Source organism: Muscardinus avellanarius, assembly GCF_963383645.1.
Source record: "Muscardinus avellanarius genome assembly, chromosome: 2".
Lineage (NCBI taxonomy): Eukaryota > Metazoa > Chordata > Mammalia > Rodentia > Gliridae > Muscardinus > Muscardinus avellanarius.
The window spans coordinates 47,160,539-47,304,717 of NC_137787.1; the positions used below are offsets into that span (position 1 = coordinate 47,160,539).

General features: G+C 39.5%; 2 protein-coding genes across 2 annotated transcripts; one reads left to right on the forward strand and one right to left on the reverse strand.

Annotated features, from left to right (window-relative positions):
* Nucleotides 1–12,008: 12,008 nt before the first annotated feature.
* On the forward strand, nt 12,009–90,632 carry HIBCH (3-hydroxyisobutyryl-CoA hydrolase; the record flags this gene model as incomplete). Its single annotated transcript, XM_080688918.1, has 14 exons — nt 12,009–12,043; nt 24,076–24,118; nt 26,493–26,633; nt 28,564–28,648; nt 36,182–36,262; nt 42,126–42,178; nt 51,275–51,353; nt 61,272–61,417; nt 64,081–64,167; nt 67,335–67,393; nt 68,138–68,219; nt 85,696–85,815; nt 86,623–86,656; nt 90,517–90,632. 14 exons carry the CDS (start codon nt 12,009–12,011, stop codon nt 90,630–90,632), a joined length of 1,161 nt encoding a protein of 386 aa, XP_080545044.1.
* Nucleotides 90,633–96,772: 6,140 nt separating this feature from the next.
* LOC308279786 (small membrane A-kinase anchor protein) lies at nt 96,773–97,072 on the reverse strand (the record flags this gene model as incomplete). Its single annotated transcript, XM_080719955.1, has 1 exon — nt 96,773–97,072. The coding sequence occupies one exon, from the start codon at nt 97,070–97,072 to the stop codon at nt 96,773–96,775; it is 300 nt and encodes a 99-aa protein (XP_080576081.1).
* Nucleotides 97,073–144,179: the final 47,107 nt, after the last annotated feature.

Genomic DNA, 144,179 nt, shown 5'->3' on the forward strand with positions numbered 1-144,179 from the left:
TCTTCCTCTTCCTCTTTGTTTTAAGTTGCCTTTTCATTTTTAGCCAGTTCTGTATTCATTCAGCACATAGTAACTCCTTGTATAGAGCTCTGGGCATTATACTAGTGAATATAAGTGGTAAATTTCTGTTTTTATGATGCTCAAAGGCTAGCAATCATGTATTCTTATGTTTAATTTGACTAGCAATATAGCAAACATGGCAATGTCACATTTGTTTGCTTTTTAATGTTATGTAACAATTTTTGTTATTACAAAATAAGTTTTAAAAACCTTTTTATGAGAGCCAGGCATGGTGGGGCTCACCTATATTCCCAGCTACCTAGAAGAATAAGGAGAATAAGGAAGAGCATTAGTTGAACCCAGCAGTCTGGGGCCAGCTTGAGTTACATAGTGAGATCCTGTCTCTTCAAGAAATAAAAATAAAGGAGCTGGACAGAGTGATGCAGGCCCGTAATCCCAGTACTTGGAAGGCTGAGATAGGAGGATGGCAGTGTCAAGGACAGCTCAGCAAAATAGCAAGATTCTCAGCAACTTAGCAAGACCCTCTTTCCAAAAATAAAAAATAGAAATAAAAAAAGGGCTGGGGGTGTAGCTGGGAGGTAGAATGCCCCTGGGTTCAATCCTCTGTAACACACACACACACACACACACACACACACACCCACAATCATCAAATTTATGGATCTTTTTTTTGTTTGTTTGTATGCCTAGAAATCCTGTATGCTATGCTATAACTGTTGACATTTTGGGGAATAACCCTGTAGCCTTCCATGTGCATAAATATGTTATTTTACAGCCATTACTAAAGATACTGCTTTACAAACTGTTATTTAGTCATCATGCAGCATTTTTGCGATGCCATCAAGTACTGGAGGTGGAACCCAGAGGATTTCTACCTCCGGGCTATACTCCCAGACCTATTTTATATTTTATTTGGAAACAGGGTCTCACTAAGTGGCTGAGAGCCTCACTGAGTAGCTGAGGCTGGCTTCGAACCTGTGCGATCCTCCTGTCTCAGCCTCCCAAGCGCAGGGATTATAAGCTTGCGCCACCACGCCTGGCTTTCAAGTATTCCTTTGAAATGCAATTCTCAGTGGCACATTAGCCACGTTCTCTAGAACAAGTGTGGTCAGCAGCAGCGTCGGGAGCATCTCGTGGCCTTTCTGGACTTGCTCACATCCTTTACTCAGTGACGTCACGAGCTAGCATTGATGTCTCCGACCATTGTCGCATAGATCGACCTTGTGTGCTCGTAACTGCCATCCCCCATAACTTGACATCTTCAGCTGGACACTTGAAGTTGGTTTTGGCTATACCTCACTGTATCACAATGAGTTCTGCAGCGTTTGTGCCTTTATCTCTTCTGTTAGGCATATGTAGAAATGGCCCAATCATAGGATATTAGGTAGTTAATTGTGAGTTACAAGGACCAGATTTGAATTGATTTAGTTGTAGAAGATTTCTAGCACTGTATTGCACAATCTTATTTTTGTGTTCCCTTTAAATCATTAACTAAATTGACCTTTATGCAACCTTAGAAAAGAGTGGATAATTCATGAGAGTTAAGCACGTCTATGATTTCTGAAAAAGATTTTGAAGAAAATTCCTTAGCATTTAGGATAGACTATTTAAAACTCTGAGTTTAGAAAGCACAGTACAAAGTTACCAAACTATATAAACTAAAGGGACTCAGATGTGGTGTTAAAGGCAACGGAGATATTAAAAGCAAAAGCTAAATTTCTGGAATAAGTCATGACAGATATATTTATAGTCACTTTCCAATGCATAGATATTTAGGCTTCTCTCTAGTAAGATTTCACTGGGCCTTGAGTACTTACTTTTTGAAGTTGCAAGGTATTAGGAACAATAGTAACAGCCCAGATTTATATATGTCTCCAACTTCTACCAAAATAATGAGGCACTTTACATCACAGAAGGAAGTTAATAAAAATTATCTTTTTTAAAAATTGACTTACCTTTCCATGAAGTGTTGCTTGCTGAATCCCCAGATGTAAAATTCAGTACATGCCAAAGCTTTGAAGTATATAGATCTTTAGGATGAGTTCTTCCCCTGACTCAGGGGAATTAAATCTGAGAGTAAAAAATTCAGGGAAGGGAATTAGATTTGCTCTCCTGTGCTCCATCTGAACATGCCGTGGTGAACCGCCAGGCACAACCTTTGTTGATTAGGCAAAGAATTCTCTGCTGCTCGGTGCAAAGGTTATTCTCCAGAGCCAGTGTATTATCACCAAGTCACTTCCTTCAATTTTTAAGCTTCCTTGGTTATTTTCTTGTTTGCTTTGGCATTCCACAGAGGACTCTAAAATGAATTTGCTGTTGTGTCTTCCCTGGTGTACTTTAGTTTGTAAACTCACTTTATTGCATACTTTATTATCTTGAATATTTGCATCCTTGCTAGTTAGCCCCTTGTGTGTACTTTGCTTTGGGATAAGTTTGCCTAGCTTTATTATTAGGACTATAATCGATTTGGTAATCTCTCTTTTGGTATCTTATGGAAAGTATGAATATAAACATAGTTTCATAGGGAATAGTGCATTAAAAGTCATTTTATTTCTTTGGAAATAAAAATATAGAACTTTATGAGGATTCTTTAAAAACTCTAGTACACAGAATCAAACTCTTTTTCTAAACCACACCCATCATATCTCCTCCACACCTCTTATTACCAAATCATTCTGATAAAAATTTAAGCCAACAAGAGACTGGAAAAGCAAGAGGAGACAAGAAATAAATCTTTCATATGCTGAGTAGATGTCTTCAAATGTGTTTCAAAAAACTTTCTTCTGTGGCCTAAAATACCTCATTATTTGGATAATAGTAGGAGACATAGTCAACAAAATTGGCAACTGTACCGCTACTCTTGATACCTTGTGACTTAAAATAGTTACAATTTTCAAAATGCCTTCACACATATTGAATACTTGATTCTAGGGGCTTTTAACAAGTCTTTTAATAGAATGTGCTGACACTGAAATGTTTGCTCAGTGTGATTAACCTAGAGTTTCCATAAATGAACTATTCTAAACGGAAAAACATTGGAAAATCAGAAAGAACATACACTTGACTTCAGTTCATTTTGAACTCATTTCACATGGTTCCTTTCTTCACACACATTTTCTCTCCTCTTCACACACATTTTTCCTTCATTTACTGTTTCCACAAGGTTGTAAAAAAAAAAAGTTAAGCCTTTTACTTAACATGTATAATAAAAACTTGTCTTGAAAATAGCAATAAATACTGTCAGTAGATATTTCTGTGAGGCCAGAGTTAAATGCAAGTTGCCGACAACTGCTTGACACCAAGATGAGAAAAACAAGTGAATTCCCAGTCGCCACCCAGTTTCCCGCTGCCATCTCGGGACCCGGTCCCCAGCCCCTTCAGTCCTCTGATCTTCTGGTGAGTGTGGAGGTTTCTGACCTCAGGATATTCAAGAGTCCGGGAGATTTGTGTACAGCAGCAGCTGTCCCTAATTTGTCATCGTTGTTGAAGTCAAAACTCAAAACTTGAATGAAAAAAAAAACCTTTGATGTTATTTATCATTTACCATAAATTCTTCATTAGCTGCAAATCATTTCTTATCTCATCCACTTTGAATCTTAAAAACATATGCCCAGCATTGCTGTCTTGCCTTCCTCTGTCTTTTTACTCTGACTATTTTGCTTCAAAATATAGGCAGGAATTAGGAATATTTAAATCAGTTTTGTACATAGGCATATTTAAATCAGTTTTGTACATAGGTAGGTATATATATATATATATATATATATATATATATTTTTTTTTTTTTTTTGGTGGTACTGGGGTTCCTGGAAGCCCTTCTACCTCCGGGCTACACTCCCAGACCTATTTTTACATTTTATATTTGGAAACAGGGTCTCCTAAACCAGCACGCACGGCTGGCTTCGAACCTGCGTGATCCTCCTGTCTCTGCCTCCCAAGCGCGGGGATTATAAGCATGCGCTACCACGCCCGGAGTACATAGGCATATTTAAATCAATTTTTTTCCCCTTTTTGCGGGTCTGGGGATGAACCCAGGGGCATTTGACCTCCAAGCTACACCTCCTGCCCTATTTTTTATTCTTTATTTTGAAACCGGGTCTCACTGAGTTGCAGAGGGACTCACTAAGTAGCTGAGGCTGTCTGCGAACCGAGATCCTGCAGGTCTCAGCCTCCCAAATGCTGGGATTACAAGCGTGTGCCACCACGCCCGGTAAAATCAATTTTACCACTACTGTTGCGGGATGAGTCACTTGTTTCTGTTTCTTTAGGAGCATTCTACCTCCAAGCTACACTCCTGGCCCTTTTTGTTTTTTGTTTCGGAACAGAGTCTTGCTAGGTTGTTAAGAGTCTAAGAGCTCTGTAGCTAAGGCTGTCCTTGAACCTGCGATTCTCCCGTCTCAGCCTCCCAAGTACTGGGCTCACAGGCATGCGCCACCACATCCAGCTCACTTGTTTCTTTAACTTAGGATTTGGAGGCAAGAATTTCAATGGAGAGTGTCTGAGCATGATAGCTGAGTATTGATATAGAGTATCAATGTTTACAATTTTCTCTTTCTTTACCTCTTCCTTTATCTCCTATAGAGAAAGAGAATTTAGTATTGTTAATAGTAGAAAGCCTTCAAACACCAAATATCAGAACAATGTAAAGGAGAATCTGAAAAGGACTGGAAGATTTCTTTTCTTTCTTTTTTTCTTTGTGGTGCTGGGGATGGAACCCAGGGGCATTCTACCTCTGAGCTAAACCCCAGCCTCATTTTTTATTTTATTTTGAAACAGGGTCTCACTGAGTTGCAAAAAGCCTCCCTAAGTAGTTGCTGAGGCTGTCCACGATCCTCCTGTCTCAGCCTCCTGAATGCTGGAATTACAAGCATACGCCACCATGCCTGGCTCTGAGAGATTTCTTATTGAAAAGGACTAGAAGATTTCTTATAGGAGTGGGAAAACAGACCATAGCAATGCTCATTTTATTCTATTTTCCCCTAAAAGACATATTAAATATTCAGAAATCTAATGTTTATCACAGGGAAGTACATGCATGCTATAAAAAACTTGTATGCAATTTATCTACTGTTACTGCCATGTATACACACCTACAAATAAGTCTGGGGAAACCCGGAAGAGTTTAGTACTATAGTTATTATGAAGAATCTTGCTGGTTATCCAGATTCCCACAGGAGTGGCTAACATGACAGAATTTGTAAACAAACTTAAATTTGGCAGGAAAGGTTGGTTTACTTGTTCCTTTATTTGGGGATATCTTAGTGGCACTTTTAAATATTTATTGCTAAATTTAAATTCTCAAAGCTGTATCTGCACACTACAAATATTTTTAATGCCCAACAGAAGGTGACACTGCATAAATGCAAATTATTTGTGATTTACAAATAGATGCCATACTGATTACTACACACTAAGACTTGTGTTCTTTGAAAATACAATACAGAACCTTATGTTGTGAATGTGTCTTTTTTTTTTTTTTGCCGTACTAGGGATAAAATCTAGGGGTATTCTACCTCCAAGCTACACCCCCAGCCCTATTTTTTATTCTTTATTTTGAAATAGGGACTCACTAGGTTGCAAAGGGCCTCACTGAGTAGCCTAGGCTGTCCTTGAACCACGATCCTCCTGTCTCAGCCTCCCAAATGCTGGGATTACAAGCATGTGCCACCATGCCTAGCTCTGTGTCATGCATTTTAAGTTAAGGAATATTTTGACATGTGATATAGAAAATAAAATAAAATATTAAAGCTTTTCTCTAAAACATCTGATTTAGAGGGCTATATTATGGAAAAAATTAAGGCCTTCAATCTTCTTTGATGTGATATAGTCACCACCTGGCAACAACTCACTAGAAACTGAATGCATATGTGAAAGAAAAAACTTGTCTAAAAGTTAATTGTGGGAATTACCCATAAAAAAGGAAGAGTACATGCAATGTCTCTTATTTCCTCAAAAGCCACACACTTATTTTTGTTACAAAACAACTATATGTTCTCAAGTAAAACAATAGGAAATATAAATAGCTACAGATAATAAATGAGTCATTCACATTTATACCACCACCCAAGGATAACCACGGTTGACGTTTTTTTTAATTAAAAAAATTTTTTTATTGGTGCATTGACTTCATACATCTTAATGGAATTAAAAAGCTTGTGAAGATATACATGCACACATCACCCCATTAAACCCTACCCCTCCCTACCCCATTCCTTTCCCTTCCCCCCCTCCGTGCTTGACTTAGTGATTGACATTTTGAGTGTACATTCTCCTCAAATGTTTCTACATATCTACATACATTTTCCCTAATGAAACCATCTCTTAAATTTTTTTTTTGTTATTTGTGCTCCTGTCTTCATCAGCTGTTATTTGAATCACTGCTCTGAGCATGGATATTGGTTGATCCGAGAAATAAGCCATCATTGCCTGCCAGACCCCCAGTACCTAACCAGATCATTATTATTATTATTATTATTATTATTATTATTATTAGTCTGAGGATGGAACCCAGGGGGGTATTCAACCTCTGAGCTACACCCTTGCCCTATTTTTTTATTCTTTATTTTGAAACAAGGTGTCACCAAGTTGCGGAGGGCCTCACTAAGTAGCTGAGGCTGGCCACAAATCATGATCCTCCAGTCTCAGCCTCCCGAATGCTGGGGTTACAAGCGTGTGCTACCATGCCCAGCTCCCTAACCAGATTATTAAATCTCATGATTTCTTTATCCAGGATGGCCCATTCATAGCTCAAAAAAGGTACATAAAATGGATCAGATTTCTCTGCTGGGTTCAGAAATTGGGAAACAGATTGGCTGGTCAGCAAGTGTGACATACAAACAACAACTATTTTTAAGTGCTTTTGTGGGAAGATATCATGAAGTAAAGTTGAGATTAAACAAACCAAGATAGCCAAATCCTCTCGCAAGTCAAATTAGTATGAAGGTAAAGGAAAGATATAGGAGTTTGGAGAACAGATGTGTTTCTTCCGTTCCCCTGGGCATGCTTCAGGTCATACTGCGAGAACCCAAATCAGATTATGTCATATTTCTGCTTAAATCCCTTAAGGTGACCTGCTTCCTCTCTTTCTCTCTGGTGTCACTGTCAGAACACTGGTTCTCTTACACTCCAATAGTGCAGATTTTCTCCATGTAAAATGGTCACTTCTTCTGGGACGCTTTCTCCAATTCCTGGACTCTGAAATGAGACCTACTAAGTGCTTCCCAAGCACCATGTAAGCTCCAGGACCCAACATATTACCTGTGACATAATAGTCCTACCACAGCCAGACAGAGCACCAAGAGAGAAGCAAACACCCAAAAATCTGGGTGCGAATCCATGAAGAAAGGTCCTCCAGATGTGGCTCCACTTCTCAGGTTTTTCAGATCCAATTTTGTTCTATGTAATCCTCTGTGTGTATGCATGGTACTGGGGATTAAACCCAGGGCCTCTACCACTGAGCTGTATTTTCAGGCCTTTTTATCTTTTGTTTAGAAACACAGTCTCAGCGGGGCGGGGTGGCCCACACTTGTAATCCCAGCATTTGGGAGGCTGAGACAGGAGGATCATGGTTCATGGACAGCCTCGGCTGCTTAGTGAGGCCCTTTGCACCTCAGTGAGACCCTGTTTTAAAAAAAAAAAGAATAAAAAATAGGGCTGGGGGTGTATCATGGAGGTAGAATGCCCCTGGGTTCCATCCCTAGTACTGAAAAAAAACCCAACCAACCAACCAAACAAACAAACAAAAAACACTAGAAACACAGTCTCACCAAGTTACCAAATGCTGGCCTCGAGCCTACAATCCTTGCCAAATTCTGAGATTACAGGCATGTGCCACTGCGTTGAGCTCTATGTGGTCTTTTTAAGAGTGCCATCATGGTGCACATGGGCCAGTCCTGTTTGTTAGGCTACAAAAATGACTAGCAAATGCATACAAAGTAGTAAGAGTAATCGTCAGAATATCGATGAACTATGGTACACAGCAGGGCTAGGAGGGCAACTCTGGTGATGCCAGGTACAGCAGGCAGCCTCAGCCTTGGGAGGAGCAGCCTGAGGGGCACGAGGCACAGGCCTTCTGGGACGCAAGCACTACTGCCAAGAAGCTAGAATAAGGGTCTGGGCGTCTGTGAACACATGGGGATGGGATCTAAGTGTGGAGACCTATGCCAGCCCACAGGCAGGTGGCAGGTTGATTTCTTTGGCAGTGCCTATTTGGAGCTCCTAGGAGCCAGAGTAACTGAGTTGCCATTTCTAACCATTTCTATCCTCTGTCTCTGTGTCTGTCTATCTGTCTTTCCCACTCTTTCCCAGCTGCCCTGAGTAGCTTTCCTCAGCCACACCCTTTAGCCGTGGTGTGTCTGCCTTAGGGTTGGCCAGTCGGGGACTAAACCTCTGAACTGTGAGCCAAATAAACTATTCTTTCACTAAGTTGTTCTTGTCAGGTATTTTGGCCACAGTGCTGAAAATCTGACGAACACATAGGGCAAATCTAAGAGGTCTGACAAAGAAATAATTGTTATGCCTTGATGATTAATTGGCATTACAAACAAGACCAAAACCTAAGTATGATAGCCAGTCTCCAAATGACCGTCAAGGATCGTTACCTCTTAGTATTCGTACCCTCCCATTAGTGTACCAGCGTTGTTTTGTGTGGCCAATAGAATAAACAGTAGTGATGGTATAAAAAACATAGTACGGTTTCTGCCTTGATGGTTCTCTCTCTAGCATCTCTTACTCTGGAGGAAGCCAGATGCTATGGTGAGAGCAGCCCTACAGCAGGCTCGGCTGGCAAGGAGCCACGTGAGTCTGGAAGTGGCGCCTCCTGCCTCCTTCAGATGACTGCAGTCTCAGCCAACACTTTGAAGCCTCGTGAAGAACCGTCTGGCTAACCAGCTCGCCCTGATTCCCGAGCCTCAGATCTGTGAAAAATAATAAATGCTTACTGCTGCTGGGCGCTCTGGTGCTCACTTGTAATCCCAGTACTTGGGAAGCTGAGTCAGGAAGATCTCAGGTTTGAGAACAGTAAGTAGTGAAACTCTCAACAACTTAGTGAGACTCTGTTTCAAAAAAAAAAAAAATCAGGCTGGGGATGTAGGACAGAAGTAGAATGTCCCTGGGTTCAATACCCTATACATGCTCACGAGCGCGCGCGCGCACACACACACACACACACACACACACACACACACACACTTATTGCTTTAAGCTGCTAAAATTTCCAAATAATTTGTAATAGGAATGAATAGTTATAATATCAACAATAATAAAGGTAACCCGTTTTAAATATAGGCAAAAAATTTGAATAGGCATTTTACAAAAGAAGGAAATAAGCACATGAAAAAGTGTTCACCATCTTTAGTCATCAGGAAAATGAAAATGAAAGACTTAAGGAAATAATACTACCCATACCCTAGATGACTAAAATTAAAAAGACTGACATCACAAAGCATTGCTGAGGATATGGAGCAAACAGAATTCTCTTTAAAAAAGTTCTGGATGTTATTCATATACCATATAACTCACCTATTTAAAGCATACTATTAGGTGTAATAAATCCTTCCCCTAGAACCACACACAGTTACCATAGGACCCAACAATGCCACCCCTAGGTATGTGCCCCAAAGAAATGAAAACATAGTCTTCATAAAAACGTGTACATGACTATTCATAGCCCCAAAGTGGAAACAACCTTGTCCATCAACTGATGAAGGATAAAAAGTTACATATCCACACAGTGAAGTATTATTCATCAAGAAAAAGATGAAGTATTAAAAAGAAATGAAATGTTGATATAAACGAACCCCCAAAACTCTGCTGAGTGAAAGAAGCCAGGTGCAAAAGACCACCTATTACATGATTCTATTTTTATGATTCTAGGTAAGCAAATATAATAGAGACAAAAAGTAGACTAAGGGTTGCTAAGGAGGTGGGAGGGTTGGAAGGCAACAGACAGGGGGTATCTGTGTTCTAAAATGGATACTGATGCTGGGGCAAGGCTGATCATATAATATGGAGGCCTAGTACAAAATGAAAATGTTGGGTCTCTTGTTAAAAAATAAAAGCAGAGTATTAAATCAACCAAACCAGGGCCCTTCTAAGTAAGGAGTCTTGTGAGACACAGATTGCGTGTTCATAAAGCTACAGGGACAAGGAAAAATTGAATCTCAGGCTGTAACAGGAAAGCCCAAACACTTTTCAGTAAACTATGCTGGACAGGATGACCCATGCATTCTTGTACTCAATGAATGAGGCATGAATATATCAGATGTGATGTCAAGTGGTGATTGCCTGTAGTTTATTATGAATTGGAGTGCAGCTTGGGAGTTCTTTGTTTGACTTCTGTTTTTTGTCTGTTCATGAGCATTTAGTTATTATATTTGATCAAAAAATGTAATTTTTGAACAATCGTGTGTGTGTGTGTGTGTGTGTGTGTGTGTGTGTGTTTGTGTGTGTGTATGTATGTGTTACTGGGGATTGAACCCAGGGACATTCTACTTCTGAGCTACACCCCCAACGCTCTTTAATTTTTTATTTTGAATAGGGTCTAACTAAGTTGGAAAAGGCCTTGCTAAGTTGCTGAGGCTGGCCATGAACTTGTAATCCTCCTGTCTCAGCCTCCTAAGTGCTGAGATCAAAAGTGTACACTACCATGCCCTGCTTGATCAAAGTTTTGCTAGTGTTATCTTTTTAAATAAAAAGGAGTTAATAACTCCAGTCCCCACCACATACTACCACATATACACCAAAAACAAAAACAACAAAGTCCCACAAAACTCCACAGATTTTCCCCTTTCTGAAATTCTTCACTGAATTCCTCATTTATGATAAATATGTGAATACTTTATCATGATTAAATGTGTACTGCTAGACATCTGGGTGGATCTTGAAGCAAGTCCACAGTGGACACTAATGATTTAGTTAAATCTTGGTTTCAGAGACTGGCATGGTGGCGCAGGCTTATAATCCCTGTGCTTGGGAGGCTGAGAAAGGAGGATCACACAGGTTCAAAGCCAGCCTCAGCTACTTAGTGAGGCTCTCAGCAACTTAGTGAGACCGGACCCTGTTTCCAAATAAAATATAAAAAAATAGGTCTGGATGTATAGCCCGGAGGTAGAAAGCCCCTGGGTTCCACCCCCAATACCACACACACACACACACACACACACACAATTCTTGGTTTCACTTGAGTGAACTACTTTTTGAATTATGTACTCATGATAACCATTTTTAGTTTGGCTGGTGAGGACATATTTGTCACCTCTTAATCAGGTGTTCTTGTCTGTCAATGAGGAAGAGTGGGGGATTTATATCCCAAGAAAACTAGTAAGTGCCCATTATAATGTTAAAGTTCAGCTACGCTGGGTTAGAAATAAACTACATTGATATCTCCCTGACATCAAGTGTACCTCATATGTTTAATTCTCCAAAATATTAAAGTTATATTTTTAATTAAAAATTATTAAAAATCCAGCAGTCTTTCACTTTAATTCCTGTTGGTCAAATTGCAGGCCAGGCTTAGAGGAACAGCGGGCCTTTCCCAAGACACAAGACAGCCTCTAGAGGGCAATGTTTCTTTCCTGCTAATCCGATCCAGTGCCCTCTCCTGTCTCTCCCAGCGCCCGGCCTCAACTTTCTCTCCGCCCCGCCCCAGGTCCCACCCACCGCTGGCCCCGCCCATCCCTCCCCTCCCGGACCCTTCCCCTCCCTGGCCCCGCCTCTCCCTGACTCCACCCAGCACGCGGCCCCGCCCCTGGCCCCGCCCCGCCCCAGCCTGTCAATCTTCGGCCATTTCCTCCTGCCGCGGTTGTGGCCCCGCCCCGGCAGCGGAAGGGCGCGCCGCGGGCTGCTCTGGGCGCTCGGAGGACTTGCCATCTGTGTCCTTCGGTGCCTGAGGGAGCTGGGCGACTGTGGGCGGGTCTGACGTGGGAAACGAACCGGTGCGTCTTTCACGGTTGCTTTAGCTCCGGATTATTATTATTTTTTTGTCGGCGATGGGGCAGCAGGATGCATGGAGGCTTATGTTCAGGTGAGCGAGCGAGCGGCGAGCGGAGGCTCGGAGCTGGAGTCGCTCGCCTTGGGCTCTCCCTCCCGCGGCACCTTCCTTTCTGCCGCTCGGGCTCGTGTTCAGCCTTGACCTGCTTCCAGCGTGACTTTCATTCCACTTGGCTCCTATTTCTTTTCTTAAAGGCGGGGTGCAGTTTAAGGACGCCTAGGGATTCAACGAAGTGTAAATTGTTGTGTGACACGTTTTGTGCAGGTTAACAAGCCCGTATTTGCTAGTTGTTGCACCTGAGTGCTTGGCTTTATCATAGGCTCCAGCTTTGCTACATATGTCTGGAAATCACAGGGCAGTGTAGTGGACATTTAACGTGGCATAGTGGAGTATGTGTGCAAACATACTTTTGGAAAGTGCTGCGCACCGAAGTTTGGGCTCAGCAGAAGAAATCTGGTAGCAATCATTTTAGAAATTTAGACCTCATCAGTCTTGAAGCCGGTTGCCTGTCCTTATATAGTACCAAAAAGCAGCTGTGCCCACTTGAAGGGAAGCCCATTTTTGAGCAGGTTCTTTTTGCCTGTTTGCTTTGGGGGTTTTCTGCAAAGAAATGGGGAGTGTTTGTTTCTTTGACTTAAGAATTGTTACTTAGTTACTCTTTCAGGGGAAGTGTCTAGTTGTCTAACGTTGTATCCATTGACCTGATTCTGAAATGTCTGTTAGACATTGAAGAGTTACATTTTTTTGTTTTGTTTTCTTAGTGCCTTAAAATTATTACCTGCACCTCAAACGGTCTCATGAATAAATGTAACTACTAAGAATAACAGTGCATATAATCGTTGCTGCTTTCTTGATGTCAGCAAATACCAAATTATTTGATAAACAAAATGGAAACACATGTTTTTAAGAAAGTTAACTGAGTTGGGAAAGAATCGGTCATGCCACAGATCAGTTTGGGTTTATTGGGCTCTGTTTTTGAAGATGGACACTGACTAGCTGGGGCAAACATTTAAAAACCAAGAGATTTTACCTAGACTGGTTTGCAGGCTTTGCTCAACGATGCTTTTTCCAGATCCAGCCCTGCAGTGGTTATTGGTGTAGCAAAACAGGTCCTGGGGCAAAGGGCATCCAGTCTATAATAGTCTAAACCACAAATGTGTAAGACAATAGGATCAACAGAAGATTTCTTTGAGGTTAAAAAGGTCTGTGTGCCACCGTTGAAGTAGTTGAGCAACCTCACTTCAACTCCGGCCTCCCTGGCACTGTCTTAGGTTCCTAATTCCACTCTCCACTATTTATCTTCTCCCAGTGCCTGTTCAGCCCTTTGACATTTTTTTGTTGTTGTTCTCAGATCACATCTCTGAAGATAACTCTCAAATTTGTGGGTCTGACCTGATTTACCCTGAGCCCTAGTTCTGCTCACAACCCTCTGGATGTCTCCGCTGCATGTCACATACCCGTTTGTGTGGATGTTCAGGCCTTACCCTGCATCTCTTTCTTTCGGCACTGCCATTCTTCTTGATTCCTAAAGTCGTTGAAGTTCTCCCACACTCCTAAACTTTACCTCTTCCTGCTGACTCAAATTATACAACACTCTCAAACTTATATCACTTGTAAATTTTGCGGGAACTTAATTCATGGACTTACCTTCTTCGCGGTTTGAGTGGGTTCTATGTGATTGCCAGATCGACCTTAAATCTGCTGGCTAGATGACCATGGTGGGGACCCGTGGGAATGGTAGCCTGGGAAAGAACCTTCTAAGAGGAGGCAGCTTCTCATTCAGTCTGGGGCATTGTTGACACTCTAGAATATAGATCCACAGTTTCCATAATCACCTTTTTTCCCCCTGGAATTCTAAAAAAAAAAAAAAAAAAAAAAGAATATTTGCATTTCTAAGTGATATCTCTTGGTTTTCAAATGTTTGCAGATTTAAAATACTGTGCTGACTAGACTAATAATGATGACAACAACAAAAAGCACATTTTCATAACTGATGCCAGCCTTCTGTCTACTAGTTTTCAACTGCAGCCTTCATATTTATTTCTTACAGATAGTGAAGATGTCTTCCTGCCTCTATGATGCTGTGTGTGCGTGACTTCCTGAAAAGTCTTTAGTCCTAACTTTTCTTTCAGGCCCAAGTCTTTTTTTCTCCACTTTTTGCTAAATGTTTCATACAAATTAAAAACCAAAATTATATTTCATCCTACAAACCAGCTGGTTTCCTTTCTAAACTTTTTAGTACCTATATTCTCTTAGCTATCCTCACTTGAAATCTTAGTCATTTTTGACATGTTTTGTCCATTGAGTTTTTACTTCATACCTCAATAAACCATTCCTTTTTATGTCTACAGCTTCTCTCCATCAGCGTGTGCCTGAATTAATCTCCTAGACCTGCCAACTTCTGGTGTAATAATCTTTAAGTATTACTTTCATTATATTATCTTTTTGCTTAACAGTTACATGTAAACGTTAATTTTATAAGCCTATGTTTGTTTCACTATAAAATAATTTTATTAGAACAGACATAATTGGATAAATGACAAAGTTCTCATCCTTCTAAGACAATTGATTTTACTGGAGAATTTGCTCAGTAGGTCTGTGGTGAACAAATAATTTGCCCTTTTAACATGTTTACAAGGCATGCTGTTCCTGGGACCTGGTGCTGGTCCTGGGACCACACTTTGAGAACTCCAGGGACCAAGTTTTTGTCACCTGAAGGAATTGAAGCCTGATGAGAAAGTGAGTAAGTTGGCAGCAACTGTGATGTGCATGGCTTCTTCCTCTCCACCAGGTGTCAGTTTGGGGGCCAATAAAAAGGAAAGAGAAGACCATAAATTCACAATTACTTGGGTACTCTAAATTCTCAAATACATGTTTTTAGACATAAAAGTTATTAAAATTTTATTTTATTCAATTTTATTTGTGGTGCTGGAGATTGAACCAAGGCCTCACATATGCTAGGTGAGTTCTCTACCACTGAATTGTATGTATAGACCCAGTCCCCAAATCAGATTTTCTTTCCTTTCTTTTTTTTTTGGCACTGGGGATTGAACCCAGGGGGATTCTCTCTTTGAGCTACACCTCCAGCCCTATTTTATTTTTAAATTTTAAACAGGGTCTCAGTAAGTTGCAGAGAGCCTCACTAAGCTGCTGAGGTTGGCCAGTGAACTTGCAATCCTGTCTCAGCCTCCCAAGTACTGGGATTACAATAAGCGTGCGCCACCACACCTGGCTCCAATATCAGACTTTTAAATAACTGTGAAGTATAAATTGAACTAGACAGAAACAATATGATTGTATAGACTCTAGCAAGGAATTTGGTTGTGCTTGGTTGTTCCCCTAGTAATAGTTTGTCCAGGGATCTTTGTGACTTATGAATGCTTTGCCCAGTGGTTTGCACTTGGATTTGGTAGATTTTTCTTGACCTTCTCTGACTGAAATAAAACTATCTCATAAATAAAACTGGGACTTGAAGGTAGGTCTGTGTTTTCTATTTCTTCTTGGGCTGCAGGTATTAGTTAAACTGTCACTTAAGATTTGTCTCTCTGATAGCATGTTATTTAAACCCTGAGCTGACATTTGGGTACTGGTCTCATTTAGAAATTATAAATCTTTCTGGATGTAAAGAAATTACCTCTTAAACTTACTTTCTTCTTCCTCCTCTCCTCCTCCTCCTCCTCCTCCTCCTCCTCCTCCTCCTCCTCCTCCTCCTCCTCCTCCTCCTCCTCCTCCTCTCTTCTTCTTTTGGCTGTGCTGAGAATTAAACCCAAGGCCTTGCACATGCTAAGCACATGCAGCTCTTACATTTTGTGATTGAATTTCCCAAAAAGTAAAATTGAGTCAAAGTATTGATTTAATGACAACTTTGTTGGAGCTTCAAACTATGCTGGTATTCCACCTCCAGAATTAAAAAGTGGTATGATCGGGGCTTTGGAATTTTTATGAGAGTCCCTGGTGATTCTAAGCTGTGCAGACAAGCTAGGAAGTCACTAGTATAAAACTAGTATAAGAATATTTTACTTGTAGTAAGACAGTTTTGAAATATGTTAGTCCAGGAATGTGAAGTGAGACTGATTTAAACATATAGGTGCTTTCCCTTTTTTGTAGTTTTATTCAAGTAAATATAATAAAGGAAAGTAAGTTCTGAAAAGTCACAAATATTTTTATAAGTTCAGTCATCTAAGATATGATTACAGGTGGTAACAATGGTAATGCTACTTTTTTCTTTTAATATTTTCTTCTTTTATGTGGTTCTTATTGAAAATGGCATGCATTCAGACTGTGCCTGGTGCCCTCTCCCCCAACTTCCCCTTACCCCCTCCCAACAATGAGTGTCCAGGTTGACCATGCTACATTCATACTTTTACACATATTTGGATGTAGCTCCTCCTAATTAATCAACCTCATCCTTCTTCTCCTACCTTTCCATTTCAGCCTTGCTGAGGTTTCCCCTCCATTATCTGGAGTCACTCTGGTATTCTAATAGTCCTTAGTTTGGGTATATTAGAGAAAATATGTCCCTTCTCTTTCTGTGCTTAGCTGATCTCACTTAATGTTCTCTAGGTCTTTCCATCCTCTTGTGAATGACATGATTTCCTTCTTCTTTATAGCTGAGTAGAATTTCATTGTGTGAATTTGCCTTAATTTTGCAATCCATTCATCTGGATGGAGACCTAGGTTGGCTCCTTATTTTGGCTATTACGAAATGTGCTTCCATGAACATAGGTATGCATATGTTGTCATGCATCTTATTGGGGTACAAGATGGTAGAGATATACATGCACACATCATTCATTTAGCCCTTCCCCAGTTCCTACCCCAGTCCCTCCCTCCTCCCTCCTTCTCGTGTTTGGCTTAGTGATTGACTTTGATATATTAGGGAATTTCCCTCTTTCCCCCTCCCATCATCCCCCATTAGGCCTCCTTATTTGTTCATCTACGGGTTCTTCTCCTTTGTCTAGTGTTTCTCCTATGACCCCTTTTCTCCCCAGCTTCTGCATATTAGGGAGAACATTTGATTTCTTACTTTTTGTGACTGACTAATCTCACTTAGCATTATGTTCTCCAGTTCCATCCATTTCCCTGTGAATGATGTGATTTTTTTTTTCTTTATGACTGAATAAAAAAATCCCATTGTGTACTATCCCACAGTTTTGTAATCCATTCATCTGTTGATGGACATCTTGGCTCGTTCCATAGTTTGGCTATGGTGAATTGTGCAGCTATGAACATAGATAAGCATGCATTAGTTTGTAGTTAGGTTTTTATTCTTTTGGGTAGATACCCAGAAGTGGTATTGCTGAGTCAAATGGTAGGTTCGTTCTCATTCTTCTGAGGATCCTCCATACTGTTTTCCAAAGTGGTTGTACTAATTTGCAATCCTGCCAACAAAGTATTAGAGTTCCCACTTCTCTGTATCCTCATCAGTATTTGTTGTTGTTTGTGTTTTGAATGATTGCCATTCTAGTTGGAGTTAGGTGAAATTTCAGGGTAGTTTTGATTTGCATCTCTCTGATGGCCAGGGATGTTGAGCATTTTGCATTTTCTCATGCATTTATTGGCCATTTGAATTTCTTCTTTTGTGAAGCATCTCTTTGGTTCACTTGCCCATTTTGATTGAATTATTTGTTTTCTTAGTGGTGAGTTTCTTGAGTTTTTTGTATAGTCTAGATATTAGTCCTCTATTAGAGGAATAGTTGGCAAAAATTCTCTCCCATTCTGTCAACTCTCTTTTGAGGTTCTTGATAGAATTTTGCTGTACAGAAGCTCTTCAGTTTCATGAAATCCCATGTATTGTTCTGCCTTTCAGTTTTTTTGTTTTTTTTTTCAGTATTGGAGATGGAACTTAGGGGCATTCTACCTCCAAGATACACCCCCAGCCCTATTTTTTGTTCCTTATTTTGAAACAGGGTCTCACTGAGTTGCAAAGGGCCTTACTAAGTAGCTGAGGCTGGCTGAGAACCCGGATCCTCCTGTCTCAGTCTCCCAAATGCTGGCATTACAAGCGTGCGCCACCACTCCAGGCTTGCCTTTTAGGTTTTTGTGCCTTTGGGATCTTCTTGAGAAACTTTTTACCTGTGCCTATTTGTTGCAGTGTTGGACCTATGCCCTCTTCAAGGAGCTGCAAGGTCTCTGGTCTGATTTCGAAGTCTTTGATCCATTTTGAATGGACTCTTGTGCAGGGTGAGAAAGTGGGGTTTATTTTCATTTTTCTGCACATGGTTAACCAGTTTTGCCAACACCATTTGTTGAACAGGCTATCTTTTTTCCAGTGCATGTTTTTAGCCTTTGTGTTCAAAATTAATTTTGTGTGCAGATTTGTTTCCAAGTCTTCTCTTCTGCTCCATTGGTTCTACTTTCTTAGTGATCATTTACATAAGGTACTTCAACATACCACTCTGGAGTTCATAGCTTCATTAACCTTTACATGAATATGCAGGTCTGTAACCATCATCTTCATACAGTTTTCTTTTTTTTGGTTTGGTTTTGTTTTTTTGCGGGTATGGGGATGGAACCCAGAGGTATTTGACCTCTGAGCTATACTCCCTGCCTAATTTTTTATTCTTTATTTTGAAATAGGGTCTCACTGAGTTGCAAAGGGCCTCACTAAGTAGCTGAGGCTGTCCATGAACCACGATCCTCCGGTCTCAGCCTCCCAAATGCTGGGATTACAAGTGTGCGCCACCCTGCCCAGCTGCATGTAGTTTTCAGTGCTCCACGTTTCTTCATGCCCTTTCTCATGCCCTCCTTCCCCATTCTGGCATCTGTTATTATTGATCACTTTTGCTATGCTGTGTCTAGCTTTGTATTCCTACCACAACACTTTCAAAACAACAGTATTAGAAATGGCTTGTATTTATTTTGTAGCTTGCTCTCTTTTTATAATTTCTGTCATAACTATTTTTCATACATATTTATATATACATATAAGATTTTCATACATATTTAAATATATTTTTCATACATATTTAACTATTTTTCATACATATAAAACTATTTTTCACACATATTTTAATATATATACATATAATATATGTATATATATTGGTGGTATATATACATATATACATATATATACATATATATGGCATATACATATATGTGTATATACATGGTGGTATATATATTACATATATATGGTATATATACATATATATGTATATACATGGTGGTATATATATATATATATATATATGGTACTGGGGGTGGAACCACCCAGGGGCATTCTACCCCCAAGCTAAACCCCAGTCCTATTTTTTATTCTTTATATTGAAACAGGGTCTCACTGAGTTGCAAAGGGCCTCATTAAGTAGCTGAGGCTGTCTGCGAGCCATGATTCTCCTGTCTCAGCCTCCCAAATGCAAACTGTGATCCTCCTGTCTCAGCTTCCCAAATGCTGGGATTATAAGAATGCACCACCACGCCTGGCTCTGTATTTAAATTTTTTTTTTTTTTTTTTGTAGTACTAGGGATGGAACCCAGGGGCATTCTACCTCCAAGCTATACCCCCAGTCCTATTTTTATTCTTTATATTGAAACAGTGTCTCACTGAGTTGTGAAGGGCCTTGCTAAGTAGCCGCGGCTGTCTGTCAACCAGGATCCTCCAGTCTCTGCCTCTGGATTACAAGCATGCATCACCACGCCTGGCTCATATTTAAATATTTTAAACAGGTATTTTAGGGGTTGTCTAATGGCTCTGTAGAGATGACACAATTAAAAAAATATTTCTCTATTTGAATTATTTCTTCTTGTAAATAATTGTTGTGAACATCTTTATGAACCAAACTTTGCAAGTGCTGTGAAATTACCAGGTCAAAGGAAATTAGTATTTATATTATTGTTGTTTTTTAATGTGATGGGTCTTGCTATGTTGAACAGGCTGGCCTCAAACTCCTGGGCTCCAGTGATTCTCCTGCTTCAACCTCTCAAGTAGCTGGGACTACAGATGTGGTGGGCCACCATGCCCATCTAATTTTTTTTAAAGATTGTGAATCTATATTTTCATACTGCTTACTATTTTCATACTGCAATACTAATTAATATTTCTCTCAGCAATGTCTAAGAATGTCTGTTTTATTGCATCCTTACCAAACTCTTTTAAAAAATTAAGACTATCTTCTAGAGCGTTTTTAGGTTTACAGAAAATTTGACCAGAAAATTTTGACAAATGTATAACATGTCATGTGTGCGTTATCACCATATAATACAGATTATCACTACCCTAAAGATCTTCTGTTTCAGCAATTCATCCTTTTTTTCTTCCCCCAAACTTTGGCAGGTACTGACCTTTTGACACCATAATTTTGCCTTTTTCAGAATTCCATATACTTGAAATCATATAATATGTAGTCTTTATAGTTTTTTTACTTTGTAGTATACATTTAAGGGGTGTGTGTGTGTGTGTATGTGTGTGTGTGTGTGTGTGTTTTGATGGCTCATTTTTTTTTATTGGTGCACTGTATTCATACATCATAGTGGGATACAAACTTTTGTAGACATACATGCACACATCGCCCAGTCAGCCCCCACCCGATCCCCACCCCATTCTCTCCCCATCCCTCCCTCCCATGCTTGGCTTAGTGGTTGACATCTAGTATTATAGCAATTTATCCAAAATTAAAAATGATAATCTCACATAACAGTTTCATTTGTCTGATACCAAGCTTTTTTTTTTTAATTTTTGTTTTTTTTGCAGATCTGGGGATGGAACTCAGGGGCATTTGACCTCTGAGCTACACCCCCTGCCTTATTTTTTATTCTTTATTTTGAAACCGGGTCTCACTGAGTTGCAAAGGGCCTCACTAAATAGCTGAGGCTGTCCGCAAACCGCGATCCTCCAGGTCTCAGCCTCCCGAATGCTGGGATTACAAGCGTGCGCCACCACGCCCGGCTTGATACCAAGCTTTTGATGACTTAAAGATAACATTTCAATATTTCTTTTTACTTTCTTTCTTACCAGAGAATATTTTTTTTCTATTTTTTTAGGTGACACTAATATATATATATTTGGTGGTACTGGGGTTCCTGGAAGCCCTTCTTCCTCCGGGCTACACTCCTAGACCTATTTTATATTTTAGAAACGGGGTCTCTTACGCCAGCACGGCTGGCTTCCAACCTGCGCGATCCTCCTGTCTCCGCCTCCCAAGCACGGGGATTACAAGCGTGCGCCACCACGCCCGGTTATATATTTATTTTTCAGAAAAAAAATCTATCCTAATATGGAATATGGACTCTAGATACCCAAAATGATCTTGAAAAAGAACAAAGCTAGAAGATATATATTTTCTGATTTCAAACCATATAAAGCTACAATAATTGAAACAGTGTAGTACTATTCTAAAGGCAGATATATGAACCATTGGAGTTAAATAAAAGCCTAGAGCTAAATTCTTCCCTATATTGTCAAGTTATTTTTGACAAGGTTTCCACGAACATTTGGTGGTGGAAATAATAATCTTGTAACTAAATATTGTTGAAAAATAATAATTACATGGAAAAGAATAAAATTGGACCCTTACCTAATCCCATATACGAATATTAACTCAAAATAGATAAAAGACCTAAATATAAATCTTAAGACTATTAACTTTTAGGAGAAAATCTGGGTCATAAAACCTCACAACATTGAAATTGGCAGTGATTTCTTGGATATGATTTCAATGGCACAGGCAACAAAAGGGTAAAAAAACTCCCTAAAAAATAAAAATATTGTATATCCAAAGACAATGTAAAAAGAGTTAAAAGTTACTGATAGAATGGGATAAAATATTTCCAAATACTATATCTGAAGGTATATTAATATTCCAACTAGAAATCCTAAAAATTAACAACAATAAAGGCAAACAATATCATTTCGAGATAGGTAAAAGACTAACATAAATAATTAATCTCCACAGATAACCAATCTTAGTTGTCTGTTGGATGGAAACTCTTGTTTCTCTGGTTCTGGTGTGTGTTACCTATTTTTTCTTTGTAGTTAATCTCTTTGAGTATTTTCTCTAGTGCTGGTTTTGAAGACATAAATTCCTTCAGTTTCTGTTTGTCGTGGAAGCTTCTTATTTCTCCATCTAATTTGATAGAAAGTTTTGCTGGGTAGGAAATTTTTGGCTGGAAGTTGTTTTCTTTCAGAGTTTGGAATATGTTACTCCAAGCCCTTCTGGCTCTCATGACTTGGTTTGGGAAGTCTGGAGTGATTCTAATTGGTTTAACTCTGAATGTCACTTGGCCCTTTGTTTTTGTTGCCTTTAAGATTCTCTGCTTGGCTTCCACAGTGGCCATTTTGACAATTATGTGGCGTGGGGATCCTCTTCTCCGATCCTGTCTAAAGGGAGTTCTATAAGTTTCCTGGACCTGTGTATCAACCTTTTGCTTTATGTTTGGAAAATTTTCTGCTATTACTTCCTTGAAGAGATTGTTGATCCCTTTGGTTCCACTTTCTTTTCCCTCCTCTTTTCCAATTATTCTTAGGTTAGCTCTCTTAAAATGGGCCCATATTTCTTCAATGTCAGATTCCTGCTGTCGGATATTGTTTTCTAGATTAGAAACTATGCGTTCATTTTTGGAATGATCATCTTCTAAGAGCGAGATTCTGTTCTCCATGTGGTCTAATCGGTTGTTTGTGCTTTGAATTGAGGCCTTTACTTCATTAATTGCATCCTTTATCTCTTTTTGGCTCTCTCTGAGTTCTTTTCGAAGCACCTCTATTATTTCTGCAGTTATTTTCCTGATTTGATGTTCTAGAAATCTCTGATTTTCTGTTTTATCGGGTTCTGATGTTGTGGGGTTGTGGGCATTCATTGCTCCAGTGTTATTCCTCTTTCTCATGATTTCGGAAGTTTGTGCCTTCTCTGGGTTCTTCCCTTGGGTCACTATGACTTCACTTAAGGTGTTCTGGATCTCGAGTCAGTAGTATCTCAGACCCCACTACTCCTTTACTGGGTTGTATCACAGAGTCTCCGACCCAGAGAGTCGATAGAGGCTGCTTTAGACTGTGGGGGGTGCCAGGTTGCACGTTCTCCTATGGTGTGATATCTCTGCCACCGCCACTCCCCCACTGGGTCAAGTCCCAGGAAGTACAGTACTGGGATTTCTCCTCTGTGGCCTGCAATTTGACTCACTGTTCTTGAGTACGCAGATGTAGCTGTACTGGACTTGGTGAATTCGCTGCTGCTGCCGCCGGTGGCAACATGGTGCTGCTGCTACGCCCTCGGCCGTGAGGCTGGCGTATTTCTTCTTGGTTTTGAGTTCCACTCTGAATCCCTGCAGCGTGTGCTGAGCTCAGCCACTGGGAGCTTTAGATGCTCCCTGTGCTGAAAAATCCCGCCTGGCTGTTCCACAGAGGCGGCTTGCTGTAGCCGTCTGGTGAACTCGCCGCTGCTGCCAGCAGTATGGTGCTGCTGCCGCGTCCTCGGGTGTGAGGCCGGTGTATCTCCTCTGTGGCTCTGAGCTCTGTTCTCAATCCGCTTTCTCTCTGGAGCCTGGTGATTTTTTTGTTTCTCTGGTGATGGTGTTTTCTGGCTATGAAAGGCGCTGATTTTGTGGTAATGGAGATTGGTTGTTAGCGGGGCTCTTAAGCCCCGCTTTTCTCAGTCGCCATCTTCCCGGAAGTCCCCTCATTTCTCTTTTTGTCTGTGTACTGTTATTTGTATGGACATACTAAAGTTAGTTTGTCCTTAAAAGGACATTTTGATTATTTTCACATTTGGGTAATTATAAATGAAGTGAACATAACATTCATATGCAGATTCGTGTGTGTGTGTGTGTGTGTGTGTGTGTGTGTGTGTGTGTAAGTTTTCAGCACATTTGGTAAAACTCAAGGAATGGGATTGCTAGATTATATGGTAAGAGTATATTTAATTTTATAGGAAAATGCCAAACTCTCTGACAGTAGCTATATAATTTCACTATGATGCTCAACAATGAATGATAATTAAATCTTTTTTCTTTTTTCCTTCTTGTTCTAGTAACTTTTTGGAAGAGACTTATGCAAAAGGCAACACAATATTTGTAAATTGAGATAGGACTGTCCGCATTACTGAGCTCATTGTATTCTCCATGTGTTTCAGGTTTAGTTCATTCAAAAGAACTAATGTCATTCTGCAACATTTGGTGAGTTTGGACTTTGTTTTGCTGGCTCTACTAATTCATGATGTGTAACTAAAATGTCAGCTTTCATTGACCTTGGTAAATGATTGTTCTCAATTTCTAGGGTAAAGAGTTGACAGACAGCCTTTGGGAGGTGGCATGAGGTCACAGAGCATGGATAAGTGTGAATGCCTGGCCTGAAGTCATGGGTCCACAGCTTAATTGTGGGCAGGTCACTTGGCCTTTTGTGGCCTCCTGTTTGGTATATGTAAAATCAAGATAATAGTAATGTACCCTAGAGTGCTTATGAATAATAAGATTACTATTTAAAAATCTGGCATAGTACATGGCATATAAATAACCTATTTGTACCTTATCAATAAGTACCTCATAAGCTTAAATTGTAAGAAAATTAATTTTTACTCATTTTTATATTCCTGAGGGAGAACCTAACAAGTATTTTGCACATCAAAATAACAAGTTAGAAAGGAACTGCTGTAGTACTAACTTTGTCAGGTGCTAGTCTAAGTACTTCATATATATTAGCTCAATTCTCATTATAGTCTTGTGGGATAGATACTACAGATATCTGTAGTTTTAAAACCTCTAAAAGTTTTTTTTTGTTAGTTTGTAGTAAATGCATTTAGTAGCAAAATCTCACCTGAACATACCTGAAGTTCTTTTTATCTTTATCCTGATATGAATGTTCATGGTTTACTGCAGAAATATAAAAGTATTTGATATAATGTACTGACCCATCTTCACTTGGGGTGATTATATATATATATATATATATATATATAATTATGTAATTATATATATTATTATGTAATATGTACTGTGTCACTTTTTAAAAAATTAGAACATTTTCTGAATTTTAAGGGATTGTGGCCTCATTCCTATTTCATGGATCAGAAATTGAGGGACAGAGAACATAATTGTTGTGTAAACATGTTGCTTAATGCTTTCAAACAATGGATTTGGGGGTTTTATTAGATTATAGTTACTAAGTGTCCCATTTAGTTTTAATTGGTATAGTCCAATTAAAAGTTTTTCAACTTAAACTGACTTTGCACAGTATTCCCATGTGAGGTTTAAAGTATTGTCCTTGGATAAAGGAGGGTGTTAAGCATGGTGTGGCCATGAGCACTGATAGTTGTGCATGACAGAATCCTGGAAAACCATTTTGTAGCTAAACCCACGTTCTTTACAGTTACTGTATTACTCAGTACTGAATATTACACAGACTCTGAGACTGGATGATAAAGGTAGATTGTGTGAGGCTCTAAGTAAGTGTAAAGGCAATTACATCCCAACTATATTACATACACGTCTCAAATTTTATAGTCTGGTTTCAAGATGCTTATTCAGGCTCCTATCATCCCACCAGTGTCCATAACCAGTCTTTGTTTCTCTCTCTTTTCTTTGTGATAAAGAAGATTAAACCCAGGGCCTCCCACGTGACAGGCAAGCACTCTACTACTGAACTACATCCCTCCCCCACCTCTTTTAACTCTATTTTGAGGCAGGATCTTGTTAATAAGTTACCAGGGTGGCCTCTAAATTGTGATCCTCCTGCCCCAGCCTCTGAGTAGCTTGGGATTACAGGCATGCCCCTAACTTTGTTCCACCAATTTTTGTCATCATACCATTTCCAGATATTCATTGTTTCTGACTTACCATGTGCTGTTCCTTCTTCTACCTAGAATTCTCATCTCCCTTTTTCTTCTTCTTTTTCTTTTCCTTTTTGCAGTACTGGAGATTGAACCCAGGGGCATTCTACCTCCGAGTTATACCCCAGCCCTATTTTTTATTCTTTATTTTGAAACAGGGTCTTACAAAGTTGTGGAGGGCCTCACTAAGTAACTGAGGCTGCTCATGAACCTTCCATCCTCCTGTCTCGGCCTCCCAGGTACTGGGATTACAAGTGTGTGCCACTAGCCCCAGCTGTCGCCTCCCTATTTCTTGATATGCATCATAGTCACTCTCAGCACCTTTTTAAAAAGTTGTCCATAGTTACTATAGTAAGAATTATTTACCTTCTTTAATTCATTTTTGCTTTCTCAACACCTGATGCAGAACTCAGAGTGCAATGATAAAAGATTCAAGAGTATTTTATAGTCCAGGGAATTTTAGAACTAGGCCCTATTCTAAATCACTTGATTCAGTTTACTAATAAATAAAAAATTAAAAATTCAGGAAGTATATATGATTTGCTTTGAAAGCTTTTTATCTATAGAGTCTAAATAACTTTAGAAATGTTTGTCTGACATTCCTAGTTCTCCATTCATGTATTATCATTAATATGAAAGTTTTATATTTGATATGTATGTTTTGATGTGGGCTTGCAATGAAAACAAAATGAATTTTCTCATAAAGTTGTTCTTTGTTTACTCAGAGAATGTCTAAGCACACAGAAGCAGCAAAAGACGTACTTCTGGAAAAAAAAGGTTGTGCAGGAGTGATAACGCTGAACAGACCCAAGTTTCTCAATGCGCTGACTTTCAATATGGTTCAGCAGATTTCTCCACAGCTAAAGGTTTGTAATTTTCCAAAAGCATTTTTATGAATCCTTGTAAAGGGATAGTGTGCTAGAACATTTCATCCCACAGAATCTTTGATAGTTTGGTTATAAAGTTTCTGTTCCGTAGCATCATAGGGCTCTTGGATATACACCCAGGCCGCCCTGATTCTTGAGTTCTCAGTTCTTTTCTGTGTGATTGTCCTTGAGCACCTTTGTGCTAGGAAGTCTGCTGCCTTACAGTCTAGCTCCTTTTACTTTTATATAGCTCCTAGCCTTCCCAAGTTTCTTTTTGTGTTCTGCTATTTTTTGTTTCAGTGACCTTCCAACCAGTGATTCCAACACTGCCTCGTAAAGCCTGAGTGTATATATCTCATTTGCCTCCATGTGGCAGCCTTTGATTTGAGGAAAGTTGTTTTTAAGTGGCCTGGCTTGCCTTTTTTAGAAGAGGCCATGAAGTTTTCTAAGTGCATTGCCTGGGGCAGTAGAAAACTGTAGGGCTTAAAGTCAGACCACTAACGTTTGAACCTCGGGTTTCTATTTGTTAACTCAGTAGACTGGGAAAGTTAACCTATTCTCACTGTCCTCAAGCTGTGAAATGGGGACTATGATCTCTCATAGTATGATTGTCACGTTTAAATAAAATAGTGTATGCAAGCACCTACTACACCAGGGAGGCGTTGACCCTCCTGGTCACCAGCTCCTCAATTCCTCACCTGATGGTCTCTCTCATTTTTGTGTTTCTTTTGAGTACATTATAGTGTGTCCTGTAGTACATTATAGTGATTTATAGAAATAAGCCAAGTTTTGGAAATTAGAATTGGAGAAAGTAGAAACTTTCAGGTTAAAACAACATATTTTTTATTATTGTAGTCCAGTATTGCATTATTTGTTGAGAGCCACATCTGTCTGGTTGCATGTTTTCCTTATGCATTCATTTTTTTCTTATTCTCTTATTCTTCTTAACAGAAGCCCTGTTTATTTTTCATTTGTGCCATTCGTCTCTCCCTTCCACTGACTCTTGATTCTTTCAGCCTATTTATTTTTTGGTGTTGCTGCAGATCAAACCCAGAGCCCTAGCACACTAAGCAAGTTCTCTACCATTGAGCTACACTCCTAGCCCCCCTGCTTAGTTATTATCTATCCTTATCAGTTCCAAATGACTGGCAAATTTAAGCAGTATCATAAGTGGTTTCATACTGTTACTTAACAATTTTTTCAGTAGAAATTTTTTGGAGTTGGGCATTGTGGTGCACGCACACTTGTAACCCTAGTACTTGGGAGGCAGAGACAGGAGGATCACAGGGTCGAGGCCCATTTCAGCTACTCAGTGAGGAGGATCACAGGTTCAAGGCCCGTTTCAGCTACCCAGTGAGGCCCTCCACAACTTAGCGAGACCCTGTTTCAAAGTAAAGAATAAAAATAGGGCTGGGGGTGTAGCTCAGAGGTAGAATACCCCTGGGTTCCATTCCTAGTACTGCAAAAAGAGAAAAAAGAAAATTTTTAGGCTTTTAGTAGAAACTAAACTTTTTGGTAGAAAGTAAATTTAGTAGAAACTGATTTTTTTAGTTATTGCTCCGTTTATCAATAATCCTTGGGTTGATTTGTTCATCAGATTTACAAGTTTGTGTAACAATATCATTAAGCCCATATTTATTCATCTCAGTCTCAGGGTTGTGATAGATGTTTCTGATGCCTTCATGAAGTTTGGATCACAAGATGAACTCATCTAGCGTCCCCGGGGGAATATACTTTATCTCAGAAAGGAAATCAGAGTTCATTCCATGAACGGAATGAATGGGATCCATTCCTCTCGATGTGCTTTATAAATGACGTATATGTGTAACATACACGAATATATATGGATGTGTTTATGTGCATATGGAAGTATCTTTAATGAGTTTGTATTTACAGTATGCTTATACCTTCTTCTTTTGCCTTTGGATAGAAGTGGGATCAAGATCCTGAAACTTACCTGGTGATTATAAAAGGAGCTGGAGGAAAGGCTTTCTGTGCCGGGGGTGATGTCCGAGGTAAAACTCTTCCTAACTCTCATATGAATGCTCCCCCCATTAGAGCTGATAAAGTATTGGCAGTTTTTCTAGGGCAATTTGTAATTTTCTTTCCTTCTTAGAGTATTTATTTATTTATTTATTTTGGTGGCACTGGGAGTGGAACCCAGGGGCTTTCTACCTCCGGGCTATACTCCCAGACCTATTTTATATTTTATTTGGAAACAGGGTCTCACTAAGTTGCTGAGAGCCTCACTCAGTAGCTGAGGCTGGCTTCAAACCTGTGCAACCCTCCTGTCTCAGCCTCTCAAGAGTGGGGATTACAAGCCTGTGCCACCATGCCCGGCAAGTTTTTATTTTTGATTATGAGTTAATAATCATTAAACATTAATGGTTAATAAAGAAAATAATTTAATAATTAAAGTTAATAAAAAGAAAAATTTAAAAGACATTACCATTTATAGTTAATACTAGAATATGAGGGAGTAGGGATTTCTTTTCTGTGCTAGATATGTAGCCCTTTGAAATTTAGATACTTTTTCTTCTTGAATTATAAACAAAATAGTTATGGTAAGTGGGCCCATCTTGTATTTTAGAATAGCTGATATTAAGCAATACAGGTGGTCACATAATCTGACAATATGGTCATGTTGAGTGACTTGCCATTCTTGTAATATGTCCTGCTCTCACATATTTCCATAACTTTTCACATGTTTTCTCACTGTGATCCATGGCAAGCATTTTCTATAGCTTTTTTATTTTTGGTGGTACTGGGGTTCCTGGAAGCCCTTCTACCTCCGGGCTACACTTCCATACCTATTTTATACTTTTTTTTTTTATTTGGAAACAGGGTCTCTTAAGCCAGCACGGCTGGCTTTGAGCCTGTGTGATGCTGCTGTCTCCGCCTCCCAAGTACGGGGATTACAAGCGAGCGCCACCATGCCCGGCGTTACTTACAGCTTTTATATATATATTGTGTGTGTGTGTGTGTGTGTGTGTGTGTGTGTGTGTGTGTGTGTATTTACCTGTTTCAAATACAGAAATAAGTAAAATAAATGGTTTTTCTAATGTACAGATCAATTGGTACATACTTAAATGTTAGAAGAAATACTTGTTCTCAACACCAAAGTCATGTATTTATTGTAATCATCATTAGTTGTCTATATTTTATATGTCAGCTTTTGCATTGCTGACCAAAATACCTGACAAGAACAATTTAGAGAAATGAAAGTTTATTTGGGCTCCAAGGCAAAAACATCAGTGGCAGAGAGTTGCAGAGGACAGCTGCTTATCTCATGGCAGTAGGTGAGGGGGAGGGACCAGGGACATACATGGTTCCCAGGGTCACACACCCCAGGGATCTACCTCTGCCAGACACACTCCATTTGCCTGTAGTTATTATTCCATTCAAATTATTAACCTATCAATGGATAAGTTTAGAGCCTTGATTCTATTGTTTCACCTCTTAATATTAGTATACTACCAGCACATGAGCTTTTCTGGGGGAAATTCCATAGTCAAACCATAATAGAAGACGGGTGTGGTGGCGTACACTTGTAATCACAGGATTTGGGAGGCTCAGACAGTATGATCATGGTTCGCGGACAGCCTCAGCTACTTAGTGAGGCCCTTTGCAACTCAGTGAGACCCTATTTCAAAATAAAGAAAAAAAATAGAGCTGGGGGTGTAGTTCGTAGGTAAAATGCCCTTTGGGTTCCATCCCTAGTGCCACAAACAAAACAAAACAACTGTTTATCAGAATTCTAGAGTTATTCTAAATATCTAGTCAATAATTCTATTTAAAGGGGTCTTTTTTTGTCATTTGGAGCCGGGGATCAAACCTAGAACGCTGCACCTTTGCCACTGAGCTACATCTTGAATTCTAGTCAATAATTCTTGTGCAATACTTTCCTAAATAGTAGAGGAAGTGGCCAGGTGCCACATCTTCTTGTAATTCCTGCTACTTAGGAGGCAGGATCACAAATTCTAGGCCAGCCGGGGCATCCTGGCAAGATCTTATCTCAAAATAAAAGAGCTGTGGATATAGCTTGGTGGTAGAGCACTTGCCCAGCATGTGGAAGGATCTAGGTTCAATACTTAGTACTATGCCAAGAAAATAAAAAAAAAGGGACTTCCGGGAAGATGGCGACCGAGAAAAGCGGGGCTTAAGAGTCCCGCTAACAACCAATCTCCATTACCACAAAAAGAGCGCCTTTCATAGCCAGAAAACACCATCACCAGAAAAACAAAAAAACCACCAGGCTCCAGAGAGAAAGCGGACTGAGAACAGAGCTCAGGGCCACAGAGGAGACACACGCGCCCGAGGACGCGGCAGCAGCGCCATACTGCCGGCGGCAGCGGCGAACTCAGCGGACGGCTACAGCAAGCCGAGGTGAGCCGATGCGGAACAGCCAGGCGGGATCTTTCGGCGCAGACAGCATTTAAAGCTCCCAGTGGCTGAGCTCAGCACACGCTGCAGCGATTCAGAGTGGAAATCAAAACCAGAGAAGAAAAAATACGCCAGCCTCATGGCCGAGGGCGTGGCAGAGGCGCCATATTGCCACTGGCGGCGGCAGCAGCAGTGAATTCACCGAGTCCAGTACAGCTACATCTACGTACTCAAGAACAGTGAGTCAAATTGCGGGCCACAGAGGAGAAATCCCAGTACTGTACTTCCTGGGACTTGACCCAGTGGGGGAGTGGCGGTGGCAGAGATATCACACCATAGGAGAGCGTGCAACCTGGCACCCCCCATAGTTTAAAGCAGCCTCTATCGACTCCCTGGGTCGGAGACTCTGTGATACAACCCAGTAAAGGAGTAGTAGGGTCTGAGATAATACAGACTCGAGATCCAGAGCACCTTAAGTGAAGCCATAGTGACCTAAGGGAAGAACCCAGAGAAGGCACAAACCTCTGAAATCATGGGAAAGAGGAATAACACTGAAGTAATGAATGTGCACAACCCCACAACATCAGAACCTGATAAAACAGAAAATCAGAGATTTCTAGAAGATCAAATCAGGAAAATAACTGTAGAAATAATAGAGGTGCTTCGAAAAGAACTCAGAGAGAGCCAAAAAGAGATAAAGGATGCAATTAATGAAGTAAAGGCCTCAATTCAAAGCACAAACAACCGATTAGACCACATGGAGAACAGAATCTCGCTCTTAGAAGATGAGCAATCCAAAAATGAATGCATAGTTTCTAATCTAGAAAAAGATATCCAACAGCAGGAATCTGACATTGAAGAAATATGGGCCCATCTTAAGAGAGCTAACCTAAGAATAATTGGAATAGAGGAGGGAAAAGAAAGTGATACCAAAGGGATCAACAATCTCTTCAAGGAAGTAATAGCAGAAAATTTTCCAAATATAGAGCAAGAGGTTGATACACAGATCCAGGAAACTTATAGAACTCCCTTTAGACAGGATCGGAGAAGAGGATCCCCACGCCATATAATTGTCAAAATGACCAATGTGGAAGCCAAGCAGAGAATCTTAAAGGCAACAAAAACAAAGGGCCAAGTGACATTCAGAGTTAAACCAATTAGAATCACTCCAGACTTCCCAAACCAAGTCATGAGAGCCAGAAGGGCTTGGAGTAACATATTCCAAACTCTGAAAGAAAACAACTTCCAGCCAAAAATTTACTATCCAGCAAAACTTTCTATCAAATTAGATGGAGAAATAAGAAGCTTCCATGACAAACAGAAACTGAAGGAATTTATGTCTTCAAAACCAGCGCTAGAGAAAATACTCAAAGAGATTAACTACAAAGAAGAAATAGGTAACACTCACCAGAACCAGAGAAACAAGAGTTTCCATCCAACAGACAACTAAGATTGGTTATCTGTGGAGACTCATTATTTATGTTAGTCTTTTACCTATCTCTAAGTTGTATTGTTTGCCTTTATTGTTGTTAATTTTTAGGATTTCTAGTTGGAATATTAATATACCTTCAGATATAGCATTTGGAAATATTTTATCCAATTCTATTAGTAACTTTTAACTCTGTTTACATTGTCTTTGGATATACAATATTTTCTTTTATTTTTTAGGGAGTTTGTATATTCTTCTGTTGCCTGTGCCATTGAAATCATATCCAAGAAATCACTGCCAATTTCAATGTTGTGAGGTTTTATGACCCAGATTTCCTCCTAAAAGTTTATAGTCTTAAGATTTATATTTAGGTCTTTTATCTAGTTTGAGTTAATACTTGTATGTGGGATTAGGTAAGGGTCCAATTTTATTCTTTTCCATGTAATTATTATTTTTCAACAATATTTAGTTAAAAGATTATTATTTCCACCACCAAATCTTCGTGGAAACCTTGTCAAAAATAACTTGACAATATAGGGAAGAAGTTAGCTCTAGGCTTGTATTTAACTCCAATGGTCTATATATCTGCCTTTAGAACAGTACTACACTGTTTCAATTATTGTAGCTTTATATGGTTTGAAATCAGAAAATATACATCTTCTAGCTTTGTTTTTGCTTCGAGATTGTTTTGGGTATCTAGAGTCCATATTCCATATCAGGATAGATTTTTTTCTGAAAAATAAATATATGATAGTTTCACCTAAAAAAAAGAAAAAAATATTCTCTGGTAAGAAAGAAAGCAAAAAGAAATATTGAAATGTTATCTTTAAGTCATCAAAAGCTTGGTATCAGACAAATGAAACTGTTATGTGAGATTATCATTTTTAATTTTGGATAAATTGCTATAATACTAGATGTCAACCACTAAGCCAAGCATGGGAGGGAGGGATGGGGAGAGAATGGGGTGGGGATCGGGTGGGGGCTGACTGGGCGATGTGTGCATGTATGTCTACAAAAGTTTGTATCCCACTATGATGTATGAATACAGTGCACCAATAAAATAAAATTAAAAAAAAAGAAAATAAAAAAAGGAACCATGTATATATATATATAATATGTTTAATTTATATTTTATTAGGTAATTCTTAAAGCACTAAGGAAAGACATGATATTACTGTATGTAGAAAAAACTATTATAGCAGTCTTGATAGGCACACATTGGACATGTGAACTCTGTACAATAGAAAATTATGATGGAATAAATAAATATAAAAAGAAATGGATTTGAAAAGAAAGAAATTACACTAGAAATGAAACCATCTGGTAGTGTTTACTATTTGGCAGATGTTTATTGAGAATTTATCATTAAGCCAGGTGGAAGTATGCTGTAGCAATGTTTGTGCAAGTTATATTTCCATTGATTTTTTTTTTATGGTACCAGGGATGGAACCCAGGGACATTCTAACACCGAGCCACACCCCAGCCCTATTTTTTATTATTTATTTTGAAACAAGTTCTCACCAAGTTGCAAAGGGCCTCACTAAGTAGCTAAGGCTGTTCTCGAACGGGGATGCTCCTATCTCAACCTACCAAATCCTGGAATTATAAGCATGTGCCACCACACCTGGCTCCATTGATATTATTAATAAAAATGTTGCCATCTTATTTACCTGTCTAGCCTCACCGTTTACCATTTTTCTTTTGTCTTAAGACTATTTGATTTTTTTTTTCCGCTCTTTTCTTTCTTGCTTTTGGGCTTTTGTAGGTACTGCTGCTTCTCCATGAAACTTTTTCTCCTGTCATTTTAAGGAAATTCCTGTCTTTTCAAACATGGCTGAGGCTTTGCTCTTCTGGAAATCCACCTTTAGTCAACCCCTCCTGCTCCCATTCCCATGGAACTCCAGCTGTATATTTGCTCTCTGTAGTACAAAGAGTATATTTTAGTAGTCTGTATTTTTTATTAGTCTGAACTCCAGAGCAGTAATCTTATATTGTTATTATCTGTAGCAGCTAAAGTAGTGTTTGATATATGGTACAGGCTCGATAAATGTTTTGTGGTACCATGAATGTGGCAGAAATATTTAACTAGTATACACAGCAGCACTTCCTTTTTACACACATGTATATATGTATAATGTATTTTGTATTAAGATATATAACCAAAGCTGGGCATGATGACACACAGTTGTAATCCCAACATTCGGGAGGCTGAGACAGGAGGATTGTGGTTTGTGGACATCCTCAGCTATTTAGTGAGGCCCTCTGTAACTCAGTGAGACCCTGTTTCAAAATAAAGAATAAAAAAATAGGGTAGGGGGTATAACTCAGAGGTTGAATGCCCCTTGGTCCCATCCCCAGACACACACACACAATCAAAAGAACAGGGTGTGATGGTGCATGGCTGTAATCCCAGTGACTCCTAAGGCTGCGGCAAGAGGATTGCAAGTTTGAGGCAGCTTGGGGCAATTTTGTGGGACCTTGTCTCAAAATAAATAAGTAAATAAATATTAAATAAATAAATGTGGGGAATAAACTTAGTGGTAGATTGCCACTGGGTTCAGTTATCAGTATGCAAAAAAATTTGCTTGTATATCTAGGAAATGTTATTTATTCAGCTACTGGAGAAAAAAATGATAAAAAATGCAGTTCATTACAATTTGTAATTTCTAATTTAAATATAATACTTCGCAAGAAGTATACTAAGTCTGTGACCATAGATGGAAAAACAGATTATTCTGACATCAGATGTATGCAGTTTCCCCTGGATACCAAGCAAGCAGTCAGTTCTGCAGACAGCAGCTGGGTATTTTCTAACCCGATTCTGACACTATCTGCAGACAGCATCAGTTCCCACATGTTGAGGGCTCAGTCTCTAAGGCCCTTCTCGCTTTAGATGCCAATGGCAAGCCCCAGGGTGTTTTACAACTGCATTCTGACCCCAATATAAATTGGGCGTCTCAACCCACTCCTCAGGTTCAGTTGATTTCCTCAAGTGCCTCACAGAACTCAGGGAAACACCTTCATTTCCTGGTAAATTATAAAGGTACAGATGCAAAGGTGCCTACGGCAAGGTAAGGGAAAGGGGCATGGAGCTTTTGTGCCCCCTTTGGATGTGCCATTCGCTAGCAGCCGCCACATGTCCAGCTGTCTGGAAGCTCTTCAAACCTTGTCCTTTTGGGTTTTTATAAAGACTATTATATAGGCGTGATTGAAGAATGGACAGCCATGTGGAGATGTTACTGGCCCAAAAGGCTATATCCTAATGCTAGTAGACTGTGGGGAAACCCACAAGGCCTGTCTGTTCAGATTCTTTCTGGCCCTCCATTGCAGCCTTCTTTCCTCCCTGTTCTGGGGCAAGATTCCCCGGATGGTTGGCATCATATTATCTGCTTTTAGACAAGGGGATCAAAGAATACCTCCAAAACAGAAGGGCAGGAAGGGAGAGATTACAGTATCTGACATGCTTTGGGGAAGAGAAGTTCTACTTTCTGTGGCCTCCGTTGATAAAAGAGTAACTTTGGCCTTGAAGCAGTGACATTGGACTGTGGATCTCTATAACATGTCTGTGGCATGGTCACCTTTCAAACTTTAGCCATTTTAGAGTCTTTCCCTCCTTCCACTACTTAATTATCACAGCACTTTTAATTGAGTACCTTTGACTATATTGACTAGAGAATATCTTTTTAAAAATCTATAATTGTGTTTTTTTGTTTTTTTTTCTTCCATCTTTCCTTAGCAATCTCAGAAGCTACAAAGGCAAAACAGACGCTGCCTCAAGAGTTCTTCAGGGAAGAATATACACTGAACAATGCCATCAGTATGTGTGCTCTGCTGAGATCTTGAAAATGGAATCAAGAAATAGGGTGGAAAGTATGATTTATTAAGATGTAACCAACTACTAGGCATTCTTATTGAAATTTATGGGTTGGGTATAAACAAAGTTAGTTTAACTATTCTGTTTATCCCAGAATAATTACACTTTAATATTTTGGGGCTGTACTTAGCTACTATTTGTCATAAAAATTAACATGAAAATTTAGGCTCCTGATTCTATAGCTAGTTTTCTTGGTAAACAGAAAACTCAGGTCTCAGATTTCTCTATTAAGTGAATTATACTTTCCTGATCCCTATGGAACTTTGGAATAAAATTCTCTTTATAGTAGCGGGTCTAGTTTTAGTAGAAGGAAAGCACTGCTTCTATCAAACACATAGTTTCAAAACTTAAGTTTTAGGAAATGACATAATAAATACATGTGTACCTACCAGTCCAGAAAAAAAGAGATAACAGTATTGTGTTTTTGGTTGATGTTATAAAATTTACTTAAACTATAATGCTTAGCTGGGTGTGATGGTGCATGCTTGTAATCTCAGTACTTGGGAGACCAAGACAGGAGGATCATAGGTTCAAGGCCAGCCTCAGCAACCTAGCAAGGCTCTGTTTCAAAATAAAAAGAAAGAAAAATAGGATTGGAGACATAACTTGGAGGTAGAATGCCCCTGGGTTCAATCCCCAGTACTGCTAAATAAATAAATAAATAAATAAATAAATAAATAAATAAGGGATGGGAGTATAGCTTGGAGGTAGATTGCCCCTGGGTTCCATCCCCATATATGTATATGTATGTGTGTGTATATATATGTATATATACATATATAAACATATATATATGTATGTATGTATGTTTCAAAGTAGTTACAGTTCAGCCCACTTTGTGACCTCCCTTAGTGCTTTCCTTTCTCTCATGAGAAACACCCATTGTCCCACTTGAAAAAAAGATGTTTGCTTTTAAAGAATGCCTGTGGTTTAATCTATAGTGCCAAACACACACACACACACACACACACACACACACACACACACGAGTGTGCCATGTATACATACCACCACCACCATCTGTAATCATAGCTATTCGGGAGGCTAAGGCAGTAGGATCATAAGTTTGAGGCCAGTATGTAACTCAGTGGTGGAGTGCTTGTTTAACATGCATGATGCCTTGAGTTCAATCTCCCCAGTATCACAAAGAAAAAGAAGCAACCATTGTTATTTGGTATCTTCTTAGACCATATTTAATATTTTTACTTCACATTTATGAATGAATAGTATCACTTTGTTTTAAAATTTATACAATACTATCTTACTATATGCACATATTCACTGAGTTATTGTTCAATTTAATTTTTCAAATTTATAATGGTGTGAGAACAATTCATGTTCTGTAGAAAGTGCACTTCAAATTTTGATCTTTTCCTGGGCTAGTGATAAACAGTATCATACTGTCTCACGATGCTGGGCAGCAGCAGCAAGCTGCAATTTCCAGTCATCCCGAGGTCACAGGGGTCAGTAGCCAATGCTCTCTAGGGTTCTGTGTTGCTAAGCTAAGGTGTTTAGTAGGTTAGATGTATTAATTGCATTTTTGATTTGCAATATTTTTAACTTAAAAGTGGCTTTATTGGGTGAAACTCCTTTGTAAGTCAGGGAGTATCTGTATACAATTCCATATAATGTTTTACACCATATAGTTAACCATTCTATACCATCCAAAGTTATGAATATACCTTATACTACTTATCTATTCTATATTTATACATTTTAAACTATTTCCAGTTTTTACTACTATAAGTAGTTATACCCTTGTGTCTGGGTAGTGACCACGTGCCAACATTGTTGGTTTTCTTTTTTCTTTTTTCTTTTTTTTTAGTGCCTATGTGCTAATGTTTCTCTAGAAATAATATGGAATGATGGACCATGGAGTTTATATATCTCTACTTTTTTCCCCAAATTCTTCCCTAAATTATAACTTTCGACACATCTTTTGTTATGACTGCTCTTGGATTTTTTATCTTTGCTATGAATTTAAGAATTGATTCATCTAGTTCCACAAAAGATCCTTTGTATGTTTTTATTGGAATGATAGTGAGTTATGGATTACATAGAAAATATCTTTGATATTGCATCTTCTCTCCATTAATGTGGCATATTTCTTCATTAATTCATAGAGTTTTAATTTATGGTTATATAATAAAATTATGATTTGTAGTATACACCATAAAAATTCACTCATTTTATGTTTACAACTCAATGATTTTTAGGACAGTTACCAAATTGTACTAACCATAAATAAGTTTTAGAATACTTTCTTCTGATTGACTTTCATGTCCTATAAAGTCTAATTTCTCCATAAAGTCTTTTTAAATTCTTATTTTTTTTTTTTTTACAGTAATTTAGGAAGAATCTGTTTAAAAAAGGGAGGGGAGGCTGGGCATGGTGGCACACGCTTGTAATCCCAGCATTTGGGAGGCTGAGACAGGAGGATCACGGTTCATGGACAGCCTCAGATACTTAGGCCTTTTGCAACTCAGTGAGACCCTGTTTCAAAATAAAGAAGAAAAAAATAGGGCTGGGGGTGTAGTTCAGAGGTAGAATGCTCCTGACTTTCATCCCCAGTACTGCAAAAAGAGATGGGGGCTGGAGTGTAGGGCAGTGATTGAATGCCCCTGGATTCAATGATTCAATTCCTAGTAACACACACACACACACACACACACACACACACACACACACACACACTGCTAATTCTTGTGTCCTTTATCCATGTCTTGCCTCACAGCTTCAAACATACTCTTTGTTGCCTTGATTGTACCCTAGAGAGTTTCCCCCATTCACTGGCACGACCTTAAGCTTCGCGGGTGGAGGTGCTGAGGGGGCGCTGGAGGAGGCAGAATCTCTCTTCTTCTTCCTTCTGTGACGCCAGGCTGGCCAGTGGAGCTCACCCAAGCAAGTTTCAGTAGCACCCCCACAGGCAGCTTTACCTGCAGTTGTACAGGTTTCCCAGTTGTGGAGGGCTCCGGGATAACCCCTTCCTAGCATACCTGCAGGTGGCGCTCTTGTGGCCGTGCTGGATTCCCAGCAAATGCGATGGTCCTCCAAGGGATGCTTTTTGGTGAATTTTCATCAGTACAACAGCGAGTGGTTTGCCTCAACCTGCTGGCGCCCTATGGGGAGGATTTCCCAATGGCCACCCCAGCACAGAGCTCTTGCCAGGGTTCAGAGTGTGTAGACAAGCTCGGGTCCAGGGCAAGCCAGGCACAGCTGGCAAGCTTCTCTGCCATTCAGTGGACTACAGCTGCAGCCTCTCCAGTGAGGGCAGAATCTCAATAATGGGGACCCCCTTCTCACAAAGCCCAGTCTAATCTTGTCTCTTCTTTGGATACTGGGATATTTTAAATTCTTATTTTAAAAAATTCTTAGAAGCTTGTGGTTTTTGTTAACTGCATTTAATGATTATATTCCTTGTTCATTTTTAAGCCATTATTCCAGGCATATAAAAATGCTTTTGATTTTAATATCTTTATCTAGTAACACTTCTGAAGTCTATTGTTGATGCTAATGGCATTCCTATGTGTTTTCTTGGCTTTTATACATAGGCAGGTCTATCATCTGCACATAATATTTTTTATTTTTTTAATTCTTTGTTTATGAGTTTTCTTATAGTTTATCAAGAACTTCTGTTATAATGCTGAGCAGTAGTAATATTGTTTTGTTCCAGGTATCATTGGGAAAACTTTAAAAACTTTATACTTAGGTACAAATTATTTCTTTTGGTATAAATCTCCTTATACTAAGTTAAGGACATTACTTGTATTCCAAATTCGTTAAGGGTATTTCAGTTGTTCAGTTCTTTGTTTTTTTTTTTTTTTTCTTTTTTTTCCAGTACTGGGGATGGAAACCAGGGACATTTTATCCTCTGAGCTATACCCCTAGTTTTACTTTTTATTCTTTATTTTGAAACAAGGACTCACTAAGTAGCTGAGGCTGCCCATGAACTCATGATCTTCCTGTCTTAGCCTCCCAAGTACTGAGTTTACAAGTGTACGCCACCACGCCTGGCAGTTTGTTCAGCTAATAGTGGTGTTTATCTAGTGCTTGAGCATCTGCTTTCTCAGACTTTCTCCTGGGCAGGGGGCAGCCTTCCTATTGAGTTCCAAAATCAGCAGGTGGAGTTATTCTAGTCTTGTTTTATAAATGGTACAGTTCCTCCTAACCTTAAGTTTTATGCAGCTAGCGATTGTGTAGCTCATAATCTTTGGCTGTAGCTTCAGCTTAGCTATTGACTTTGCATTTCTTCTATGTTTCTGGCACTGGGAATTTCCCTTAGCTTTAAGCCTGACTGTAAATTTAGAAAATAAATTTACTTTTGCTATAATTTCTAGGGTTTTGAAGTAAGTAGAAAAAGGGAACTGTTTTCCTTTTTAGCTCAGTGAACCAAGTAAAATGGGCATCTGAGCAGTTGTTTAAATAAAAAATTACAAATGCTAAATTTACTTAGAATATTTTATTTATTCAAATGTTCTGTATATTGGTGCCAACAGGACTTTTTATAGTGAAGAAGAACATATTCATGTGTGCTGTCCAGTATAAGAGGCATTAGCTACATGTGGCTGTTGAGCACATACAATGTGGCTGATGTGCCCCAAGATTTTATACTAAATAGGAGATTTTAAAAAAAAAACCTTTAAGTAATTTAAAAAGAGAATTCAGTAAAATTTAATATACTGAGAGATTCTTTAGGATCTAATTTACATACATTGTAATGACATAATAGTCACTAAGAAATTTGGCAGATTTTGGCTTCATGGCCCCTATTAAGTCAGTAGTCAATAGTTTATATCTGAAACATATGTATCTATAATTTAACTAGGACCTGAGTATATGTGTATATCTCCATTTCAATCAAGAATTTCATCCATAGTGTCTAGGGAACTACAGGTCAAAATTGAGGGGGCAATGGAAGTCCCTGTGAATTTGGAATTCAAGTTGTGCTGGGTGGTTCTTTGGCTAATTGGGAATACTTTCAGACTTGCTAGATGCATCAAAACTCAACATTTTTATATTGGTCTTCTATAAGGAGGTAATGTTGGCAATAAGTTATAATAGATGTTCAATGACTTATATTTTTTCTTATCTTCTGGCTGACTTTTCCTCTCAGAGGAAACACAAAAAGGGAAAGGAAGGGAATAAAAGTTTGTATGATTAATAATATTTTCAAAGTGGCAAGGACATCTGAGGCCATATATTAAGTCTCATCATTTTACAGATGAGGAAACTTGTTTATATATTATTTATGTGGTATACCCTCACTGATATGTATATATATATTCCGTATAATACATACACATATATAATTTAATAATTATATACATATAATTTAATAATTTAAGGACTGGTGAATTAAATTAGTTTAATGATATCTGCAAAAAGAATAAAAGACTCTGAGTCTTCCAACTCCCAGTGAATGATTTTTCTTGTATGCTGTAATTCCTGTGTGTATCTAGATACTTTAGTTATATAGAAAGCAAACATGTTCTTTAAAATACAACTGTGTATGTAAACATCAGTGGTTTATGATGCAGGTATTAATTATATTAATCAGTAGCTGAAGTATACAAGACTCATTTGTTTCAGGTTGAAAGTCGAACTATTAAATGGTAATGAATAAAATAATTAAGATTGAGTATGGATTGACATTTAAAAATAATATGTTTTACAAACCACATTATAGTCCTCTTTCATATTTCTTGCAAAAATTTCCTAGGAAAATAAAGTCAATATAATGCAATTATTTGAAAAAGTGAATATATTTTAAACATTGCAACTAAAATTATAGCTCTATTTGTTTCAGGCATTTACCAGAAACCATATGTTGCACTTATTGATGGAATTGTGATGGGTGGGGTAAGTAGACTTTTTATTCTTTTCATTGATATGAGTGAGTTGTATTATACATAAGTCACGTTCTTATATGAAGGGATCACTAATAATTTCACTAGCATATATGGGGGAGGGAAAAACTAGTGGAGTGAGGAGTGGAGAGAAAAACATCAAGAAATGTGTTTGTGTATGAATGTATCATTTTGAGTCTCACTATGAAGTATAATTACATTGCACCAATAAATTTAAAAAAATAGGTCAGTAATTACTAAGAAGGAGTAAGGTGATGAAAATACAGTAAAACTCAGTGAAACCAAACCATGTGTGGGATGGATCTTGGATACTGGCAGATTTGAGATGTAATCTTTGCTTATATCACTTTAAACTATCTTAACCCAAAATAATAACGTGTGTTCTTAATTATGTGATACACTGTTTTAACTTTTTGAATTAGCAAGCTTTCTTAACAGAAATCGATCACATTGTTTTGTTTATATGTGGAACCTTTATTGTACTTAGAAACTAGAACAGCTTAGAAGAGAAACAGGAATATGAAGTTTTTTGCTTAGACTATCAAGGGGGGAATGCGATTGTCTACATTGTATCTATTGCACAAAATTTCACCTTAGTATAAGTTTATAATCTTTTTGAAATTCTCTAAAATTTGTCAGTTGACAAATACTTATTTTGCCTGTGTGCTAAAATGTAACTGGCCTTGAAAAGCTTGATAAGGAGTTGGACAAACATGACATAATTACAGAATATATGGTAAATTGTATGGCCATGACTAAAAGAAGTGAGGGATCAGAAAGGATCTTCATGTGGAGAAAGGGCTGCATGGAGAAGGTGGCCAATTGAACTAAGCCTAGGAAGACAGTATAGGGGAGAAAAAGTATTATCTTTTCCGTACCCATTGCAAGAGTCATGGCTGGTATTCCTAGGACAAAAGATGCTTAAAAAGAGAGAAGCTTAACAAATTTACTTAATCAAAGTTTTACATAACATAGAAATCTTAGAAACCTAAAGACCCAGGGAAAACTGAGTTTTTATGTTTACATTTGATGCAGAATGGATGGTTGGATAAAAGTACGATTCAGCCAAAGGTGTATAATCCAGTGGTACTAACCTGGGAAAACTTGGCAAGGCCTGTTTGTGCAGTCTTCTTGGCCTCTCAGTGTTGCATTCCTTTCCTCTGGCTGTATGTCATGCAGGATGCCTTTCCCATGACAGTCTAATGATGTATTTTCAGGAGGGCTATCTCAGAGAGTTCCTTCATTGCTAGCTCTCACTGGCTTCCTTGCTAGAAAGGAAGGGAAAAGCCACAGAGTGACTACAAAAATGGCCTCTCAGGGTAGGATGTTCTGAACCCCAACAATAAATAGGACTTATGTAGATATGTATTAGGAGATCAAAAGATGAAAGTTAAAAAAATTCTACCTGTTAACCAGGCATGGTGGTGTACACCTGTAATCCAAACTACTTGGGAGGCTGACACAAGTTCAAGATCAGCCTGGGCAACTGAGCAAGACACTGTCTTCAGAAAAGGGGTAGGAGTTGGGAATGTAGCTGGTGGTTGACCACTTGCCTGGTATGTGCAAGGCTCTGGGTGCAATCTCTAGCAAAAAATCAGAGTTGGATGTGGTGGCACATGCTTGTAATCCCAGGATTTGGGAGGCTGAGACTGGAGGATCATGGTTCGTGGACAGCCTCAGTTACTTAGTGAGGCCCTCTGCAACTTAGTGAGGTCCTGTTTCAAAATAAAGAATAAAAAATAGACCCGAGGGTATAGCTTGAAGGTAGAATGCTCCTGGGTTCCATCCCCAGTACCACACACACAAAAAAAAATCAGAGAATAGTTTTGATATGAAAGGATTGGTATACTGCCTTTTGGGGCTGTCAGTGGGCAGAATGTCTTCCTTTTTTATAAACACCTGAGAAGATTCATTGTACTGTACCACATCTGAGTGCACTGGCCGTGCCTCTTGGTCCCCATGACATGCACAGGCTGGTATCATGTTCATATACATTTCTGCATATGTAACAGCTAAGAATATTCCATTTATTTGCAAAGAAAATATTGTAGTGGAACAGACCAAGATGATACTGTCTTAAATAGGAGAAGGGGAGGGGTTTGCTGCTTTCTACTGGTCTCTGTTTTCTTTATTTACTTTAAATGATTTTCAAAATGAAGATACACTTTATATCATCCTTTCTTAACCAGAATTCCACTAGACAGTTGAATCTCAGAGCCCAAAGGCAGTGATTTTCAAGCTGTTATCCTTGAAGTTAGCAGCACTTGGGAACTTACAAATACATATTTATGGGTCCCATATCAGAGCCAAACCTAGTTCCAAGGTCCCATGGTCTGTTTGAACAGTTCCCGTAAATTATTCCAGTGATGAAAATCATTGCCCTAAGGAATCCACTTGATGTAATGAAATGACTTCTGTCTCAGCTTCTAGGATGGTACCAGTTATGTAACATCCTTGGGCGATTTAAGAGAAGAATCACATCAGTTGCAGCAATCTGTGGTTCAGAGGAAGTCCTGAGCAAGAACATTTTTCATTACTATGTTTTACCAGCTTCTCTGAAAAGCCCCCTATTTGTCTCTTCTCTCATCAGGTCTGCCCACCAATATCCTTAAAGACCGAGGTTCTGGCCTTTCTTTTTATTTTGACAGTCATAAATATTACTACAATTAGATACAATTTCTTCCTCAGTTAAGTCAGTATACTCAATCTGGATTTTAATTTGGCATTTTTACTTTATTGCTACTGTGTAATCTTTGTTTTTATTTCCCCAGGCATAACATACCCTTTTTCATCTTTTTTTCTTTCTTTTCTTCTTCTTTTTTTTTTTTTTTTTTTTTTTTTTTTTGCGGGTCTGGGGGTAGAACCCAGGGGCATTCGACCTCTGAGCTATACCCCATGCTCTATTTTTTATTCTTTATTTTGAATCTGGGTCTCACTGAGTTGCAGAGGGCCTCACTAAATAGCTATCTCTGAACCATGATCTTCCGGTTTCAGCCTCCCGAATGCTGGGATTACAAGCGTGAGCTACCACGCCTGGCAGCATACCCTTTTTTGGAAAAAAAAAATTTTTTTCCCATGCTGGGTGTAGAGGGCATGCTTGTAATTTCAGTACTTGGGAGGCTGAGACAGGAGGATTGCAAGTTTGCAGCCAGTCTCAGCTACTTAGTGAGGCCTTCTGCAACTTAGTGAGACCCTGTTTCAAAATAAAGAATAAAAATTAGGGCTTGGGATGTAGTTCGGAGTTAGAATGTCCTTGGGTTCCATTGCCAGTACCAAAAAAACCCCCAAAAACAAAAACAAACAACTTTCCCATAACAATTAGAAATGCACCATGTGTGTATGTGTGCACACATGTATAAAAATCATTGTTTACTAAAACAATTCTACTTTAATAATGAACATCTTGTGTAGCTTTTAAAAGAGTAAAATTAACTGATCAGTGACTTGGTTCTTTTTTCCTAGTGGATTTTTTTGCATCTCTTGGTTTTGAAAGGTAACTTCATTTCTCATTTACAGACTTCTTGGAATCTAAGATTTCTTTTTTATCAACTCTCACTTTAAAGATACAGTCAGCTAGATTAATGGTTCTCACCTTTAACTATACTTTAGTATCATTTGGGAGTGTTTTAAAAATCTCAATGCCCACTGAGACCGGAGGAACACAAATTTCAGGTCAGCCTCGGCAAATTAGCAAGACCCTTCCTGTTTCAAAATTTGAAGAGGCTTGGAGGTATCCCGCAGTGGTAGATCACCTCTGGGTTTAATCCCAGTAACACCTGAGCGCGCACACGCACACACATGCTTCTGTGCCCAAGCTTTTATCATCTCTCCAATATTGGTTAAATCCAATATTGGAGTTAGACCTCTGCATTTTTAAAGTCCCCTGGTGAGATCAATCTGAAGGCCATGTTAAGCACTGCTGCATACAACTTTTTAAATTAGTGTGTGGCTCAGTGTCACCCCTGGACCTCTTCCTAAATTCCTCAGTGTTCCTCACTCAGAGGCTCATTAAAACCCACAGTCCTGCTCTGTCCTCATTTCCAGTTTAATCAGTCTAGAGTGTGGCCCAAGAATGCACTTCAAGCAAGTTCTCAGGTTATGGTGATCCTGAAGCTAGGAGGAGAGCTTACCCTAGGAAACATTTGCTTAGGATTTTGAGAAAAGTTTGTTACTTTGTCAAAAACTTTTCTTTTCAGAATTTTTATTAGAATTTGTTGTACATAATTGTCTAAAATAGGCACATTTTAATTAGTTGAAAGAGAAACTTTAAATTATCAGTTTCTTTGAGCAAAGAACAATTCACAGAAGTAGAAGAGAGTCTCTCTGTCAGCATGAGCAGGGAGCTTCTATTGGCCTAACACAGAAGCAAAGTAAGATCTGCATTATTGGGGCGTGGTTTTATTAGTTGACTGCCTGTGATTGTCTGAAATTCACCTCTTTACAAAGTATATTCCTAAACAAGCTTTGGGTTTAAGTTCTAAGACTGAGATTTGCTATAGTTTGTCACAAAGGAATTCAAAGTACATACAGTCTCAAGCCAATAACATGCTTTTATAATTTAATAAACCTAATAACTGTGAGAACAAGATGGGGAAAATAAGGCTAAAGTAGAGGTATATAGAATAGAATAGTAACTGTCTCTGTCCTTGATTTGACTCTAGTCTGTATATTTTTTCCTTGTATGAAAGAATTTTGTGAAGAATTTAATCCAGAAAACTAGAAATCTTGGAATCTCTCTCCCTTCTTTTATTTTCTTGCCATAGGATTCTCCCCGCCCCCAGGATGGACAATGACAGTTCTGCTGTCTCATTATCCACCATGAAGAGTGAGAACAGTGTTTTGCGAAGGAAATTGCTAAATTCTGTTTCAGACTCACATGTTTACTCAATATTTTGGAACATAGTAAAATTAAAATGTTGCTGAATGGTTCTTCATTAGTTGATTAAAATTATATAACATTATTGCCTTTCTGGTGTTTCTGCAAAGAGATAACAATTTGGAGGCTGACATGTATCTTGGTGATAGAGTGCTTGCCTACCATGCGTGGAGCCCTGGGTTCAATCCCCAGTAATGCCCCTCTCATTTTAAAGGAATACATACTTGAAATAATAGCTTATCTTGTTTGGAGGGAATAACTTTTCAATTTTTCCCTTTAAACATCTTGAGGTAACATTTTCCCAAACTAGTATATATATCAGAAACGCAAATTTGCTGAAAAATTTACATTTAAATAGAGCGAGAGGAGAGGGGAATCCTAAACTTTCTATTTCATGCAGGTAGTACCACTTCCACTTTCCTTCCCCACTGAAGTGGATGTAAAGCAAAGCTAAGTTTGTTTCTTTCCTCCCTTCCCTTTATCTTTCCCTCATGCATTTGACAGTAGAAACAATATTGACTCCCCTAGACCAACTCAAAAATATATTATTCTTTTTGTGTTCCTCAATAATTTTAAAAATGCTGCTAGTAGGGTTTTGTGATGGTCAGAGATCACAGTATGCCATCCCAAATGGGCCTATTTACCTAGATATCATTTCAGGAACATAGGTGAAGCTATGGAAAGAGTCCCCCGTTCATAGAGAAATTTACATAGAAGAGGAAATCTCTGCTCACGAGGGTGCCTTCCTGTTTGAAACAGGAAGAGAAGGATGACTAAATCAGAGGAGTCCTCTTGGTGGAGAAGGCACCAACTTAAGACTGAAATAAACTTCACTCTTGTTTACCAAGCTTTTCCTGTCACCTCAGAACTTGCCTCATTTTTCTTTTAGTTGAAGAGGCTACATAAGCTAGCATTTTAGGCCACCTCCTGGGGAACTTTTCCCTGGGTATCTCCCATCTGTACATGTTTATTTTTCTCTTGTTGATTCATTTTTTTTTTTTTTAACAGGGGTCCCAGTTAAAACCTCAGAAGAACCCTTATTTTTTTCTCCTCTTAGATGATCAGTAATGAAAAGTTAAAAGGTTTTTTTTTTTTTTTGGGTGATACTGGGGGTGGAATCCAGAGGCTTTCTACCTCCAGGCTATACTTCCAGACTTATTTATATTTTATTTGGAAACAGGGTCTCACTAAGTTGCTGAGAGCCCCACTAAGTAGTTGAGGCTGGCTTTGAACCTGTGCGATCCTCCTGTCTCAGTCTCCCAAGCGTGGGGATTATAAGCATGCGCCACCGCGCCTGACCTGGAAAGTTAAGTTTTAAAGCATATTTTGGAAGGGGCATGCTCTGATTATTGAGAAGTGGGAATTAGAACTGACACACAAATACATACAGTCGTTACTGCACACAGACCAGCCACATGGAATATTGATCAGTGCTCAGTTAATTGGGAGCTGCTGAATCAGATATTTAGCTACTGATTAATACAACTTGAGACATATTCCTTTTTTACAAAAAGAATTAACATCCCTCAAAGATTAAATTATGTTAATATATAACAAAGGTCTAGGTATTGCTTTTTCAGTTTTTAAAGATATTCTGTTTTTGCTGCTGTTAGTAGAAAAGATGACAGTTGAAAAGATGACATTTTAAGAAACCTTTTATAAAAATATGCTGGGTTTTTCTTAACAGCATTTAGTGGAACCTGAGATCTTAATGAAACCTGAGAAGAAATGAAATAGTTTTATTAACTAAGTTAAAGAAGACTAGAAAAACTTGAGTTCAGCTTCCTTTGGCATATTTCTGTCTCCATTCTCCATCTTTTAAATCTCTTGGTTTAAAAAATTATTTAAAACTCTTTAAGATATGAATAGAGCCTCCTTTAAGACTGAAATACACAGAGGGAAATCTCCTTTGGGTTTTTAGTATGTGGTTATGTGATTCTGGGCATTCATTTCAATTTGTGTTCATTGTTGACTTTTTTCCAAGCATGAATGGATTATCTTTTCTTGATAGAGTCTTCCACCAGGATTCTGGCTACTGAAAATTTCCTTCTTTCTTAATAGTGGAGAGTTAGGATTGGCTTTAGTTGCAGAACTTTTAGGCTTATTAAATGTTCTTGTCTTTCTGCTGACATGTTTCTGTGCTTGCTGGCAGTCTGCTTTAGGTGATTTTGGTATATTTACATATGTACACATAGTCGATGGTAGTATTTCTATTGATGAACCTCCAGTAGACAACCTCCCTGGCTCCACTGAGGTTTCTCTTCCATTGCAGAGGAAGTAGAATAGAAAGATGGCATCAGGCCTATATTTTGATTTGGGGAGAATAGAAAGAACAACTAATGCAAGAGGAAAAATGTCTTGGAGACAGGTGAAGTATTTTCATAAAGTATGGAGCGAGGAACTCTGTCAAATGCTATTGATATATCCAATTAGATGAAAAATGAGATCTGATGACTAGGCTTGAGAGGATGCAGGGAGGGTGTTTGAAGAGAGTCAGGAATTGAAACGAAGTGTTATATTTGAAGAATTAATCTATATAAATGTTGGTTAATGCCATAAAAATTGAAGGCTTTGAAATGAAGGTTTTTGTGTAGCTAAAATTAATGTTTAAATAGAAAATAGCATTACATTTCAGAATAAGGAGTACCTACAAGTAGCCAGTCCTTTGATGTAAGGTACAAAAATCAATTGTCAGGCGTGGTGGCACATGCTTGTAATCCCAGCATTCAGGAGGCTGAGACCTGAGGCTCACGGTTCGTGGACAGCCCTTTACAACTCAGTGAGACCCTGTTTCAAATATAAAAAGACAAAAAATAGGGCTGGGGGTGTAGCTCAGAGGTACAACGCCCCTGGGTTCCATCCCTAGTACTGGGGGAAAAAATAACCAGTTAAGAGGGTTTGTCAAGAGGGTTCTATACTCAGTTCCCCAGGGATGAGCGTTTACCGTCTTAGGATCTCCAAGTCAGGTGACTTGCATATTCCCAGGCTGCTCTTTTAGGAAAGGCTTTTAAATTGGTTCTTAGTGGTACCTGTGTCAATGAGCTTTTGTTCTGAAAGATTTTCATAATTTTTACAAAATCTTGTTGTCTTTATTCATTATTTTGTCAATTAAGTTTGAAACAATATGAGTCATGTGATACAGAGAACTGAATTAGTGAATACAGGAGGGATAGTTTCTACATGAAAGAATATGGAGCTTTAAATTTATTTTATATAGAGTACAGGAGGCAAAGAAAGTCCTCTGTAGAGATGTTGATCTGTTGGCTTCCAAAGGAATGAGAGTTCTGGAGCCTATTTTGAGAATGACTGTTGAGGAAGAGCTTTGTTAGGAGCAAAACCTCCTAACAAACAATATATTCACTGCAGTGAATATATTCTAGAGACCAAAGTGCAAAGTGACTTGTATCGTGTGAGGTTGAAGCATGACAGTATGTAAGTCTGGTTCTAATTGAAAATCTGGTGGAAAGACTCTGTGTTTGGTGGTGGTGGGGTGCTGGGGATGAAATCCAGGGGCCTTCTACTTCCGGGGTACACTCTCAGATCTATTTTATATTTTACTTGGAAACAGGGTCTCACTGAGTTGCTGAGAGCCTCACTAAGTAGCTGAGGCTGGCTTTGAACCTGTGCGATCTTCCTGTCTCAGCCTCCCAAGTACTGGGATTAAAAGCATGCACCACCATGCCCAGCCCTGGAAGAGTTAGTATTTTATAATGCTGCATATGTTTTGAAGTGAGAGTGAATTGGGGACGAGAACATGAAACAAAACACAAAATGCTAATTGAAAATGTCTTAATTAAAACAAATTAATTTTAGCTGGGCGTGGTGGCGCATGCTTGTAATCCCCGTGCTTGGGAGGCAGAGACGAGGATCGCGCAGGTTTGAAGCCAGCCGCGCTGGCTTAAGAGACCCTGTTTCTAATAAAAAAAGTATAAAAATAGGTCTGGGAATGTAGACCAGAGGTAGAAGGTTTTCCAGGAACCCCAGTACCACCAAAAAAAAATTAATTTCAGATATCAGGGATTCCCAATTCTCATAGATTTTCATCCAGCAAGTACATCTGAAATTGTGTGGTTTAGGGCTTCTCTTCAACCTATATCCTGAAATAAATTTCTATGAAATTTAAAAACAGTTTACTTAACTTTGTAATAATTTGTGTTTATGCTTTTAATTTTTACCTTATATTTAACCCACTATTTTTCCCTGTTTCTCTAGGGAGTTGGAGTTTCAATTCATGGGCCATTCCGAGTGGCTACTGAAAAGACTCTTTTTGCAATGCCAGAAACAGGAATAGGTAAAACCCAGAAATTTTTCCTAATTACTTTTACTGTTGTTGAAGAAGTCAATGGAATCTTGCATGAGATACAATGAAAGAACTTTTAAAATCAAATTAAGTGGGGTGCCAGGCTGGTGGTTCACGCTTGTAATCCCCACGCTTGGGAGGTGGAGACAGGAGGATCGCGCAGGTTCGAAGCCCCCCGCTGGTTTAAGAGACCCTGTTTCCAAATAAAATATAAAATAGGTCTGTGAGTGTAGCCCAGAGGTAGAAGGGTTCCATCCCCAGTACCACCAAAAAAAAAAAAAAAAAAAAAAAAAAAAAATCAAGTGGGACGCTACATAAAAGCTTTCATTAGTTCGATAATAGCATCAAAGCACAAAGGCAAGAATATTTAATTGGACAAATGAACACTTTCAAGTTAATTTTAGCTAAAGGATTATAAAGGGAAAATACTCTTACATTTAGATCTTCTTTCTTGCTGTTCCAAAGGCTGCAAGCCCAAGCGTCCGCAGGTTTGGTTTCTCCTGAGGCCTTCTCTTTGGCTTTTAAGTGGTTGCCCTCTTGCTGTCTCCTCCAAAGTCCTTCTGTGTGCGTGCACCCCTGTGTCTCATCATCTAAGGACGCTGGTTTCCTTGGATTAGGGCCCCTCCATTATAATGGACCCAAATTAGCCCTAATTTTCTGAGGCCCTGTCTCCAAATATTTACATTGTGGGCTAGAGGTTCAGCGTATGAATTTTGGAGGGATACAGTTTAGTCCATAACAAGGAGTAATAAGCATATAGATATAAAGTTGTGGGAGCTAAGGAAAGTGTATATGCAAGGACAGAGAGGTAGCCTACTATCATGCGTTTGGCTCTGCAACATTTAGAGGTCATATTGTGTTCTATTTGACAAAAAGTTTCTAGAATTCAAAGAATAAGTAGCATGTTACTGTCAATGGAAATATCTCCTAGACACCAAACCAGCTAGTCTTAAAGTTGGACTCCTGAGCTCCCCACTGCAGTCATCGCTCCCCTAGTGAAGAGAACAGACCTCCCCTTGACACCTCTCCTGCCATCCTTTACTGTGCCGAGCAACTGAGGGCTTGTGTTTTTATCTCAACTTCATTAAATTAAGCAACCTTAGAACAGCTATGTGAGTCTAAATCTAGAGTATCACAATTATTTAAGGAGCTCTTACACCAAAAAGTAATATTCTGGCAGTTACTTGCATAAATCCTATTTTTTATTTATTTTTTTTTTTTAAATTTTATTTTATTTTATTTTATTTTATTTATTTATTTATTTTTTAACAATTTTTTTTATTGAACATAAATAGTATACATTTACACTATATTTGGTGCCCTCTCCCCCCGCCCCCGTTTTCTCCCCCCCCCACCAATGGTTGGCCAGGTTAACCATGTCTTATTCATAATTTTACACATGTTCAGGTGAAGATGCTCCTTAATCAAGATCGGCCTTTCTCCTCTCCTATCTTTCCATTAAAACTTAGCTAGTATTTCCCCTCTAATATCTGGGGTCCTACTGGTATCCTTTGTGTTTTCTAGTTTGGGCATATTAGAGGAAACATGTGTATCTTCTCCTTCTGTGCTTGGCTGATCTCACTTAACATGATGCTTTCCAGGGCTTTCCATCTTCTTGCAAATGATAAAATTTTGTTCTTCTTTATGGCTGAATAGAATTCCATTGTGTGTATTTCCCACAGTTTTGCTATCCATTCATCTGTTGATGGTGATCTGGGTTGGATCCATATTTTGGCTATTACAAATTGTGCTGCTATGAACATAGGTATGCATATGTTGCTGTATTTCTCTGAATTCAACCCTTTTGGAAAGATACCCAGGAGTGGTATAGCTGGATCATATGGTGGATCTATTCCCACCTTTCTTAGGAATCTCCACACAGATCTCCATAGTGGCTGAACTAGTTTGCACTCCCACCAACAGTGTAAAAGAGTTCCTCTTTCCCCACATCCTCGCCAGCATTTGTTGTTGTTTGATTTCTTTATGCTTGCTACTCTCACTGGGGTTAGATGGAATCTCAGTGTAGTTTTGATTTGCATCTCCCTGATGGCCAGTGATGAAGAACATCTTTTCATGTATCTATTAGCCCTTTGTATCTCTTCTTTTGTGAAGTGTCTATTTAGTTCATTTGCCCATTTCTTGATTGGGTTGTTTGTTTTGTTGGTGTAGAGCCTTTTGAGCTCTTTGTATACTCTGGATATTAGCCCCCTATCAGAATGGTGGCTGGTAAAGATCCTTTCCCATTCTGTAGGCTTCCTCTTTAGGTTATTGATAGTTTCCTTTGATGAGAAGAAACTTTTTAGTTTAATGTTATCCCACTTGTTTATTCTTGCTTTAATTTCCTGAGCTTTGGAGGTTTTGTTGAGAAAGTTACTGCCTGTGCCAATATGTTGTAGTGTTGAACCTATGTTCTCCTCTACTAACTTCACCGTCTCAGGTCTAATTTCTAAGTCTTTGATCCATCTTGAGTTGATTCCTGTGTTAGGTGAGATATAGGGGTTTAGCTTCATCTTTTTACAAATGGCTAGCCAGTTCTCCCAGCACCACTTGTTGAAAAGGCTGTCTTTTCTCCAGCGTATGTGTTTGGCCCCTTTGTCAAAGATTAATTGACTAAAGATGTGTGGGTTTGTTTCTGTATCTTCTATTCTAATCCACTGGTCAGTATATCTGTTTTTGTGCCAGTACCATGCTGTTTTTACTACTATTGCTCTATAGTATAGTTTGAAGTCTGGGATTGTAATGCCTCCTGCGTGTTTCTTGTTATTGAGAATTGCTTTGGCTATTCTAGGTCTTTTCTTTCTCCATATGAAGTTCATGATTGATTTTTCTAGGTCTCTGAAGAATGTCACTGGTATTTTAATGGGAATTGCATTGAACCTATAGATCAGTTTTGGCAGAATGGCCATTTTGATGATATTTATTCTGCCTATCCATGAGCACGGGAGATCTTTCCATCTTCCAAGGTCTTCTTCTATTTCTTTTTTTAATGTTTTATAGTTTTTGTTGTAGAGGTCTTTTACATCTTGGGTTAGGTTTATTCCTAGGTATTTTATTGGTTTTGAGGTTATAGTGAATGGAATTGTTGTTTTTGTTTCCTTCATTGTGGATTCGTTGTTGGCATAAAGAAAGGCCACTGATTTCTTTAGGTTGATTTTGTAACCTGCGACTTTGCCGAATTTGTCGATCAGCTCCAGAAGTCTTTTGGTTGAGTTCTTTGGGTCTTCCAGGTAAAGGATCATGTCATCTGCGAATAAGGATAATTTCACTTCCTCTCTTCCTATGTGGATTCCTTTGATTTCCTTCTCTTGTCTGATTGCTGCAGCAAGAGTCTCAAGGACTATATTGAAAAGGAGAGGTGAAAGTGGGCATCCTTGTCTTGTTCCTGACTGTAGCGGAAATTCTTGCAGTTTTTCCCCATTCAATATAATGTTGGCTTTGGGTTTGCAGTATATTGCCTTGATGATGTTGAAGTACTTTCCTTCTATCCCAATTTTTTGCAGTGTTTTTAACATAAATGGGTGTTGGATTTTGTCGAATGCTTTTTCAGCATCTATTGCTATGATGATGTGGTTTTTGTTCTTGGTTCTATTTATGTGGTGAATAACATGTATTGATTTGCGTATGTTGAACCAGCCTTGTTTTTCTGGGATGAAACCGACTTGGTCGTGATGAATTATTCTCTTGATATAGTTTTGAATGCGTATAGCTAGTATTTTGTTTAGAATTTTTGCATCTATGTTCATTAAGGATATTGGTCTGTAGTTTTCCTTTCTTGAGGTATCTTTATTTGGTTTGGGGATTAATGTGATACTGGCCTCATAGAAGGAATTTGGAAGAGTTCCATCTCTTTCAATTTCCCGGAACGTGTTATGAAGTATTGGTATTAGTTGTTCACTGAAGGTTTTGTAGAATTCAGCTGGGAACCCATCTGGGCCTGGGCTTTTCTTTGGTGGAAGAATTTTTATTGCCGTTTCTATTTCTTTGGTTGTTATTGGTTGGTTTAGGCTTGCTATGTCCTCTTGGTTGAGTGTAGGAAGGTTAACTGTGTTTAGAAATCTGTCAATTTCATCCAGGTTTTCAAATCTATTGGAGTATAAATTTTTAAAGTAGTTTCTGATAATGTTTTGAATTTCTTCACTATCAGTGGTGATATCTCCTTTTTCATTTCTAATTTTGGTAATTTGAGTTGATTCTCTTTTTCTTTTGGTTAGGTTGGCCAGGGGTTTATCAATTCTATTAATCTTTTCAAAGAACCAACTTTTTGTTTTATTGATTCTTTGAATTGTTTTTTTGTTCTCTATTTCATTTATTTCTGCTCTAATTTTGATGATTTCTCGTCTTCTGCTGGCTTTGGGAATGGATTGTTGCAGAATTTCTAGATCCTTGAGTTGTTTCATTAGGTTCTTTACTTGGTGGTTCTCCATCCTTTTTATGTGGGCACTCAATGCGATAAACTTTCCTCTTAGTACTGCCTTCATGGTGTCCCATAGGTTTTGGTGGGTTGTGTCTCTGTTTTCGTTTGTTTCCATAAATTTCTTTATTTCTTCCCTAATTTCTGCTCTTACCCATTTGTCATTTAGTAGTGTATCATTCATTCTCCATGAATTTGAATACTTTCTTTCGAGTTTCCTGTTGTTGATTTCTACTTTTATTCCATTGTGGTCTGAAAAGATGCATGGGATTATATTACATTTTTTGAATTTGCTGGTATTTTCTTTGTGTCCCAGGATGTGATCTATTTTGGAGAAGGTTCCATGGGCTGCTGAGAAGAAAGTGTATTCTGTAGTTCCTGGTTGAAATACTCTGAAAACGTCTATTAGGTCCATTTGGTTTATGGTTTCCTTTAGTTCTAAAGCATCTTTACTCATCTTTTGCCTCGAAGATCGATCCAGTGGTGTGAGAGGCGTATTAAAGTCTCCCAGAATTATTGTATTTGGGTCTACTTGGGATCTTATGTCCAGAAGGGTTTGTTTTACGAATGTGGTTGCACCCACATTTGGGGCATAAATATTTACTATCATTATATCTTCTTGGTGTATTGTTCCTTTTAATAAAAGGAAGTGCCCTGATTTGTCTCTTTTGATGTGTTTTATTTTAAAGTCTGTTTTGTTGGATATCAGGGTTGCTACCCCTGCTCTTTTTCGGTCACTGGTGGCATGGTATATCTTTTTCCATCCTTTCACCTTCAACCTGTGAATGTCTTTGGCTGTGAGGTGAGTTTCTTGCAGACAGCATATGTTTGGATTATGTTTCCTAATCCACATTGCCAGTCTATGTCTTTTGATTGGTGAGTTAAGTCCTTTGACATTAAGTGATATTATTGAAATATGCTTTTTGTTTTCTGCCATTTTGTGTTCTGTCTACTCTTGGGTGTTGTGATCTTTCTTCTTTACTTAAATGGCCCACTTATTAACTTCCTCGCTTCTCTGATTCTGGAGTCTGCTTCTTTTTTCTTCCTTATGATTTATTTCTTTAAGAATTTTCTCTAGTGTTGGCTTTGAATTCATGAATTTTTTGAGATTCTGTTTATCCTGAAAGACTTTGACTTCCCCATTGATCTTGAATAGTAGTTTTGCTGGGTAGATTAATTTGGGCTGGAAGTTATGTTCTTCCAGGGTCTGAATCACGTCATACCAGTCTCTCCTAGCATTCCTGACCTGGGTTGTATAGTCTGGGGTGATTCTTATTGTTTTGCCTCTATATGTCACCTGTCCTTTTGTTCTCACTGCTTTTAAGATTCCTTCCTTGGCCTCTATGCTGGTCAATTTGGTTATTATGTGGCGTGGAGTGGTTTTTCTTTGGTCCTGTCTCAGTGGAGTTCTGTATGCCTCCTGTACTTGAAGATTCAAGTCTCTTTCCATATTTGGAAAATTCTCTGAGATTATTTCCTTGAAGATATTACATATGCCCTTGGTCTGTACCTCTATCCCTTCCTCAATGCCTATTATCCGTAAATTAGGGCGCTTCATATTATCCCATAATTGCTGGATGTTTAGGTTTTGTTGCTGTAAAGATTTCTGTATATCGCTGACTGTGTTTTCGGTTTGGGATGTACTGTCTTCTAATATTGATATTCTGTTTTCCATTTCATCTAATCTTCCAGAGTTTCTTTCTATTGCTGTCTTCATTTCACTTATTGCCTCTTTCATTTCATTCCAGACCTCTTTCTGATTCTTTTTTAGTGTTTCTATTTCACCTTTAACCTCCTCTATACTTGTTTTAAAACCTTTCATCATATTGAACAACAAGATTCTGAACTCCCCTTCTTGCATTTCTAGTAGGTCAGTATTCGTGATTTCTGCTGTCTCTTCATAACTCCTGGTTCTCATATTTATAGTGTTCTCTGTCCTGTTTTTCTGATTTCTACCCATCGTTCGTGAGTAATGTGTTTAGTCAAATCTTAATATTAGGAGTTTAGGAGTATCGGCCAGTCAGCAGAGCCTTTCCAGTGTTGAAAGTGGGTGATGTGGGAGGAGCTGGGGTGATTGGGGTGATGGGTAAAGGAGTCAGATTAGGTGGAGGATATGTTAGGTTGAGAAGGACTTTAAGTATGATAAAGTAATAACTTGCTATGAATGAGAGAGAGTTAACTACTAGGACTCTTGTTGTTAGTAGAGTAGTTATGGATATAAAAAATACTTTGAGTTTTAAACCATGAGGTATATTATGGGGAAAAGTTTTGGGGGAGAAATGTATGTAGGTTAGTGTGGGAAGGTTTGTAAATAGGGATGCTGGTAGGAGCAGACAGACATAAAAAAAAAAAAAAAAAAAAAAGAATCCCCTCAAGATACCAAGACTATTATGTAATCCAAGAAAAAGGAAGGTAAACCAATCAAAGGAGGAGAATGAAAGAAAAGGAAGGAAAAGGGAAGAAAGAGGAAAAAGGAAGAGGAATAAAATAAAAGGAACTAGCAGCCGTGTGAAATAAAAAAATAAGGCAAACTATCCAATGTATATATATATAAAACAACAAGTTAAAGTAAGAGAAGTTTGGATTAAAAGAAGAAAAAAAAAGAAAAAAAAAGAAAACAGCAATAACCATACTAAAACAAAAGCACTTTAAAAGCAAAAGAAAACATAACATCCACATTAAAAGTAAAACAAACAGTCCTACTTATTTACGCATATGGGGTCAGGTCCATATAATATGTGTGTATCTGATTGCTTGGTAGCTTTCAGGATACCGTCCAATGTCTCTTAGTTTTCTTTGTACTCTATTTTTATCTTCTTAAGTCACTCTGGGTGTTTGGACACCTTTTTCTCCTTTAGCTGCTTTAGGTTTATGTGTCCGGGTGTCTGGTTTCACTGTTATTTGATTCTGTACAGTTCACAGATTCTGCGAAATTCTAACCTGTGGTCAGCACATCTGCACTCACCACCCTCGCCTCCAGCCTGTGCTTCCCTACAGCAGGGGTGGAGAGTGACTAAAGTGTAATTGGCACTTCCCCCTGAGGTCCTGAGCAGATTTTGTGGCCCGATGGATTTTCTTGTGTCTCTGGAAATTCCAGCTGGGCTAGCCAGGTGTGGTCCCAAGATGTGCCCTGGGCAAATGAATGCTGGTTCCTGGGTGGCCACACCTACTGCCAGAGCTCTGCCTATTCCAAGAGTGCAGGCTGGATGCCCTGTTAATACTGGACCCTAGTGAGAGTGGGTGCAGCTGTCTATTGCTGCTGGTATGTTCTTCCAAGGTGTATTGAGCTGTGTTCTCACTTAGAACTAAGCATCTGGCTACCAGGAGGTTGGGAATACCCCGCGGTGGGCCAGGGGTGCAGGGTAGGTGCTCAAGGGTCCAGTGTGCGGTGTCCAGCAATGGTCTCTGCGTCCCGCGGGACGTAGAGGCTGGGGGTGCCCCAAGGAGATTTCCGGGTCTCCCAGTGCTTTTGCAGCCTGGAGGGTAGGCTCTGGCAAGGTGGCAGGGGTTAGCCACAGAAGCAGGCTCCAATTTAGGAGGGCAGTGTACAGGCACTGATTACTAGTAGGGGACAGGCAGGATGCGCGAGGAGAGTGCTCTGAGGCTTGAGCCCGTGGTGGGGGTTTGAGACTGCGACTCCGCACACGCTAGGACCCCAGTTACTAGGGCGCCCTCAGGTACCTGTCTTGGTGCAGGAATCCGTGTGAGTCTCTGTGCCGATGTGATCCGGTCGCTGGTGGGCAGACAGAGTTCTGGTGGGTGCTGCTCGCTGCTTAGGATGCGGTCCTAAGTCCGTTTTTATTCCCGGATTATCTTGCCGTGGAAATATCGGGCAGGCAGCTCCTTGGACAGCTGCCAAAGCAGCCCGCGGCTCAGCGTTCCGGTCCGCGGTCAGATTGTATCTGAGCAGGTCCCGTGTCCGATCTTTGTTCTTCTTGTTCAAGTTCAGGGTTCCGCCGAGGTACAGGATGTGTTTTGGTTCCTGGTATGTATTTGTTTTGTTGATTTAGACACTGCTTTCTCAGTATTTAAACTTTATTTACTTCAGCTACTGAGAGGTGCTGTGTCCCTCAGTCGCCATTTTGAAAAAAAAAAAAATCCTATTTTTTAGTTGTATCAATAGAAGAGGAAATTTTGAAAATAATGGTGGTTGAGGAAAGAGTAAATCCATATGATTGTATTAGTTATATACTTGCTCACTTAACAGGACTAATGGTTATTGCATCAATTTTTTATTAAAATGCATCAGTCTTTAAGTATGTAGACTATTATATAATTGACTTTCTTATTTAATAGGACTAATAATTATCATATCAAATCTTTAAGTATCTAGAATATTAGATAATTGACAAAATTTGGGAAATTATTTTATTTATTTATTTATTTATTTTTTGGTGGTGATAGGGGTGGAACCCAGAGGCTTTCTACCTCTAGGCTATACTCCCAGACCTATTTAATATTTTATTTGGAAACGGTCTCACTAAGTTGCTGAGAACCTCACTAAGTAGCTGAGTCTGGCTTCGAACCTGTGCGATCCTCCTGTCTCAACCTCCCAAGCACAGAGATTACAAGTGTGCGGCACTACGCCAGGCTTGGAAAATGATTTAAAAAATAATAATGGACTTAATAACTCAGAATACGTATATTTTTTGCTATGCTTATGCTTATTATATTGAAATGATATTTTTTCAACGTTTCAGAGATTGATTCTGTTTTTATTTTTTTGAGGGTCTGGGGATGGAACCCAGGGGCATTCTACCTCCGAGCTACACCCTCTGGCCATTTTTTATTCTTTATTTTGAAACGGGGTCTCACTAAGTTTCAGAGGGCTTCATTAAGTAGCTGAGTCTGTCTGTGAACCCCAATCCTCTGGTCTCTGCCTCCAAAATGCTGGGATTACAAGCACGTGCCACCACACCCAGCTAGAGATTCTTAAATGTAAATTAGTGGCAAGAAAATTCAGGTAGAATTATCGAGGACTTCAAATATACAAAATATTGAGCTGCGCATGGTGACACAACCTTGTAATACCAGTACGTGGGAGGCCGAGACAGGAGAATCACAGGTTCAAGGACAGCCTCGGCAAATAATGAGAGTTTGTAACCTAATGAGAACCTGTTTAAAAAAAAAAAAAAAATATATATATATATATACATATATATATATATATAAAATAGGGGGTGAGGTAGAATGCCCCTGGGTTCAATCCCCAGTTCCACAAAATTCTGTGTGTGTGTGTGTGTGTGTGTGTGTGTGTGTGTGTAAGCACACACACACATTGACCCTCAGATACTTACTTTTACAGAAATGAGACATGGAAATCTTGAAAACTATCTATTGTAAGTTAGCACAGCAAGTTTTTTTGTGATATTTGTTGTATAGTACTTAGTTTAATAATACTTGTAGTATAGATTCAAACTCTATCTGATCTAAAGGAAAGAAGTTGTATTCACTCTTCACCCGTCATTGCTATCTCTTTTTGTCACGTTTCATTGCAGGACTGTTCCCTGACGTGGGTGGAGGTTATTTCTTACCAAGACTTAAAGGAAAGCTGGGTTACTTCCTTGGACTGACAGGATTCAGATTGAAAGGAAGAGATGTGTACAGAGCAGGAATTGCTACACATTTTGTAGATTCTGAAAAGGTAATCATCTGGGTGTTTGTTTTGTGTGGGGAGGCATTAAGAGTGGTTGAGATAATGTTTTTGGTAGACATGGGTGTGAATAATGATCTATTGTTTATAGTTTTGTTGACCTTGCATAAGGTTCTTAAACTTTCTAGTTCTCAGTTTCCTCATGCAAACTGGAGATAATGAAAGGTGTAGTCAAGGTTCGTTTTGCCTGATACCTTCAGTGAATGTTTTTAAATGAATAATTAGATTATTTAAAAAAGTAATACCTACTTTAAGAAAGTAAATTATGTGAAATCTAAATTTATAAATAAAAATACAGGCTTTTATTTTATAAAGACATTTCTGAGCCAGATGTGGTGGTGCATGCCTGTGATCCCAGATGGGTAGGCTGAGAGAGGAGAATCACAAGTTCACGGCCAGTCTCAGCTTAGCAAGGCCCTGTGCAATTTAGTGAAACCCTGTTTCAAAATAAAAAATAAAATAAGGCTGGGGTACAGCTCTGAGGTAGGATGCACCTTGATTTAGTCCCCTGTAAAACACACACACACACACACACACACACACACACACACACAGCATTTCTGAAGGGTTCTCTTGATTGTGAATTTCCCTAGTTTAAAGTAATTGCATTTGTAAATTATGGTCTTAATTTTTCTCTCCCTTCTCTTCCCTTCCCTTTCCTTGCTTTCTCTTTCTCTTCTCATTCTTTGTGATACTGGGAATTGGACCCAACGCCTCTCACAGGTCCTTAGCCCCTGATTTTGAGTTTTCTAAACATTTCTACTATAAGGAATAGGCTACTTATCTTTGTCCTTTTTTTAATGATATGGACAGTTTTTCTTAGCACAGAATAGGATAGTAGCAAGAGGTTTGCAGATAGATGCCTGAGTTTAAATTCTAGCTCGATTGTAGCTTCTTTGGCATCCAAATGTTATGTCTGCAAAAAGGAGAGTGATAGTATTTTCATAATAGTTGAAACTCATGTCACGTGTAACAACAACAGTAAAATGCCCCAGAATTCCTAGCAGGAGACCTAGGATTTATTGTACTTCAGCTGGCTTACCTTACCCCTGAAACAGGGGTGAAATACACTGATCTACTGGTCTGTCTTAGTGCACTTTATTCCTGAAGACGACATGCTTTCCAGGAAGCATGTGGTCTTTAAATGAATATCTGTCTTTAAAGGAAGGGTACTTTAAGATAGGGGAAAGAATCTTATAAAATTTAGAAAATTTATGTTACATGCTTAGCCCAGTAACTGACACATAGTAAACATTTGAATTTTAGTTTTACTGTTTTAACATCTTGAGGTATGTGTGTGCTCATTTTTAAAGAGGTGATCAGATTGTTTTATTGAGATTCTCTTACATTACTCAGGATGGCCCACTGTATACATTTGCCCACTTTCTATCATTCTTTGTTTGTGGCACTGATACTAGAGCTTGGATTCACTGTTGGACTATTGTATAATTCTCTGAGGACTGTTAACAAATTACAATTATTTAATTTCATGCATTTTCTTTGTCCCACCAGCCACTGAACTAAAACAGTTGAGGTACATAGAAATGTATTGTTTGGTTGCTAATAGAATTATCACCCCAAGCTTTAAGTTTCTATGCTAGTAAACCTTGGTCTTGTTTCTCTGTTAGATCCTTTAAAATGTATGAAGCACACAGAATTGAAAGTTATCCCTTCAGTGTCATAGCCACTGTGGTGAGGCCTAGCATCACATTTGGTTGACATTTCAGGTCTTTTTCCTTGTTGTGGGCATCCTCAGTCACATTAAACAGCTGTTCCATCCCTCTTTTGAGCCACACCAAGAATATGAACACTCCATTGTCCACCCTTGAAGGGACATACTTGATTACAGTGGAGTTTAGTTAAGGATAGGAGAGCGCTGATTTGTAGCCCTTTTCCCCCTTCATCAGCTCACCTAATGATGTCATCAGCTGATAAACTGTCATTCTCAGGGCCTATGGAGGACATACAATGAGTAATACACATTGAAAATGGGATTAGAAGTGGGCACAAAAGGTAAATAACAGTCTTGTTTCATCTGGCAAAGTGTGATAAGTGTAAAAACAGGTTTTGTACAAATAAAGTATCCAAATCTTTAAAAGGAGGAAGAGCTTGCCTGTAAGACCAAAGGTTTTTTCATAGAGGTTGCAGTTTGGATGGCAGTAGTGAGTATTGTCAGGAAAAGTAATTTCAAACATGATAAATAAACCACAGGGTCAGGAAAAAGTCCTATTTTCCCATTTTGCTGTAGGATAGTTAGATGAAGGATGGAGAGGTGAGGGAGGCTTTATCATAAGCTGTGCAGTAAGCACAGTGGCCACCGGACATATTTGGCAGTTGTACTTAAAATTTAAAATAAAATGTACATGCCACATCTTGACAATACAGTTTGAGATCTTTTATCTGAAATGCTTGTAACTAAAAATGTTTGGATTTTTGTTTAGGGAAGCCCAACCTATACCACATTTCATGTGCTTATTCCTTTTTTCCATCTCTAATCTATTCCTTGTAAGACAACATTTGCTTTATAGGAATATGTGTGCATTCAATGTCAATCAAAATTTATGGCTCAGCTGAAGAGAGCATCATAATTTTAAGATAAGGATTCTAGAATGTTTCTATGGGGTTTCATATCTGTTTTCTTTTCTCCCCTTTAGTTGGGTATGTTAGAGGAAGATTTGTTAGCCTTGAAATCTCCTTCAAAAGAAAATATTGCAGATGTCTTGGATGCCTACCATAAGAAGGTAATCTTGACAATCTTGGGTTTTAATTCATGGAAAAGTAAAGTGTTAAAAGAATTAGCAGTTGGCAAATATTATAGTTTTTAGATGTAAATAATCTTCGGAGGATTTATTTACTTGAAAACTAGGTGAAAGGATCAGTGTATCACTGTTCTTGGGAAAGCCATCTGATGAGATGGCTCCTTACTATGCAGTGCACAGTGTGACTTTGGCACTGCTGGTGAACGCCAGCTCATGCCCTTACGAGGATGTTTTAAACACAATGTGGTATTTCCATAACAGATTCAGTGTTTATACTACTTGTGGAGGTACTAAAGTGAAACTGATATAATATTAATATATATAACATATTAAAAATAAGACATTTTTCTAATAATAAAATTTAGTGCATTGTTTAATTCCTTACTTATGTTTTGAATTTTTTCTTGTAAAATATAAAAATACCACACAATTTTTAGTTAGACATTATGACTGAATATGTGTGTCTTCCTGAAATACCAATAAAAGAATAAAAATGTCATAAATTCATTAAGTCAAATGAAAGAGAAGATGAGACAATGGCAGACAGTGTTGTCCATATTTGGGAAAATTGAAAACAGAATGATAGAGATGGCTTAGCCCTGAGATGCTGACATCATGCTCAGGTAGAAGTCAAGAGGAATCAAGGTGATTCCTGCTGTAGACCCTGCTAAAGGAACCAGGTCCTTCTGAAGACTGGGTTGCAAGGCTGGGAAAGTTGTGTTTGCCTAGCATGTGCAAGGAACTGGTGTTTTTTTACACACTCCAGTGTTTAAAAAAAAAAACACAAAACACCAGACCTGAGTGTGGAGTAGGGCAGAAAAAGAGGAAGATTTCTTGTGTGTCTATGTGTGGGTTTGTTTGTTAGTTGAGATGGGGTTTTACTTTGTTGCCAGGATGGGCTTAAACTTGCAATTCTGCTGCCTCGACCTCTGAGTATCGGGGATCTCAAGCATGTCCCACCATGCCAAGCTAACTTGTAAGTTTTTGTAAGTAGCAATTAAGCCTCCCAAAGTTCTGTACAACCAAGAAGAGTTGTCTTCTCATAGCCTGGCCACAGAACAGAAACTTAACACTGAGACCAAGTCAGACAAGTCTAGCGGAGGGCAGGTGCATTGAGGTGCTATACAAAAAAGAGGTGGAGCCTCCTAAAAGGGAATACCTGTAGCCCCAATGTTTATCACCCCACTGCCAAGCAGTACATTGGAAGAAAAAGAAAGAACACCTATAGATATAGGTATTCATGGATCCCTTTATTATATACCTAAGTACTTGCCTGATCATCTTACAATGAATCGTACAATTGATGGTCCTAGAGTTATGGTTGACATTACAATCATATAAAGCTTTCTGCTTATGCAGGCTCATGCCTATAATAATCCTTGTATTTGAGAGGCTGAAATAGGAGGATTGCAGCTTTGAAGCTAGTCTCAGCAGATCCTCAACAGCTTAGGAAAACTGTTTTGAAATAAGATAAAACAGGGCTGAGGGTTTAGCTAGAGGTAGAATGCCCTCTGGGTTCAATACCCAGTGCCCAGGAGAAAAAAAGAAAAGCTTTACTTCTTCACAGAAAAATAAGTATTGCTAAACCAAAACAAAAAAATAACTAGGATAAAGCAGACAATGCAAGGAAAAAGAAACTTTGAAAACCTCACCTATATTGGTTAAGAGGACAGTACTTCATATATAAAATGGCAGATAGTTATAATGAAAAGAATTCACAGAATAAGATTTAAAACATGATAGATAGCAAAAGTGGAAAAAAATTCACAAAAAGTTGACAGTTGGGGAAAACTCTAAGAGAAAGAAAATGATAATGAGATGGAAAATGGGAGAGAATGGAGGCACAATATCTAAGTATTAGGAATTAATTACAGAGAAGATGAGGAAGGAAATGTTAAGAGACATAGTACCAAACAATTGTCCAGAACTGAAGAGCTCAAGTGCAGATTGGCAGGGCCACTGAGTTCTTGGTGCAATGAATGTGAATATAGAGCATATGAGAATTTCGTCCATTTTTGTCAGAGCGCATGACGGTCACTCATGTCATCAAGTTGGGCAAATATGGCATGACATATGGTTACCAAATGGAACAGCCCTACCAAAGAGTTCTGTTAAATTCCCAAGAGGTAGTGGGTAGGGAAGTTATCTTGGACAGCATCAGTATTTTTCTCAACAAAAAATAATCATTTGGGTGAGAATGTTGACAACATTTTGATAAACTTTTTTGAAACTAAGAAAAAGTTAAGTCAGGTAAAAGAATATGGGTGAAAGATGTTTTGATTTAGGTGATCTATTTAATAGTCACAATTTAAAATTTAATAAAGATAACTAGGAACCATCCAAAGTACTAAATTCATAAGTATAAGGTAGGAGAAATGTAACCTGCAGGGCACAGATTTGAAAAAAAAAAAAAAGAAAAGATAGTGTTAATTGATTTGAACCAGTCTAAATAAGCTGCATAAAATTTGGCTAACCCAGTTAGCATATTAGTAAAAGTATAAGGGCTGGTGGAACTTGATTGTACTCTGCTTTGATCCAGCCTCTTCTGCAGCTGAGGTATGTGTTCTTTTCTGTACAAATGACCTTGTTAAACTGAGACTTGTTCATAGGAAGAACTTGGTTCGTGAGTGGACACAAAATTGTGCCATATGAGAAATTATTAAAGTGAAAGAAAATAATTAGAAATATAAACACGAGAGGACTGATTTTTGGTCCAGAAAAAAAACAACAAAAGCTTAATTACAATAGTTGTTCAAGTATGTGTGAGCTTCTTAGAGAAGTACTGTTTTCTCTCTCTGAATGTTGAAGCTGTGGGGATACCAGGAATGTAATAGAAATTTCTCGATCAGAGAAATTGGGAAAGATAGCTTCTTGGTCCCTTATGAACCTTAGATTCATGGGTGGATTTAAATGATAATGTGTGTGTGTGTTACATATAATAAAAATGCAAGAACTATTTTGGTTTTGTCACTTGTTACTTTAGAGTACTAGATACTGTCTGAATTTCAAGCATATGGTGGTATTTATTTATGAAACTGTTAGATATAATTTGAATGCGATGATATGTTACAAAGGATATCATTAAATATGAAATTTGAAGATTTTAAAAAGATTTGAGTTTCTTCAAATTGTTTATTTTTTCCAAACAGTCCAAGAATGATCAAGACAAATCTTCTGAACTTGAGGGACACATGGATAAAATAAACAGGTAATTAAAAAGATAATTATATCTATTCTTTTGGAAAGACTATGTTAAATTGAATTTGCTAACACTGTAATTATATTGTATTTGGTAATGCACTGAATTCTGAGATCATGTAACATAGTGCTTTTATCTTCATTTACCTTTGAAAGCAACTTCTTGCCTCTCTTTCAGGGGGGGAAATAATCATTATATTTAAATAATCTTTCATGCTAATTCAATTAATGCAAAATGTCTGTTTCTTAAAGTGGGAAAGAAAAGATAGGAAATAATATTCAATTAAATTATTTTGTATCTTCTTTATAAAATTATCTTCTTTGAAGAGCTTATTAAGCCAGTCAGCAAAAGTTTTTTTTATAGTGATTTGAGAAATTGACAGATTGGCCTAAAGAATAAAAAAGAAGAGAGCTATTGGAAAATAAGACACCCACAATACACCATTTCTTCATCTTTAGAAGCATCAGCTTTTCTATAGTTGAGCTATTTATTTACATACAAGTGCCATAGAGGCAAGGAAATAAATGAAGAAAGAAAAGATTTAGGTTTTATTTTTGCACTAGTGATAGTAGACTGCAAATACCCTTACCTAAGGAACTAATGTGCTATTACATCATCTTGTAAAATAGGCTGGAAATTCTTTTTCATTATTGGAAAGAGGCTGGAGGACAAGCCTGTGTTCAGATTTGTTGATGGCTTAGAAATAGGAAGTCACTCGCACTTTGATGAAATCACATGTTTTTGCCTCTATAGTTGTTTTTCAGCCGATACTATGGAGCAGATTATTGAAAACTTACAGCAAGATGGTTCCCCTTTTGCACTAGAGCAATTGAAGGTAATATATGGATCCTTTCTGCCTGCCCTGCTTATGGTGGTCTTAGGGAACCCTCTCTGAGGGGTGTCGCTGCACAGTGCTGGTGACATGGTGAGCAGCAGTTCCACCAAGCCTTCACCTAAACACAGTCTACCTGCTGGCTGTTGTCAGCGAAGCCAAGCTGGTTTTATGTCCCTTTGGTGTAACAGAGAAGGACTGTAGCGGCCAAGAGTCATTTCCAAAACCATTTTTATTAGTAGGGTTGGGTCACTGAAGAATAGTGCCCTGATGATATATTGCAATTATATTAACCTATGAATCCTGCTTACTGTGCAGTTTATTTAAAATAGCATGAGACTCCTTCTGCTGCCATAGCTAAGTCTTAAATAGTGTTTCTCAGAATTAGGACACTCTGATCTTTCTACAACATAACTGATAATAGAGGAAACAGTGTTTGGGTATAAATGTCTGCTCATTGGGTATTGACATTCTTGGACCTACCATATGATTATAAAAGTGTGGTATTTCAGATTTCTAGACAGAGAAAAGAAAAAGTATGTATCTTTATGTAGAAGAGGTGTTTTCGCTTGTCTTTATCTGATAATATTTTTCTATGTAAAGATACAGTTACAACACATTAGTTCTCTGGAAGCTTGTTGACAAAGAAATTTAATAAAGTCTTATCTGTAAAGAAGAAAAGATTTCCTCATTGTTACTACGTTCTTAAAGGGGAAACCCCAAGCTATTTTGTCTGCTAGGATTTTATTCAGTCTTAGAATTTTATTAATTTCCAAAAACAGGCATAAACTAGAGTAGACAGATTAGCCGGTTATTTCCCTAACTAAAAAAAAAGTAAATTGTCATTGTCAGCAATGTTTAGGATTGTTTGCATAAATGTAGATAATTTTATATTTCAAGGACTTTGACTATAAGTCAGAATCTTGTTTCCAAAGCAAGAATAGAAATTAGTATTCTTGAGGCTGAGGGTGTAGTTCAGTAGTAGAGCAGTCGCCTAACACACATAAGATCCTGTGTTTGATTCCCACCACCACCACCAGAGAAAGAAGAGAGAGAGAGGGAGGGAGGGAGGGACAGAGAGAGAGAGAGAGAGAGAGAGAGAGAGAGAGAGAGAGAGAGAGAGAGAGAGAGAGAGAGAGAGAGAGAGAACATCAGCTTCATTTTTTAAAATATGCTTTTACTGGTGCATTGTAGTCTCACATCATAATATAGTTCAGATGATGGTGCCGTACAAGCACACAGTACTTGGTGGGCTTTCCCCAGCTCCCCCCTTATTCCACTCCTTCCCTGTACAGGATATTGAGATTGGCATTAGTATTCTTACATATCTACCTAACATCAATGAAAGCGTTTCTGTTGTTGATTCTCCTTCTTCTCCTCCCCTGGACCACCTCCCCGGCTCCATTGGAGTTTCTGCTCCATTATCTGAAGTCCCTCTTGTATTCCAGTTACTCCCTAGCTTGCGCATGTGAGAGGAAGCATATGGCCCTTCACTTTCTGTGACTGGCTAATCTCACTTAATATGATGTTCTTCAGGTCTATCCATTTTCCTGCAAATGGCGTAATTTTGTTCTTCTTTATTGCTAAGTAGAATCCACTTGTGTGTATATCCCATAATTTTGTAATCCATTTATCTGTTGACAGACATCTAGGTTTGTTCCAGAATTTGGCTATTATGAATTGTGCTGCTATAAACATGGCTATGCATGTATCACTATAATATTCTGATTTCAGTCCCTTTAGAAAAATAACCCAGGAGTGGTACAGCTGGATCCTACGGTCTAGCTGGATCCATTCCCAGTTTTCTGAGGAATCTCCACACTGATCTCCATGGCAGCTGCACTAATTTGTAAACTAACTTCATTTGAATGTAGTTGTGTAGCACATGACCCCATAGGCTGTATAATGTCACTTTAAAACAGTACAGATACTCAGTAACTTCTTATTATAAAATCACTGGATTATCCCCACACTGAGGAATAGAAACCAAGTGGTCTTTCAGTGTTTTCCCATTCCTTTGGCTATATGATTATTCAGCATTCAGAGGAGTACTTAGTAATGATTATCACAGCTAGCATTCACCATAAGTACTGTTACTGGAAGCATAGATTTTCAGTTTTTTTATTCAGTTGATGTATAGCTCTGGTGAATGAATGTGACTTCAAAGGTTAATCTCTGCTGGGAACAACATGATGTGGGGTCAGAATATTAGATATAGGGCTTCTTTTAATTATTTTGGGTGTATTTATTTTGGATTCCTGTCTTCCTTCTGTAGGTCAGTTAGAGCAGTTGCCTAACATGGATAAGGTCCTGTGTTTGATAGTAGATAATAGTGGTTATAGCTATCTACTCACGTCTGCAGTTCTTTTCTCTCCAAGATTGACTGTGAGGAAGGGCACATTTTTTTCTGTGTATTTGTAACTATTACATAAAACATACATTTAAAAAATACTTTCTTAGAATAAGTTTTTATTACTAATTATTATAGGGTAGTATATAAAGTTTAAAAATAACAAATAGGGAAACTTTTAAATTCTTTACAGCTGATGGAATCTTCATAGTGTTTTATTTATGATTTCTTGTGTCTTTTCTTAGCTTTCCCTCCAAAGCCTCATTATACCTTTATTTATTTTTTTCTTTGAATTCTTAAGGTTGGAATTCCTCAAACTTCCTCTTCTCTATTTTGATGTAGGTTGTTTATAGTGTCAAATAATCCATAAAGTTTATACTAATGGGCCATTTAAGTGCCCTGAATAATATATAGGTGGCTTATATTAGGGAAATCTTAACCAGTGTTCGTGTGTGTGTGTGTGTGTGTGTGTGTGTGTGTGTGTGTATGTGTATGTGTAAGATATGTAATAATTACCATCTAAACCATTTTTAAGTGTGTATCTCAGATTAGTATAGTCATGTCATGTTGCTGTGAAACCAACTTCCAGGATATTTTCCTCTGGCAACACTGGAACTATATATTAAACAATAGTTCTGCATTTTACCTTCCTCAGAGTCCCTGGAAAGCCTTTCTTTATTTATAGTTTCTATGAATTTTAATAACCACATACTTGGAATCATACAGAAATTTTCCTTTGTGACTTATTTCACGTAACATAATGCCATCAAAGTTCATCCATGTTGTAACACATGCCTTAATTTCCTTTCTTTTTAAGACCAAATTGTACACCATTGCATGGATATATAACATTGTGTTTATCCATTTGTCTGCTAATAGATACTTGGGTAGCTTCCACTTTTGGCTGCTGTGAATAATGCTGCTATGAACATGGGTGTAAAATATCTCTTTGAGACTGTGCTTTTAATTCTTTTCGACATGTACCCAGCAGTGGAATTGCTGGATCACATGGTCATTCTGTTTTTAATGTGTTGACAAGTCCCTGTACTATTCCACAGCAGCTGTTCTATTTTATGTTTCCAACAACAGTGTGAGGGTTCCATTGTCTCAAAATCCCCACCAACACTTGTCATGTTTTCTTTATTTTTGAGAGTACCCATCTTAATGGCTATGCAGTGATAGCTCATTGTCATTTTGATTTGAACTTTCCTAATGGTTAATGATTTTGAACATCTTTTCATGTTGGATGGCCTTTTGTATGTCTTCAGAGAAATGTAAAGACCCAATAGTCTCTTTCCTAGAGATTTACCTAGGAAAAATGTAAGCATGAGTTCACATAGGTGCTTATACTTAAATGTTCATAATAGCTTAAGTTGTAACCAAAAACTAGATTCAGCTCAATGCCCACTAACTGCTGCATGAATAAACATATTGTGTTAATACTCATAAACTAGAAATAGTTCTTATCTCTAAAAAGGAGTGAGCTGCTGATACATGTTCAGGAGCATGGATGAATCTCAGATGCATTATATCAAGTGAAGAAAGGCAGACACAAAGGACTGCTTACTGATTGGTTGTTGTTGTTGTTGTTGTTTTGGTGGTACTGGGGTACCTAGAAGCCCGTCTACCTCCGGGCTACACTCCCAGACCTATTTTTTATATCTTTTATTTGGAAACAGGGTCTCCTAAGCCAGAGCAGCTGGTTTTGAACCTGCGTGATCCTCCTGTCTCCGCTTCCCAAAGCGCGGGGATTACAAGCGTGCGCCACCACGCCTGGCTACTGATTGGTTTTTATGACACTGTAGAAAAGGCAAAACTAAAGACAGAAAACAGATCCGTTGTTAGAGGTTAGGGCTAGGGTAAGGAGAGTTCTTTGAATTAATGGAAATATTCTGTATCTGGATTGTGGGAATAATTATACAACTTCACATTTATCAAAACCTATAAAACTATAAAATAAATTTTATATATAAATTATACATCAGTAAAACTTTTTAAAATGACAAATTATTATTTACTTTAATTATCAAATTTATGTCCTAAATTAGCTTGATCTGTAAGAGTGTGATATTTATTAAACTATCCATTATATTATATTGCTTATTGCTATAAATAACAACTTAATGGCGGTGAGGATAGATAAATTGTGCCTTTGGGGAAAGAGTATAATAAACCCTAGGGATCATTCATCAATTTATATAGATTTTTTTTTTTTAGTTCACTGATGGACCTTAGTGACTTTATATCTTAATTAGTCAGGAGCATTTAGGATATCATGAAGTATCAGTACTTGGCATCTTTATATACCATCTTTCCATTTTATTTAAATTGTTAATGCATTTCAGAAACTACCCAGAAAGTCTCAGATCAGGTTGCAAAATGCATTCTTCTTGAACTGGCTCAATGCCTTTTACAGTAGATAAGAAAGAAATTGTAGTGCTGTGTCTTTAAGTAGAGTGATTTTTTATGTTTGTATATATTTCAGAATGACACAAATATATTAAAAATAAAAATGCTTTTGTGAATTTGCACTGATCAGTCAAGTGCACTTTAACTTGTAGTTTAAATATTTTGTATTTGTTTTGGTTTATTGTCAGTCTGAATACTTCTGAAAAAGACTTATAGACATAAGTTAAGAATGTATAAGATGGTTATTTAGAAAAATATTCACAATTCACAGTAATATATAACTTAAATATGACTGATTTAAACTAGTTAAAAATTTTAACAAATCCTACCTAGTAGGATGTAGCAGGGATTTTGCTGCTTGGTTTTAAAATGACAAGTGATTTGATTTATTGCTCTTGGATTAAATTCTACTTTCAGTTTAGTTTCATTTGTCCTGAGGGTGAGAGCTAAGAGCTATTTCCCATTTAAGCCTTACAAAAACATGGCACAGCTTTGGCTCTTTTGTGACAATGTTGTAAAACACAATAAAACAACAGTGTTTTTCCATACAGGTCTCTGCTTCCCTTTGGTCGTCCTTTTCCTCTTGGGTCATTTCCCCTCCACCACTTCTGCCTTGGAGTGATAATAGCAGTTCCCTTGGCCCTGAGTCTCTAGGCAACTATCACAGAGCAGTTCCGTGACAGACGGAATGAGTGGAGGACTGGGTCAGGTGCCATTCTGGCCACTGAACCACAACAATGACATTCTAGTCTTTGTTCTCTGGTAATTCACAATCTAGTGGAGCAGACACATAAAATGAACACCTATAATACAATATAATAATATCTGCTGGCTTGCACAGATTATTACAGGTGTCTGTATCATGATGGAGGGATTATGAAAGGTTTTATTGAGAAACTGACCTTGGAACAGAGTCTAAAAGATGAAGTAAGTTGCCAGGTGGTGGAGTGTACTCCAGATAAAATAAGCCACATACTCAATGGGCGGATGTTTGGAGAATGCAGAATGAGGAACTCGGACCAGGTATCAAAAAATGTGGCCCAAAAGATGATTTGGACCAGATAGTAAGGGTCCTTATACTAAAGAGCTTGAATTTAATGATTTTTTTCTGAGTATATGTATTTTAAGAATTTGTAGTTTTGAAGCATAACATACAGAACAATATAGAAATATTTATAAATTACATTTTCACAACAGAACATGACTCAGAATGAATTACAGAGAAATACAGAAATAAATATTTATAGTTTGCATTTTTCACAACAGAACATGACTCAGAATGAATCACTGAGACCCCAAATGTCCCACTGTGTCACTCCCAGTCAGTTCCTCTCCCAGAAGAGCATGTTTACTGACTTGGGTTTGAGTTTTATGGAATACTAGTTTTGTGTCTCACTGCTTTTGCTCCTCATTTGATCTGTGAGCTTTCTCCACATTGTACCTATGCAGCAATAGTTCATTTTCATTGATATGAGCACTCTGTGATGTATCACCTGAATATTTTTCTACTGTTGGACATCTGCGACAATTTTCAGGCTTTTACTGTAAGAATTAGTGCTGCTTTGAACATTTTTGTTCATCTTTGGTAATTTAGATATAGTTTTTTAATGACAAATTATGTTTCTATTAGTTTATTGTCAGTTTGAATACTTCTGAAGAAGATTCTATTGTAATACATCTCTACAGTATTGCAGAACCATCAGGCATGCATAAGCTTATTACTGTCAAATAGTTTTCCAGTACGGTTGTACCCATTTCAATTTCAGTACTAGTTGGCTCCACATTCTGACCAACCGGTGATGTTCTTTTTCATTTGAGTCATTCTGGGTCTATGAAACAGCATTGCATCATGGTTGTGATTTGCATTTTCATGAGATTAATGCATTGAGCATTACTTTATATACTTATTGTTCATGCGGATATCCTTTCTTGGGAAATGCCTGTTAAAAGTTTACTATTACTATTAATTTATAGGGATTTTTAATATATTCTTGGTATATCTTTGGGTATATGTGCTGCATATTACCTTCTATCTGTGACTTGCCTTTTCTCTTGATGGTGCCATATGATAAACTGAAACAATTTTAATAGTAATCAGCTTCCCCCTTTTTTTCCCTTTATGGTTCTTTCTTTTTTTGTCCTGTTAAACAAATCATTGGCCACCCCCGCAAGCTATCAGGTAGTAAAATGTGTCACATGCTAAGGCTTCAGGATCCTTAAAAACATTAGAAACTAAAAGGTAATAGGTCATTGCCTTCCATGCCCAGGGTCCCCCCAAAACCCATGAGATGGTGATGCACTAGCATGGCTCAGGAGACGTGGCCTATAGTTGTAGTCATTCTGGTAACATAGGAAGCAGAATGAGCAAAGGTGAAGGCACATGGGGTGAGGTCTGGAGGAGACCAGGCATAAGCTTCCCGGAGCCTGCCCAGTGGAGTCACATGGGTCCTGCATAATTCCTCTAGCATCTAGTTAAGGTGAAGTGCACAAAGCTGTCACTGGAACTAGACCTTTAGGTGCTCTCTGCCTAGCCCACACCAACATTCCAGACTTCCAGCAGGAAAGCAGAGGTTGTCTTCCATAAATGTGGTATGTTCTTCTATTTAATCAGGTCCTCATGAATTTCTCTCAACATAATTTTCTTTGTAAAAGACTTTCATTTACATATTTTTATTGAGTTTATCCATATCTATTTGGTGGGTTTTGATTCATTTGTAGATATCATTTTAAAATTAATTTTTATTTGTTGATATGTAGAAATAAAACTGAAATTAAATTTTGTATATTAACCTTGTATCCAATGTCTTGGCTAAACATTAGGGAGAGTCTTTTATTATTTGCAGACTACCTTGAATTTCATATGTACATGGTTTGATCTTTTCTACTTCCCTTCTTTTTCCTTCTCCTTTTTTCTTATTTCTCACTTTCTCTTCCCATCCCTCCCTCTTTTCCACATTCCTGTTATTGTGCCACCTCCCTTGGCCTTCTTTACTGTCTAACACCTTCAGCCAAATGTTTGATAGAAATGATGATAGCCGTCTTTGTCTTATGCCCAATCCCAGGAGGAAAGCTTTAAGAACATAGTTATTGATTGCTGTAGGTTTCCTATGGATATTCCTTATTAATATGAGGAAGTCCTTTCTATTCCTAGTTGGCTAAGAGGATTTTTAAAATAATTATTCTGAATAAGTGCTGGATTTTATCATTCATACTTTTTTTGCAGCCATTGAGATGGAAATACACCTCCAGCCCTTTTTATTTTTATTTTTATTATTTTTGGTGGTACTGGGGTTCCTGGAAGCCCTTCTACCTCCGAGCTACACTCCCAGACCTATTTTACATTTTTTTATTTGGAAACAGGGTCTCTTAAGCCAGCGAGGCTGGCTCCGAACCAGCGCGATCCTCCTGTCTCCGCCTCCCAAGCGCGGGGATTACAAGCGTGCGCCACCACGCCCGGCGGCCCTTTTTATTTTTACACAGTCTCATTAAGTTGCTAAGGGTCTCACTAAATTGCCAAGGCTGTTCTCAAACCTGTGATCCTTCTGTCTTAGCCTCCCAAGTACTGAGATTACAGGTTTGTGTCACCATGCCCAACTTCACTTTCATTTAAATTATCAAATTTATTAGAAAAGTTGTTCATCATACCTTTTAATGTCTTTAGTACCTACAATGATCTCTTTTTTACTACTATTTACCCCCCCCCCCACTATCTGTGTATACTTTATTTTTTCACCTTTGTATTTGCAGACTTTTTATTGGTCAGAATTCTTCACTGTAGAAAGGAAATAAAAAGGCTTTGGAGGGCCCAGGTGAAAACTGTTTAATTTATCCATAAGAACAGGAAACGTACAGGGAAGGGAACTATTAAAATATAGAGAGAAGGTGTTGAGAAGATTCGGGGCAGTCATAAGTGAGAAGTTTCATTCTATAATGTAGAACAGGAATTCACTTTGGATTTCCAATATCTGTTGATTTAACATTATTTTCATGGACTTTTTTTTTCAGTACTGGGAATAGAACCTAGAAATAGAACCTGGGATTACAAACATGCACCACCATTCCTTACTTCATGGACTTCTTAAAAAGCAATTAGATATAGACTATTTTAGATTTTTAAAAAAAAAAATCTGATTATCGCCGGGAGTGGTGGTGCACACTTGTAATCCCCGCGCTTGGGAGGCAGAGACAGGAGGATCACGCAGGTTCGAAGCCAGCCGCGCGTGCTGGCTTAGGAGACACTGTTTCTAAATAAAAATGTAAAAATAGGTCTGGGAGTGTAGCCCGGAGGTAGAAGGGCTTCCAGGAATCCCAGTACCACCCCAAAAAAAAAAAAAATCTGATTATATAAGTTGCTTCTAACTATACTGTCTTTATTTTTATTTTCTATGTATCATTCGCCCTTGTAGAATACAGTATTTCTATTCAAAATGCTTTCTGTACTCTTATGTAATTTATGTTTTGACCTGGTTTGCACAGATTTCTCTTGTGCCTTGAAAGTGTTCAAAAATATTTGCCATTCAAATTAAAATAGTTCTGCACTATCATATGAGCAAATGATTTATCCTGTCCCTCTGATCTTTATAATGTGGAAACCTCATTGAATGCTTCGTAAGTGGCTTACCACTTACTGTCTGTGGCTTACCACTTTTCTCTCAGTGATATTTTTGGCCATTTGAAGAAGGTTTTCAGAAATTATGGTTTGGGTTTCTTATTGGAGGGATTAGAAAGTTCATCTCATATCACTTAGTAGATTTGAAATACATCATGGAATTTCTTCAGAGAAGAGCAAAATTACACCCCTGTATATTTATCTGATACCTTTATGTATTCTTTTGAATTAGATAGGATAAGTCAAATTGATTCCCTTTAATAAGTCTCTTAAGTCCTCATTTCCTATTCAATGTCTTTATTGTCTACTTAGTGGAAGTCAGTATCAACTCTATTTTTAAATACTTTTAAAAAATAAAATAATCTAAATATACATGAATTCCAAACTGTTAGAGTTTTGAATTAGGGTTCTCTAGAGAAATAGAACCAATAGGAGATAGATTGTATACATGTATGTGTATCTTTGTGTGTGTGCTATAAATATATACATATGTGTATGTGTATGTATGTATGTCTAGAAAGAGATTTATGGTAAGGTATTGGGCTTAAGCAATTATGGAGGCTGAGTTGTCCTATAATCTTCTGCCTGTAAGCTGGAGACCCAGGCAAGCCAGTAGTTTAGGTTCTAGTCCAAGTTTGAAGGAGTGAGAAGATTGATGTCCCAGCTCAGAGTCTGGCAGGGAGAGAGAGAGAGAGAGAGAGAGAGAGAGAGACAGACAGACAGACAGACAGACACAGTCTAATCCAATCTTTTTTCATCTTTTTTGTTTTATTCAGGACCTCAACAGGAAGAGTCGGCTGCTTTATTTCATCTAACAGTTCAAACGCTAATCTCATTCAGAAACCTCACAGACACACTTGGCACACTCAGTCATGTCTCTGGTCATCTCCTGAGACAGTCAAGTTGACATGTAAATTTATAACAGGTTCTTTCTTTGGGGATTAAATATGACAGAGCCTAGATATTTAAAGACTATTTAAAATGACATCCTTATTAAGGAGAAAACCCTAAGGACCATTTTCTGAAATCACATCTGTGAATGAGAGGAAATGTAAGGGCCTGTGAACACTGACACTCCTTTTTTTTTTTTTTTTTTTTTTTTTTGTCTTTCTTTTTTTTTTTTTTTTTTTCTATTTTTTTTAATTTTTAATTGGTGCACTGTATTCATACATCATAGTGGGATACATACTTTTGTAGATATACATGCACACATTGCCCAGTCAGCCCCCACCCGAACCCCACCCCGTTCTCTCCCTATCCCCCCCTCCTATGCTTGGCTTAGTAGTTGACATCTAGTATTATAGCAATTTATCCAAAATTAAAAATGATAATCTCTCATAACAGTTTCATTTGTCTGATACCAAGCTTTTGATGGCTTAAAGATAACATTTCAATATTTCTTTTTGCTTTCTTTCTTACCAGAGAATCTATTTTTTTCTATTTTTTAGGTGAAAATATCATATATTTATATATTTATTTTTCAGAAAAAAAAATCTATCCTAATATGGAATATGGAGTCTAGGTACCCACATCGATCTTGAAAAAGAACAAAGCTAGAAGATATATATTTTCTGATTTCAAACCATATAAAGCTACAATAATTGAAACAGTGTAGTACTATTCTAAAGGCAGATATATAAACCATTGGAGTTAAATAAAAGCCTAGACCTAAATTCTTCCCTATATTGTCAAGTTATTTTTGACAAGGTTTCCACGAACATTTGGTGGTGGAAATAATAATTTTTTAACTAAATATTGTTGAAACATAATAATTACATGGAAAAGAATAAAATTGGACCCTTACCTAATCCCATATACAAGTATTAACTCAAAACAGATAAAAGACCTAAATATAAATCTTAAGACTATAAACTTTTAGGAGAAAATCTGGGTCATAAAACCTCACAACATTGAAATTGGCAGTGATTTCTTGGTTATGATTTCAGTGGCACAGGCAACAGAAGAGTATACAAACTCCCTAAAAAATAAAAAAACATATTGTATATCCAAAGACAATGTAAACAGAGTTAAGAGTTACTAATAGAATGGGATAAAATATTTCCAAATGCTATATCTGAAGGTATATTAATATTCCAACTAGAAATCCTAAAAATTAACAACAATAAAGGCAAACAATACCCTTTAGAGATAGGTAACAGACTAACATAAATAATGAATCTCCACAGATAACCAGTCTTAGTTGTCTGTTGGATGGGAAATCTTGTTTCTCTGGTTCTGGTGTGTGTTACCTATTTCTTCTTTGTACTTAATCTCTTTGAGTATTTTCTCTAGTGCTGGTTTTGAAGACATAAATTCCCTCAGTTTCTGTTTGTCATGGAAGCTTCTTATTTCTCCATCTAATTTGATAGAAAGTTTTGCTGGGTAGGAAATTTTTGGCTGAAAGTTGTTTTCTTTCAAAATTGGGAATATGTTACTCCAAGCCCTTCTGGCTCTCATAACTTGGTTTGGGAAGTCTGGAGTGATTCTAATTGGTTTGCCTCTGAATGTCACTTGGCCCTTTGCTTTTGTTGCCTTTAAGATTCTCTGCTTGGCTTCCACATTGGTCATTTTGACAATTATGTGGCGTGGGGATCCTCTTCTCCGATCCTGTCTAAAGGGAGTTCTATAAGTTTCCTGGACCTGCGTATCGACCTCTTGCTCTATGTCTGGAAAATTTTCTGCTATTACTTCCTTGAAGAGATTGTTGATCCCTTTAGTTTCACTTTCTTTTCCCTCCTCTATTCCAATTATTCTTAGGTTAGCTCTCTTAAAATGGGCCCATATTTCTTCAATATCAGATTCCTGCTGTCGGATATTTTTTCCTAGATTAGAAACTATGCATTCATTTTTGAAATGATCATCTTCTAAGAGCGAGATTCTGTTCTCCATGTGTTCTAATCGGTTGTTTGTGCTTTGAATTGAGGCCTTTACTTCATTAATTGCATCCTTTATCTCTCTTTGGCTCTCTCTGAGTTCTTTTCGAAGCACCTCTATTATTTCTACAGTTATTTTCCTGATTTGATCTTCTAGAAATCTCTGATTTTCTGTTTTATCGGGTTCTGATGTTGTGGGGTTGTGAGCATTAATTGCTCCAGTATTATTCCTCTTTCCCATGATTTCGGAAGTTTGTGCCTTCTCTGGGTTCTTCCCTTGGGTCACTATGACTTCACTTAAGGTGCTCTGGATCTCGAGTCAGTAGTATCTCAGACCCCACTATTCCTTTACTGGGTTTTATCACAGAGTCTCGGACCCAGAGAGTCGATAGAGGCTGCTTTAGACCGTGGGGGGTGCCAGGTTGCACGTTCTCCTATGGTGTGATATCACTGCCACCGCCCCTCTCCCACTGGGTCAAGTCCCAGTGAGTACAGTACTGGGATTTCTCCGCTGTGGCCCGCAATTTGACTCACTGTTCTTGAGTACGCAGATGTAGCTGTCAACACTGACACTCCTTGGTAGAGTTCCTTTACTTGTATGAACAGACATATCGAATGTTCTCATTTTACCAGTAGTCTTATAGCACACTGGTTTTGTTGACAGTGCATGTCACGGTGTAAGTTACTGGGTATTCTGGGAGATTCCTAAGGGGAGGAGTAGAGGCAGTATCCTGAGGTTTGCTCTTAGAAATTCCTCAGGACTTGATAAATTTTGTTGAAAGAAGGGTTCCTAGGATTCTTACCCATTAGACAGGGATTATAGGGCCATCATGCTCTTTGAGTGCAAGAACCATGTCCTGTTCATTGCTGTCTTCCCTAAAGTGTCTAAGTCTAATGCATAGTATATACTCAGTACTGTTGCTGGGTTGAGATCAGAATTCTGTTGATTGAGCCGAGCATGGTGGCGCATATTTGTAATCCCAGTACTGGGGAGCCGGAGACTGAAGGATCCAGGGTTCATAGCCAGCCTCAGCTACTTAGTGAGGCCTTCCACAGCACAGTAAAACCCTGTTTCTATATAAAGAGCTGGGGGTACCACTCAGAGGTAGAATGCCTCTGGGTTTCATCCCAGTACTAATATATATATATATATATATATGATAAAAATAAAGGTATAGGAAACAACTCATCTTTAAGTTGGTTGGAATGTTGACCAGTATGTTAGAAGAAGTAGAAATATAGCCAGGTGTGGTAGCACACACTTGTGATCCCAGTATTTGGGAGGCTGAGACATGAGGATCACAGGTTTGAGGCTAGCCTCAGCTACTTAGTGAGGACCTTTGCAACTCAGTGAGATCCTGTTTTAAAATAAAGAATAAAAAATAGGGCTGGGGATGTAGCTAGGAGGCAGAATGCCCCTGGGTTCCATCCCAGTACCAAAAAAAAAAAAAAAAAGTATATTCACTGGGTAGTATGAGTATGGAATTATATCAGTGCATATTTCTGTCACATCTAAAAATCCAAGTCCTAGCCGGGTGTAGTGGTGCACGCTTGTCATCCCAGCATTTGGGAGGCTGAGACAGGAGGATCACGGTTTGCAGACAGCCTCAACTACTTAGTGAGGCCCTTTGCAACTCAGTGAGACCCTGTTTCTAAATAAAGAATAAGAAATAGGGCTGGGGTATATCTCGGAGGTAGAATGCCTCTGGGTTCCATCCCCAGTACTGAAAAATAGGTTTGGGGTGTAGCTTAGAGCCAGATGCCCCTGGATTCCAACCCCAGTGTGCCACACACACGCACACACACACACACACACACACACACACACACACACACACACACACGTCCTAATTGTTCATCAGGCTTCCCAGAATAGCCTGTGTTTCCTTCCCATTGAAGCCATATTATAGGAGCTCTTTTACCTCTGTTCATCTTCCCTTCTTTTGATTCTTCCCACATGTTCTCATTTCTTTGCCAAGGGAAACATCCATGTCTGTGTTCTCATTTCATTCTTTCCTTTCTCCTCCAGGAACTAATTACATCAGTCATTTCCCTCTTTCAGTATTTTCAATTTTATTTTCCTGAGTTAGCAGCACCTTTTGTTTTGGTATTATTTTTAAAGCTTTCCTACTCTTAAAAAACAAAACAAAACAACATTATAAAGCCTTTCTCTGTCCTTCGTTTTCCTCAGGCTAGCTACCATACTGACTTGTCTTTACAAAACCATGTGAGTTGTTTGTTTGCTTGCTTTGTGGTGCTGCGCATGGAACCCAGGGGCATTCTACCTCCAAGCTACACCCCCAGCCCTATTTTTTATTTTTATTTTGAAACAGGGTCTTATTAAGTTGCCAAGGGCCTCACTAAGTAACTGAGGCTGTCTACGAACCACAATCCTCCTGACGCAGCCTCCCAAGTGCTGGGGTCACGAGTGTGCGCCACCACACCCGGCAGAACTCGATGTTTCAGTCACCTCTATTTACTGCCTGATGTAGTGTCCTCTTCTTTGTCCTTTTCTTTTTGACTTCTCTCCAGCCTTTGACATTCTTGAATACTTTTGCGGCTGTATATCAGGAGAGAGGCTTTGAGGTTCACATCCTTGGGATTGGACTCCTGCTCTTCCACTTTTGCTATATGACCATGGGCAAATTCCTATCAGGGCCTGTTTTCTTCATCTGTAAAACGGACATATCACCTCCTTTCCCAATGTGTGACTAATCATGTCAAAGTAATTATTTGATAACTAGGAGAAATAAATATTCCTTTTCTTTCCTGTTTGTTGGGTTTCTGACACATTGCACTATTCTTACTGCCATACCATTTTTGACACAAGTCGTAGAATCATTTCTATTTGACAAATAAGGAAGCTAAGATTAGTCATCTAGGAAATGGTGGAGCTGGGATTCCAACCCACAGAACACTGGTCCGAGGCTCTAAAGTATAAACTCATGCTGCATTGTCATCATACTGAGTTGCTGGAAACTATAGAGGTAGCTTGGTTGTCAGTACACCCTTCTCTCATTATATGATGTCTGTCTTACAAAAATATCTTTTTGTTTGTTTGTTTGGTGGTACTGGGGTTCCTGGAAACCCTTCTACCTCCGGGCTACACTCCCAGACACCTATTTTTTTATATTTTATTTGAAAACAGGGTCTCTTAAGCCAGCGAGCCTGGCTTTGAACATGCGCGATCCTCCTGTCTCTGCCTCCCAAGCATGGGGATTACAAGCGTGCACCACCACGCTGGCTACAAAAATATCTTTTGATAATTAATACTTCATAAAATACCTGAACAAACAGAGCTTTTAATTTATTTTTTATTTTATTTCTTTGGTGGTACTGGGGATGGAACCCTTCTACTTCCGGGCTACACTCCCAGACCTATTTTATATTTTATTTAGAAACAGGGTCTTTTAAGCCAGCAAGGCTGGCTTTGAACCTGCGCGAACCTCCTGTCTGCCTCCCAGGCCCCGGGGATTACAAGCGTGCGCTACCACACCCGGCAAAACAGAGCTTTTTAAATGAGATTTACTTCTCATTTTTTTAGTAGTGACTACTACTAATAAATGGGGCCTTTGAGTGGCCAATTTTATTAATTGGTAGTCAACTGAAGAGGTATAATAAAAGACAGATATTTGTGTTTTGCAAAATCAAGATGGAACCAAGAAATAGAAATCCTAAGTAGTTAACTCTAATGGTAGTGCTGAGGGATTATTGTGAGTTTGTATACTGCAACATTGTTGATAAGGGAATTGTGGCTTAATGGATCTTGCACACCACAAAAGCCAGAAGGTGGCTATGTAAGCACATCCTTTAGCATTGTGAATAGTTATTCCAAGTATTCACCTGAGATAATATAGATATTGCCCCTATGAAGAAATCTGGTGCATTTGTAAGCAAAATAGTTCTGTTGTCTGCTTGCCAAAGGACAGATCTAGCGCTGTATACAGATGGCTGTGGAGGTGTTGCCATCTCCAAGACCTGTATCCAGGAAGGTGAGACCATGCAGTGGAATTGCTGTCATTAAGTGGGATAATATTCATGGAGTGCCCAACTCAAAAACTGAATTCCTTTTATGAACCAGTTTTATAAAAGCCCTTAGTAATTTATCTTTCTTTCTTTTTTCTCTTCTCTTTAGCAGCACTGTAGCTGTAGGTGGGCCTTTGAACTTTCTTGGACTGGCCCCATATAGTGGTTTATCTAATTAAGCTCTGGCAACTGCTAGCTAAGGTTCTATCCCAGCCTGTTCTTTGTTTGCCAGACTTGTGACTGTTACAAAGACTATGGAATTTTGAAGTGGAGATTTTTTAAACTCACAACGTTTAAGCCTTTGAGACAGTCATTCATCAATCAGCTAAAAACTGTATTTTGCAGTTGTTCAGCTGTCAGATGTACAGGGCATGAAGTGGACCTCTTCCATCATCAGCCAGGTAGTCGGAACCATATACAGGTATTGGAACACCAGTAATAGCATCTCTCAGCTCAAAACAAATAGCAAATGGCACTGCAGTTGAGGAGTCAGGTCTATAATTGTTATTTTATTACATACTGTAGGAGAGTGTCTCGTGGTAGCTTGAATTGCTTTCTCCTCTCACTTCAAGGTTAAATAGGTGTATATTATAGGTGAAGATTCCAGTTCAGTTAAGATACTTCCAGAGCCATGTAGTGGGAAGGGAAAGCTACTGTATTCTTCTCCTTCACTGTCTTTACATTGTAAGATAAAATGTACTCTGTGAGTACTACTTTATGAATAGTACTGGTTTATAATGTGTACCTTAATTTTATTTAAATGTAATCACTATTTGCTAGGCATACTCCAGTGTGTGTGTGTGTGTGTGTGTGTGTGTGTGTGTGTGTGTGTTACTGGGGATTGAACCCAGGGGCATTGTACTTCCAAACTACACCCCAACCCTTTTTATTATTTGTTTTCAGACAGGTCTTGCTGGGTTACTGAGGCTAGTCTCAAACTTGTGATCCTCCTCTCAGCCTCCTGAGTACTAGGGTTATAGATGTGTGCCACTGTGCTCAGTACGTCTGTTTATTTTTGTAAGATGAGAGAACTCTGATTTGCTGCTTTGGCAGGATTAGGCCAAGGTATAACCCTTTATGAGACTTTGGCATAAGAAAGTAACTCTAAGGGGCATATTTTAATATGATTTACATAGAAATTCACCTGGTTAATAGGCAATTAAGGATCTATTGGGCTACAGCTAATAATTTTTTTTTTTTTTTACCCAAAAGGTGATTAAAGGGAAGTCTCCAACATCCCTAAAGATCACACTGAGACAACTCAAGGAGGGGTCCGCAAAGACCTTGCAGGAGGTATTCACTATGGAATACCGGCTAAGTCAAGCGTGTATGGTAAGAATTCTTAAATATTGTTTTAGTTAAGAACGTAATATATGTTCATTGTGCATTGTGTAGAACATGTAAAATACAGAAAAAATAAGCAAGAAAATCAAAACTGCCTTTAAATTTACTCAATGAAAACAAACAGGCCAGTAAGCTTTAGGTGTGTGGGAATATTTATACATAGATTATTATTAAGCCTTTATGCTGTAGCACGCATATTTGTATGTAAGTGTAAGAGGCCTCTAATTCATGTGGAATTCAAAATAGAAACGGACAATTTTTCAGGTACTGTCTTTGACCTTGGTAAAGAAGCATAAATGCTCTAAATGAGAATTCCTTCATTGGTAAAATCAGAAATATAACTATTACTTATAAGCAGATATTAATTTCATATAGTATATATTATCCATAAATACACAATGAAAAGTATTGGTTTGTTACATATTTTAGGTGATAGATTACCATTGAAAATACCATTGAATCTGGGGTGGGGAGGAGGCATTTTCCAGGGAAGAAGACCGCATAAATGGACTGGGGGGACTGGCTGTCTGAAGAATGGATTGAAGCCAGCACAGGTGGGAGGGATCATGGATCAGAGGCCCTCAGGAAGATAAAGGATGTGGGCGCATTTGAGCAATAAGATTTTAGGAAGCTGTGATCAAAAAGTGGGTTGGCAGAGGCGTTCCTGTTGCTGAATGTCCTGTCCTGGTTCAAGCTCTGGTCCTGGGAGAGAAGGCCGCAAATGGATGGAAAGAGATCACCAAGAGCAAGGATGCCCAGAAACGTCCATTGAACTTCTTTTTCTTTTCTTTTCAGAGAGGTCATGACTTTCACGAAGGCGTTAGAGCTGGTAAGTGGTACATTGTGTGTCCTTCTTCACTCTCAAGGAAATAGGATTTCTGAGCATATGCCGTTAATTAAAGATGGTAGTTGTTTTATTAGTGAATATTAAACCTATATGAAGACTGCCAAGTTGTGTGTGTGTGTTTTAAAATATGACCATCTGGAATATAAGGAAAGGTCAGTCTTTATTATTAAAGTTCACATAACTCGGTCCCTGCTCTCTAATTTATTTGTAAGAAGTAATCCTGCTCCTCATGGATTGCCCCGTGAGCTTATAAACTCCTCCTGCTGCTAAAACCCTTGAAAGGTGCATTTATGCCCTGTGGAAGTCCCTCAGCTCTCCTTCCCTTCCTCTCTTCTTTGTTACTGGCCTGGTAAAAATGGGCAGTAGTTGAACCCTACCACCCATCTCCTTGCCTGTACCTGAGCAGTTAAACATTGGCGGGAAAAAACAGATGACATGATACTTCCCATTTGGGCTTCTCATCACCAAAATCGGCTTATTAGAAAAAAAGAAGTGAAGTAATTGATGTTTTTCTCCAACAAAGTTGCAGTAATTTTTTTATGTATCATCCTTTTCGCCATAGTTAATTTGTAGTTTAAAATAAGTTGTTTTTCTCTGCATGTATTTTGCATATCTAATTTTACTATTCATTTAAATATAGCACAGACTCCGGATACATTTTTTTATCTGAATAAAAGGTTATGATCTCAGAATTCTAAGATCGATAAACACCAGTCACTGTTGTAGAATTTTTTTAATTTCTGGCATGATACAGTATTATAAGAAATAAGCACTGGGTTCAAATCCTTTTGAAAAACAAATGAGGTTGAGTCTGAACAGATAGTTACGTGTTTTATAGAAATACGCATTTCCCTTATTGATTATCCACAAATTCTTCCTGCATGTGATTATTACACAGAGCTCTGAATACATAGGCCCTGTACACTACTACGGTCATGTTGCTAAGGCATTCATTTTATGACAGCTCTTCAAAAAGAAAGGTATTATTTTTAGATAAACACTTTAAGAAAAAAGTTGAAGACAAGCAGCTTTAGAGTTCTGATTCATGAACAAGTGATTATCAAACTACTTTTTTTGTGTGTGTGTGGTACTGGGGATTGAACCCAGGGGTCTTTTATCTTTGAGCTACACTCTCAGTCCTATTTTTTATTTTGAAATAGGGCCTAGAACTTGTAATCTTTCTGTCTCAGCCTCCCAGGTACTGGGATTTCAGGCAAGCACCATCATACTCAGCTAGCTGTCAAGCTACTTTTTTTTTTTTTTTTTTTTGGTGGTACTGGGGATGGAACCCTTCTACCTCCGGGCCACACTCCCAGACCTATTTTATATTTTATTTGGAAACAGGGTCTCTTAAGCCAGAGGGGCTGGCTTCAAACCTGCGCGATCCTCCTGTCTCCGCCTCCCAAGCGCGGGGGGATTACGAGTGTGTGCCACCACGCCCAGCTACTTTTTTTTTTTTTAATGAAAGGATATTGCCTTCTCTTTTAGCATAACTTCCTTATTCAGAAAACAACATCTGTTTGGGATAAAACTGTTTTGTGTCCTTGCTACAATTTACCACCTATGAAAAATATTAGTAAATTAGATAAAATTAGCAAACCAGAGAAACACTTAACAATTCTTACTCTTAACATTTAGAATAAACAACTTTTAGTAACAGAAGAAAATAAAAATGGATTGTCTTCATAGAGCTAAGTATCTACTAAATGGAGTTTGAATGAGTGTCTTAGGAAACTTTCTAAAAAACATGAGCTGCTACATGGCAAGAATTTAAGTGCTATCTATTCTAGGCAAAATGTTTTGTTAGCATGAAATAAAATAGCACATAGATTTGGTTAGTATTCTCTTTTCTTGTCCATCAGTAGAATTTGAAAGAGGTAGATAGCATTGCCCAGAAGTCTTAAAGGGGAAGAGAATCTGTGGAAAGTTTCCCAGATTATTCTAGGAAGACAAAGAATGTACAGCAGAGGATATGACTATAATTTCAAAACACTATCTAGGTAACATTCAAATTGGCTGGAATCCATGCTTAATATCACTACTAGCCTCATTTGGGAGTCCTATAGTAGACAGCCAAACCCTAACAAACTCCAGTGTCAAGCCGGGCTTGGTGATGCATGCCTGTGGCCCAGCTACTCGGGAGGCTGAGGTGGGAGGATCATTTGACCTCCACAGCCTGGTAACACAGAGACCCCATCTCAAAACAAAACAAAAATAAAAATACCTACAGTGCCCACATTCATGTAGAAAGCTTCCTCCTCTCCACATACCAAGGCAATCTTCTTCCTTGGTTCCCAGGGTACTTTTTAAAAGAGCTTTTTAATATATATATATATATATATTTGGTCCTGGGCATGGAACCCAGGGTCCTCTACTTCCGGGCTATACCCCCGACCTATTTTATATTTTATTTTGAAACAGGGTCTCACTAAATTGCCGAAAGCCTCAGTAGCTGAGGCTGGCTTCAAACTGAAGCCTCCCAAATATTGGGATTACAAGGGTGCCCCACCACACTTGGCAAGAACTTTTAAATTGGGTGTTTCCAGTTCTGCATGAGTTTGTATAAATATTCTCCATTATTCACTAGAATTGTATACATTTTAAGTATGATTGAAATTTTCTATTATAGTCTTACTTTTTAATGTTTTAGATAATAACCGAGTTACATGCAGCTATAAGAAATAATATAGAAGCCGGGTGTAGTGGCACATGCCAGTAATCTCAGTACTTGGGAGGCTGAGACAGGAGGATCACAGGTACAAGACCAGCCTCAGCAATTTGGTGAGACCCTGTTTCAAACCAAGAAATAAAATAGGGCTGGGGATGTAACTTAGAAGTAGAATGCCCCTGGATTCATTCCCAAGTACCATAAAAACAAATAATAGAGATCCTGTATACCCTTCTCCCAGTTTCCCAGATGATTACATCATATAGAAATATGTGTACTGTCACAACCAGGAAATAGGCATTGCTCATCTTTTACTTTTTAAGAAGGGATGACAGAAGCCGGGTGTGGTGGTGCACACTTGTAATCCCAGTACTTGGGAGGCAGAGACAGGAGGATTGCAAGTTCAAAGCCAGCCTCAGCAGCTTAGTGAGGCTCTTAGCAACTTAGTGAGACCCTGTTTCCAAATAAAATATAAAATAGGTCTGGAGGTATAGCTCAGAGGTAGAAAGCCCCTGGGTTCCATCCTCAGTACCATACCAGGAAAAAAAAAAAAAAAAAAAGGATGACAGATTGCATTGCACAGTCCTGTGGGGATATTAGATGGCAATGCTAAGTGATGACCACACTGAAATGGGAGACGTAGAGGGTTTCAGGATAACCTGACAGTGGTCTGGTTTTTAAATTCAGACTGTCTGAACTAGAAGACTTGGCAGAACAGCAGTATCCACATTTAATTATACATAGTCTTTTTTCTTCTACCGTGATTTTCCTCTCAAAACCATACGAGGGGAGGTTAGATCCAGGCCCTTTGCCCTCCCTTCAAGCTCACCAGCACTGGGTTTAGATGTTATATAACATGGAGATTTCACCTGTGATTTTGTTTAAAGAAGGAAAAGGAGGTTTAAATCACTGGATTAGTTCAGTGGGCTTAATTAAAGCTGGAGACATGATGCTTAGGAGGTGAGAAATAGCCATACCAGTCGTTGAAAGAATACTGCTATCTCTCCAGATTCATTGAGGGTCTAGTTTAGAATAAACATGTACAAAAACTTAAACTTTGCAGAAAAAATAATGTGCTATTAAAATATGCCTAGTATAAGACATTTTGACACTTCCATAATTAAAATCTGATGCCAGAAAGAAATGTCCTAACATCTGTACCTTCTTTTGACAGTTTTAATTGATAAAGACCAGAGGCCAATGTGGAAACCAGCTGATCTAAAAGAAGTTACTGATGAAGATTTGGATAGTTGCTTTAAGTCTCTGGGAAGCAATGATTTAAAATTGTGAAGTGACTGTTGTTTTCAAGTATAGTTTGGAGCAGGGGATGGCAAATCAGTGCGTGGGCCCAGCACGGTCTGCAGCCTGCAAACCAGAGAGGCTTTCATTTTTAAATGGTCAAAAAATCAAAGATTAATATTTCATGACATTTGGGAATTATATGACGCTCAAATATAGGTATCCATAAATAAAGTTTTATGAGAACATAGTTGTACTCATCTGATTACGTGTTATCTATGGCTGCTTTGATTTGAGTGTTTTCAACTGAGGTTGTATGGCCAATGAAGCCTAAAATATTTACTGCCTGGCTCTTGTCAGAAAAGTTTGCCGGCCCTTGTTTACTTTTTTTTTAATTTAGTTTTTATTTTATGTGGAACATGTTGAAAATGTTATACATTCAGACTGTGCCCCCCCACTTCCCCTTCCTCCCTCCCAACAAGTGTCCAGGCTAACCATGCTATATTCATACTTTTACACATATTCGGATGTAGCTTCTTCATTAATCAACCTCAGCCTTCTTCGTTCCTATCCTTCCATTTTAGCTTTGGTAAGATTTCTCCTCCATTGTCTGGAGTCCCTCTGGTATCCTTAATACTCCCTAGTTTGGCCAGCCCTTGTTTTAGGAGATGGGAAAATTTAAAGGTCTGTAGAGATTTCTTCAGTTATTACATTGAATTGAAACAGGAACTATATGTTTGGCTTTCAGTATGGTTTATAAATTGATTAAACAAACTTAGGTGTGGATTATAAAAAATACTGAAAAAAAGTTTTAAGATCCTGTGTTAATTCCTCATAGAATTTCATTCTTTATGAGAATGCATTTTATTTTTTTTATTTATTTATTTTTTGGTGGTACTGGGGTTCCTGGAAGCCCTTCTACCTCTGGGCTACACTCCCAGACCTATTTTCTGTATTTTTGAAACAGGGTCTCTTAAACCAGCGCGGCTGGCCTCGATCCTCCTGCCTCTGCCTCCCAAGCGCAGGAATTACAAGCGTGCGCCACCACGCCCGGCATGAGAATGCATTTTAAAATAATTGAATCACTATAGCAGAAGAGTTTATATATATAAACATATAACACACACACACACACACACACACACACACACACACACACACACACGAGATCTCCAGCAAAGAAGCTGTGCATGGTGGTGCATACTTGTAATTCCAGCATTTGGGAAGCTGAGACAGGAGGATCGTAGGTTTGCAGCCAGCCTCAGCTACTTAGTGAGGTCCTCTGTAACTCAGTGAGACCTCGGTTCAAAGTAAAGAATAAAAAATAGGGCTGGAGGTATAGCTTGGAGGTAGAACCACCTGGGTTAAATTCCCAGTACCACACACACACACATATCTCTGGCAAAGAGAAAAAGGTTTTGTGAAATTCTCTCTTCAGTATCTTAACTCAGCCGTGGCCTTCCCTAAGTAGGAATCAGAATACCTTCCCCTAGTGAAATAAGTGCAGTGTTTCCTGTTACTAAATATAGCTGTTCACTTACAGTATTTAGGAAGCAGTGCTTAGTAACAGTTAATTTGGCACAGAATCAGGAATTAAGAAATTCCAGTCTCTGAGATACACTTTGCTCATTGTAATTTAAACTTTTGTGTGATAACAGTTTAAAGTATGAGTATCTTCAATACTCGGTACTGTTGACAAAATACATGTTTTTTAACATAAGAAACTGCAAGGTGTTCTAGATTAGGGACTTAAAAGTTCTAGGTAGGCAAGAATAATTTTTAAAGGTCAGTTTACACTCATTTTGCAGCTTGTTCTAGTTTTTCCTTTATCTCAACCTCTCAGAAACTAAAACAATTTCAGATGTGCAAGAACAAAAAGCAAAACTGAGGACAGCAGAGGGCGTGGCCGCGGCATCCTCATAGAGAGGCGGGCACAGCCAGGAGGTACTGCTCGGTTCTTGACCTATTTGACATGAAGGGTTCTTCTGAAATTTTCAGGACTAAATCTGGAATAAAAGTGCCATGATAGTGGACATGTTTACATTTAGATTCTTAAAGCTCCTATATTGGACCTGAAGGATTAAGGAAATTATAAATGGATTTGTAGCCACTTTACACTTGCTAAAAATACAGAAAATGTCTCGAGTTAAAAAACTAGAAAGTATACAATGTTGAAAAGAATTTGCTTTAATTAAATTAAAACTCACCACTAATTGCAACTGAACTTTTATTGTACAGTTACAAAAAAAGTATTCACAAAAATATTTGGAAAAAATATACCACTTAATAGCTAACTCTTACAGATAGGATAATTTGCTAACAAAACTTAATTTTTGTAAATTAAGATGCAGGTAGTATTTTTGAGCCAATGCTCATGGTTCAAGGAAAACATGGCTTATGTGGTCACTGATAAGGGCATTTGATTAAACAGTATATTTACTAGAATCTTTTTTTGGCGGTGCTATTGGGAGTGAAAACTAGGGAATGCTAGGCAAGTGCTCCACCACTAACTACATCCCCATCCCTTTTTGTTTTGAGACAGGGTCTTGATAAATTGCCCAGGCTGGCCTCTAACTTTTGATCTTCCTCCCTTAGCTTCCTGTATAGCCGGGATTACGGTATGTATCACTAACCCCAGTACTTTGTTTTTAAATTAGTTTCTTGACATCACTTTGTGTGTTTGCTTTCTAAAAATGTGTAATACAAATGTATATGCCCACCTCAGCTCATCAAATGCCAATGATACGGAGTAGGATATGTGAGTTTCATGCTATTTCAGTGCGTTTATTTTTAATTAAGGCAGTCTGACACAAAATATTCCTTTAGGACTAAGACGATAATTATTTTTGTTCCCTTCAAAGTTGTGCTTTAAATACTAATAACCATAGGAAATTTGCAGAGAACTGATAAGGCAGCTGAAAGTAGAGCACTGTAGCATCGAAAGCATGTCACTGCAAGGTTAACAGCACGAGACAACTGGGAAGGCAGCAAGGAGGCGTCTTCGCGAATAAGGAATTGGCGTGTCTGTTCCTCCGACGACCTCTGTTCACACCTGGCACGTGGAGGCCCTTCCCTGTGCGGGCAGAGCTTCCCCGCCCTCAGCTACTGCTCTACATGTGTCCCTTTCCAGTAGCTAATCATTTTCAGTATTCTACTTTATAGGTCTCTATTCTCGTACAGAGGTTTTGCTATTATTTTCCATGAAAGACCTTCAAATGAAGTAAAGCCAATGTTGCGATATAAAGGTATGAGAGATGTCTTACTGTCTTATCAAAGCTGTTCTCATTGTCAAGGCCAAATTGCATCCTGATATCTGTCACAGGCACCATAAATGTCGTTTGTTCAGCTTTCGTCTCCTCCCACCCAGTTCATCCATTAACTCGGATTATGTAAGCTTTGTTGTTTCTTGTTCATGGGTTGACATATAATACAGCATACATTTCAAAGCTAAGTCTCTGGGAAAATACTACATATATATATATATATATATGTATGTATGTATATGTATATATGTATGTATGTATGTATGTTTGTATGTATGTATGTATAATACTCTATTGAAATATGATGCAGGGCAAGGGGTAGTAAGTGGTGATAAAACTGTACCACCAGAGTTGCTGAGAGAGAGAGAGGGTGACAACAAAGGTTATTTTATAGCTAGATATGGATTTAACAGATATCCCATTATTCCCTTGGGAAATAGGGGCCCATAATATAGCCAAACAACACTAGTCCGTGTCCCTCTATATACTGAAAAGTTTAATGTGGCACGCTGCTTTACGTGGCTTTGTGTTCTCACCACAGTCTAGATCGTTTTATATACCTCATTACATCTTTTGGTACCAAATGGTCTTGCTGCAAAGGCATTCCGAGGTAGATGGAAAACATCATCTAGGCTGTTGTCTGAGTCATTCGTATAAATTCAAAAGTCTAAACTTCCCTTCATGAGCTAGAAATATGTTTTGTACTTAGAGAATGCTTTCTGCCCTTAGCCTTATGACTTTAAATCGTTGTGTGAAGAGGAGCAATTCTTTCCCCATTATATAAGTTGCTAGACTGCAAATAAAATGCAATACTTTAAATCCTGGGGCTCAGTAAAATTAAAGTTGAATGTTCAGGTATCCAAAAGCAACCAAAAGATAAGACATTGCTTATGTCAATTATCTTTTTCCTGGCTCATTCATTCTATTTGACTGTGAGTTTCAAAGTGTTGTTAAAATTAGAAGTACCTTTTCTGCCTGCCAAATACATATTTATCCCATGAAAGAGGTCACAAGCTTTCTTTGACTTTTTTTTAGATTTCACTGATACTAGTGTTTTTATTTTTGATACTGAGGATTGAACCAGTGGCATTCTACCTATGAATTATACCCCCAGCTCTTTTATTACGAAACAGGGTGTCACTAAGTTGCTTTGGCTGGCCTTAAACTTGGGATTCTTCTATCTCAGCCTCCTGGGTGCTGGGATTATAGTCATACACCAACATATCTGGCTGGTGTATTATATCTTAATAAAAGGATCCAATAACCGGGTGTGGTAGTACATGCCCATAATCCCAGTATTTGGGTGGCTGAGACAGGAAGATCACAGGTTTGAGGCCAGCCTCAGCAACTTAGTGAAACCATTTCAAAATAGAAAATTGGGCTAGGGGTGTAGCTCAGAGGTAGAATGCCCCCGAGTACAATCCCCAGTTCCAAAATATAAAATTATGTAGATTTTAGGTCTTTCATGCATGGGCTTAAACAGTTTCTTATTCAGTTAAACTCAGTGTATAGCAAATATTGATGAAGCAGAACTCTACATAATTTTAAAAACTTAGTTCCATTTTTTCTTACAAATCTGTCTTCTATGTATCTTCCTTCCCCTTTTCCCAAATCTTCTGCTACCACCTATCTTCAAGCAGTATTTAATTCTTAAAAAAAACAAAAAACTGTGTATGCTTTGATAGTAAAAAAGGAAAAGCCTAATTTATGAAAATAATATATGGCTAAAAATACCCTATGGGCATGTGTACTAAGTAACAGTACATGAGTGTTCCCCTTGGAGGAGAGTTCTACCTTGTTTTGTAGTACAACTATTCATCCTCATGTGTCACCTGGTCCCGCGGTAACCTGCATGGTGATTGCCTGGGACCAAGTGCCCCAGTACCAGCATCTCCGTCTCTGGACAGTAAACTCCACACACAGTCAACACTGACGCCAAGTTTCACTTTCTACCTTGCATACTAGGCTTCTGTTATTTTTAAGACTTACTAGATTTCTGTTTAAAAAGGAATTTAAGGACATTTTAACTCAATGCAATAAACAGTAATTTCATGGCTTCTATAAATTGTCTTTTAAAGATGGCCTTATATACAAAGACTAAATAAATCATTCAGTAACAGCTGTAGGGCCCTGAGGTTCAAGGTGGTAGTTGTTTTTTTAATCTACAAAAATAAATATATTATGAACAAGAAGAATCCTAGGTCACAGGTGTCAGCAAGTGGGGGTCCTTCACACAAATAGTTTGACAAACGACCCATTGTGGATCAAGAGCCTTTCCCTTGTCAAGGTATTTTGAGGAAAATCTTTTTCATGTCTGGGCTTTTTTTTTTTTTTTTTTTGGTATAGATTAACAGAAATATTTTAAAGTCACTCCTTTAAAATAACTATGTAGGATTGGGGCATTTTCAATTCTTCAGCACTTTCTTTGGTGATGTCATTACTGTCTCAAGAAGAAAGTGGCATGACACACAGCAGGTTACTGGGTGTCACAGAACATTCAGCCCTTTCATTACCAAAATCCAAGACACACAGATAGAAACAGCTGTTAAGGAACTGCCTAAAACACATCTCACCAGGCATGGTGGCGCGCCCTTGTAATCCCAGTACTTGGGAGGCTGAGACTGGAGGATCACAGGTTCAAGGACAGCCTTAGCAATTTAGTGAGGCTCTCAGCAATCAAGTGAGACCCTGTTTTCAAATAAATAAAAATCAATCTGGGACTGTAGCTAAGAGGTAGAATTCCTCCCGGTTCAATTCCCAGTACCACCAAAAAAGAAAATCTCATCCCAGGTATTCCCATTACTAGTGACATTATCATAGACATGTTTTTACATCCAGATGGAGTTAATCTGTACTTATTCACACGATTTTTTGATTTTGCTTCATGTATTTAAACTAGCACCAACTACCCACAGTTCAACAGTGCCGTCACCCTACAGTGTCGAGGCCCTCGCTCTCGATGTACGGGATGTCGTAGTACTTGATGTTGTTACTCGCCCACTGCTGCAGGGCATCTTGCAAGATCTTCTGGGACAGGCTCTGTGCATAGTCCGCCACCACATTAACGGCCTCTGGGGGTTCCTTCACCTCCTCTTGGACCTGAACTGGAGAAGCCACCCTAGGTAGAGCTCTCTCTTCTGGCATAAAGCTTTCTTCACTCTCACATTGCTTTGCAGTCTCGAATGTGGTAGGAAATGGGAAAGTTTGCTTTGATTTCATGCAGCCCATGCTGTGGAAGTGCTCCGACTGGGCAGAGGGTAAATGGTGGCAAAGATCACTTGAGCAGCATATTCAGAAAACAGCGTAGGTCTGTCCAGGCGATGTTGATTAGTGCTTTCTCTCTGCAGGTCTCTTCAGTAATCAACGTTCTCTTTCACCACTCGTCACGTGTTCTGATTATCTGTCAAAAGAGGAGAGTTTTCATTTTGAAGTCATATAATACAAAATAAGGTGTGATTCAGTGATTTGACGTCTCACCACTAACAGCATTAAACCTGGACAAAATACATGAGTAGGTACTTTGGGGCATTGAAGGAGACACAACACAGTACTGTGATCCCTGAGAAAAAGGAGACAAGATTTAAACTCCACAGTTGAGCATCCTGGGGTTTTTACTTGGCATTTATCAGCAGTATCACAGGGAAACTGAGCCCGAGGAGAGTGACAGTTCTGCTGAGCTGGGGCGGCAAGAGGGAGCCTGTGAGAAGAGTGCCATGGGGAGGCAGAAATCTGAAGGATTGACAAGGGTAAGGGCTGGAATGTGCTTGTGCAGGATAAGGAGTGAAGACCTGATAAAGGACCCCAGCTCTGGAACTGAAGAGTTGGGCAGTGATACCAGAAGTCATAAAGCAAGTACTGGGGATCCTTGGAGTCGCTGACCAGCCAGAGGGGAGAGAACTTAGTGAACACGTCAGGCATTAATTACGAGTCACGAGCATAGCCTAGAACAGGGGTTGCCAAAGGTTTTCTTTTTCTTTCTCCTCTTTTGTACTAGGGATTGAACCCAGGGGCCTTCTAACTCTGAGCTACATCTCCAGTCCTACTTTATGTTTTTATTTTGAAACAAGATCTTGCCAAGTTGCTGAGGGGCTCAACAAATTGCTGAGCCTGGCCTCAAACATACAGTCTTCCTGCCTGAACCTCCAAGTACTAGATTATAAGTATGTGCCATCATGCCCAGCTCAAAAGTTTTCTTAGCTAGGTAATAGTGGACAGGCTTTTAAGCCATCCTAATACAGACTGAATAGCTATGCACCCCTATTCATATGTTGAAACCTAATCCCCAATGCGATGGTAATTGGAAGTGGAGTATTAGCACCCTTATAAAAGAGACCCCAGAGAGCTGTGGTGTGAGGAGACAACAGGAAGGCACTATGAACCAGGAAGCAGGCTTTCACAAGATGCTGTGTGACTGACTGGACTTCCAGCTTTATACCACAGTATGTGACACTTTGCTTTAGCAGCATGTATAGATTCAGACACATACAGTGAATGTCACAGCTACTCATCTCTGCTATGGTAGCACAAAAATAGCCACAGACAATATATAAATAAGTAGGTACAGCTATGTTCCAGTAAACCTTGATTTGCAAAAATAGGGCAGTCAGCCATGGTCTATGTTAGGCTAAGTACAACGAGAAATAGTCCCACTCTAACAAAGATAGAATTCAATGTCAATGCCACTTAAAGAAAATGCCACAATCCAGATTCCATACAATGTAGTATATGCACCATCACGTTAACAAAAACCAGCAGTCATGCATAAATGCAAGAAAATATGATGTACAATGAAGAAGGCAACTATTAGAAACAGACCCTCAGATGAGCCAGCTTTCTTTTATTCAGAATTTAAAAGAACGTATTAGAAATATAAAGCAGTTAACTTTATGCTTTTAAATATACTTAAGTATATGTATAAGTATATTTGATATGGAATTGTTATCCAGAATACAGAGAGAATATATTAAAACTCAAGAATATGAAAACCTGATTAAAAATGGGGAAAAGATCTGAATAGACTCCTTACTGGGGACTATACAGATGGCAAGTAAGCATATCTTATGCTACTAACAAGATGGCACTACAGCCTGTTAGGATAGAGAAAATCCAAAATAGTGAGTGCTGCCGGGTGTTGGTGGTTCACGCTTATAATCCCTGCGCTTGGGAGGCTGAGACAGGAGGATCACTCAGGTTCAAAGCCAGCCTCAGCTGGCTTAAGAGACCGTGTTTCCTAGGTCTGGGAGTGTAGCCTGGAGGTAGAAGGCCCCTGGGTTCCATCCCCAGTACCACACACACAAAAAACAACAGAATCCCCATTCGTTACTGGTGAAGATAAGATGCAAAAAGGTTCCGTCACTTTTGAAGACAGTTGGCAGTTTCTCATATAACTAGATATACTCTCACTACATGATTCAGCAGTTGCACTGCTTGGTATTTGCTCAAATGAGTTGAAAACTTAGTCCACATAGAAACCTACACACCAATGTCTATATTCATAATTGCCAAAACTTAGAAGCAACCAAGATGTCCTCCAGTTGGTGAATGAATAAACTGGTACATCTAGACAATGGAATAGTATTCAGCATTACAAAGAGGTGTTATCAAGGCAAGAAAAAAGCCAATCTGAAAGGACGACATACTGTATGATTCCAACTATATGACATTCTGGAAAAGGCAGAACCAGGAGGTAGAATGGCTAGGATCAGCACAGAAGATTTTGGAGGCCATGAAGCTACATGATGCTATCATGATGAACACACACCATTATATATTTGTCATACATTTGTCAAGACCCATGAACTGTACAAAACCACGAGTGAAACCTAATATAAAGTATGGACTTTGGGTGCCTATGATGTGTCAGTGTAGGTTCATCAGTTATAACTGTGCCACTCTGGTATGGGGTGTGGACAATGTTGGAGGCAGAGTGGTTTACAGTCATGTTAACAGGGAGCACAGGAGAACTCTGTGCTTCCTGCTCAGTGTTTTTGTGAACCTAGGACTAAACAGTCACCTTTTAAAAAATAACCTATAGAGCCGGGCGTGGTGGCGCACGCTTGTAATCCCAGCATTCGGGAGGCTGAGACCAGGAGGATCACGGTTCGGGGACAGTCTCAGCAACTTAGTGAGGCTCTCTGCAACTCAGTGAGACCCAGTTTCAAAATAAATAATAAGGCCGGGCGTGGTGGCGCACGCTTGTAATCCCCGTGCTTGGGAGGCAGAGACAGGAGGATCGTGCAGGTTCGAAGCCAGCCGTGCTGGCTTAGGAGACCCTGTTTCCAAAAATAAAATAGGTCTGGGAGTGTAGTCCGGAGATAGACGGGCTTCCAGGAACCCCAGTACCACCAAAAAAAAAAAAAAAAGAAAGAAAGAAAAAAAAGAATAATAAAAAATTGGGCAGGGGGTGTAGCTCGGAGGTCAAATGCCCCTGGGTTCCATCCCCAGACCCGCAAAACAAAACAAAACACACACACACACACACACACACACACACACACACACACAAAACCATATAATCGGGCGTGGTGGCGCACACTTGTAATCCCAGCATTTGGGAGGCTGAGACAGGAGGATCATGGTTGGCAGACAGCTTCAGCTACTTATTGAGGCCCTGTTTCAAAAAATAAAGAATAAAAATAGGGCAGAGGCTGTAGCTTGGAGGTCGAATGCCCCTGGGTTCCATCCCCAGACTCGCAAAAAAAAAAAAAAAAAAAAAAAAACCCACAGAAAAACATATATGCTATCAATAAGAGAGACACTTTAAACAAAAATGTATATATGACTAATAGCTTAAAAATATAATGCGACTAATAGTTTCAAATTACATGAAGGACTGAAAACTGAAAGGGAGAAACCTACATACTTGTAGATGCTCTGCTAGTAACTGATAGACTATTCAAATATAAATTATGGAATACATGTTTTGAACAATATTCTGATCCAACTTGAGTTAACCAACATTAACTCAGCAACTAATATATTCCTATCAAGTGTCATGGCGCATTCACGAGGATAGACTGAGTACACAACGATCTCAACAGATTCCAAAGGCATGAATCAGAGTGTATCTTTATCCTAGAATTAAAATAGAAATAAATGGTAGTAAAATAGCTATGAAAGCCCCAAATATCTTAAAACTAAACATTTTCAAATAACTCATGAAGCAACAAGAAATCACAAGTGAAATTATATTTTGAATTAAATGAAACCCTTAAAAGTGTTAGAATTTTGAAATGCCTCATTAAAGCTTAGAAGAAAAAATGTGACTTAAATGTTCATAATAGAAAAAAGCAAGTTTTAGTTATTTAAGCTTTCACCTTAAGCTAAAAAATAAAAGCTAATTAAACCCAAAATAAGCAGAAGGAAATAATATAAATTAGAGAAGAATTTGACAAAGCCTTGGAACCAGTAATTTCTTATAAAAGATCTAATAAAATTGACATTTTTATACAAGCTGGTGAACAAAATTGGAATATATAGATATCAAAACTTTGTGGTACAAAGAACTAAATTCTAAAAATGGACAAAGGGTATGGACAAATATTTCACCCAAGACCACCTGTGGATGGCAAATAAGTACATGGAAGATGCACAGTAAGGATGCTAGGTAGTCAAATCTTCAGCCATTAGAAGAAATGCAAATTAAAAACCATGACGAGATACCATTATATAACTATTAGAATAGGTACAGTACGTTTAAGAGCAAGTATACAAACAGGATAATTGGAACTCATACACTGCTGGCAGCACAGCCACTCGTGCAAATGTTTTGGCAATTTCTTAAAATGTTCCAACAACCACTTACCCTACCACCCAGCAAACTTGCTCCTAGATATTTACCCTAGAGAAATAATAATTTATGCTCACATAAAACTTGTATTCAAATGTCCATTGCAGTTTTGTTTACAACTGCCAAAATTTGAAGTAATAAAGAGATTGATACACACCAGTATATATGAGTAAGTCAAAGAGTTTATCCAAAAAACCAAACTTAGCAAGATTATTCCACGCCCTACTACACTCTTGCTTAATTTGACTGCATTTCTAGATTGTCTATAGGACCTCATAATACCTAGATAGCAGAATATTTACTAACCTGTAGCTGGTTGCTTCTGTTAAGCATAGAGGACTCCTGCAGTTAGTTTACTAATTTATGGTTACTATCTCTTTCCAACTAATAGATGAAATAAGCAAATATGTCTGACTGGTTTGCCTTGCAGAGGAAATTGGCCAGAGTATTCACATGGCCAGCCGAGCAGGGAACTCCCAGTCTTAACCCCAGAATCTTCCTGGAATAACAGTTGTTACAACAGTACTTTCTCCAATCATAGTATTAAACATTTTCCTCTTTTTGAAATTATAGAACTTTCCTGGCTCTTCAATTAATTTCTACCAGTGAAGACCAATATAGCTCCTTCCCAGGTCTCTTGTCACTTCTCACTGCTCCATCCTTGACCTGGTGCCTAAACGATCAGCAGGAACATTATGGCCCAGAGCTTCCCAAGCCCCCAAACAGCTCTGCAGTCACTACCCTAGGGCTATCAGGCAATGCTGGCCTGTTCTGTCTTGGGTAAAATGACACTGATATATTCATGTCACTAGGTAGTCAACTGCTCCACTAACAAACTATCTAATGGGATTGCTTGTCACATTCTGAAAGGAGATGCAATTGCCCTAATAGAATGGGATTAGTAAACTACCCCACATATGTATTAGCTTAATCAGAGTTTAGCTCTGTAGTTTCTATCCCACAAAATCCTCTTAAGATTTATCATGAATAAAAAAGTGTGATCTGAGCTTAGGGTGTAGTTCAGTAGTAGATAGCTTGTCTAGCATGTACAAAAATAAGTATGATCTTCATATCAGAGGCAAAAGGGGATGGGTGGGCTTATTCACAGCATCTACTGTTTATAATTACAACTGCTTAGATATTTGATAGACACTTAAGGCCTTTATAACCATGCTTATACACAAAGAACAAATTAGCTTTGTATAATTTCAGTCTCCCCTAATAAAATAGTTGATTCAGAGTGAGGAAATAGTTTCTACAATGTTTAAACATTAATGCAAGTCAGTACGTTAACAGATTATATGAATGGCCTTGGGGCAGCAGGTGTGATCAGCTATCCTGAGTTAATATTTAGACTATTTTATTCATCTATCAGGTTGAGAAATTACTATGGCTATCAGTTGAAGGCATGATACATTAACTAAGGAAATTTGGGAGGGTGTTGGGGTTATTTTTAACTGGCCAATTACATAAATATAAAATATTTTAAAAATGTAATTTTTAGCTGGGTGTAATGGCACATGCCTATAATCCCAGTATCCGGGGAGCTGAGACAGGGGATTGCAGGTTCAATGCCAGTTTTAGCAATTTAGCTAGACTCTCAGCAACCTAGTAAGACCCTTTTTCAAAAATAAAGAGGGAGTGGGGAGGGAGAAGTTCACTGAGTGATGTGTGCGTGTATGTCTCTATCACTCTGAATTTCATTATGATGTGAGACTACAATGCACCAATAAAAGTATATTTATAGAAAAAACAGCCTAGGGGTTTAAAATGTTTAAGAGATAGAATGCTCTGATTTAATCCTCAGTGTATTACAAAAGATAGCTGTCAACATCACTTATATCTTAACAGAATCCTAAGTAAAAGAGCTATGAGTGAGAGCATCTTGACCACACAACCAGCCGGTGTTCTGTACCACAGACCTTCTGTATGTCCAGGACCTAGGTCAATCAGAACTTGCTTTCCAAATGCAGTTAACATAGCTGGGTGTGGTGGCACACTCTTGTAATCCCCACGCTTGGGAGGTGGAGACAGGAGGATCACACAGGTTCGAAGCCAGCCGCACTGGCTTAAGAGACACTGTTTTCAAATAAAAATATAAAATAGGTCTGGGAGTACAGCTCGAAGGTAGAAGGGCTTCCAGGAACCCCAGTACCACACACACACACACACACACACACACACACACACACACACACACACACACACACACACGTATTTAACAAAATAAAGAGGAGAGAAAATGAGATGAAAAACTTACTAGGTAGATGCCCAGAGGAGAGGATCTTTGTTTTATTTCTGCCATATTCACCGAGATGGCTAAGTGTTTGGCCAGCCAAAGATAACATCTAATGATGCCTTTTCCTCCCTCTCTTCCCTGAATCCCAGTGTACAGACACATACATGAGGAAAAGAGAGTCTCTTTTTCCTGATGTTTTCCTCTATGCTACTGTGAAGCCTCAAAGCACTAAGTAGGTGAAGAATGTCAGGCTGATGGCCTTGCCCGGCTCTCCCTCAAGAAGGGGTCAACCACTGGGCCTTCTTTTGGGTCCTTCAGAGAGAAGATGTGGCTCACTGCAGCCCATGCTTTACAGCTCATGTTGGAGCTGTGATCCTCTGTCCATCAGGAGCCAGCTCTTTGGGAAGAGGCAGGGAAGATAGCACATACACAAAAAAGCACTGTAGTAAATAAATTTAAAAACCAACATAACTTGGACATGAGCATGGCACAAACACAAAATTCTAAAATAATTTCTAAAATTTTGTGTAAATAAGCAGGCTGCTAAAAAGTCTATCTGAAATACTAGACCAACAGGTTGTTTGAGTGTTGCCATGTTTTATAGCATTTTCTAAGCATTTACAGCAACAGGTTTCTGAGATGCCTTCATTTCAAGTTATGACTTAAAATGGGTCCTGCCTTGGATTAATGCAGTTCTCTGTACAATAAAAACCACGCTTAGTAATTTTGTGTCTGTCTGTTTTTCGGTAGAGATTAAACCCAAGGCCTTGCCCATGCTAGGCAAGTACTCCACTACTAAGCTACATCCCTGGCCCGTGTTATAGTCTTAAAAAAGTCTTGATGAATATGCATTTATACAGTATCAGTTTGAATGTAAATATGATTAATAAAATGTCAATTCATTGAAAACATGAGTCCATTAAATAAAAAATGTAATTCCTGAATTGGGTGTGGTGGTGCACCCTTGTAATCCCAGCAATTAGGAGGCTGAAACGGGGATTGCGGTCTGCACACAGCCTCAGCTACTTAGGCCCTTTGCAACTCAGTGAGACCGTGCTTCAAAATAAAGAATAAAAACATAGGGCTGGGGGTGTAGCTTGGAGGTAGAATGCCCTGGGGCTCCAACCCCAGTACCGCAAAAATAAAAGAAGTAAATAAAAATAAATAAAAAATGTAGTTCCTGATAGCATGTTTGTCATTATTCTCTTATACTGGGTCTTAAAGGTATATTTTCTTTCTGGTGGGGTCCATGAAAATTGGACATTAAAGGAGATGTTTGTACTGGGAATACTGAGCCTAACTCAGACTCTAGATTTATAATAGGATCAAGCGACAGACACTAAACAAGCAAAAATGGACTCAGTTTAAATTGTTCTTTCCCTTTCACCAAAAAAGCAGAAGCTAAGAAAATACAGAAATTTCAATCAATGTAGAGGTCACCACAGCAAGGCCCTTAGAAACCAAGTCGCTGCTTTCATCCTCCGACTCGGAGGGCGCACCGGCAGCATGCAGCTGCTCCCAACAGGGCCAGCTCAGTGAGACAGTCACATGTGGGTCCCAAATGTCTCACTGAAGAGGCAGAGAAAATAACACTGCTCAGTGAACAGACCATGTCTGAGATGCTGATAAACCTAAGCGGAGCTGGGTGATATGGTTTTACATGTAAACAGGGCTCCACCTCAGACAGCCATAATAAAAACTGAGGTCCTGTGTCTACACTACCTAGAACTGCCTCAGAACAGAGAAGGGGTTCCACATCATTTCCTTTCCTTGTCTCTCTAGATTGTCCCCTAGACCTACAAACATCAAGTTATTCCTATCTTAAGATTTTACTTAATATAATTTTACTTGGTATAATATACTTATATATATTTAGTATAATCTAAAAATGCCAACAGTCCTTTAGGACTTTGAAGTTGGAATCATGTGATGACATTTCTTAAGTCAGGTGTGACTATGTCACCTCATTACCAGGTCCTCCAGGTGGAGAAAAGATCCAAGCAGGCACTTCTTCAGCTTGTGTGGGCTCAACTCTGGGCACCATGTGGCTCTACCAGGCCGCTCCTATTTATAATGACAAACTCCTCCAGCGCTGGAATATAGTGAAGAAAAACGAAGGGCAACTCTGACCTACTAGTTAAGAAAACCTGATACAGATCCCTGCATATTTTTTTGTCCATTACAATGGTACGTAATAGCTGGGCATGGTGGCACCTGCTTGCAATCCCAGTACTTGTGACGCTGAGACAAGGGAGTTGCAGGTTTGCAGCCAGCCTCAGCTACTTACACCCTCCACAACTTAGACCCTGTTTCAAAATAATAATTAAAAAAAATAGGGCTGGGGGTGTAGTGGTAGAATGCCCCTAGGATCAATTCTCAGTACTGCTTTAAAAAATACATACATATACCATATATTCTAACTGCCTCCTGAGTCATATTTCTTTTGTGGACTCCTGTATGTACATCCATAATTAAATCTGTTTTACAATCACGTTATCTGTCTTTTATCAGTTTGATTCATAGGCTCAAGGAAGTAGAAGAACAGCTCTTTTCCCCTTCCCTAATAAATTCAATTTTAGTCTTTATGTTATAGAGTGAAACCAATTCAAATACTTTAGAGGAAGTAGGAGGCATAAATAATAGAAGAGTGTTAAGTGCTGTGCACTGAATTAAAATCCAGGCAGCAGTATATTTAATTTTGAACACTCGAAAGAACCATTACTCGCTGTGGAGACATAGAGAACACAGTGTTCAAATGCACTTGGTCTCTAGGTCAAAGAACCGAGAATTCAGAAAGCTTTGCTATTTAAAGCTTGGTGGCTCTATCATGAAACATATTCTACAGTTCTTTCCTAAGGAGTTATTATAGAGTTTCTGCTGTCTCTGGCTGATGGTACAGTGTTCAAGGGGAGTACACTTGATTTAAACACGTTTAAAAGTTCTGGTTTTACCTATTGGATTTCTTGACAATCCAAGGAAAATTTCTTCTTCCATCACACTACTCTTGCCATACGGGTACTCAGTTCCTCCTCCTAGCCCGTCCTTAAGTGGAAACACTACGTCCCCCTCATCTCCACCAGCGCCTTTGCCCCCTTCCCTGCTTAAACCAAACTTCTATCCCCAGGGTTAGAGACCTCCTGTCCTTCACACCTACTTCCCAGAATTCCTCTAACCATTCCTCAGAATCCTCCTCTTGAACTGATGTCTAGACTGCTTAATTTATAAATGTTGTCTCCTCAAATGAGAAAAAAGCTTCCTCACAAGCAGGAGTCTTTTTTTTTTATTATTATCTTTCACAGAACAGCTCGCATGCCAAGGCACTTAATGAATGCTCATTACAGTTTGGCCGTTCGTCAGCCCTCCTCATGCCTGCACTGCCATTAGATGCTAGGAATGAAACAGTGAGCTTTGCAGAGGCCTGCCCTCCTTGGAGCGCTCACATGGAAAGCTGCGAACTTGCAATGGGCTTTGGGCTTGTGCTTGGTTTGCCTAGTGCAGTGTTTAAAGTGTTCTAAGTTGGGAGACACAGAAACTGGGCATTCCTCTCCAGTTCACAGGTCTCTGTTATGCCCTTGAGTTTGTGATCCAGCTGCAATAATTGGTTACCCTCAGCCTCTTGTGAAACACTCTTCACAACTATTTATTTATTTATTTATTTATTTATTGCGGTAATAAGAATGGAATCCAGGGCATTTTACTCCAAGCCACACCCTCTTTTTTATTTTTTATGCTTTATTTTAGAACAGGGTCTAAAGTTGCGGAGTACCTAAGTAGCTGAGGCTGGCTGCGAACCTCATCCTGCCATCTCAGCCTCCCAAGTACTGAGATTACTAGTGTATGCCACCACTCCCGGCTCACAACTCTTTTTTTTTTTTTTTTTGGTGGTACTGAGGTTCCTGGAAGCCCTTCTACCTCCGGGCTACACTCCCAGACCTATTTTTTATACTTTTTTATTTGGAAACAGGGTCTCCTAAGCCAGCGCGCGCGGCTGGCTTCGAACCTGCGCGATCCTCCTGTCTCTGCCTCCCAAGCACGGGGATTACAAGCATGCGCAACCACGCCCGGCTCACAACTCTATTTTTGAGGATTAAATTAGTTTTTTAAAACACAGAGCTTGCTGGGCGTGTCGGCGCAAGCTTGTAATCTCCGCGCATGGGAGGCAGAGACAGGAGGATCGCGCAGGTTCAAAGCCAGCCTCTCTGGCTTAAGAGACCCTGTTTCCAAATTAAAAATATAAAATGGGTCTGGGAGTGTGGCCCGGAGGTAGAAGGGTTCCATCCCCAGTACCACCAAAGAAAAACAAAACAAAAAAGAGGCTCCTTCCATATCAAGTACTGACTACAGTTACTACTGCCAAAGTTTTCAACATTAGAATACCTTGAGTGGCTTTCTCTACCACCAGTTGGATCCATACTGTTCACTGTATACTTGCTACGGAAAACAGGTTCCAGTTTTTTTAAAAAAAATCCCCAAATCCAAAGGCAGATGGTTTATTAACTAATTAGAGAAAGAAAAAAAAAATTGCTTAGCAGCTGTTTTGCTGCCTTAAAAGCAAATGAGTTTCAAGCTGAAAGGATAAAGATCTCATTAAGAAAGAACTAAAGTGCAAGCAGAAGAGACCACTTTAAAGAGTCCAGGTCTTCATGCTCTGGTAAATCACACTCAAAGGTAGTAGGAGCACCTGCAGGTGTGAGCGCAGGAATTCTGATGGCCTCTGGGATACCTGGAGAGGGAGGGAGGCCTCAAGAGGCTAGAGTCACGCACAGCTCCTCTCCTGTGTTTTTATTTTTTATTTTGCGGTATTGGGGATGGAACCCAGGGGCATTCTACCTCCAAGCCACACCCCATCCCTATTTTATTCTTTTATTTGAAACAGGGCCTCATTAAATTGCTGAGAGTAGCTGCGAACCTGCAATCCTCCTGTCTCATCCTCCCAAGTACTGGGGTTATAGTGTGCACCACCATGCCCTACTTACACCAATTTATTGAATTCAATTTTGGACGAGGGATCTTTAGCACCAAAAACGACAGGAGAGGGGCGTCTTAAATAAGTAAACAAGATGATTATAGATAAGTAACATCTCTTTATGAAGATCATTAATTTCATCTTCACTATCACCCTCCAGGCAGATACAGTATATTATCATTCCCATTTTAAAAGAAATCCTAGGCTCAGGAATCTGAAAGGCTGTCAAATAAACAAAAAAAAATCTTATTTTATATCACTTTAGACTTTTTACTTAACTGTTTTTGTCCTAGGCCCTTTTCAGATTCTTGTCAAAAGTTTAAGATCGATACAAGAAAAAAATATAATTAAAATTGGAGGGTTACTGGCAAAAGTCAGACATGAAAAGCATGTCCAAGGAAGCTGTTTGCCTTTGGTGTGAACAAGGTCTTGCTAGCAATAAAAGACAGGAGGAATGCCTCAAAGCACAGTGAGTTCCCGGCTCCGAAGTGGCAATAAATATGGCCTATCAGGAAACGTATTAAGAGAGACCAGAGGATGGGCTATGGACTTAAAGACTGTAGACCGAAATAAGTAATTTTTGCTTCATGGCAAGTAAAGTTACAAACTTAAGTTACAGCCGGGCGTGGTGGTGCACGCTTGTAATCCCTGCACTTGGGAGGCTGAGACAGGAGGATCACGCAGGTTCGAAGCCAGCCTCAGCTACTCGGTGAGGCTCTCAGCAACTTAGTGAGACCCTGTTTCCAAATAAAATATAAAATGGGTCTGGGAGTATAGCCCGGAGGTAGAAAGCCTCTGGGTTCCACCCCCAGTACCACCAAAAACAAAACAAAAACCCAAAACTTAAGTTACTGTTTTCCTAGACCATTCTGCTGTGCCTGACATTATTTCCCACCCATATGTGATAGTTATATCATGTGATAGAAAACTGAGCCATCCAGAGGAAGTGAGTACCCAACTGTTGATTTTGGTTTGATTTATATTTATCATAAAAAATAGACTACTTATCCCTCTGAATTCTTATCTAAACATTTCCCTAAGATAAATATCATATAGCCCAAATCCTAAAAAGATGGAGTTTTATGCGAATATTACTAGTTTATAGTTTTATGTTCACTTACTGCCATAAAGGCTGGGTGGGGGCGTCAGACCAGAGACACTAGAGAAACCAACCCTCCCGCTTCGCTTCTCAGATCCTTCCTCGAATGGGTGAAGATCCCACCTGTCTACCGGCTTGCTTTCTCATTTGCATTATTTCAAGATTCAGCCTCCCACGGCTCCTCCGAAGAGCACGGAGCTAATACTTTGCTCATCCTGTGCCGCTCGCAGCACGAACCTGACAGCTTGGCACACAAACAAATGCTCACGGGCGAATCAATCTACCTGGACATCTCCGCTCACTCTCCAGGTGGGAAGAGCTGCGACTGCAGCCCGAGGCGGGCGCCTGTGCCGGGCTCGGCCCTGGGGAGGGCGGGCCGGCTCCGCCACCCGAGCCCGAGCCCCCCGCCCCAGCCGCCCGGGCTCAGTGAAAGCGCCCCCAACTCACCCGGCGCTGCCTCCGGGAATCCAAGGGCGCAGCAGCGCGGGGCGCGGGGCCCTCCGGCTGCTCACCTGCGCTCCGGCCGCCGGCGATCGCGGGCCGGCCCCGGGTCCGGGCGGAGCGGCCGAGCCGCGGGCGGGCGGGCGCGTGGAGGACGGGGCGTCCTTCGGCCGCGCGCCCGGCCCCGCCCGCCGCGCGCTCCTCGCGGGTTCGCGCCCCGCGCCGGCCGGGCCGGGGGCAGCCCAGGGGCGCCCTCTGCGGGCGGCGGGCGGCGCGGCCGAGCGGGCCCGGGAGCCGGACGCCGCGCCCGGCGCCCCGCGCCCGCGTCCCCGCGCAGCACCGGCCCGGCCCGAGCGCAGGTGCGTGCGGAGCAGCCGCTCCCGCCCCGCCCAGGGTCAGCCCGCAGCCAAACCGGCCCTCGCCCGGCCCTGCGGGGGCTCCGCCCCTCCTCACTGCTCGGCACCTGTGCGTTTGCGGAGCAAAAGTACTTGAAGCGCTTAAACATTTACCGAATACAGCTGTTTTGCATGTTTATAACCCTCCATACTCAAAAACACTTCCCAAAGTTGATTTTTCTCAAAACACTCAAGAGGCTGTTTTTCCTCACTTTTTACAGAACTGAACCGCCACTACCTCGAAACATGGCCATTATTCAGATACACTTCCCCACACACTCCATGTGATGCTCGCATCTGTCCAGCATGATTCCCAGCAATAATAACAGCCCCAAGAGAACTACAAAAGAACCATTATTTCCCTCGGATTCTACAATGGAGTAGTCAATGCAAAATTCATGCCTTAGTGATAACTTCGCTCGACTCCACATTACAGAGGAAGACGCTGAGGCCCAGAGTCCAGCTACAAAATTAGACAGAAAGATTGAAGCTTAAACATCCTGAGTCTGCAGACTAACATGAGATTTAGCTCTTCAAAGGCACAGCATAATACAAAATAATCCCAGATAGCAGAGGAATTGAGATAAGGAATAAGTTACACAAAACCTAGCTCAGACTCTTTGAAATGCTCCATTAAAAAAAGCATTCCTATATTAAGTTAGTTAAGGTAATTTTTATATAACAGAAATGTAATTTTCACCATGCTAATATGTTAACAGAACTGGAGTTGGTACATGATGACAATGAGAAAATGTGAATTATATTGATATTGATTTAACAAGTATCAATTGAGTGTGAATCGATTATACTTAGATAAAACAAATATATAGTTCTACATATTTCAGGCACGCCAAGCCAAATATTATCAAAGATGAGGTTCTAACTTTGGGCCTAATTCTTCACCTACAGCATTTGCTGCCTTCTCTCTTCTGCAGCTGTAAGGATCTGTCAACCTGGAGCCTGAGCCATCTTTAAGAAACCTCTAGGTTCCACACCAAGAGATGGGTGTCAAGCCTTGATACGCACCAGGCAAGAAGAGAAACAGAAATTTGTACTTTTTGTTCTCCGGTCACCCAGGTAGAAGGAAAAAGCAGATGAGGAATCAGTCTCCGGCTTCCACCAGAAAGAACCCCAAGTACATGTGTGTTACTTTTACTCAGTTCAAGAGCGCACTGGATCAAATTGAGTCATCTTTAACCAAGTGCTAGCGCCTGCTGGCCTTTGCTCTACGGATGAGGCAGGGAATGGGGCGGTGGTGAGACTCATACATTAGAACTGCTTCGCCAGGCCCAGGCCAGGCCCTTCCTCCCCGTGCCAGGCCTGGTCAAGCGGGCACGAGGAGACCCAGGTTGGGTCTGGGAGAGAAAACTGCGGGGAGGGGGGCCCAGCCTGGGGCCTCTGCCACTGCTTGGCCGCCCTCGTGGGCCTGGAGCCAAGGAGTGCAGGGACCCCATACAGCTGCACTTCTGGGCAGGGCCTCCTTCACACCACAGGCCAGCAAGGACTGGTTGACAATTCAAGTTCTCAGCAGCGCTCTCCGGCTGGACTACAAGAGGCCTTTCTCCTCAGGACCCCAGCTGTGCATCTGGTCCAGGTGGTGCTCTGCTGAGACCCCAGGCGGTGTCTTAGAGCAATGTGCCCTCTACTGCCAGGGTTTGGGAAGGCTGGCTTTCCCCAGCCGTCCTCCTCTCATCCTGGCTTGAGCAGTGTTAGAGGAGGTAGAACCCAGAGCTCCTAGGCTGGAGGCAGACTACAGAGCTTGAATGAATACAGCTGGGGTTTTTTTTGTTGTTGTTTGTTTGGTTGTTGTTTTTTTGTTGTTGTTGTTGTTTTTGACGGGGGGGGTACTGGGGATAGAACCCAGGGGCATTTTACCTCTGAGCTATACCCCCAGCCCTATTTTTTATTCTTTATTTTGAAACAGGGTCTCACTGAGTTGTAGAGAGCCTCACTAAGTAGCTGAGGCTGGCCACTAAACTGCAATCCTCCTGTCTCCGCCTCCCAAGTATTGGGATTACAAATTTGAGTGACCACTCCCGGTTTGAATACAGCTTTTAAAGGGCAAGGGAATGAAGTCAGCAAGAGAGAGGAGAAAGGACCCCAGAGGCCGCCGGAGATCAAAGTTACTATGAGGGTGCTGGCACCGAATCAAAAATTTTAGTAGGTTTCCTTTTAACAAAAGGCCATATAAAAATAATAAAAGTAGTAATTATAAAATGCTGAAATATAGCCAGGCACAGTGGTGCAAGCCTGTAATCCTAGTACTTATTAGGCCGAGCTAGGAGGATTGCAGTTTCCAGGCCAGCTTCAGCAACTTAATGAAACCCTGTTTCAAATGATATATGATTACAATGCACCAATAAAAATAAATTAAAAATATAAAAAGTAAAAAGGCCTGGGAGTGTAGCTCAGAGGCAGAATGTGCCTGGGTTCAATCCCCAGTACCAAAAAATAAAATAAAATGCTGAAATTGGAATACAAGCAATCTGACTTCCGAGGCTCTGCTGTTGACAAAAAAGAAGTATTGAGCTGTATTGAGGGGATTGCGTGCCAAGCAGTAACCTGCAACTGACAGAATCCAATCAAGGGGCCCCAGATACTTTGCCCTGTAAAGAACCCCCAGGGCCAGCTCCAGTCTCACGGAACTCCCACTTCCACTTCAGAAAGATCGCGGACAGGTAGGCAGCTGGTTTCCCCTTCTTCCACAGTTCAATTTGAGCATTTCTAGTTTCCAGCCAGACCAGTGAGAAATTGCACCTCTGGAGGAAGCAAAGGAGGTTTCACCAGAAAAGCAGAAGGAATCTCCTCTCTAAAAGAACCCTAAGTGTGAAATGATGTGACTGTCCCTGCCCCTGGGGCTCACCTCTCTGTCACGGGGCTCCCACTAGCAGATCAGAGAATCTGTTTTGACAGTGGCGTAATGAGGACAGGAGACGGTTGGTGGAATAGATGGTGTGTCTATTCACATGGAGGCTACAGCATATGTGTCTGTTCAGGAGAGCTATGAGAATCACAGAAAAGATTTACAAAGAACAGACAGCGAAAGCCAGGTGTGGTGGCACACGCCTGTAATCTGAGTACTTGGGAGGCTAAAACAGAAGGATTGCAGGCTTGAGGTCAGCCTCAGCAACTTGCAGAGGCTCTGAGCATCTTGCTGTGATACTGCTTCAAAATAAAAAATGGCTGGGGGTATAATTTGGAGTAGAATGCCCCTGGGTTTGATCCCTAATACAAAACAACAACAACAAAAACAGACAATGACTCTTAATGTCCAATCCTCCCTTGTTCCCTCCCCAAAAAAAGACACCAAAGTCAACTGGGTAGGTAGAAGAAAATTTAAATGCTAAGAAAACTACTTTATTGAGGAAACAAGAAAAAATTGCCACTGTGGAAAATGAACCCTGATAGAACTTAGAAAACTCATTTTGAGATTCTACCACCTTGTAAGCTGGTCTAGGGCAAAAAACTTTCAGTGGTTATTGAAAAACACAGCTACTTCTACATTTATTTCTCATGATCCAGATTTTATGTGCTGATATATATATATATATATATATATATAGCTAAAATTATCTTTTTAAAACAGTGAACTTATCTTGCATGTGCTACGATTTTTTTTTTTCTTTAGATTTGGCTGAGAGACCCAGATATCTTCTCTGGGTAGGCGATAGACACATTCTCATGTCAGAACCTAGACTAGGCTTTTAGGATGCAAAACTTAAAAAAAAAATCAGAAGCAGTAATGGTGTAGTGACTCGTTAACACTTTCTGTTGGCCCAGACGCCCAAAATGTCTCTTGGTGAAGAATTAGCTATAGGCAGGAATGTGGCACCTCATCTTTTTCCCTTTCAAAATTTCCCTGCATCCTTTATACTGCTGTCAAGTATTCCTTTGCCCAAGCAGGCTCAAAAACCCATTGTTACCTACACTGATGTGAAAAACCTCTATTTGTTCAACATTTCCCCCAAATCAAAGACCACATCATCAGCTTATCTGACATTAAGCTGAGACCAGCTTTCTTATTTTTTGTAAACAAAGTGGTTATAAGATATAGCTAAAACCCAAGTAAAGCTGGGCGTGGTGGCGCATGCTTGTAATCCCCGCACTTGGGAGGCGGAGACAGGAGGATCGCACAGGTTTGAAGCCAGCCGCGCTGGCGTAAGAGATCCTATTTCAAAAATATAAACTAGGTCTGGGAGTGTAGCCTGGAGGTAGAAGGGCTTCCAGGAACCCCAGTACCACACACACACACAAAAAAAAAAAAAAAAACACCAAGTAAATATTGCAAGAATCATTGCTCCAAAACTTGATTTCAAATGTCACACTGTATTGCATGTTTTGTTTTTCACTTAGGGCATATGTGCCTTTCAGTATGACTCACTTTCCTTTATCTCACTGTCCTGATTGTTACATGCAATCTGTCCCAGTTTGATCAGAATACTTTAGTTTCTTCCTGGAATTCCGATTTTTTTCATGTATTTGTTTATTTTCTCATTCTTTTTAAATTAGAGCTGATATTTGACATAGGGGCATAGCTACATAGTTAAAGACACTCGGATGTTTATTCTGGAGAAGATAAGGGAAATTAGAGTAGATATCATAGGGAAAGTATGGATACTAGATTTATTCTATGGCACATTGACACACACCTATAATCCTAATATTAGGGAGGTTGATACAAGAGGATTACAAGTATGAAGCCAGCCTTAGGAACTTAGTGAGACCAGCAGCAATGTAGAAAGACCCTGTTTCAAAATAAAAAGGTCTGGAGGTAGAGCTCAGAGGTAGATGCCCCTGGGTATAGTCTGTATAGTACAGCAACAACAATGGGTCTAATTTACCACAGTATCTGAAGAAAGAATTCATAAAAGATGTTTTGGTTTCCCCAGTGACTTATTTCCCTTCATAACCTTTGTCTATCTTTGGTTACTCTTGTCACCATCTCCCAAGATCTGAAATTCTTAAAACTTGATAGAACCACTGTCCATTCAGTTCACTCATGTCCAGTAACAGAAATGTTCCTCTCCCCCCAAATGCTTACCGGTTACCAATTTATTGAGTGAAGTTTTTTAAAAGAAGGAATCACCTTGGTGTGCTTGGTAATGTAAGGCAGGTTATTAGCTGAGTGCTTCTCAGATGCCAGGAGCATTTTAAGGAGTCCTGGGCTGAGGAGTAGCTCCCGGCACTACTGGCTCTTTTGGCGTCACTTTCAGGTCGTCCTGCTCTCAGACGTGAGAGAGATTCTGAAAGTCCAATTAAAGTAAAGTGGCCAGAAAAGAGTGACTCTAAAGATAGTGAGGGGCAATGGAACATCTGCATTACAAGGGCATCACCCCACCTCTGTCTTTGACATGAACCATTAGGTTGTTCTTTCACCAAAAGAAAAGTTTCACAGGGATTGTTCTGTGGTAATATTAGTCGCTGTCTATTTTCTAAGAGCAAAATTAAAATCCATCAATATTTTGTAACACATCTATGGGTCCTGGCTGGGGGTAGGAAGCAGAGAAGAGGAGAGAAAACAGAAAAGAGGAAACTAACATTGCTTTGATTAAATCACCCACAGAAAAAAACAGCTTGGAAAATCCCTGGAAAACAGGCAATAATATACGCATACATAGAGATAAAGAACCCACTCAAAAACTATTCTTGAAAACTGTGTGGAGCATCCTCAGAAGAATGGGAATGAACCTACCCTATGATCCAGCAATACCACTTCTGGGTATCTACCCAAAGGATGGAAACCAAACTACCAGTGCATGAGTATTTATAGCCACACAATTCACCATTGCCAAACTATGGAATCAGCCAAGCTGTCCATCAACAGATGAATAGATTACAAAACTATGGGATATGTACACAATGGAATTTTACTCGACCTTAAAGAAGAACAAAATGATGTAATTTGCAGGGAAATGGATGGAACTGGAGAACACTATGCTAAGTTAGATCAGTCAGTCACAAAAAGTAAGAAATCGATGCTCTCCCTAATATGCAGAAGCTAGGAAGAAAAAGGGCCATAGGAGGAACATTAGACGAAGAAGGAAAAACCAGAGATGAACAAATAAGGTGATCTAATTGATGGGAGGGGAAAGGGAAATTCCGTAATGTACATGATGTACATTCACAAACAAAAAGTCATTCAGTAAGCCAAATATGGGGAGGGATGGGGGAGGTAATGGGGTGGTAATTGGGTAAGGGCTAATTGGGTGATGTGTGCATGTATGCCTCTACCATCTTTTACCCCATTAAGATGTATGACTATGATGCACCAATTTAAAAAAAAGGCATAGCCGGGCGTGGTGATGCACGCTTTTAATCCCAGCATTTTGGAGGCTGAGACTGGAGGATTGTGGTTTGCAGACAGCCTCAGCTACTTAGTGAGGCCCTCCACAACTTAGTGAAGCCCTGTTTCAAAATAAAGAATAATAAAAAAAAATAGGGTAGGGGCTATAGCTCGGTGGTCGAGTGCCCCTGGGTTCCATCCCCATACCTGCAAAAAAAAAAAAAAAAAAAAAAAAAAAAAAAGGCATAGACTGGCAATTTATTTATTTATTTAATTTTGCAGTACCAAGGATGGAACTCAGAAACATTCTACCTCTGAGCGACACCCCAGCCCTATATTTTTTCATTCTTTTCATTTTCGAAACAGAGTTTCAATCAGTTGCAAAGGGCCTTGCTTAGTAGTGAACCAAACCTTGATCCTCTGGTCTCAGCCTCCCGAATGCTGGGATTACAAGCGTGCGCCATCATGCCCGGCTCCTTGACTGGCAATTTAAAGACTATAATAATAAAAAAAAAAGAACCAATTCAGAAAGCCTAGATATCTCTCTGCTCAGTTCCAGTGCTCTTGACAATATGTCATTGGTGGAGAAAAATCTATACCACATCTGATCATAATAAATGACCCCGCGAGGATTGAGCCTTGTTGGGCTGCTATGGTCTGAATGTTTGCACCCCCAGATGCACGTGTTAAATCTCTAATCCCTAGTATTTGAAAGTGAAACCTCCAGAAAGTGTGGGGTGAAGCCCTCATGATGAGTTTAGTGGTATTATAGGAGACTCGAGGAAGCTTGCTTTTTTTCTTTCTCTCTCCACCTCATGATGATGCAGCAGCAAGAAGGCAGACATCTGCAACCCAGAGAGAGAGCCCTCCCCACACCCTGATCCTGCTGCCTCCCTGAGCTGGTTAGTATTAGTATTACAGTCAGCGTTAGGACTTCCATAAGAGTTAAAGTTCTTACACGTGTTAGTTACAGCCACGCGTAAAAGCTCGGAAAAGTGTTTTACATGTCATATATATGTGCAAAGTTGTTCGGTCCTCCTGAGCACTGAGAGGTAAGCATCTGCAGCAACTATTTTTGGGTGGTGGTGGTTGAGAGGTAGCAGCTTGAACTAAGACAAAGACTGGCTTTTATTTTGTGATTAACCTTGAATATCTCCTGTCCTCTTTATATTTTCATCTTCAAAGACAAATATGAAGTGCTTTGGCAGCCTTATTTTATTTTAAAACAAGCTTTACAACTTCTTTTGTACTAGGAATTGAACCCAGGAGCATTCTACCTTTGAATTAGAACCCCTGAATCAGTTTTGTTTCTCCCATTTATATTTCTGCTTCTCCCATTATGTGTAGCACACTAGCAAGTACCTGGACCACCTCTGCACTCTCATCTCATACAACCCATTCCTTCTACCACTGTCTTAGCTACACTAACCTCTTCACCTCAAGACTTTCAGACATGTTTGTTGGGGGGATCGATGAGGATTGAATCCAGTATTTTACCTCTGAGCTATACTTCCAGCCCTTTAAAAAATATTTTTAAAACAGAGTCTTGCTGGATTGCTGAGAATCACCTTACATTGTTGAGGTTGGTCTAGAACATGCAATCCTCCTGGCTGAGCCTTTTAAGGACTGGGCTCACAGGCGTGAGTCATCACACACAATCATACTTTTTATTCCCTACTTTTCTTTATTTCCCCTGCTTTTCACTTGGCTGTCTCCTTCCTATTTAAACTTCAAATGTTGGCACCTCCTTGTAGAACACTCTTCTGATATTTTGTGTGTGGGGGGTGCGTGATACCGGGCATTGAACCCAGGGATATTCTGCCTCTGTACTATAACCCTAGCCCTACTTTATTTTTAATTTTAATTTTTACTTTAATTTTTAATTTTATAACCCTAGCCCTACTTTAATTTTAATTCTAAAAGCTGTGGAGGGCCTAAGTTGCCGAGGCTGGCTGTGAACCTATGATCCTCCCGTTTCAGCCTCCCAAGTACTGGGATTACAGATGTGTGCTACCATGCCCAACTAAGACTGTCCTGATTAATCTAAAGTCACATTTTCCCCATAATCAGCTATTCTTTCATACATTATATTATTTCCTTCAGAACCTTTATGACAACTTGAAATTATGTCATTTGTTTATATTTTACTGCTTTCTCTAGAATATGATCCCCATGAAAAGAATATCTTATAGTGTTTAAACATGATGCTACCCATGCCTAGCATGATAGTATCTTGAATACAGTAAGCCTGAAAAATACTTGTTGAATATGTAAATTAGGAGATAAGTGTAATTATAGAAGCCTAGCTTGTATGATAGCAATTCTTCTAATGAGAAAAACTAAAATTTGGATGGAATGTTAAAAAAATCAAGACTAAAGGCATCCAAGATCTATCATGGCAGCCAAGACTCCAGGAGCCAGGATCCTAGCTGGCATTCCAACACTAAGGAGGGCGCGTGTTACTTGTGCGGCGCATCCACTGCCAGCCTTTGCCAAGTTACAAGCAAGAGCCAAAAGGCCGAGCCTGGAGAGGCCTGTCAGCCAGCTCATGGAGTTGGGAAGAAAAAAAATTAGTTCAACATTCATCAAAATGGAGGGTCCCAGGCAAATGCCATGGGCTGCAGCTAGAACTGCTGAAGAGGCAGGTTGGGAATTACCAGAGAAGCCAGGAATATACTGGAGATCAATTTCCACAAAGACTGAGACTCAGTCTCTGATTAGCTTAATCTCCTTATGTTCATCCTTCCCAGTTTAACAGGCTGCAAAAACATCATCCAGAAACTCAACTTACTGTTCTAGTTTTCCATTCACAATATCTGACATTCAGTTAAAAATCATCAATACACTCTAAAGATGAAAGACCAAAGACCAAGAGAAAAGCAAACAAAATAGGCTCACAGGTCTAGATACTATAGTTTCAGACACTTAACTATAAATCAACTATGATTAATATATTCAAAAAAATAGAGCTGGGTGTGGTAGTGCATGCCAGTAATCCTAGTCCTTGGGAGGCTGAGACAAGCGGATTGCAGATTTGGGGCCAACAACTTAGACTCTGTTTCAAAATAAAAAATAAGATGGGGCTGGGGGTGTAACAGGGTAGAATGAATGCCCTCGAGTTCAAACCCCTAGTATATCCCCCCCAAAATAGGAGATTGCATAGAACTATGGAAATTAGTGCAGCTACTTTAGAACACAGTATGAAGAATCCTCAGAAGAACTGGAATAAACCTACCATATAACCCAGCAATACCACTTCTAGGTATCTATCCCCCAAATAGAAAACAAACTACCAAACTAATGCATGTATATCTGTGTTCATAGTCATACAATTAACAATTGCCAAACTATAGAACCAGCAAAGATGTCCATCTACAGATAAATGGATTACAAAACTATGGGATATGTACACAATGGAATTTTATTCAACCATAAAGAACACAATTATGCCATTTACAGGGAAATGGATGGAACTGGAGGACATTATGCTAAGTGAGATTAGTCAGTTACAAAAAGTAAGAAATCAAATGCTCTCCCTAATATGCAGAAGCTCCACTGGTCTATATATCTGTTTTTGTGCCAGTACCATGCTGTTTTTTTATTAATATGCCTTTGTAGTATAGTTTAAACTCAGGTATTGTGATCCTTCCTGCATGGTTTTTGTTGCTAAGAACTACTTTGGCTATTCTGGGTTTTTTGTTTTTCCAAATTATTTTAAGGAATGATTTTTCTATGTCTGTGAGGAATGACCTTGGTAATTTAATGGGTATTTTGTTGAATCTGTAGATCACTTTTGGAAGTATGGCCATTTTGATAATATTTATTCTGTATATCCATGAACATGGAAGATCTTTCCATCTTCTAAGGTCCTCTTTGATTTCCTTTTTCAATGTTTTATAATTTTCTTTGTAGAGGTCTTTTACCTCCTTGGTTAAGTATATTCTTAAGTATTTCATTTTTTTGTGGGTATCCTGAGTGTTTTCTGGGTTTCTTTCTCAGTGGGTTTATGGTTGGTATACAAAAAAAACTTCAGTTTTTTTTTTTTAAGATTGATTTTGTATCCAGACACTTTGCTGAATTTGTTGATCCGTTCTATAAGCCTTTTGGTTGAGTTTGTTGCATCTTCTAAGTAAAGTATCATGTCATCTGCAAATAGTGAAAGTTTGAGTTCTTTTCCTATTTGTACTTATTTGATTTCCTTTTCTTGCCTTATTGCTCTGGCTAGAGTCTCAAGTACTATGTTGAAAAGAAGTGGTGATAATGGACATCCTTGTTTTGTTCCTATTTTCAGGGTAAATTTTCAGTTTTTTCCCATTTAATAATGTTGGCTGTGGGCATATTATAGATTGCCTTTATGATATTCAAGTATATTCTTTCTATTCTGATTCTTTTTAGTGCTTTTAGCATAACAGTGCCTATTAAAATGATCGTATGATTTTTGTCTTTGTTTCTGTTTATGTGATGAATTACATGGATTGATTTTCGTATGTTGAACCAGCCTTGCATCCCTGGGATGAACCCTACTTGGTCATGATGTATGATTTTCTGTATGTGGTTTTGAATGAGTGTTGCTAGTGTTTTGTTTAGCAGTTTTACATCCAACTCCATCAAAGATAAAGGACTGTAGTTTTCCTTCCTTGAGCTATCTTTATTTGGTTTTGATATTAAAGTGAATCTGGCTTCATGGAATGTATTTGGGAGAGTGCTGTTTTTTTCTATTTCATGAAATAGATTGAGGAGTATCGGGATTAGCTCTTCCATTAAGGTTTTATAATTCACTTGGAAAGCCATCTGCTATTGGATATAGTAGAGGCTCAGGCAGACTCAAGCTCTGCATCAGTGGAAAGTGTGGGAGGAGACATGCTTAACACTAGATCCAACTAGTAGGATCTTCGGGATCACCGCAGACTACCCAATCGTGGTGAATTGGGAGAAGTCAGACGAGCCCAGCCCTAGCTGTGGAGAACATTTAGTTTGATTTCAGAGGCATCTGCCACCTACTGAGGCAGGAAGAGATGGACACTCCACATCTGTGGAAAGTGCGGAGGGTGACCTGTGCTTAACACTAGATCCAGCCCCATTGATACTGACCATCTCCATAGACTGAGAAAGACTTAGAGAACCAGGCTTTCAGCAGGAAAGGTACTGGTGGCACTTGGTGTCTGCACAGAGAGAGACTGCAGAGGCCCAATCTGCTGAATATTCATATATTTTAGGGTTGTATTAATTTGTTGTTGTATTTTTTGTGTGTGTGTGAATGTGTATGCTTCTTTCTTTACTCTCTTCCCAACCCCTCTCCCAAGCTTCTTCCCTTGTACATACTTACTTTCTTTTCTCTGTACCTTTTCTTTTCTTTTTTCTCTCTTCTCTCTTCCTTGTCTTGTATAAAATCAACTTCATATCAGTGTACTAAAAACTCTACAATGGTTACTAGAGTACTACTACATATTCACTGTCTCTGAAATCCACTGTACACTACCTTACCAAACTCATCCTCTCATTCCATTCGATCCTATCTCTGGCTTTACCCTATTCTTGCACTTACACTTCACTTCCCTCCTCACTCAACCTTCACTGTTGAAGACAACACAACTTGCCCTTGGATATACCAGCTGACACCTAGAGACTGAGAGAAATCTACCAAAAGCAACAGATACAAACTTCTGAAATCATGAGGAGAATAACAATGAAGCAATGAACTCCTACAAAAACACAATAACAGAACCTGACAACACATAATTGCAGAGATCTCCAGAAGGTCAAATCAGGAATATAACTGTAGAAATAATACAGGACTTTCGAAAAGAATTTAGAGAGAGTCTGAAAGAAATAAAGAATGCAATCATTGAAGTGAAGGCATAAATTCAAACTATAAACAATCAATTACCACATGGAGAATAGAATCTTGCTCCTAGAAGATGATTACTCCAAAAATGAACACATAGTATATACCTTAGAAAAAACAATTTAACAGCATGAAGAAATTCAACATTGAAGAAATATGGGTCCATTTTTTTTTTTTGGTGGTACTGGGGATGGAACCCTTCTACCTCCGGGCTCTACTCCCAGACTTATTTTATATTTTATTTGGAAACAGGGTGTCTTAAGCCAGCAAGGCTGGCTTTGAAACTGCATGATTCCCCTGTCTCCACCTCCCAAGTGTGGGAATTACAAGTGTGCGCCACCACACCTGGCATATGGGTCCATTTTAAAAAAGCTAACCTAAGAATCATTGACAGAGAAGAGAGAGAAGAAGGTATGTAATATCAGATAATTTTCCAAACAGAGAGGAAGAGGTTGATACACAGGTGCAGGAAACTTATAGAACCCCCTTTAGACAATATAAGAGTTAAACTGACTGATATAGACAGATAAGAGTTAAACTGACTGATATAGAAGCCAAGAAGAGAACCTTAAAGACAACAAAAACAAAAAACCAAGTGACATTCAGAGGCAAACCAATATAATCACTCCGAACTTCCCAAACCAAGTCTTGAAATCCAGAAGGGCCTGGAGTAACATATTCCAAACTCTGGAAAAAAAAAAAAAAAAAAACCTTTCATCCCCAAATTTCCTACCCAGCAAAACTATCTCTCAAATTAGACAGGGAATTAAAAATCTTCCATGATAAACAGAAGCTGAAGAAATTTATGCCTTCCAAACAAGCATTAGAAAAAATTCTCAAAGAGATTAACTGCAAAGAAGAAATGAGAAATACATGCCAGACCCAGAAAAACAAGAATTTCTATCCAGTAAACAACTAAGCAAAGAACAAAAAACATTACCTCAAAGAGAAGTTAAATCTCAATATGTTAGGAATTAAAAATCATCTCTCAGTAATCACACTGAACATAAATGTCCTCAACTCCCCAATAAAAAGACATAAGGTGGCTAAATGGATTAAAAAACCAGAATCAATCTATCTGCTGCCTGCAAGAAACACACCTTTCAAGTAAATGGCTGAAGCAAGGTAATCCATGCCAACGGAACACAAAGACAAGCATAAGTAGCAACTAGGATATCAGACAAGTTAGACTTCAAGTCCAAGCTTATTAGAAGAGACAAAGCAGGTCTTTTTTTTTTTTTTTTTTTTTACTGGTAAAAGAAACAATACAGCAAGAGGAAATAACAATAGTTAACATTTACGCCCCATAGTTTCAGCTACTTTCATAAAACAAACTCTTTGTGACATTAAGTCACACATAAGTCCCAATACAATAATACTGGGAGACTCCAATACCTCTCTCACATTAGGTCGATATTCTAGATAAAAAGTCAGTAAAAGCCGGGAGTGGTGGCGCACTCTTGTAATCCCTGCGCTTGGGAGGCTGAGACAGGAGGATCGCGCAGGTTCGAACCCAGCCGTGCTGGTTTAAGAGACCCTGTTTCCAAATACAAATATAAAATGGGTCTGGGAGTGTAGCCCGGAGGTAGAAGGGCTTCCAGGAACCCAGTACCACCAAAAAAAAAAAAAAAAAGTCAGTAAAGATGCCTCAGACCTAAAGAACACCATCAAACAAGTGGGCCTATTAGACACATATAGAATATCACATACAAGTACAGCAGAGTTCAGATTTTTCTCAGCTGCTCACAAAACCTTTTCCAAAATAGATAACATCCTGGGCTACAAAATGAGCACTAGCAAATTCAAAAAATGTGACATACTTCCCTGTGTCTTTTCAGACCATAATGGAATGAAACTAGAAATCAACTATAAGAAGACCCAGAAGAACCACATAAACATGTGGAGACTGAACACCACACTGATGAATGAAGAATGGGTCATAGAAGAGTAAGGGGTAAAATCAAGAAATTTCTAAAAACAAATGAAAATAGAGATACAATATATCAAAACCTCTGGGACACTTTGAGGCAGTATTAAGAGGAAAATTCATAGCACTGAGTGCCCACATAAGAACAGAAAATCACCAAATAAATAACCTAATGACACACTTCAAAGCCCTTGAAAAACAGGAATGATCTAACCCCAAAGCCAGTAGAAAATAGGAAATTATTAAAATCAGAGCAGAAATCAATGGAGTAGAGAATAAAAAAAAATACAGAAAATCAACAAAACCAAAAGCTGGTTTCTCGAAAAAAAAAAAAAAATAAGATAGATAAACCACTAGCCAACTTAACCAAAATAAAGAATCAACCCAAATTATGAAGATAAGAGATGAAAAAGTAGATATTACCACCAAAAGTGTGGGAATCCAGAGGATTATCAGAAAGTACTTTGAAAAACTATACTCCAACAAAATGGAAAATCTAGAAGAAATTGACAAATTTCTAGATAAATACAACATTCCAAAAATGAGTCAAGAAGATATAGAAAATTTAAGCCAATCAATACCAATCAAAGAAATTGAAACAGCAATAAAGAACCTACCATCAAAGAAAAGCCCAGGCAAATATTTCTTAAAGAACACAAAAGGCATATTCATAAAGCAAGACTGATATATAAAGATTGATACATAACGACTGGTATATAATATTAAACTTAAAGTTAATATTTGTTTCATTAAATGATACCATTAAGAGTGAAAGTGAGCCAGGCGTGGTGGTGCACGCTTGTAATCCCAGCATTCGGGAGGCTGAGACCAGAGGATTGCGGTTCACAGACAGCCTCAGATACTTAGTGAGGCCCTCCACAACTTAGTGAGAACTTGTTTCAAAAATAAAGAATAATAAATAGGGCTGTGGGTGTAGCTCGGAGGTAGAATGCCCCTGGGTTCTATCCCCAGTACTGAAAAGAAAAAAAAAAAAAAAAGCCGGGCGTGGTGGCGCACTCTTGTAATCCCTGCGCTTGGGAGGCTGAGACAGGAGGATCGCGCAGGTTCGAACCCAGCCGTGCTGGCTTAAGAGACCCTGTTTCCAAATAAAAATATAAAAAATGGGTCTGGGAGTGTAGCCCGGAGGTAGAAGGGCTTCCAGTACACACCAATAAAGATATCTATATATATATACATATATACATATACATATATATGTATATATGTATATATATGTATATATGTATATATATATATATGTATATGTATATGTATATTTGCGGGTCTGGAGATGGAACCCAGGAGCATTCAACCTCTGAGCTACAACCCTGCCCTATTTTTTATTCTTTATTTTGAAACCAGGTCTCACTGAGTTGCAGAGGACCTCACTAAGTAGCTGAGGCTGTCTGCGGACCGTGATCCTCCAGGTCTCAGCCTCCCAAATGCTGGGATTACAAGCATGCGCCACCACGCCCGGCTAAATATATATATATATATATATATATATATATATATATATATATATGTGTGTGTGTGTGTGTGTGTGTGTGTGTGTGTGTGTGTGTGTGTGAAATTGGCCAGGCATGGTGGCACACGCTTATAATCCCTGCGCTTGGGAGGCTGAGACAGGAGGATCGCACGGGTTCGAAGCCAGCCTCAGCTACTTAGTTAGACTCTCAGCAACATAGCGACACCCTGTTTCCAAATAAAATATAAAATAGGTCTGGGAGTGTAGCCCTCAGTTAGAAGGCCCCTGGGTTCCATTCCCAGTATCCCCATAAAACAACAACAACAAAAATGAAATTGTAGTTAGGCATGGTGGTGCATACCTGTAGTCCTAGTACTTGGGTGGCTGAGATAAGAAGATCACAGGTTTGAGACACTGTCTCAAAAATGATAAAATAGGGCTGGGAGTATAGGTCTACAATAAAATGCCTTTGGGTTTGATCCCTGGTGTGTGTGTGTGTGTGTGTGTGTGTGTGTGTGTGTGTGTGAATGACAGATACATACATACCCAGTGAAATTATAACCATATCACAGAAAAATATTTGCAATAAAGCTATTTTACATATATTAATACAAAAAACTTCCATTGGATAGATAATTAAAGTTTTTAAATGGGCAGAAAACTTTAATAAACACTTTACAAGAGAGTATCTACATGGCCAGTAAATATATAAAAATGCTCAACCTTATTAGTCATGTCAGAGAGCAAATCAAGACCAACACGAGCTGTTGCTATATAATTGCCAAAGTGGCTGAAGCACCAGTGTTAGGATGAGGAGCCAAGGCGTTCTCATCTACTGCAAGTGAGAGGCAAGCCCGGGATGACTGCTGCTGGGAAAATGTATGCCTATGCTATGACTTGAAAATTCGAATTTCTAGGTGTACAAGTTGATAGCCCTTCTGCAGAATGTGTGGGACAAGAAGTGTTTCCGAATTTTGATTGTGAAATATTTGCATAGAAGAATCCAAGTCTAAATAGAAAAGTCATTTATGTTTCACACTTTCCTCATTCACCAGCCTAATGTTAACTGTACACACTTTTTTTTATGGGTCTGGGGATGGAACCTAGGGGCATTCTACCTCTGAGCTACACCCCTTGCCCTATTTTTTATTCTTTATTTTGAAACAGGGTCTCACTAAGTTGCAGAGGGCCTCACTAAGTAGCTGAGGCTGTCCACGAACCGCGATCCTCCGGTCTCAGCCTCCCGAATGCTGGGATTACAAGCATGCGCCACGATGCCTGGCTTTGTACACACTATTTTAGTGTGCCCACACTTTGACTGTGACAATCACATAAGGTCAGATGTAGAATCTTCCACTTGTGGAATCATGTTGGTGCTCCAAAGCATCGACAGATGTTTGCATTAGGGATATTCAGCTTGTATGCCCATGTGCACCAAGAGACAAGAATATTCATAGCACTCATATTTATAATCGCTCCAAGACTAGAAATGCAGCTGTGTGTTAGAACCACATCTGGAAAACATCACACTACTAGTGAATATAAATTTTATTATTATTCGTTGTTAACCCATGAGAATTCATATTTTGTAGAGTACAAAAATCTGACCAACTGAAAACTGATAACATGTCAGAAATGTATGATGATTACAAAGAATTGAAAATTCCTTCTTTTTTGGTGGTACTGGGGTTCCTGGAAGCCCCTCTACCTCCGGGCTACACTCCCAGACCTATTTTATACTTAGAATTTTTTTTAATTTTTAATTTTTTATATTTGGAAACAGGGTCTCTTAAGCCAGCATGGCTGGATTCGAACCTGCACAATCCTCCTGTCTCCCCCTCCCAAATGCGGGGATTACAAATAATTTCTAACTTAAGCATTACTAAAAGTTTATGAAAGATTTAATCACTCTCTAACTTTTAAGTACCAGTATTATAAGTCAGGCCTAAATTAGATTTGACTTTATTTTTAAGGTTCATGCTTTTATTACATTGGGATATGGCCTCTTCTTCCTGTTGTATTGCAGAATTAAGCTTTTCAAATAGATATCTTGCAATGAGACAAAACAATTTCTTAAATTATTTCACTATGAATCACCAATTAACCTATTCTGTTTCATAGATAAAAGCTAAGAAATAACTTGAGTTATCAGCTTCACTCAACTAACACCTCCAGTCTTGTCCAGCAGTTGTGAAGCCAACTGTGTAGTTTCTATACAGATCTTTCTTAGTGCCAAGTTTTCCCAAAACTTCTATTTCTTTTCTAAATGAAGTCAGAAAAGATGTAATAGTGTTCCCCTGTGCCCAACATAATGAATTAGAGAACTCTGAAGGAATCCTCTGGTATGTCTACAAGAATTTAAGTTTGGATTGTACTTATTATGGATAAGCCTTAAACACAGCTCTAATGTAGGCAACTATTTCCTTATATTTTGTTAAGTAAATACAGGAATATTATCATTCCAATTTTACTGATGGATAAAACATTAAATGGATAAAATATTGCCTTACCTCAATAGTCATGAATATGTGGTAGTGGAGATTATGATAGAACTTGTTTCTCTCAGATATTGCTTTTGTTGCTCTATTAGCAATTCTATTTTCTTTTTCAAAGCTTCTTTTCACAGAGTTTTAATTATAAGTTTCTCTTCTGTAACATATTCCACATTTGGGGCTGGTTTTTCATCCAAGGGTTTTCATTCCATTTTCCCCCAACTACTTCTATTACCTAGAGTGGTTAGGGAGATGAATAATCTGCTTAAATAAAAAGCTATCATAAAAAAAATACATTTATAACCAGTTTTTTAAAGCTACTGCTTTGTTTTGTCTTTGTAACTTGCCATCCTCCTGTCTCAGCCTCTCAAGTACTGAAAGTATAGGTGTATACTACCATGCCCAGATAACATGACTATGTTATAATCAAGGTTGCTATTATTACTATTCACATTTATAAAGAAAATAACTTCTCTATTTTCTATAATCTATTCTAATTAATCTTAGTCAAGAACACTTGATTACACTAGATAAGAAAATGAGGAAAATAAGGGGAGTAGAGAAATTGGGAAAATGAGAGTAGAGCTTGGGAAGGGAAATAAGTATACTTACTTAGCTATCTTGACTCACAGGTACTCTCTGAATTCAAATCTTCTGTTCTCTGTATGAGAAAGGAGCATCATAGGTCATAATCAGTTTGAAGAAAGTGGATAAATAAGACTGCCAACTCTAAGCCAGAAGAGAATCTGCCAAAAGTAAGCCCCTTGGCTTTGGAACAGTTGCTCGGAAGCCATTTTTGACTTTCTGGCAGTCATTACAAACAGGGCCAATAATTTTCTAAGGCCACTCCTGGCTCCAGATGAAAAACCTATACAGGTCTGAATACAGGTCTTCTTGGTGGAGAGAGGGGAAAATGCAACCTGTCTAATCCAAAAGTATGTCTAGAACATATTTGCTTTTTTAATTCTTTTTTTTTTTTTTAAAGAACTGGCAAGTACATTCTTAACCAACTGAGGAGACTTCCAGTGCTCGGCCCTTCTTCTGCATGAGCATCTATAAGGGAGGGGTGTATACTGAGCTGTGGCATCTTATTGTATAACTGATTCTTGCCCCAGGAGTCAAAAATCAATGAAAACTTGATAAAAGCGAAAATAATGTTTTGTGCAGAGACTGACAGATCTGTGTGACCCCTGGTGAAAAGGAGTGGTGAAGCCCAGAGCCCACTTGCTGCTTGTTTATGATGAAGGCCTGAGAAGCCTGCATGTGTTGTTTATGGAAAATAAATCTGGTGTGATTTTGGATGAAATGACTAGGAAATGAGTAGGTGTGCCACTTGGATAGAGTAATGTTTTTTAAAGATCAGTGTACAGGCCAAGACAGGAGGATTGCAGGCTCATGGCCAGCTTTAGCAACTTAGTGAGACACTGTTTATAAATAAAACTTTTGAGACCCCTGGAGAAACCGGGGCCCGGTCACAGGCCCTGGGTCCCGGGCGGGGGTCAGGCGGGGCACGCCGGACCCCCTGAGAAACCGGGGCTGGGTCGCAGGACTCTAGGCCCCGGGTGGGATCGCGCGGAGCACGCCAGACCCCTGGAGAAACTGGGGCCCAATCGCAAGGCCCTGGGCCCCAGGCAGGGATCAGGCGGGGCATGCCGGACCCCTGGAAGAGCCAGGGCCCAGAGACCTGGGCCCCAGGCGGAGTCGTGTGGAGCAGGCTGGACCCCTGGGGAAACTGGGCCGGGTCACAGTGCTACTGAGTGCCTGATCCCACAACCTCCTCAAAGCTCCCATACTGTCTTCTCTTATTAAAAAAAAAAAAAAAAAGAAAAGAAAAGAAAAGAAAAAAGAAAAATATCAGAGAGGGGTCAAGAAGGCCATGGCGGATGCCAGGATACTGGAGATGCAGACAAAATTTATCAAATGAACTGGAACTTTTGGAAAAATTCCCTGAGGAGGAGGACTGCTTCTCTACATTCTTAAGAATCTTGGACATCACCAGTAAGGAGAGAGTTTAGTGGAGACCTAGGAGAAAGGCGGTGTTGGAAGCAGTCTCCGCGATGGTGGTGAAGACTTGTATTCAGGAGAAGCAGAAATCGGATCCTACCAACCTTATTATTTGGAGAAATTACACCAAACGTCAAATGCTACTGTCGCGCATGCTTAGGAACACTGGACAACATTCAGAGTGGAAAAAGAGCTTGGGAAAGATTTGAAATGGTGGAGGCAGTGGCAACAGTAGTGGCCAGTACTCAGGGGAGGCAGAAATCTGATGCATTACACCTGGAAGCTTTGAAGTAATAACCCCAGAGGCAGAATGCTACCACCACGCGCCCTCGAGAACGTGGGGCAAATGGCTGGGCGAAGAGGGTGCTCGGATTGGAGCCTGCCGAGGGGTTAGGCTGGCGACGGACACAGCAAAGCTTGGATTAGAGCCTGCATGAGGCAAGGCCGGTGCTGGAGCCTCTGAGGCTGGGATCAGAGCCTGCAGAAGGATTAGGCCGGTGCTGGGACCAGTGAGGCCGGGATTGGAGCCTGCCAGGGGTTAGGCCGGGGCCGGGGCCAGCAAGGCCGGGATCAGAGCCTGCCATGAGGCAAGGCCGGTGCTGGGGCCTCAGAGGCCGGGATCAGAGCCTGCTGAGGGGTTAGGCCGGTGCCGGGGCCAGCAGCCAGCATTGGAGCCTTCCGTGAGGCAAGGCCACTACTGAGGCCTCCTAGGCCGAGATAGGAGCCTGCCGAGGGGTTAGGCCGGTGCTGGGGCCAGCAAGGCCGGCATTGGAGCCTGCCATGAGGCAGGGCCAGTGCTGGGGCCTCCGAGGCCAGGTTTGGAGCCTGCCGAGGGGTTAGGCTGGTGCTGGGGCCAGCGAAGCCGGGATCGGAGCCTGCCGTGAGGCAAGGCCGGTGCTGGGACCTCCGAGGCCAGGATTGGAGCCTGCCGAGGGGTTAGGCTGATGCCAGGGCCAGCGGCCAGCATCGGAGCATGCTGTGAGGCAAAGCCAGTGGTGGGGCCTCAGAGGCTGGGATCGGAGCCTGCTGAGGGGTTAGGCCGGTGCTGGGGCCAAAGGCCAGCATCGGAGCCTGCTGTGAAGCAAGGCCACTACTGGGGCTTCTAAGGCTGGGATCAGAGCCTGTCTAGGGGTTAGGCCAATGCCGGGGCCAGCAGCCAGCATCAGAGCCTGCCATGAGGCAAGGCCGGTGCTGGGGCCTCCAAGGACGGGATCAGAGCCTGCCGAGGGGTTAGGCCGGTGCCGGGGCCAGTGGCCAGCATTGGAGCCTGCCGTGAGGCAAGGCCGCTACTGGGGCCTGTGAGGCCGGTTTTGGAACCTGCCGAGGGGTTAGGCCGGTGCCGGGGCCAGCGACCGGCATCAGAGCCTTCCGTGAGGCAAGGAGTGCTACTGAGTCCTCCGAGGCCAGGATTGGAGCTTGCCAAGGGGTTAGGCTGGTGCCGGAGCCAGCAAGACTGGGATTGGAGCCTGCTGTGAGGCAAGGCTGGTGCTGGGGCCTCTGAGGCCGGTTTCAGAGCCTGCCGAGGGGTTAGGCCGGTGCCGGGGCCAACGGCCAGCATCGGAGCCTGCCGTGAGGGAAGGCCGGTGCTGGGGCCTCCGAGGCCAGTTTCAGAGCCTGCTGAAGGGTTAGGCTGGTCCCGGGGTCAGTGGCTGGGATCAGAGCCTTCTGTAAGGCAAGGCCACTACTGAGACCTCTGAGGCCAGGATCGGAGCCTACCAAGGGGTTAGGCCTGTGCCGGGGCCAGTGGGGCCGGGATCGGAGTCTGTCGTGAGGCAAGACCAGTGCTGGGGCCTCCGAGGCCAGGATTGGAGCCTACCGAGGGGTTAGGCTGGTGCCGGGGCCAATGGCTGGCATCGGAGCCTGCCGTGAGGCAAGACCACTACTGGGGCCTCTGAGGCCGGGATTGGAGCCTGCCGAGGGGTTAGACCGGTGACGCAGCCAGTGGCCGGCATCGGAGCCTTCAGTGAGGCAAGGCCGCTACTGAGGCCTCCGAGGCTGGGATCGGAGCCTGCCGAGGAGTTAGGCCGGTGCTGAGGCCAGCAAAGCCAGGATCGGAGCCTGCTGTGAGGCAAGGCCAGTGCTGGGGCCTTCAAGGACAGGAGAGGAGTCTGTCGAGGGGTTAGGCCGGTGCCAGGGTCAGAGAGGTTGGGACGGAGCCTGCCTTGAGGATAGGCTGGTGCTGAGGCCACCGAGGCAGGATTGGAGCCAGCCAAGGGGTTAGGCCGGTGTGGGGGGCAACGAGGCCAGAATCGGGCCTCCCATGAGGCAAGGCTGCTGCTTGAGCCAGCGAGGTCTGGATCAGTCCATTGGATAGCCAGGCCACTACTGGGGCTGTCAAGAGTGGGATCGGTACTTGCAACGCAGCATGCACAGAGAAATATCACAGAAAATAAAAACCAGATGCTTCCCCTAATCAGCAATAACTAGGAGGAAAGGGGCAACAGGAAGATGTCGAGTTATAGAAAGGGCCCTATAGTGAAGCAATTAAGGTGACCAATCAGAGGGTATGGAATAGGGGAGGATGGAGCCTCTTTAAAACGCAGGAGGTATGTAAACAAATGTATCAGAGTTAATCACCAAACAAGCATGGGATCGAGGGAGGGGGAGGGAATGGGATGGGGACTGGATGAGGGCTAATTGGATGATGTGTGCTTGTATATCCTCTCAAGTCTTGTATTCCAATGTGATATATGATTACAATGCACCAATGAAAATAAATTTAAAAAATGTAAAAACAAAACAAAATAAAACTTTTAAAAAGCCAGATATGGTGGCACACACCAGTAATCCCAGTACTTGGGAGTCTAAGACAGAAGTATCACAGGTTCAAGGTCAGCCTTAGCACTTTAGTGAGGCTCTTGGTGCAACTTAGGAAGACCTTTTTTGAAAATAAAAATAAAATTGGGTTGGGGGTATAGCTCAGAGGTAGAATGCCCCTAGGTTCAATCCCTAGTAATGTTCACACAGACTGGTATAAACTACATTCTGATTTCACTTCAATGAACGTCTCTGTGAGACCGAGAAAGACAAAGTGACAAAGTTACTATGTCCCCAACAGAGATGTTACTGATCATTTTTGGAGGCAGGGATTAAGACCTCAGTGGAATTAATGGAAGCCTCTCCTCAGGCCCAGCTACAGCTGAGTTTTTCCCAACATCACTGGTGGCCAGCTTTGACTCTGGCAAGGACAAGGAGAACAACTAAACTAGTGAGATCCTGTTTCAAAATAAAAAAGAAAATAGGGCTGGGGTGCTGCTCAAAGGTAGAATGCCTCTGGGTTCAATCCCCAGTAGCACACACACACACACACACACACACACCTTTTAAGTGATTGAACAGAAGTCGGATTAGTTCTACCACCTACTGTATTTTCTAATGATTAAACAGAATAAAACGAATTAGTATGTCTGGTAAAACCTTTTAATATTTGATATATTTCCTTTCATTATTTTTCAATCTGTTTTATATTTTATAATAAATATCTATATACACATACTCATTTGGGGGGTACTTGGAATTCAACCCAGCAGCCTTCTACCTCTAAGCTACACCTCCAGCCTAATTTCATTTCTTATTTTGAAACAGGGTCTCACTAAGTTGCAACAAGGGCCTCACTAAATTGATGAGGCTGGCTGCAAATCTCCTGTCTCAGCCTCCCAAATTCTGCATTTACAGGCCTGCATCATCACACCCAGCTTTTACATTCAGTTTTTACATAATGTTTCTTCTACATATGCAGTTTGATAATAGATATTTATTTTATTACATACAAAATAAAATAAAATTGACTTTTTCTATGATTATTGACTAAATTTATAGAATTTAACAGAATAAAACCATATTTTCATTTAAGGAAATAGTCTAATATGTACTTCTGATATAAAACAAGTATGACTGGACTTTTATGTAACTACAAATGGATATTCCGGCATCATTAAGAAAATGTCACAATTATTTAAAAATTAAAAGTTACTTCTCCATGCAGTTATTACACTGAATCTATCCTGGAATCTTTCAAACACTTGTCATCCCTCATGCTGAAATCTATTTATTGTTAATAGTTAATCTCTATCTTTAATTTTTTAAAGCTTAATCCTGTTTAAAAAGCAAATGAAAATAGTTACATAAAACATGTTTGGCTTGATATCACTTCACCGAGTCACTGTAGGTCAAATATAAAAGTTTAGCAATGCTCCCACGGAATGAGAAAGAAATGTATCCTAATATTCCAATGTTTCCCATTCCGTGAGTCAAAGCATATTTCACTTAGTCATATTCTATAAATATCATGGGAGAAAACAAATTTCAAAGTGTACATCTTCAGTGCAGGATATGTCACCCAATTTCCACAAAAACTATAATTAAAAGGCCAAGAAAGTAATATTTTGAGTTTTTCATTTTGATATGGGATTCACTAGAGAAGAACATGGATTGATGCGCCTATAATCATAGAATTTTCTTTTATTTTTTTATTTTAATTTCTTTTTCTAGGATGAGTGTCTTCTAGGCAAATAGGAAAAGCTAGATAGGAGTTGAGCTTGAGGATTCTAGAAAAATGTCAATAGTGGTCCATAAAAATGACATCATCAACCCACACAAAGACTTTTGAATATGTAGCTACAATGCAAATCAATTTTAAGAAAAAGAACGCAAAATTATTATGATAACCTGAGATGGAAAGTCAGATTGAGACTAGACCCATAAGAAGCTCAACTGATTCCTGATTTTCCCTCTTGAAAATGTTGTATGTCTTAAAAAATGAACCTCCATGTTTGGCTTAGTGATTGATTTTGCTGTTTGTGAATGTACATCATGTACATTAAGGGGGAGGGGGGAGAGAATGGGGTGGGAATTGGTTAAGGGCTAACTGGGCGATGTGTGCCATATGCCTATATCATCTTGTACTCCATTAAGATATACGACTACAATGCACCGATAAAATATTTTTTTTAAAAAAAATGAACCTTCACTCTGTAATCCCAATACTTGGGAGGCTAAGACAGGAGGAGCACAGGTGTGAGGTCAGCATGCAGTAACTTAGACCTTGTTTCAAAAATAAAAATAGCGCTGAGAATGTAGCTCAGAGGTAGAACACTCCTGGGTTCAATCCCCAGTACCAAACATAAAAGAAGATGAACTACCTCTACTGTATCTGCTAGATCCAAGAAATGTCTCAACTTTAAACTGAAACATTAAGAGAAATTGTTCCGTAATGTTTTATTTTCCGTGAAATTCTAAACTCATAAAGTGACTCCCAGTTTGGCATTGGCAAATTCTAGTTCATAATAGCTTAATGTTTTCAGATACAAAAGCACCAGTTTCAAAAGTGAGAGAACAGAAATTCAGAAGGGACCAACAATGGCCCCTAAGAAAGGAGGGTAGCAACTTGAGCCCTTTCACATTTTCTTCTCAGAGCCTCTCGATACTTTTCCTCCCAAGTATGCCAAAAGTCTGGTTTTGTGAGTCACCAAGTTTGGCCTTTCTGCTTAAAACGATCTCTCAGGCTGAGATACTGAATGCTACTGGCAAGCAGGGCCTCTACGTCATGCTGGCTAGGAATGTGCGGTTACACTGCAGTCATCAGACAAGGGCTGAAGGGACAAGAGAATGTGCAACACTGCGCTTCACAAAACACAGGGAGCTCAAAGGCCTGAGTCCTACTCCCAGCAAGTATGAGAGAACCGCCACTCTAGCGACTCTGGTTCCTAAGTGGAATGGGGCTGTGCTGAATTCAGTGAGGAAAACCAAAGAGCCCCAAATTGAGTATAAAGGGCTTAGCTCATTACCAGAGAGGATACTCTCAAAAATATCATTACTGTGATTTATAAACAAAATGAGACACAACTCAACACAACTCCCAGAGAACCCTGACAGCCTCCTGATTCAGCCTCCTGAGTACTGGGATGGCAGGCATGTAACACCGGGCCCAGCTTCTACATAATTTTTAAAAATGGAAAATGGTAAATTTAGCTCCCTCCTAAGAGATTATGTTAATTTTGTTAAGCTGTAACTTTATATGTAACCTTCCTTACTTTTCTAGAATACAAACATATCCTTAGATATACAGCATGTTGTGTGATGTTGAGCCGTTTACCTACTGAGAACTCTATCTTTAATCTTCTGCTTGGATAAATAATGCTGCAGTGAACATAACTGTGCGTATTCCTCACTGGGATGCGATTTGTTTCCATAGGAGAGTGGAGAGGCCAATGTACTTTCGTTTCAATGGTTAATACCAGGTTACATTTTCAAAGGCTGATGATAAGCATGTCCACGTGTGTGAGGGTACCTTTCCCCCACATCTCTTCAGCAGCAGGAACATTCACTTTCAGTTCTTTCTAGTCCATATATTACTGTCACTTTACCTTAACTCCTAGCAAGGTTGAGCATGATTTCATGTTTACTTAGGCCATTTGGATTTGCTTTGCTGTAAATCCTACTTGCTTGTTGTTTGTTTGGTTATGTCTTAACCATTTGTTAAGAGCTTTTATATCCTTTAACTCTTCTCTGTTATGTATGTCTTTCAAATAAATAATTCCCTTAGTTTATAATTTTCTTTTTTTAAAATTTTTATTGGTGTATTATATTCATACATCATATTGGGGTAAAGAACTTGTGTGTACATACATGCACACATCACTGATTTAACCCCTACCCAATTCCCACCACATTTCCTCCCCGTCCCTCCTTCCCTTACTTGGCTTAGTGGTTGACTTCGATATGTTTAAGTACATTGTGTGTTTTAGAGATTTTCCTCTTCCCCCCTCCTTTCTCCTCCTTTAGGTTGTCTTGTTTGCTCCTCTATAGGATTTCCTTTATCAAGAGTTCCTCCTATGACCCATTTCTCCCTAACTCTCACATATTAGGGAAAGCATCTGATTTCTTATTTTTTGTGACTGACTAATCTCACTTAGCATAATGTCCTCCAGTTCCATCCATTTCTCTGAAAATGATGTAATTGCATTTTTTTTATGGCTGAGTAAAATTCCATTGTGTACATATCCCACAGTTTTGTAATCCATTCATCTGTTGATGGACATCTTGGCTGGTTCCATAGTTTGGCTATGGTGAATAGGGCAGCTCTGAACATAGATACACATGCATTAGTTTGGTAGTTTGGCTTCCTAAAAGCATAACCCTCATTTCCTTTTGGTTGACATTTAGTCCTTTGCCATAGAGATTTTAAAATTTCCTGTATCTTTTTCTCTGTAGTTTCTAGGCCCTATCTTTGTTAATCAAGTTGAGGGATGTTTGTATATAGATAAAAACTCTTATTTCTTTTTTCTTTTCTCTACTCATTCTAGCATTTGTCTTAATATGTACTTTTTTCTAGATTATAGGCTGTTAGATCAGCACCATTTTAAAAATAACCCATTTTTCCTCTTTTAACTGAAAAACCATTTTTGTTATATATCAAATACCCTCATGTACTGAAATCTATTTCTGGGCTCTCTATTTTGCTTCTCTGACTTTTTTCTAAGCCAAAGCCAAAGCTAATAAAGAGGTCACAATATGCTTCAACCTGGTGAGGCCAGTCACTCCCCACTTGTTCCCTTTTTAACAATAATTAGTCCATATACTTTTAAAAAATCACTTTATATAATATCTCCCTATGTTAATTTAAACTAAAGTTGTATTATATTTACTTAATTTTGGAAGAATTTTATTATATTAAATTTATCTAAAAACTAACATCCTTACATAACATTTTATTATTTTTTCCAGATGATCCTTTGAATTCTTTCTTTTTCTTTTATAGTTTGTTGGTAGTACAGAAAAAAGTAATTTATTTTTTCCATTTCACCTTTGGTCTATTTCAACATTAGTATTCCCACCATTCTAAAACTCCTCCCTGTTCAAGCTGCTCTCACGCTTAGCAGACACCCTTACTTCCTATTTAACTGGGGGGGAAAAATGAGGATTAGCTTTCCAGTCTCCAGTCTACACAATAAATTTTTCCCCATTCTTAATACCTTCCCCTCCAATCTTAGAAGATGAAATTTGTTTCCTCCTCCTACTGACTCCGCTCTTTCAACCTCCTCAGGGACCACACCTTCTATTCCAATCTTTTACTTACTTATATCATATTGATTATGCCCCTTCCCACCTGCGTTTTCCACCTTGCTTAATTTTTCCCTTGGTCTGTACCCCGTGCTCTACTAAATTCCTCTTTCTTGACGTAAAGAAGCTTCTTTAACAAACATGGGCAGATTCTACAGCCAGCCAGTCATTTTCAACCTTCAGAAACATATCAAGCTGATGTAGGCTCTTCTTCTCATCCTCACCCTAGGCTAATTCTATGACTCTATCAGCTTACAGTGGGAAAGAAGGACAAAGCGCTGGCTCCAAAAGCCCCCCTCCACTTCTATATTTTGGGAAGAAGACAGGAAAGGTGGTGGAGAAAAAAATGTCTCCTTCCTTGACTAGGGACGTTGCAGTCTTCTGTGTTGTCTGCCCTGCTTCTGCGGCTAAGGCTGAATGACCATCAGTGTACTCTGAAATGTACACAAAGATGCTAGTTTTCTCTTCTAGCTCATGGATGGTTCTTAAATAAGCCTTGGAAAAGTGGTGAGAATGTCTCCTTCTTGCACATTTCCTTAAGATATATACTTGTCAAGATATACACCTTCCTATAGGCATGTATCTCTTTAGCTCTTATATAGAAAATCTACCTCATACCTGGGAGTAGATCACATTTCCAAATGGCCACATAGTTTGTAATTTCTTCCTAAGCGTGAACTTTATGTCCACTCCTTTTATCTGGATTTGGCCATATAACTTGCTTTGACCAGTGGGACATAATAAGATGTGATAAGGTATGTGTATATAAAACAAGTTATACAATTATCATAGAGCAAAACCCAGTCCTGTGCTATATGCAAGAGACTCTCCTAAGACAGCACAATTCAGTAAAGTTAAAAATAAAAATATGAGTAGCCGGGCGTGGTGGCGCACGCTTGTAATCCCTGCGCTTGGGAGGCAGAGATAGGAGGATCGCGCAGGTTCGAAGCCAGCCGCGCGCGCTGGCTTAAGAGACCCTGTTTCCAAATAAAAATGTAAAAATAGGTCTGGGAGTGTAGCCTGGAGGTAGAAGGGCTTCCAGGGACCCCAGTACCACCAAAAATAAAATAAAATAAAATAAAAATAAAAATATGAGTAAATTAAGCAAAAATTTACTAGTAGTGATCTTGATGTCAATGAATACGGAGTTCAAATCCAAAATTTTATAAAGGCTTTTACTCTAAGACTTCATTTTAATGCTAAGCAAGGCTATACATTCAGTCTTGCTTTCCCTTTACCAGTTCACGTTTCTTAGCCTTGAAGCTACCCTTTTCAACCTGGCTGGCTCTTGTCTTTCTATATTCCTTTGCTACCTCTCTGAGGCTTAGACATACATAGGTGTAGCAGGAACAATAAGGTCAGAATTTGTAGTCATTTATTTTATTGGCATCTAAAAGGTTTTGGTTTTGTTTGCTTGTTTATTTGAGACAGTGTCTTGCTAGGTCGCCCAGCTGACCTTGAACTGTTGATCTTCCTGCCTCAGCCTCCAGAGTAGCTGGAATTACAGGCTTGTGCCTCTGTGCCCACCTGGCATGTAAGCTTTTATAGGTAAGGTGAACACTGGTCAAGCTCAAAAGAGTGGATCCTGGAGTTATCAATGTTGAGAAAGTTTGAAGTAAGAGTGCTTACTGAGCTAATCTAAGGGTGGTAGTAAGAGTTTGGGGTAAAGAGAAAAACTGACCCAGATATACTATACTCAATTAATATTGGAGAGCAAGACCTATGTGAAAACAACTTCATTTACCAAAAAATGTATTGCATTCCAACAAATTCCCTCAGAAAGTTATTTAAATGAATGAATGTTATACCCTTTTTCAAATAATTGATTCTCATTGAATTTGAAATAAAACACATGGGATATCCATATGTAAAAGAATGAAATTAAGACTCCTACCCTGCTCAAAAGTCAACTCAAGATAGATCAAAGACCTAGGAATTAAACCAACAACTTTGCAATTACTAGAAGGAAACATAGGACCAACTTTTCAACATATATACTGGTAGAAACTTCCTCAGTAAGATCCCCAAAGTTCATGAAAAGAATTTAAGAATCAATAAATGGAATGCCATCAAATTGAAAGCCTTTTATGCTACAAAGGAATAAAAAAATCTGAAGAGAACATCTACAGAATGGAAGAAACTCTTTGCCAACTATTTCTCTGATAAAGGACTAATACCTAGACTGTATAAAGAACTCAAAAAAGTGAACACAGAAAAGAGCAACTAAAACCTGTGCTATTGAACTGAATTAATATTTCTCAAAAAATAAATACAGGCCAGGCGTGGTGGCGCACGCTTGTAATCCCAGCATTCAGGAGGTGAGACGGGAGGATTGCAGTTTGTGGACAGCCTCTGCTACTTAACCAGGCCCTTCACAACTCTGAGACCCTGTTTCAAAAATAAAAAGGCTAGCCGGGCGTGGTGGTGCACGCTTGTAATCCGCACGCTTGTAATTCCCGCACTTGGGAGGTGGAGACAGGAGGATCGCGCAGGTTCGAAGTCAGCCGCGCTGGCGTAAGAGACACTGTTTCCAAATTAAAAAGTATAAAATAGGTCTGGGAGTGTAGCCCGGAGGTAGGAGGGCTTCCAGAAACCCCAGTACCACCCAAAAAGTAAAAAAATAATAATAAAAATAAATAAATAAATAAAAAGGCTAAAAAAATAGGGCTGTGGGTGTAGCTTGGAGGTAGAATGCCCTTGAGTTCCATTCCCAGTATCACGTACACAAAAAAAAGAAAGAAAAAAGTAGAAGTAGTGACCACACAAATAAGGCCAGGGATAATTTTTTTTTTTCAGGAGATGAGTAAAAGTTCGTGGAGTATGTTTAATACAACATTTATACTTTTAAAAGTGGGTGAAAAGCCGGGCGTGGTGGCACACGCTTGTAATCCCCGCGCTTGGGAGGCGGAGACAGGAGGATCGCGCAGGTTCGAAGCCAGCAGCGCTGGCGTAAGAGACCCTGTTTCAAAAATATAAAATAGGTCTGGGAGTGTAGCCCGGAGGTAGAAGGGCTTCCAGGAACCCCAGTACCACCAAAAAAAAAAAAAAAAAAAAAAAAAGTGGGTGAAAAGCCGGGCGTGGTGGCGCACGCTTGTAATCCCCGTGCTTGGGAGGCTGAGACAGGAGGATCGCACGGGTTTGAAGCCAGCCTCAGCTACTGAGTGAGGCTCACAGCAACTTAGTGAGACCCTGTTTCCAAATAAAATATAAAAAAGGTCTGGGAGTGTAGCCCGGAGGTAGAAAGTCTCTGGGTTCTACCCCCAGTACCACCAAAAAAAAAAAAAAAAAAAGTGGGTGAAAATCAAGGTATAGTTCTAAATCATTGAAGAATGTTGGTAAGGCTTTCTAAAAGGAATGGGCCAACCAGTGTGTGTGAGAAGCGTGTGTGTGTGTGTGTGTGTGTGTGTGTGTGTGTACCTTGGGACTGAACCCTGGGGAGCTCCACCACTGGGATACACCCCAGACCTTTTGATTTTTTTTATACTGAAATAAGGTCTCGCTAAGTTACTGCATTCTGGCCTTGAAACTGTGATCTTCCTGTCTCAGTCTCCCAAGTACTGGGATTACATGTGTGAGCCACCACATCTGGATGACATGAATGGATTAAAAAAAATCAAAGCTCCTAACTTCACACATTATATTCCATGAGAGTTAAGAATCTGTACATTGATACTCTATTCAGAGATGGATAAGTCTAAACCCAATACTGAGTTTATTGTATCTATCACTAATACACAAAATGTTCTGAATTAAGAGTTGTTGAGAAACTGTACCTTAAAAGTGGAATCCAAATCCAATACAGATATCCTATGAGTGTCTAGAAATAGGCTGATGGCTCCTGAAAGGCAGAAGCAGCGGGCTCCCAGCCACCCTCTGCCTAGAAACAGTTGCTAGGCAGTAGTAGATTTGCTCACAAATGCACTTTTCATCCAGTGATCAGTATTATGATAGTACACTGCCAACTCCCAATCACTTTTTCTGCTCCTGTTTCATTTAAAGGCAAGAGACTCTGGCAAAAAAAAAAAATTATTCATGATGGTTACTAGTGTCATGGACAGTGAACTGTGCTGAGTTATTACCAGTTGAAAAAGATGAAGATCTTTGCCCTCTAGGTCTAGGAATATGTTACAAAAGTCTAAATGCTACCCTTTTTATTTGTTCTTACTTTCTTTCAGGCTGAGTATAAATGTTGCCCAGGGACCAGAAAATAGAATAATGGAACTGAGACTTATCCTCTTTAAGGTTCTTTTTTGATTCACAGAAAAACCAACACTGAAATTCATTTTAATTCACTTTATAAATTATTTAGCAGACAAATCCTGCAGATTTGAAATATATTATCACCAGAATTTTTTGTTTTACATTTCTTTACTGCCCAATATAAATTGAAGCTTAAAAGGTTTTGTTTTTTTTTTTTTTTTGTAATAGGGACTGAACCCAGGGGCATTATACCTCTTCACTATACCCTCAGCCCTTTTTGATTTGAAACACTCACAAAATTGCTGAGGCTGGCTTTAAACTTGTGATCCTCCTGTGTCAGCCTCCTAAATACTGGGATTACAGGTGTGTACCACCATACCCAGCCAAGGCTCAAATTTTTGTAGACTCTTAACCATCCCCTGAATTAACTTGACATTATTAGGACAACACAAACCTGGGTTGCCTGATCTATTAATAATATGAGTGACACAGTAAGATAATTTTAAAGTTTTGATTTCTAGCAATGTTCTTAGTAATATAAAGAATCAAAAGTAAAAACATTGTGCTGTTCTGAATGGACACTTCCTTCTGCTCCTGCCAATCAGGTACTGGGTGGACTGTATGCAATACTTCCAAAAGCAAGCATCTCTCTTCCTGAGAGCAGCCATATTCCCTTACTCCCACCTTTGCCCACACTACCAGCATATCGCTTGTCCTTCAGACTTAAGTTCCTGGAACCACTGTTGCTTCCTGTATGACAGGCTCTCTAATCCCAGCTCCTGATTATTCCTTTGGTTCTCCCTTCTACTAAGCCATCCTGTCTACTAATATTTTGGGGGATTTTTTCCGTTTGCTAGTCAAATCAAAACAAAATTGTTCTCTGTTTCTGGCAGTCAGAGCTAATTTGACTTTTAGTTTGGAGTCACGGGATTGGTGCTTTGCTCCCCCCGGCCTAATAAACTTCCTGGTTCTGGTCACCCTACCTAGGCCTTCTTCAAAATTCCTGGCACACAGTCACACCCACCCACTTACTGATTCCTGCCTCTGAGCCTGTTTCATCTTCAGCGACCTTAACGCTCTTGTATCTAATCATGCACAAATTTAGTCATCCCATCAATTGTTCTAA